Source organism: Malania oleifera, chromosome 1, assembly GCF_029873635.1.
Source record: "Malania oleifera isolate guangnan ecotype guangnan chromosome 1, ASM2987363v1, whole genome shotgun sequence".
NCBI classification, from domain to species: Eukaryota; Viridiplantae; Streptophyta; class Magnoliopsida; order Santalales; family Ximeniaceae; genus Malania; species Malania oleifera.
The window spans coordinates 141,841,484-141,985,662 of record NC_080417.1 but is presented as its reverse complement, the minus strand read 5'-3'; the positions used below and the strand labels follow the sequence as shown (position 1 = coordinate 141,985,662).

The 144,179-nt window shown below is 36.7% G+C and overlaps 2 protein-coding genes, 2 long non-coding RNA genes, 2 other non-coding genes and 1 pseudogene across 6 annotated transcripts in view; 3 read left to right on the top strand and 4 right to left on the bottom strand.

Annotated features, from left to right (window-relative positions):
• Positions 1 to 30,051: 30,051 nt before the first annotated feature.
• Positions 30,052 to 43,217, top strand: LOC131151873 (uncharacterized). Its single transcript, XR_009135790.1, has 2 exons — positions 30,052 to 30,885; positions 42,059 to 43,217. It is a non-coding gene; the product is annotated as an uncharacterized LOC131151873 (long non-coding RNA).
• A 2,620-nt stretch (positions 43,218 to 45,837) lies between these two features.
• On the top strand, positions 45,838 to 52,852 carry LOC131151868 (uncharacterized). The gene is made up of 3 exons (XM_058103323.1): positions 45,838 to 51,893; positions 51,985 to 52,103; positions 52,207 to 52,852. The coding sequence occupies exons 1-3, from the start codon at positions 51,380 to 51,382 to the stop codon at positions 52,708 to 52,710; spliced, it is 1,137 nt and encodes a 378-aa protein (XP_057959306.1). The 5' UTR covers positions 45,838 to 51,379; the 3' UTR covers positions 52,711 to 52,852.
• Positions 46,593 to 46,702, bottom strand: LOC131147427 (small nucleolar RNA R71). Its single transcript, XR_009134807.1, has one exon. It is a non-coding gene; the product is annotated as a small nucleolar RNA R71 (small nucleolar RNA).
• Positions 52,853 to 70,812: 17,960 nt separating the features above from the next.
• Positions 70,813 to 79,086, top strand: LOC131151861 (uncharacterized). Its single transcript, XR_009135780.1, has 3 exons — positions 70,813 to 73,076; positions 78,462 to 78,551; positions 78,939 to 79,086. It is a non-coding gene; the product is annotated as an uncharacterized LOC131151861 (long non-coding RNA).
• On the bottom strand, positions 74,443 to 77,713 carry LOC131151853 (G-type lectin S-receptor-like serine/threonine-protein kinase At4g27290; annotated as a pseudogene).
• A 39,652-nt stretch (positions 79,087 to 118,738) lies between the features above and the next one.
• LOC131147299 (small nucleolar RNA R71) lies at positions 118,739 to 118,845 on the bottom strand. The gene has a single exon (XR_009134689.1). It is a non-coding gene; the product is annotated as a small nucleolar RNA R71 (small nucleolar RNA).
• A 21,019-nt stretch (positions 118,846 to 139,864) lies between these two features.
• Positions 139,865 to 144,179, bottom strand: part of LOC131151843 (G-type lectin S-receptor-like serine/threonine-protein kinase At4g27290) — a 4,402-nt gene continuing 87 nt past the window's right edge. Inside the window, exons 1-7 of the mRNA XM_058103295.1 lie at positions 142,749 to 144,179; positions 142,435 to 142,551; positions 141,575 to 141,690; positions 141,274 to 141,484; positions 140,907 to 141,144; positions 140,680 to 140,830; positions 139,865 to 140,547 (exon numbers count right to left, since the gene is read on the bottom strand). The exon at positions 142,749 to 144,179 is cut by the window's right edge and continues 87 nt beyond it. Coding sequence (XP_057959278.1) covers positions 140,236 to 140,547; positions 140,680 to 140,830; positions 140,907 to 141,144; positions 141,274 to 141,484; positions 141,575 to 141,690; positions 142,435 to 142,551; positions 142,749 to 144,033 — 2,430 coding nt within the window. The 5' untranslated portion in view covers positions 144,034 to 144,179 and the 3' untranslated portion in view covers positions 139,865 to 140,235. The remainder of the gene's footprint in view (positions 140,548 to 140,679; positions 140,831 to 140,906; positions 141,145 to 141,273; positions 141,485 to 141,574; positions 141,691 to 142,434; positions 142,552 to 142,748) is intronic.

Below are 144,179 nucleotides of genomic sequence, written 5' to 3'. Positions count from 1 at the left end.
TCATATGCACCTCCTTCGCAACCGACATACAATCCAATCGTAGCTCCTCAACCGTAGTATCAACCGCAACAGTTTTCTCGGAGCTACGCACCACCAGGATTCCAACCAGCGTTAGTCCCCATTCCAGTAAAGAAAGCTTCAGATGATAGTGTAGCGCAGGTGGCAACCATGCTCCAGCAATTCATGCAAATGCAAGTTACGACCAATGGAAAACTGAAAGATGCCATAAGCAAGATGAGTACACAGCTTAATACCCTGGAAAAAGGAAAATTCCCTGCACAACCTCAGCCTAATCCCCAGGTATATAGACAGCCACAACAGTCAGTGCACAATGTTTCAGGGGATACGTTTGAGTCAGCAAAAGCAGTTATTACTTTGCAAAGTGGAAAGGAAGTTCCCCGTCCTGAAATGGCCATTGACCAACAAACAACCACGCCAACACCTGAGGTGACAAATGAGACAGATAAAGGAAAAGAAAAATCGGATGAGGCCAGCTCAAGTTTAACAAAGTCATGTAATAAAGAGGATGAGCCAGTTAAGGAATACCAACCTGTGGTACCATACCCTCAGCGTTTGACATCTGGACAAAAGAATAAGCATCATATGGAGATTCAAGAGATATTCAAGCAGGTAAAAATCAATATTCCACTCTTAGATGCCATACAACAGATCCCTGCATATGCAAAATTCCTGAAAGACCTTTGCACCGTAAAAAGGAAACTGAACGTGAAAAAAAAAAGGCTTTCTTAACTGAGCAGGTCAGTGCATTGATTCTTAGTCAGACTCCATAGAAACTTAGAGATCCTGGGTCCCCTACGATACCAATCATGATTGGTGAATCTCGTATTGGGAGAGCTCTACTTGACCTAGGGAGTAGTGTGAATCTGCTTTCGTCTTCATTATATGACCAGCTGGGTTTAGGTGAATTGAAGAAAACTACTATGATGCTACAGTTGGCCAACAGATCTGTAAAGGCTCCACGAGGCATTGTTGAGGATGTTTTGGTTCAGGTTGACAAATTTTACTATCTCGTGGATTTCGTTGTTTTGGATATGCAGCAGCCTGTTTCCACCATTTATCAGGCTCCTGTCATTTTGGGGCGACCATTCCTTGCTACTTCAAACGCCCTGATTAACTGTCGGAGCGGAGTCCTGAAGCTCACATTTGGGAACATGACACTGGAAATGAATGTTTTTAATGCTCATAGGATGTCAAGTGGGTGTGATGATGCAGATACTCATGCAGTCGATGTGATAGATGACTTAGACACTTCAGAGCTACTGTCGGTACTCGACGTCGATGCCGCACTTGAAAATGACTCTTTTGCGCAGTTTGAAGGGATTGATGAATTATTACTAGAATCAGAGGAGCAGATCCCAGATAGTGGTCCTCATATGTTTGATGCGAGTTATGCAAGTAGTTGGCGTAAGCCTACATTTGAGGCTATTGACCTACCAGAAATTCTAAAGTCGTCCGCAGAAGAAATTCCAACCCTTGAGTTGAAACCATTGCCTGCCGAGTTGAAATATGCCTTCTTGGGTCCAGTAGACGGCACATTCCCTGTGGTAATTTCTTCACACCTTACTCATGAACAGGAAACTAAATTATTGCAAGTACTTCAAGAACATCGAGGAGCGATTGGATGGACTATCGCTGACATCAAGGGTATCGACCCTTCCATTTGCACTCATAACATCTTCCTCGAAGGAGATGCTATACCAGTTCGAGATGCACAAAGGAGGCTGAATCCAGCCATGAAAGAGGTGGTAAAAAACGAAGTGCTGAAATTATTAGCTGCAGACATCATCTATCCAATCTCCGACAGCAAATGGGTAAGCCTAACACAGGTAGTTCCAAAAAAATCTGGTTTGACTGTCATTGAAAATGCTAATGGAGAATTGATCCCATCTAGGAAAGTAACGGGTTGGAGAATGTGCATTGATTATCGTAAATTGAATTTGGCTAGCCGAAAAGATCATTTCCCGTTACCTTTCCTATATCAGATATTAGAGAAAGTAGCTGGTAATTCTTTTTATTGTTTCTTGGATGGATTTTCTGGTTACTATCAAATTGCCGTAGCACCTGAGGACCAAGAGAAGACTACCTTCACTTGTCCCTTTGGTACCTTTGCTTTCCACAGAATGCCATTCGGTCTATGTAATGCCCCTGCTACTTTCCAACGCTGTATGATGAGTATTTTCTCTGATATGTTAGATGATATGTGCGAAATTTTTATGGATGACTTTTCTGTGTTCGGTAAGTCTTTTGATCATTGTTTGACACATTTAATTGCGATTTTGAAAAGATGTGAGGAAAAGAATTTACTTCTAAACTGGGAAAAATGTCAATTTATGATACGTAGTGGTTTAATACTTGGACATTTGGTTTCTAAGCATGGTATAAAAGTTGACAGGGCCAAGGTAGAGCTGATTTCTCAGTTACCTGTCCCTAAGACAGTCCGGGATATTCGCTCCTTCCTTGGTCATGCCGGGTTCTATAGATGTTTTATTGAGGGTTTCAGTAGTATTGCTAAACCATTATGTACCTTGTTGCAAAATGAAACTAAATTTGTGTGGACTGATGATTGTCAACAGGCCTTTGAAACACTAAAGCGACATTTGACTATTGCACCTATCATGCAACCTCCTCGGTGGGACTTGTCGTTTGAGATCATGACCGACGCTAGTGACTACGCTCTTGGTGCTGTTCTAGGTCAACGAATTGATAACAAGCCGTCGGTTATTTATTATGCCAGTCAAACTTTGAATGATGCTCAGAGAAATTATACTACCACTGAGAAGGAATTGCTAGCTGTTTCGCTCTTATGTCATTGGTGCACCTGTCATTATTTTTATTGACCATTTTGCTTTGAAATATTTATTAGCAAAGAAGGACGCCAAGCTCAGGTTGATCAGGTGGATTCTACTCCTCCAGGAATTCTATATCACCATACGCGATAAAAAGGGCGTGGAAAACGTTGTAGCTGACCACCTTTCTCGGTTACAGCTACCCGAGGTACTGGTGTCCCCTCCCTTGAATGATGACTTTCCTGATGAACATCTCTTTGCTGTGTCACGCACTCCATGGTTCGCCAACATTGTGAATTATCTCGTCACCGACCGAATGCCAAACCATTGGCTCACCCAGGACAAGCGTAAGTTCCTAGCTAAGGTAAGACATTATTATTTTGATAATCCATACCTGTTCAAATATTGTTCCGACCAGCTGGTGCGTAGATGTGTTCCAGATGATAAATTTAGTTCCGTGATGCAATTTTGCCATGGTGGGACATGTGGAGGCCACTTTGCTACTAAGAAAACTGTTTCAAAAATATTACAAAGTGGACTCTACTGGCCCACCATGTTTAAAGATGTTGAAAATTTTTGTAAAGCATGTGAAGCCTGTCAAAAATTAGGAAAAATTACTGCCAAGAATGAAATGCCTATGTCCCCCATATTGACTCTTGAGATTTTTGATTGTTGGGGTATTGATTTTATGGGACCTTTCCCCATTTCTTTCGGGCATTCTTACATTTTGGTCACTGTGGACTATGTTTCTAAATGGGTGGAGGCAATACCTTGTCGAACCAAAGACCACAAGGTTGTCATACGTTTTCTCAAAGAGTTATTTGCACGCTTTGGCATGCCCAAGGCAATCATTAGTGATGGAGGGTCCCATTTCTGTAACAAACTTTTTGAAAAACTCATGCAAAAATATGGTGTAACCCACAAAGTCTCCGCCCCTTACCACCCTCAGACCAATGGTCAAGCTAAATTGGCCAATAGAGAGATTAAAACGATACTTGAGAAAACTGTGCGTCCTAACCGTAAGGACTGGTCAGAAAAACTTGTTGACGCACTTTGGGCCTACCGAATAGCTTTCAAGACAAACTTAGGGATGTCTCCCTACAGGTTAGTATACGATAAGGCATGTCATTTACCTGTTGAAATTCAGCATCGTGCTTTATGGGCTATCAAACAGATTAACCTTTCACTTGATGATGCCACAGGTTTAAGAAAATTGTAGGTATGCGAGCTTGAAGAATCTCAAAGGGACGCGTATGATAATGCTCTTTTGGCTAAGGAGCATATGAAGTTGCTACATGATAGGAACATCAGAGAAAAACAACTTTTCCCTTCTCAACAAGTGCTACTCTCTGATTCCCGACTGCATGTGTTTCCTGGGAAATTGAAATCCCGGTGGGGTGGTCCGTATATTGTTGCAAAAGTTCATTCTCATGGTGCGCTAGAGATTGTAAATCCGAAGAATGGCAACCGTTTCACAGTCAATGGACAGCGCCTAAAGCCTTTCATGACCCCATTCGATGTCGACAAAGAGGTCTTGCTTTTGCAAGACCCTAGGGGAGTCCTCTGACTTTTCACTGCTACTGTTTTATTTTTATTTTTTTTTATCTTTATTTTTTTTCGTTTATTTGTTTTAGTCGTGTTTTTCCCTTTTCTTTCTTGTTACATTAGTCAATAGTACTTTTCTATTAGTTGTTTACCGTGCACAATTTTATTTCCCCTGCGCTTTCACATTGAGGACAATGTTCCACTTTAGTTGAGGGGGATGAGCATTCGCATGTGACACTGTGCACATACACGTACTGGGTTTAAAAGGAAAAAAAATCAAAAAAATCAAAAAAATCAAAAAAATCAAAAAAAAAATCAAAAAGAAAGAGAAAGAGAAAGAAAGGAGGAGCACTGAAGGATTACATTGCATTATGCCATGCTTAACACTTTGTATACCCTTCACATACTTGCGTATAACTTACGAATTACACACTTGAGTCAATCATGCATAGTTTCTCTTTATATGATTTTATGACTCCATGAAGAATCGATTGGTAGTACATTCGTGTTAATTTGACTATATAATTTCCTGTACCTACATGCATCTCACGAGGCTAAATAAACACATTCACGTGATTCATTGCACTTAGGGTTTCCTTGTGAGCACTGAGAGAACACCCGTGGCGACTATGACACCTTTTTGAGATATTCTTGAGCTATTATCGTCCTTTTAAGCGTTAATATCAAATCAGAGTTCATATAACTCAATTCTCTTTTTTTGGATGATTCCTTGTATACTAGTCTCTGTCTTTGATTTACTAGCCTAGAGGTGATACCTAGTGGGGAGATAGAAACCTAGGTCTTGTAGCCTACTCAAGATGTGAAGGCTGAGCCACCCCTAGAGATAGACTTAATTCATGAACTCCTATTCGAACTCAATTCCCATTGATGGTATGAAGATTACAAAAGAAGTGTTAATATTGTCCTTATTGCTCAAGAAAAGACAGAAAATAAAGAATGAGCAGAAAAAAGAACAAGAAATACAAATGCGCATGAGATGAAACGCTAATGCTCGACCCAAATACATATCACAGAAAGTCAAGGACGACACATATTTTCCACATATGAAGATGCTTCAACCGATCAATGCCTCAGATGTATTCACGACAAGTTTGTGAGTAAGTTGATCTAGGGTGGTCTGAGTTGAATATGGCGAGTAGGTGAGAAGATGCTAGGGTGAAGGACCCAACACCTCATAGATAGGCTAGATCCTTTCCAGACTAGTCCACTACATATACTTAGCGTTGTTCCTTTTAATATGTGGGATGTTTGATCGCTACACTCCTCCTCACATATGATGAGTGAACCCATTTTCTTTGAGTGTTCTTGAGGGTATACCAGTTAGGCTGAGTCAAAGCGACCATTGTGTAGGTGTCCATTGGCGTCCTAGGTGTACTGAATCACACACATCACACACACCTCGAGAGTTTACCTATTTATACTCGAACTTATATGATTGCATTAACTCTGAATGTGCCATTGATTAACTTCATGTGAGTATACTACTTTCAAATCACATATAAACGATGAAACTTGCATGAGTGACGTGCTTCAGAGTCGTGTGCATTGAATATGAACAAACTTGTGTGAAATTCAATTATGCTCTTGTATGTGAAGTGGTATAATATTGTCGCATGTGCATTGATTTCATGATCACTGGAGTATGTAGTTGTAGATACCACCCTGAGATTCATTCACGTCATTTGCTAGAGACTAGCAAAACGTTAGTTGGGGGGTGTGATTACGCGTCAAAACTGTGTAATTGGGCATCTTAACCCGGGCTTTACGGTTTATATTTTTAATTAAATGTCCAAAATTTTCCAATATTTTAATAAAGTGCCAAAATCATCATTCTTGAACTTTATTGCACTATTTATGAAGTTTTGGTAATTTTTTGTCGCAGGAAAATTCCCGGGAATCAAAACCGACACCTGTTCGTATTTCATGCATAACTTTTCCGTTCAATCTCCGATCGAAACGATTCAAATTTTTGGAGAAATAGGAAACAATCATCTACAACTTTTGTGTTTTGAGTTTTGTGAGATACAGGCTCTAGAAGAGTCAGATTTGTGACGAACATAGAACAAATAAAATGAGAAAATAAAAAAATATATATTTGAATGGATATTTGATGTGACCCGGCCATGCATGGCTAGGTCGGGTTGGCTAATCTGGGTAGGGTTCAATTTTTGCCCCCTTTATAATCTTCTTCCCCGCACAGCTAAAAAAAACCTCTTTTTTTGCTCTCATTCTCCTTCTCTCTTCTTCTTCTTCTCTTCTCCTGTTCCTTCTTTTTCCCTTAGCTTCTCTTTGTTCCTCTCTCTTGCCCATTCTCCCGTTCTATTCCCCTGCTTTTTTTTTTCTCTCTTCTACTCTCTCGTATTTCCATTTTTTCAGTTCTCTGCCTTTTCCCTTTTCCCGGTTACCATCTTCTCTGCTCCAGCAGCAAGCACAGCTTCCTTTGTTCCAATCTCCACCATAGCCGCATCTACTTCCTTGAAGAACCCGAGAGGACCAACTGAACTTCCAGCCACCTTCAGCCCCTCCATCCTCTGTTTGCTGCAACTTCAGCCAAGTACTCCAGTAGGCTAGGCCAGCAGGTCCCGAACACAGCACACCAGCAGCCATGTGTCTCTGCAGCAGAAAACCACCAACTCGAGACTACCACTGGCCTCCTTGCTGCCTGCAATTCCACACACACCCGACAGCCATCCTCCGCAACCATCGGCCACTCCAGCTCCTTCGCAGCAGCAACCACCTTTGACAGAAGCTACTGCTCAACACTGCAACCACCCTCTGTTTTGCTCTCTCTCTCACTCTCATCTTTTCTGTTTTGCTCTTTCTCTCTCACTCTCATCTTTTCTTTTCTTTTTATATAATTTTTGGTTAGTTGAATAAGTATTATATGTTATCTTTTGAAGATTACTTAAAGTTTTAAATTTGAATATTGTGTTAGTTGGATAACTGTTAAATATTAATTCTTTTTGGGTAATTTGAAATTTTGAATTGCGAATGTTATTTAAAGTGTTTTTATTATGGTAGTATTCATTTATTTTCTTAGATACAAATTAGTGGTATATTTAGCTCGCAGTAGTTAATTTTTGGTTCTTTTTGAAGCTCAGTTTAATTAGGGTCGGGTTGATTAAAGTTTGTATTTTTTTTTAGTTGTGTTTCGTTATCGTTCAAGCTTAGATTTTTTTTTTTTATGTGCTTGCATTTTGATTTAAAGTTGTGATTTGATTAAAAGTTTTTTTTTTTTTTGTAGTGTGCGTGTGTTTGATTAAGTTTTCATTGCGTGTTTTAATTCTGTGTTCAAAGTTGACATTTTTAATTAGTGTGTGTTTGATGTCCCTTAGGTAGATTAGAGTTTCTATTTTTATTGTTTACTTTAATGCCAGGTAGGTCTAGGGTTTTAATTCGTGTGTGTTTGTCTAATTTATCAAAAGAAATCCCAACAATCTTGAATTCCCCGAAATTCGTGTGTGTTTGTATATACATATATACATATATACTCTTTTACTGTTTTCATCATGTTTCCAAAATTACCGTAACGCTATCTTATGTACTATATATATATACTGTAAAACTGTATACTGCATCTGTAGCATCTTGATGCTACCTTTGTATCTCTGTTTGTATATTATGGTAATAGGAAACATGGCATACTAAATTTTGTATAAAGCTATGGTACAAATACCGATCTGAATAATACTGTATACATATATATGTATATATATATATATATGTGTGTGTGTGTGTGTGTGTGTGTGTGTGTGTGTGTGTGTGTGTATCTCTATTTCAAGAAACTATTCTTATAAAACTGTAAATGCATTTACATTCTCTATTTAATCTCTATGAATATATATATATATATATATATATCTACATCTGTATATTCTGTATAATTTCGTATATTGAGAAAAACCATATCAAATGTACGTACCGTCTACTTCCATGCATTCCGTATAGCTATATAAATTGCTACATCTCATGAAAATCACTTAGGCCACACAATCATTTACACTCATATTCTAAAACAAATACTATTTCAAATTCATATTCTGAGAATTCTGTATAGTAAAATGGTGGAGTTATGCATCTATAAAATCTCTAATATCATTACAAAAACTCCTAGCATAGCATATTTCGTTTACCTCAACTTTGAAAAGCCCCTCTAAAAATCTGGCTCTATACCCGTAGGATTCCTAACTCAACATCCTGAAAACACAATGTCCCAGAACAAAATATCAGTATTTCTTAGTCTACATCATTCCCTATAACTGCCAGAAAGTCTAAAACTCAATAAAAAAACCTTACCCTGAATTTGGAATGAAATTCAACTTTGTTTTCTCGACGATCCGCTCCAGCAAACTTGTAGAGAATTCCACCAAGAGCGTCGTGGTAGCTTCGGATCTTCGATTAGGCGAGAAACAGGCCCGGAATAGAAGAGAGAAGGGAGAAGGTTCGTAGAGAGAAAGAGAAGAGAGAGAGAGAGGTGCGGTTAAATGGATAAAAATCCCGGTTTTCCTTCATTTATACTACCAGATTCGTCAACGAGATGCGTCACCTCATCGATGAGTCCTTCATTAAATTCGTCGACGAAACCATGTATTCGTCAATGAAATTCAGGCTGTCCCAGAACCCCTCTTGGAATTTTCTCGTCGACGAGGCCCTGTATTCGTCGACAAAATCCTTAAAGCCTTCGTCGACAAAACCCTGTGTTCGTCGACGAAGTCTATGGCCTCCTTCTGTTTCTATATCTATTTTCTCTCCCTTTTATTATTAAAATGTTATTATTCTTCGGGTCACTACAAGATATGGGTTGAGGAGGGCCGATCTGACCGAGGAGTAGAGTGGTTTATCCTGGTAGGGTAACCAGAATAGATCCAGCCTTCGGGCCGCACAACCTTGTCATGAGGGGTTAAATCATGACATACAACCATCCAGGGAAATATTCTCAGATATTATAGTATTATCAGATTTTTCGAAATAGTAGTATTATTATGAAAAGTAATTTCATACAGTTTGACATGTTAAATTATGTAGTTAAAGGTTTTATAATATGTGATGTTGTATCAGCATTTTCAGTTTTAGTTATTTGTACTACTCTTAACTCGGATTAATTTTTACAGATCTACATCTCAGTAGCCACACATTAGTGATAACATGTTTTGTCTTACTGAACTTTGGCTCATCCCAGTGTTGAATCATTTTTCAGGTGAGCCAATTCGGCAAATGGAGTAGGCTTGCAGATAGAGGAGCTGTTAGTCTGCCCTTTTTGAGGGTGAGTGTTTTGGGGTTCAATTTTGTTAACCCTAGTATTAGTAAGAGCGGTTCTTGAGAGTACAGTATAATATGTAATATTTGTGGATTTTTTAGACACTCTGGTATCATATATATATATATATATACATAAGGTTGTGTTTCATGTTACTTGTTTTCCGCTGTGTAGGAAATTGTTTTAATTTAAAACAGTAGAGAATTTATGTTTATAAGGAGGTTGTTACAATAGATGTTAGGGATAATAGGATCGATATGCTTACAAGTGAATATGAAGCGTTTAAAATGAACCCGGATGAATCCATAACTAATATGTTTACTAGGTTCACTCACATAATCAATTCCCTAAATGCACTAGGAAAAACCTACACTACTTATGAGATGATAAGGAAAATTCTTAGAGGGCTGCCACCTAAATGGGAACCAAAAGCCACTCCCATAACGGAAGGAAGAAATCTGAAAACCACTTCCTTAGATGAGTTTATAGGTTCTTTACTCACATACGAAATGGAAATAAATGAAAAGAGTGGTAAAAGCAAAGCCCAAGACACAATAGTCTTCAAAGCCTCAAAAGAGAACTCAAGTAGTGAAGAAGAAATGGATGAAGATGAAGTAGCCTTTATATCTAAAAAGCTAGCAAAAATTCTAAGAAGAAAAAATAAATTCAAAAGAAAATCCAAATCTAAATCAGATGAAGAAGAAGAAGAAGTAGGCAAGAAATCAAAGAATAAAACTCCTACGTGTTACAATAATGAGTACAAGTAGTTCTAAGAAGAAAAAAAAAAGCAATGAAAGCGACTACTTGAGACATGATGAGTACAAGTAGTTCAAAAAATGAATCAAGTAACCAAGAGGTTGCTTATACGTGCTTTATGGCTTGGGACAATGAGGAAAGCTTCTCATCTAAATCTTTAAATAATTCTTGTAGTGATGAATCCGATGATGAGAGCATGTCATCTTATGAAGAACTTCAAAATGATTTTTTCAAAGTTCATAAGATGCTACTTAAAGTAACTAAACAAAATACTTCATTGAAAAATATGAATGAAGGAATAATGAAAGAGTTAGAATTCCTTAAGGCTGCAGAAAGAGAAAAGGATTCTAGAATCAAGAAAATAGAAAGTAAAAATGAAGTTATGACAAAGGAGTTAGAAGCTAAAAAGCTTGCTGAAAATGAAAAAGAATTAAAAATTAAAGAATTAGAAAGCAAGAATGAAAAGATGATAGAAGACCTTCAATCCCTATCCTCTATAGAATATAAGAAAGATATATATATTTCTGAATTAGAGGATAAGATAAGAAATCTATCTCTAGAATTAGAAAAATCACTAAAGAAGGTTGACAACAAGAAAGAGATAGACTTACATGATCTCAAAAATCAAATTAAAGATAAAGAAAAGATCATTTATAACTTTACAAAAGGAAAAACAAACTTTGACAAAATGGTAGGCTCCCAAAGAATGTCTCTAAACAAAGAAGGCATTGGATTTAATGGAATTGAAAATAAAAAGAAAAGGAATCTTTATATGGGTTATTTCTCAAAAGTCTCCGAAGATAATGCAAGCATATTCCTTAATGCTTACACTAACACCATATGCTATCAATGTAAGAAAAAGGGGCATATAAAGTTTGAATGTCCATTTAAAAGAAAATGTATGAAAACTAAACAAATATGAAGAGTTAAAGAAACATCCTTTATGAAACCAACCGGACCTAAGAAAGTATGGGTACCGAGATGATAGACTAGTTCACAAATGAAAAACTCCATGGATTAAGTCATTCCCTTTAAAAATTGAGAAAGTAACTTAATTCATGATCAACAAACAAACTAGTTAAAATAGAAAAATTTAAAGAAGAGTTTACGATAAGTTTGAGAATGAATGACTGTTGGCCTAACAAGGCTTACAATTCTTATTTTGATGATAACAAATCATGATATGTTTAATATGGTTTATTTCAAGTGAAAGTTTTTTAGGAAGAAGACAAAATTTAAAGGTAGTGACAAAGCTCAAAAGGATGATAAAGTTTATGGATTCAAAAAGATCAAGAAAGAAAGATGATTAGAAGCTCAAAGATGAGAGAAGAACAAAGACTTACTTGAAGATCAAAGAAATAGAGTTTAAGGATGTTTGTATGTAAGAACTTCAAGTAAACTCCAAATATAAAACTGAATTGAAGCTCTCATAAAATAAAATAAAAAACTTAGAAAAATAGAGTTTTAGTAAAAACCCTAAAGTATGATTTTCAAATCAAAGAAAAGAAGGGTTTAAAAATAAAAGTTTTTTTAAAAACCAAAGGGCCAGGCGACTGCCTGAGTACAGTTAGGCGCCTGGGTGGTCATGTCAGGCGACTGCCAAGTCGTGGCAGGCAACTGCCACTCGAACGTTTGTTTAAAAAACTCTAACATGAAGATTTTTTAAATGGATTTTTTGGAACTATTCTTTTGAAAAACTTGGGGATTACTTCAAGGAAACTTGGGGCGCAAGGAATTACTTCAAAACTTCTATTAATAGCCCCAAACTTGAAAGATTTTAAACACCAAGTAATTTTCCAGTAATCAAAGTTCTCAAAAAGCTCTCAAACTCTCTTATGTTCATCAAACTTCAAATACTGACTTGCTGCTGATACAAACTCCGAAGTAAAGCCTTTAAAGTCTGAATCTTTTAATACTTGAAAGATATTTGGTGATCTAAATTCAGTATTGAGCTTCAATCTCTTTATATTTGATTTACTTTGAAGTATTCTTGTGCTGAATATTGTACTAATCTACTTTGCTGTGAGAGTGACTTTTGTACATAAATTTTCTCTATCTTAGTTCTTGTTTATAGACGATTCAAAGTTGTAGAATCGTTGGACCGAACGAGGGAATATCATTTGGAGAGGCGAGCTCTAGCCTAAAGGAATGAGTGATTGTAATCGATATTGTTCCACCCGTCAACGGAACTGAACTAGTGAATCCTTTGGTGGTTTGCCAAAGGGGAAGACGTAGGTTGGGTATAAGTCGAACCTCGTAAAAGCTTTGTGTCTCTCTCTTTTCCTTACTCTTTATTTTTCAGCAATACTTACAACCTGTGTGTATGCTTTAAATTATTAAATTCTGAGTGTATGGTTGTTAACTAGACCAGGAGGATAATTTTTTTTGGCTTGATCAGCATTGATTGCGGAAACTGAAAGGAACTACGTTGGTTGATCATCCTAAACAAATTAATCTGAAAGTTTGTTTAAAAACTAAACATAAAGAAGAAGTGTGAGTTTGGAGGTGCAAAATAATGTGTTTATTGCACTTGAGTTAATTTGCAACATTTTATAATCTGAATCGTTTAGTTCTTTATCTTCTTTAGGTACCTCTTTTCCATTAACTAGTTTAGTGGGGATTAGATTTCCATTTGTTACAACGTTTCATGCCTTCCAGTCCGTTGTTTGAAGATAGATTCTTATTCGTTGCTTCCAGAAGGTGTAATATATTCCACAAAAAATAGGTGGCCTAGTTGAGGATTGACCCTTACCAAAGGGAGCTACTCCTATTTGTGCCATTTAGATCTTTATATAGCTACTTTTTAGGTTTTGCTATAACTAGGCTCTAATACCAATTTAAATTAGGATAGCTTCCCAAGAGGGGGGTGAATTGGGAATTTAAAAACTTTCTTTTTAATTCCTTTTAAGAATACTTAACTTCTTTTATTGTTTAAACAATTCTTTCATTTTAAGAATACTTAACTTCTTTTATTGTTTAAACAATTCTTTTACTTGATTGTTTAATTTGTCAAACACACAATAACTTGGTTTCTTGTATACAATCAACAACACAAGCACTTAAACAACTAAATCACCAAACAACCTTTCAATCAACCACACTATCCAAACTAATCAAACACAATTTGAAAGCAAACAACCAAACCAAAATTAAGATATACAATAGTAAGAAATTAAGATGGTTGTTTGTTTATGTATGCCTTATAAATATGAATCAAGCCCTGTAGTTGAATGATATGCTTGTTAAAATAAATTTTCTTCTTTTATATGATTTATAATCACACATTCACACTCTTCCCAAAATTCAGAATTCAAGTAAACTCTTAGTTAATTTTCCTTGGGTGTTTTAACCAAGTAATGTACTCCCGTATGGTTTCCACAAAGTATGGTTTAACCAATGTACTCCCTTTCGGTTTCCGCAACCCAAATCAAAATTAAACTTTAAGTTTGTTTGATTTCCAAATATACATAGTGTATATGATTTCAAATATAAACCATCCACGCAATATAAATATGCTGAAAATAAATAGTAAAGGAAAGAGAGAGTAAGATACAGGATTTTACGAGGTTTGGCTTCAACACAGTCTACGTCCTCGCCTTTTGCAAAACCACCAAAGGATTCACTAAACCTGTTCCTTTACCGGGTGGAACAATACCTTTACACACTCCTTTAGAAGGCTAGAGCAGCACCTTTCTAAGCGATAATCCCTCGCCTAGCCAACAATCCAGCAAACCTGGAATCGTCACAATCTATAAGAATATAATATAAATTCTGCGTACAAAAAATACTCTCAAAATTTTAAGTAGGTTGTACAAATTGAGATGTAAATTGTACTTGAAAAAACCAAAGCAAAATAGAATATATGAAGCTCTAAAGTTTTTAGAAGTCACTAATGGTTTGTTTAAAAGAGAAATGGAATTGCAACCCAGAACCAAGCTTGGATATTTTCAATCTACCAAAATGTAGAATTCCTCTCTAGCAAAAGATGTGAGCAAAGAAGAACTTCAGGAGAATTTCAGCACAAGATGAATTTCAAATTTTGTCTGATTTCTCTCTTTTCTTGTGTTTTCTCTATCATGTTTTTTCATTACCTAAAGAGGTATTTATAGGCAATTTAAAAGATCAACGTCCACATCAAATTAGGTAAACTTTGAAAAAACTTTAAATTGTTGACTAAATTTTGGAATTCAAAATTTTAAAAGATCAACATTCACATCAAATTAGGTAAACTTTGAAAAAAACATTAAATTGTTGACTAAATTTTGAAATTCAAAATTTTAAAAGATCAGCATTCACATCAAATTAGGTAAACTTTGAAAAAACATTAAATCGTTGACTAAATTTTGAAATTCAAAATTTTAAAAGATCAACATCCACATCAAATTAGGTAAACTTTGAAAAAACATTAAATTGTTGATTAAATTTTGAAAGATCAACATCCACATCAAATTAGGTAAACTTTGAAAAAAATTAAAATTGTTGACTAAATTTTGAAATTCAAAATTTTAAAAGAAGCTTACCGTTGAGATCTGAAATCTGCTCAGCGTGGCAGTTGTCTGTCATAGTTAAAATTTCAACCCAGAATACTGGCAGTCGTCTGCCAGAACATAGGCAATCGTCTGTCATAGTTAAAATTTTAAACTCAGAACACTTTGATTAAACCCTTTAACTTTCCAGTCGTCTTTCCATAGACAGACAGTCATCTATCAGGTGCATGGCTTATCAGAAACTCTCTTTTTATTTTGAAAACTTTACTTCCTTTAAGACCTTTGTTACTTTGATTTCAAAAGCATGTTTTAAGCTCTTTAAAATAAAGTGTTTCTTAGTTTCTTTTATTTTTATAAGAGTTTCACATATCTAAATAACATTTGATTTTGAAGTACTTACAAGAGTTCTTCTAATTATGGTCTTTTTAAATCCTTTAGCCTCATTCAGCCTTTTGAGGTTCACTTTTGACGTTGGATTTGCTTGCCCTTAAACTTCTTCATTTGTCGTTCATTTCCTTCAATATTCTGAGGAGCTTTCACTAGATTAACATTGAGCTTCAACCTATCAACCTTGAGAGTTCTTTTACCTAAAACACATCACTTAACATCATATGTTAAAATATCCTTCATTTTGTTATCATCAAAACAGGATTGAAAAGCCAAGTTAGGTCAACAATTACCATCATTTTGTAGAGGGATTATCAAGATTATCAAGGCCTCTAACACAACTAACTAGAAAGAATGTCAGGTTTGAATGGGACAACAGTTGTGAGCAGAGCTTCTAGGAATTGAAGCAGAGACTCCTCACAGCACCAATATTGATTATTTCATTAGGAGGTGATGGTTATGTGATATATAGTGACGCGTCTTTGAGGGGGCTCAGATTTGTATTGATGCAGCAAGGTAAAGTAGTAGCATATGCCTCTAGACAATTGAAAGAATATGAAAAGAATTATCCCACTCATGATCTAGAATTGGCTGTAGTGGTTCATGCATTGAAGATTTGGAGGCATTATTTGTACGAAAAGAGATGTGAAATATTTTTAGATCATAAAAGTTTAAAGTACTTCTTCATGCAAAAGGAGTTGAATATGCGGCAGAGAAGATGGTTAGAGCTTATCAAGGATTATAATTGTACCATCAGCTACCATCCAAGTAAATCAAATGTGGTGGCTGATGCGTTAAGCCAAAAGTCCATGATAGTAGTATTGTCAGCAGCAGAAATTCAGCGCCCGATCTAGATGGACTTGAAGAGGCTTGGTGTGAAATTAGTAGAAAGTGATCATCAGGTATTTGTTGCCAACTTGGTGGTGCAGCCTACCCTACACGAAAGGATTAAAGTTACCCAAAAAGATGTTGCAAATTAGCAGAGCTGATAGCTAAAGTGTGGGACGGACAGGGAGAGGAGTTCATTATTTCTGATGACGGAGTATGAGGCTCCATACCAGATTGTGCGTGCCTTCAGATGAGGATATCAAAAGGACGATCCTAGAGAAGGCTCACAAATCCTTATATATAGTTCATCTGGGCAGCACTAAAATGTATAGGAATCTGCAAAGTATTTCTGGTGGAGCGGTATGAAGAGAGAGATTGCTGAGTTTGTGCAGCAATGTTTGATGTGCCAGCTAGTAAAGGCTGAGCACCAGAGGCCGGCAGGCCAGCTACAGTCACTTTACATCCCGGAGTGAAAATGAGGTCACATTTCTATGGACTTTGTGACGGGTTTACCGTTGGAATGACTGGGGCATAATGCTATTTGGGTGGTCGTAGATCGACTGACGAAGAATGCTCACTTTATTTCTATTAAAGTCAAATACTCCATAGACAGACTGACAGAAATATATATTCAAGAGATAGTACAATCACATGGTGTGCTAGTGTCTATAGTAACAGATCGGGACCCACGTCACTATTTTGGAGGAGTTTGCAGGAGGCTCTGGGGTCTCAGTTGTCATTCAGCATGGAATTTCATCCTCAGATGGATAGGCAGTCAAAGAGGTTGATTCAAATGTTAGAGGATATGCTACGAGCATGTGTCTGGTAAAGTTTGCATACAATAACTGTTGATTAAGGTGTAATCCCAAGAGGGGGGGGTGAATTGGGTGTTTTAAAAAATTCTTTGAAACCTATTTACCAATCAATCCCTATATCTAAGTTTAACTAGTCACTTATCAAGTTGGTGTGAAATTATTCAACATACACAAGCAAGATGGAAATTGAAATACGATGCAAAAAATAAAAAAGATAAGGGAAGAGAGAATGCAACCACGATTTTATGAGGTTCGGCCTACTTGGCCTACGTCCTCGCCTTGAGCAACCACTCAAGGATTCACTAACCCTGCTCCTTAAAGTGGGACAGAGCTTCCCTTACAATCCGCTGCTTACAAGAGGCACAACTTCCTCCTACTCTACTGCTTACAAGAGATACAACTCTCTCCTTTCACACCGGTTCACACACCAAACCGTGTATACAATAGAATCTAGAAAATACACTCAAAAACAATGCTTCTAACAAAAGCTGGTGAGTACAATTCAAATTCCTAAAACATTGACATATGATATAACTTGAAGCTCGTGAATGAATGAAAATGATAAAATCGTTTTATGTATGATATGCCTCAACACACAAATCCCTTTTTAACCAAAACTTTCAAGTAAAGATAAAACGTTTTGAAATAATCTTGGGTTCTTGGTTCACTTTGCAAAAATGCACACTTATATAATTGAAGTGAACTTGTTGGCAAAAACTTTGTCTTAAATATACACTCAATCAAAATCACAAATTTTTATTTCAAGTACTCAACCACAAAATTGAGTATATTAATTTGTAGAAAAATATCCCTTAATTAAAATTATAATTATAAGTATCAAGGATATTAAATCAAGTTCTAATGTATCTAAAGATAGATCCTTTTAGAAACCACACACTTGAATCAAACCTTTCAATGAGTCACACACCATAAAACAAATAATGATCTTGTTTAAAATAGCTTGGTATATATAAAGATATTTTCAAGATCACTCTTTTAATCAAAACTAGGTTTTTCAATAAGAAGCCCTTTGAGAAAATATATGTATATTTATATGCTCTTGAACCAAAATTTAATCTTCCAAGTTAGATAAACTTTCTCAAGTAATGATCTCTTAGAAAATTAATTTTTGTATGAAAGGCACACTCAAGATCAATACTTTTCAATACTAGTCAAGAACAGCCAATGAGATGATATGTAAAAATCACAAGACTAATAACTTAAAAGATCAAACCTTAATACTAGATTGAAGTACAGTAGAGTAAACAAGTTCCCTTTGAAAATCTGAATTGATTTGCCCAAGCTTGAAGATATGAGATTGATGTATAGGCAAACAAATAGCACTAAGAGTAGATAATCAACAAACTTGCAACAAGGTGTGTTCTTCTCTTTCTTGTGTGTCTCCCTCTTGTTCTAGGGTTTAGATATTCATAATATATAGTATATTACCCTTAGGATTGATCTCAGCCGTTGGATCAATAAGATACCTCGCGTGTCTTTTTAATAAAGAACTGATTTTTAGGCTTTCCCGCGAGTTCAGGCAACCGAACTCGACTTTAGGCTCCTGAAGTGTCAACTTCAAGCGCCTAAGGTTCCAATGTCAGGCGACCGAGGTACCTCTACCAGGTTCTGTCTTTTTCATTTAATTTTTCAGGCTACCGAAGAAATTCTTCAGGCGCCTGAGGATAACTTTAGGCTACCGAAGTCCCCTCTTTGACACATATTCATTTCCAGTTTAAAATTCTACTTTAATTCTTTGCTTGGGTCTTTTATAAAACAAGTTTTCCATGATTTTAAACACGTTTCTAAGCCCATGTAAGTACTCTAATGATGTACATGAAATGCATAAATCCTAAAATCATTCTAAGTTGTATTAAGCCTCAAGATAAATTATATGAAAATGTAGGTACATGAGTTCTAAATACCCATTCCTAAGACATTCTTGAACTTTGCCGCTTGCATCTTGATTCTCATACTCTTTGAGTTCCATGGTACTTTCTAATATGTATTAGCTTTTCTTTATGGCGTCCATGACCTGTTATCTTTCCGTGCATGCTCAGTGTAAGTCCTGTTCACAAACTCAATGCACAGATCAAATATCAAGTGATTTGTCATTATCAAAAATCGGATTGGACTCATAGAGTCAACAATAACAACTATCAGACCAGCATCGATATGACACCTTACAACGCGTTATATGGTAGGAGATGTTGTTCTCCTTTATACTAGGATGAAGTAGGTGAGAGGTGAGTTTTGGGACCATAAATGGTGCAGCAGGCATACGATAAAGTGTGTGTTGACCCCATGGGACATATCCTGGTTTTGATAATGACAAATACTCATGTATTTAATGGATATCTAGTTCATATATAGGTCTATATTAGCAGATATATTGATGGCACGTGAAAACTTAAAATTGGAAGACCTAATACATATTGTACTCTATTTCATGTTGTAATATAATTCATTTATATGCAAAGGGTCTGTAATAGTAAATAGGGATTAGTTTGTAATAAGCTCACACACATCACATGCATGATCTAATACGTAAGCTCAAACCAAATACAACGTAAAGTGACCTTAGAAAGACCTAAGGTTCGGTCGACCGACACCAGATTTTTTTTCGGTGTCTTTTAATTGGACATAAATAACCCTAGGACACACACCATTGCACATATGAATGTTAGGCACTTGAATAGGGTTTTTGTGATTCAAAACAAGACCCAAATGCACACTTGGTGCACTTTCGGTCGACCGACCAAGGCAATTCATTTTGACTCGGTTGATCGAAACTGGTCTGAGTCAACAGTTGACCAAGGTCTCGGTCGACTGAACCAGTGTAGTTCAAAATCCCCGGTCAACCGAAACCCCTGGAGGTCAACAAGTTGACCATCTGGTTGACCGAGCCAATTTTGTATTGTAATTACCTAGTCGACCAAGGGTCCTCGGGAGAAGTCTCAACCGTCTAGTCAATCGAACCATTCAGTTCAAAATGGTCTGGTCGACCGAACCTCGGAGAAATGGAAAATCGCCCTTTGGACAGGCACTTTCGGTTGACCGAGTCTCCAGTTCAAAAGTATCCTGGTCGACCATGGTTAAACATTTTTAAACAGGGTTAATTATGGTCAAAATGATCTTAAACAATATTAATATTACCCTACATGTCCTAACAACTATAATTCTTCCAATGTCTATATATAGCCCATCATTTGCTAAGATTAGCAATAGATTGGCAGATTTGATTAGGGAGAATTCTTTGAAAATCCAAAAACCTATAATACTCATTTTTGAGCCTCCTACACTTATTTTCACTTGATCTTACTACTCAAACTTCTTTGTAAGTGTGTTTAAGTGTGGTTGTTCTATAGGTTTGCTCTCCTTGCTCTACTTGATTGATATTATTTTTATTGAGAGCAAAACCTTAAGGATTCTTAGGGGACTTTGTTAATAAGTCTATCATAAGGAGACTTTATTAGATCTTCTAAGATTGCACCTTCATTGCCACATCTTGAGAAGATTGTATTTGTTTTTGTTTGCAAAATCCTTTTAAAATCAATTTCAAATATCTAGTGTGCTTTATATTGAAAAATATATTTGAAGAGATATTTGTTTATGTGATAGTGATCTTTGTTGCAATATTCATTCACTCATATATTATTTGCTAAATACAAAGATTACACATCCTTTGCAAACCAAGCATATACATTATTTGATATTTACATGCTTGAGACATCCTGCTGATTGAAATATTTGAGACTTGATATCTTTGTGTGAACTTATTGATTGAATATCTTGAGATACAAAGATTGTCTGTTGATACTCTCACGCACTCATCATGCTGATAGAAAATATATTTGAGAGCTGAAACATTAGACCACACTAAGCTTACATCTTAAATCATATTGTGGTGTATATAATTGTGCGTAGTTGGGTACACATCTGCTTTGCTTGAAAGTATAATCACTGTCCCGTTTCATTTATTGAGCAAAACTATTGTATTCTAGGCACGAGCCTGAAGAGGGAGACTAACCCTTTGAAATAGTCTCGGATTGGCTTAGACCAGGTTAGGAAAGCTAGGTGCGTCATCCTATTAAGGCGTGTAGGTTGAGGTCAGCCCCGCTAATTGATCCGGTTAAGGTTGAGGTCAGCCCTGTGCTAATTGACCTGGTTGTAATCGGTCCCGCTCCACCCTTAAGTGAGCTATTAGTGGAATCCTCAAGCTTGCGAGTTAGAGACGGGGACGTAGGCACAGTTGGCGAAACCCCGATAATATATCATGTGTTAGTTTACATTTCCACACTTTATATTTACCGCACGTGTATGTTATTATGTAAATGATGCGCTTGATTTAAATTCTCGTATATTATATTTATCGGCATATTTGGAATTGCATAGAAAGACCCTAGGTTGTAATATTTTTCTAACATCTAGTTCAACTTAGGAGAAAAGTTTAAAAATCTAATTCACCCCTCTCTTGGGAATACACCAATTCTAACAGTTTGGATTATTAGAGAAAGAATCAGTGTAGCGCAGAGTCGGCAAAAAAGTTATGCAGATAATCGCCGTCAAAAATTGGAATTTGAAGTTGGAGACCATGTATTTCTGAAAATAACGCCCTTGAAAGGTACTATGAGGTTTGGAAGGAAGGATAAACTAAGCCCTATGTTTATTGGCCCTTTCGAGGTACTTGAGAGAGTGGGGTCAGTTGCCTACTAGCTAGCCTTACCACCAGTTTTATCTAGAATACATGACGTGTTTCATGTTTCTATGCTGAAGAAATACATCCCATATCCCTCCCACGTGATTAGTTATGCAGGGATAGAACTCAGAGATTCATTGGTTTATGAGGAGATACCAATATAGATTTTAGACAGGAAAGAATAGGAATTGTGTAATAAGAGAATTCCATTAGTAAAAGCCCTGTGGAGGAATCATGCGATGGAAGAAGTTTCATGGGAGCTTGAGGATGAAATGCGACAGAAATACCCAAACTTATTTAGTGGGGATCAACAGTAATTAGGAAAGGATGTAGGTAAGTATGTTATGTTATGTTTCTTTTGTGTAGGTTAGTTAGTATATGTAATAATTTTCTGTTAGTAGGTAGTATTTTGGTTTGGGAGAATTTTTCTTTTATGTATTTGTAATCTCCCAGAATCCTGAATGTAACCACGGTATTCCTCTGCCACAAGTGAGGGTAAGTAATAAAATAAGTAGTCGATTTTCCTCAAAGGATGGTGTTTAATACAGATAGTAAATTTCGAGGACAAAATTTTATAAGGAGGGGAGAATGGAGAGACCCAGAAATTTATAGCCATTAAATAATAAAGAGAGGGAAAATAGGTGGAAGGAAAAGAAATTCAAAAAGGGGACAAAGCAGGGTTCATCGACGAACTCCTTCACTGGTTCGTTGTGCGTCACATGTCTCGTCGATGAAACTGTATCGAGAGTTGTGAAGTTGGGCCTGAAGTTCGTCAATGAAGGTTATGAGCTCGTCGATGAACTCCCTTCCTAGCCTCATCGACGAGGTGACGTGTCTCGTCAATGAATACAGGTGTATAACTATGCCAAACTCAGGATTTCAGCTAGGAATTTTGTATGAAATCCTCTCTCTCTCTCTCTCTAAACCTCGTCTCCTACACTTTCTCTCTTCATTTTCGGCTTCAATTTTCACTTGTTCTATGATCAGAAGTCGCCACGCTACTCTTGGGAAGATTCTCTTCAAGTCTGTCGGAGTGGATTGTTGGTTAGGCTAACTTGGGCACCATCCCAAAATCTGGGTAAGTTGGTTATTTGGAGTTTTATAAAGTATTTGGTTTTTTTGGATTGAGGAAAATGCTTTGGGTAGAATAATACTGAAGTTTTGTTGGGTAAAATGCAATTTCAGGGTGTTGAGCTGGGGAACATATGAGTGTAGGTTTGGAATATTTTGTGGGCTTCTCAATAAGTCAGGTAAGAGGATAAATTAAGTCAGTATTTTTCATGAAATTATTATGAATTAAATAACATTTTTTTTCAGGAAAATATGTATGATATAGAATTATGTTTGGGAATACTGCTGTTGAATAGGGAAATGATTTTAACACATTTTAAATGGAAATATGATTTCAGAATAAATTATGAGTTTATAAGGCTAAGTACATTTGTGTGGCATGAGTATAACATTTCCATGAAAAATATGTTATATTGAAATATTATGATTTCTCCAAGATAAGCATGTTATAGCAGTTTTCAGGAAAATCCTAAAAACAGTACAAGAACTATGGTTTTAAGATTATGTCAAAAAGTGTAAGAATTTATGTTTATTACGTTATGAATTATGCCGGCATGAATGCCGATATTTTTACGTTATTGTAACGTCCCTCAATTTCTTAACATAAAATATCACATAATAAATAAAATGGTCAACCCGAACCCGTGGGTAGCGGGGACACCTGTCAAACACAGCAGAAAACCTAGCAGCAGTAAATATAAAATCTCAAACATCCAATCATAAAATATAATACCAGAGCATTCTATACATCCTCACATACATCCAAATATCTCTAGGGTCAAACACAAAATAACTTTGACGCTATTACAAAATCTTACCCTTCTCACAGGGTAATCTCACTAGCTCAGCGGCGGCCCTGACCCGCCAGTCTCTCAGGAGCTCCTAAAAAATTAATTAAGTTTGGGGGTGTGACACTTCTTAGTAAGGGAAAATAAACTAAATACAGCTGTGTGACAACATGAATATTTAATGCATTTGTACGTATACAGTACATTTTATAATTCTATAAACATAATCATATCGTACTGGGTAAACATATATTTTCACATCTGTTAATAAATCATATCATACATAAAATCATTTGTTATAACTGTAGTACTAAAAACAAACCCAGGATGACTAGCTAGCTGGTGTCATGTATTACCCCCCATGACGGGTTGTGCAACCCGAAGGCGGGACCCGACAATGGCTGGCCGACCACTACCGAATCAAATATATCTGTAAGTATGATGAGCCCGCCACACCCTGGTCCGGACTGCCATGTGGACTTCCACACTCTACTGAAAGCCACATCGACTATCCATCTCCCATCCCCTCATGGGACGATAGCACTAATAAGGCCTCGTGCCAAAATTAACCCATAGCTACGGTACCGAGCTCCTGGTCTAAACTAAACTAACATCCTGGTTGTGAAAACATATAATACATGATCACACGTAACATCATTACGGCCTCGTGCCGAAAACATAGATACGGCCTCGCGCCGAAATCATACATATGGCCTCACGCCAAAATCATAGTAAATATGGCCTCGCGCCAATAATATAAATATGGCCTCGTGCCGATAACATAAATACATGGCCTCGCGCCAATAACATAAATACGGCCTCGTGCCGATAACATAAATATATGGCCTCGCGCCAAAATTGTTTCAGGTATATATATACTGAAAATACATCATTTATTACATAATCGTCAAAACCATCACAACATAACTCATATTTTCATAATACCTGAAATCATGCTTGGTTCGTAAAATCTTTCACATCATAATACATTTCACATAAAATAATATTCATGCCACACATATGTTGTTAAAAGTCATACTTCATATTCTAAAATCGTGAATTCCTTACATCTCATACATACATATACATTTTAATCATCATAGCAGTATTTTCCCAATCGTACATTTCATTCGTAATACACAATATAACATATGCTTTTTTGAAAATAAATTTACTCATAATCAATAATAATTTGTATGGAAAATTACTGCTTTAGTTTATTCCCTTACCTGCCTACTGAGAAATTCGTTAGGATCCAAAATTTCACGCCCTTGGCGCCCGAAATTTAACTCCTGCAATTTACATTTTTCCTCAGATTAATTAATCTATTTCTCCAAAATAATACTCATCTAGCCTTCCTTAGGCTCAATATACCTCAAATTAACATTTAAACTATTATTTAACATCCCCACTTAATTTTTCCAAATTTTGCCTGCGAGTCCCAAAATTACACCCGCGTCGCTCACCTGGAGCCTAAATTCCAGAAATCCTACTTCAATCCCAAATGCTTAATATTTTAGCATTTCTAAATTAATGCTAATTATTTAAAAATAAGCCCCTTAATAATCGCCGCACCCCAAATTTGAGGTTTTTGGCCCGACACCCCCACGAAAATTTCGTCCCACTAGACTTGTTGAGAATCATTTCTAGATTCTCGTGGTGGTGTCCATTCATCAATTGGACTTATATTTTGCAAGAAATTAAAGAAAAAGGGAAAAATGGCTTACCCCAAGGAATACACTTACGTCGCTCCTACCACCGATCCGCTTCGGTAGAAATGACGGCAGCAGCGAATGGAGTCTAGTGGTATCTTCGGATTTTCGATCGGGCAAAAATCCGTCACGAAATTGAGGAGAGAGGGAGAGAGAACGTGAGGAGAGAGAGAGAGAGAGAGATTACAGAGGCTGCAGAGAAGAAATAAAAAGAAGAGAAAAGAAGAAGAAGAAGAAGAAGAAGAAAGAATAATAATAATAATAATAATATATATACATAACTTTGAATCTCCTGAAGCTTCAACAAGCTTCAGGAGGGTAAATATAATAATAATAATAATAATAATAATATATTTAATTAATGTTAAAAATAATATATTTTATTAAAAAAAATAAAAAAAATAAATTTTAATTATTATTATTATTTTTTTCTTATTTTTTTAATATCCAATTAATTAATTAATATTTTTTTAATTAATTTTTTTAATTTTAATTTTAATTATATATATATATATATTTTTTGGAATCATTCTATTAATTTTTTTATATCTCTTTTTGGGGTTTTTACAGTTATGATTTATGCCGACGTAAATGTCGTGATCTTTACGTTATGAATTATGTCGGCGTTGATGCCGTGATTATGTATGATATGTAAGAAATCATGAAATATGTTTATGTCAAATATTATTCTGAATTATGAAACAGTTATGTTTTAATATGGAATGTATTATATGTTATCAGAACCCGGATAGCTTAGTTTAGTTTTATGAAGTACGGTAGCATAGCTATATGTTCACGGTTATGAATATGTTAATGCTACCACACATCTTATGTAGAGTGTGGGAGATGGCAGTCGATGTGGCTTTATGGGAGTGTCGTAACTCCCATGGTAGTCCGGCACAGGTGGAACAGACCCATCGTACTTACAGGCCTATGTTTGACTTAGCATGATTGGCCAGTCATTACTAGGTCCCGCTTTTGGGCCGCACAACCCTGTCATGTGGGGGGGATAAGACATGACAATAGCTAACTAACTATCTATCATGTGTAATAATTCAAGTATGATATGGTTATATAAGATGATTTTCTAAGTAGAGAAATTTAGTATGTTAAGTTATGTTATGATAAATTATGTTTTATTCAGATATAATACAACTGTTTATACCAGTTATGAATTATGTACTATTCATATGTATATCACGAAAAATACTCATGTTGCCACACACTGATATTAATTTTTCTCCCTTACTGAGAGGTGTCTCACCCCAGCATTACAAACATTTCAAGAAATCCAAGTAGGAGGGCGAATAGAGCCTCGCAACAGTAGAAGAGGACTAAGCTACACTGTCTGTAGAGTAAGTGAGTGAGCTAGGGTCAGATGGATTTTTGGGTTATGTCCCTTGGATACTTTTTGGTCTTTTTGGGATGTATGTATATGTATATGACAAATTTAGTAGAATTCTGGTATGATTTCTGGTGTTTTATAACATGTATGTAATTTTATGTTTTCCGTTGCTTAAGTATCATAGTTGTATGATAGATATATCCCTGGTACCCATAAGTCCAGGTTGATCACGACTATGACAGCTTAGTAAGATTATTATGTATGTTATTATGTGGAATATATATATATATATACGGAAAAATAGGCAGGTCATTACATGCTGAGCCACCAGCTATTATGCTTGTTATTTTTGGGTTGTAAAATATTGACAGGTAGTTTTATATGTGTGTTTTGGGGACAAATAGAACTATAGTAATGTAATTGAGGTGTTTTCTTTCGTAGTATGGTTTAATTTTCAGTTATGACAAGACCACTCGATTTTCCCTTGTTAGGGCGGGTGGAGGTATTATAGTATTAGAGAGTTCATTTTAGTACTTTCATTTTAACTAACACTCTGGGCCCCACTCTTGGGTTCGGGGTGCTACATTATTCCCTAGTAACATATGCATAACATATAATGTAACCTTTACAATCCAAATAAATATCCATTAGTAGGAAAATCAATAAAGAGGTATCCTGAATATCTATAAAAAGGAACTCCTAAGGAAGATTAGATGTCTTATCTCATTCTCACTTACTCTTACACTTTTGCAATCACATAATCTTTCCAAATTTCCTAATTTAAGCATCGAAGTTAGGGGTGGCAAAATGGGTCATGACCCATCGGGTCACCCAGACCTGCCCATTTAAAACGGGTTTGGGTTTAGGGAGGCCAACTCGTTTAATAAATGGGTGGGGTCACAGATTGACCTATTTATAAATGGGTCAATCAAATTCGGGCCGGGTGACCCGTTTATTTTACCCTTTATATACTAAGTTGCACAATCGTCTCCACCCACACCAAAAAACCCTAATCGCTTTGGCGCTTCGCTCTCCTCTCAGCCTCTCGGCCCTCACTCTCTTAGACTCTCATCTCAGTTCTCTCCTCTGGGCTCTGGTTGCCTCCCTCGTCTCGACTCCCTCCTGCTGGAGCGTCGGCGCTGCTACCTGTTACCATCCACCCAAAAAATCCTCTCAGGCTCTCACTCTCTCAGTCCTTTCCTCTGGGCCTCTGGTTGACTCCCTCGTCCAGTCGTCTCGACTCCCTTTTGTTGGTGCGCCTATGTTGCTACCTGTTGCCTTTCGCAGCCGATCCATTCCTCGAGCTTGACAGGCGTGAGCCCCCCCAGCTCCATAGAAGACTCTCCTCCACAGGCATAAGTCCCCCCATTGATTATTTATTAATTTTAGCTATTTTGTAGTTATTCTTACACCGATTATTTATTAATTTTAGATGTTTTGTCTGTTAATTTTTGTGTGCTTTATGTATGCTTGATTTACTTGGTGAACCGTTGTGATTTCAATTTTATTTTCAAAAAAGGTTAGATTATTCTTGTTTTGCTTGATCACTTGGTTTCACCCCATTAGTCACCAACCTGTGTCATATTACTTAATCTAAGCCACAAAAGTATAATATGTGGAAACCCCTTCAAAGAAACAATGAGGATTGACATTGGATGGGTGTAAAATCAAATTAACACACACCTCCATTTCTTTGAAGTCGGCACCACCAACTCCAACACTGAGGATTGACAGTGGCAGATCTGATGCCTTCACAATGGCATCTTTTGTTTCTTGAAGATCTATTATTACTCCATCCTAAGATAGTTTAACAAAATTTTGAGGGGCAATGAGACCTCAAGGAATTAGTATTCCACCCATGAATCGACCACAACCTAAATGCATGTTTATTTTCCTTTACCCCCCTTTTTTTTTTATAAATTTTTTGTTTTCATATTCGCAAGTTACTTGGGCATCAATATTCTATTATTATTATTATTATTGGTATTAATTTTTTTTTTCAAGGTTATGAACAAATCTAAGACAATTTGTCTCTCCCAAAATACTATTTTCATTTGTTGGAATTCCTCATTCCTAAAACCGAAAATTGTAATATGGTCTTGCAACAGTACAAATTTTGTTAAATATTCAATTCTGAGCATGAAGTTATTCTCCGATGTTTGCATGTGTTTTCTCTGTTAGGGAGATACTTGCTATTCCTATCACAAGTGTTGCATCAGAATCTACATTTAGCATTGGAGCCTAGGTTCTTAACAAATATTGAAGGTCACTTTTGCCGGAAAATATAGGAGCATTGGTAACAACTCGAAATTAGTTGTTTGGCTATACAAGTATGCATTTTTCTTTTGAATTTTTTAATATTATTTCAAAAATTACGTTTTATTTACTTTCATATCGTTTGTCAATTGTTATTGTTTCTTATTTGTTATCTAATTATTTTATCATTGTAGTGGATCCAAGTGAAGAGAGGGAAGAAGCTAAATAATTAGAAGTCAAATTTGAAAATCTTTTGATTAATGATTTGGGAGAAGTTTCTATAAACAATCATGACTAAATAAGTATTTTTTGTTGTTGTTTGTAAATTGTAATCTTGTGGGTTTTTATGGAACTCATTTAAATTGAATTTTGTATGCAAATATTTAACTGTTGTATTTTTAAGATTATGTTTTGATTGTGGGTATTTAATATTTGTGCATGTGTTATACATATTGTATGAATTTTAAAAAATATGAGTGATGAATGAACTTATTAAATATTTTACATTTAGCTTTGTATGTAAATATTTTGGGACTCATTTAAATTTAGCTTTATATATAAATATTTTATGCATATTTAATATTTTTATAGGTGTGTTTTTTTTAATTATACATTCTTTTAAAAAATTATTAATTAAAAATATTATTTTGTACATTTTATGTTGTTTTATTTAGATATTAATAAATAAAATGCGATATTTTTATTTTTTTTTATAAAAAATATCATTTTATATGAATTTTTTTTAAAAAAATTAAAATAAATAAATTATATTTTTTAAACGGGCGGGTTAAGGTTAACATGTGTGTGACACATTTAACATTGACTCGTTTATGACCCAACCCATTGGCGACCCGTCTAGACCCGACCCGCTTGCCTGTTTCGCCATCCCTAATCGAAGTAATCCCCTAAAGTATGCCTTGTCCTCTAAGTCATTTCTCTTTCATTCTTTGTAGGTAATCGAAATCGTAATTGATCCAAATTCTCTCGAATAAATTTTGACAATAACAAAGAACGTAAAATTTATATTCCCAAACATCCTCTTAACCTTTGTCTAGAATCACCTAAAATAGGACACTCGTCACTAATACTTATAAAACGATTCATTATTTATTTATGAGCAAAATAATAAATAACTCACTTTACCATTTGTAAAAATTCATTTCCACCCCTATACTTTATAATTGATATAATTAAGGGCCTCTACTTACTGAAATTATACAATTAAATTATCATTCAGAATAAGATATAATAGTGTTTGCTAAAGTGTACATAGTTTTGCAATTTCTTAAAAAATGAGCAACTTTTCTAGAACCCCAACCGGCACAATTCGAGGACCCTCACACAGCCGTAAGCAGCAGCCTCACACACACTCTCAGGGAAGCAAAATCCGATTGGCTTCCAAGTGAAGCTTGCAAAACCTAACCCATGAACTTCTCCAACTACGTCCAAAAGATATTGCGATCTCCTACAGGCATTGCTGTTGGCAGAATGCTCTCTCCTTGAAGAAGGAATACATATACAAAAATGCCAAGGAGAACGACGTTGTTTCTAAAGTTGTTGATAAACCAATGAACAACTGGAGTACTCGATTTGGAACTGGGGATTAGTCAATGGATGGCAAATACTCAGAAGAAATGTCCACCAGGGAGTTGTCTTTTCGGCTTTCTGTTATTGATAAAAGGGGTTTGAGCTGCAAGCCTATTGAAAAGCACTTTATCATAAAACCTGATATATTTGTAAAAATTATGCTAGATTGGACAAACAAGGAACGTGAATTATATGATGCCAGCTACCTCAAGGATCTCCCAGAGGTTTGCATGACTGGGTTCACTATGAAGAGAACCAGGTAGGAAGTAATTCGCATTCGGAAACGCTAGATTGGGTGGTATCAGTTCCTTTCTAAGCCAAGAGGGTTATCAGTGTTTCATCATCAGAGGAGGAAATGAGGAAACGAAGGTTCTAGGAGCTTCAAATTTCAACAGGATCTCTTTTTCCTATTCAAGTGAAGAAAGTAGGCGATTTTTTTGGTTTTGGAGAGTAGTATTCTCGCACAAATTTCAAAAGCAAATGGATACCCATTCTTGTTCAAGAACATGGCATTCGAGGAGGAGGTATATGCATGTAATTACTTAATCAGCAATTGTTTTGACTGGCTACTATAGCAGCTCTTCCATTATTGAAGTTCAACCTATCATTAGTATGATGCATTCAATTTTTAAAACTCTCTTGTATTGCAGGTCTGGGGATGATTAGACATAACTTATGCTCCTTTAATGAATTTAGAGTGTTTTCCAAACAATACTTTTTGAAGCCAAAACGCAAAAAAATCCCAAGATTTTGGTTTCATGAAAACAAATGCATAAGATTTAATGTCTTATCATATTTGGTGTTAGTAGTTTTCTTTACACAGCTAAATGATGGATAAAAGGATGATTGCTCTATTTTTTGAATTAATTAGGAATTTAGGAATTAGGATTGACAAAAGAAACTATGTTAAACAAGAATGTATTCAATGTTAAAAAGAGTGGGGATCAAAATAGGTGCTCTCAATAATCACTTAGAGTAGACATTCTTATGGTAAAAATTGGGAATACATATATTACGTTGATTGGTATGTACTTGGAAAACATGAATTGAGCTTGTTTGAACCATTCTAATTGTTAGGGCTAGTGAGAACATGATTTTTGGAAATTTTAAAATTGGTGGCCATTCATGTAAAGTATGATTCTTGTTGATGCAATGAACCTTAAGTGCATATTGTGGTGTCTTCCTTCAAAATATGATGTGTGTTATCATTGTTTATATTCATATATTGAGTGGCCGGCAGGGAATTACACATTATTGGTGTATTGCATAGAACTTGGGAAGAATTGAATGATGTAGTTGTAGTACAACAATTACAATAACTGTCAAGAGAGAAAATATAAAAATCTCAAAACTTATTTCAAATCATCTTTTGACCATGCTGCTTTTAAGTTTGTGTTTGCTAAATACTTTATCGTCATTACAAAAAAAAAATAAAAAAATAAATAAAGCAATCCCTATTTTGAAACAGGGTCTGTGAGTCAATGCATATCTTTTAGATTAAGTCTCATAACAAATAAATAAATGAGCAGTCCATTTCTTATAAACCTCCCATTACTTTGGTTTTGGGACTTTTCTCCTTATTGCCACTTTCTTGTAAAATGCTCACTTGAACTTGGAGCAGTTGAGTTGTCCCATAAAGTGCTTCCAAGTGTTTGCATCACCATGGCTGATTGTGATAGTTGCCTTTGTGGATCTAGCTTCAGTTTGTCAAGCCCCTTGGCTTTGAAGTTGAATCGCCACTGCATTTTTGCTTATTTTTATTTGATGTGGACCTTTCCCTTTATGTAAATCTCCTTTTCTAACCTACGAAATGATGATGTTATGAGAAACTCAAGTTGGATACATGATTTTATTGATAAACATATTGGATTGATGTGAGAATATGAGACTTACTAGTAACTTATCTCGTGTATATGCAGATGCCTCGCTGTTCTTGCAACTGGTCTTGTTGCGGCCATAAGCTCCACATTTGCTGCATTTCATTTTCCTTCCTCATCTCTAAATTGTTGTTGTTGTTGTTGTTTCTGCTGCTTTTCTTCACCTATCTCTCTCCTCCTTACTTTCTTTGGCTTACCTGGCATGGGCTTATACTGTGTTGTTGGCCAATGGTTGATGCTCTCAATTGGTTGCAACACATTGGTGTATGCCTTCATATACATTGTCATCTTATACCAATCAACCTTATAATCCTCTACACACTCTCTTTTATCCCAAATGGCTGAAATTGCATGTGGGTATGGGATACCTATTAGTTTCGACGCCCTACATGTGCAAGTCCTAGTCTCTAATACAACAGTGAAACCTTTTAATCCTTTTCTCACCTCATATCCCTTGTCTCCATTCCAAAGTGGATGCCAAAATCTACTATTATCGTTGTTCTTCCCTATTTTTGCTATGATTCTAGGTCATATTGACAAACTAGTTAAGTTCTTTAATTTCTTCTTTTTAAGCCCCTCCATCAAAGTCCTTTGTATCTCTTCCAACATTGTAATAATTGGCAAAGTCCTAGTCTCAATAATGAAACCATTAAAAATTTTGCACTAATTATTAGTGATTGCATCACATCAATAATCAGTAGAGAAGAACGCCTTTCACCAAAATTTAGGATGTGTTTTAAGAACATCTGTGGCTCCTTCATTAGATAACTTCCTTAGTTCACTAATTGCTTTCTCAAAATTATTTTGATTAGTTGCTTTGGCAATGGCAAAGAATTGATCTTGGTACACATTGCCTCTCCATTTTTTCTTAAAGTTAGCATAGATATGTCTTGCACAACACCTATGCTCAGCACATGGGAAAAGCTTTGTTATGCTAGGTGTCACGGACCCCCAAAATGGGACTCAAGTAAGGGCTGTGTGGCACTCGTTGAGAGCTCTCCCTCGACAAGTCAGCCAACTCTCACACGTTCAAGCTTGCAAGCACGAGCACCAGGTGAGTCTCAATACTCAAGGAAAACAAGGAACAATAGGATTTCACATGAGCAATATATTCTTATACACCGAATAAGAGTATAACAATCAGAGACATCATAATCCAAGGCAACAGAACCCCACAATGAAAAGAACTACTTGTATTATTCATCTACAAGAGAATCACCATACAAGCGATAACACAGATATTCATATATTCATTCTAAATCCCTGAAGAATACAATTATAGCAGTATCTCACTTCCCCATTTTCCCCATTACATTGTCACAACCTAACATCCTCCCCCACTCAATTTATCGACGTCCTCGTCGATGTGTTGTAGACGTCTTCTCACTCTTCTGATGTCGATGTAGATGTCGTTGACTACGAATTTCTGAAATCTTCAATCTTCTGTATGGCATGCTGAAGGTTGTCTGCTGTTTCCCAACTATTCTCTTCTTCCCCCAGTCCTAACCACTGAACCAGAAATTGTTGTTGTTGACGACCTTCTAGATTGACGACTCTGTCTGCAATGATCTCTTGGACTTCTTTGGTGACAGGATGCCTTCTGGAAATTGTTGATCTCCTTAATTTTTGTTGGTGCGGATCTGCTTCATCTGTGTGGAATGGCTTTAAATTGCTTACATGAAACATGGGATAGACTGGACGTCTGTGGCTTTTCATCCACTCGGGTTGCTCAAGCCGATAAGATGCATGTCCTACCTTTTCGATTACTTTGATTGGACCTTCGTAACGACGTAACAGCCTTTTATCCTTGCCACGAAGAAAGCGAAATGTCTCCGGCAACATTTTTACAAGAACCAGATCTCCAGCTTCAAATTGTTGTGGTCGTCTCCCTTTGTTAGCCCATTTCTTCATGCGCTTGGATGCTTTTTCTAACTAAGCTTGGGTGACTTCGATGTTTTGTAACCAATTTTTCGTGAATTGGTAGGCTTTTGGGCAATTTCCTTTGTATGGACCATCCAGAGTGTGTGGAAGAGTCGGTTGTTGACCTGTCACAATCTCAAAAGGGCTTTTATTAGTTGCAGAAGATTTCATAAGTTAAAACAGAATTGTGCCGTGTCCAGTAAAGTAACCCAATTCTTCTGATTGGAGTGAACAAAATGTCGCAAGTATTCTTCCAGCATCCCATTAAAACGTTCAGTTTGACCATCTGTCTGTGGGTGATAGCTCATGGAAAGATTAAGGTTTGAACCCATCAAGCGAAAGAGTTCACCCCAAAAATCCCCCGTGAATCTAACATCCCTATCACTAATTAAGCTTTCTGGAACACCCCAATACTTCAACACATGCTTGAAGAATAACTGAGCTGTCTTCTCTGCTGAACACGGCTTCGAGACCGGTACGAAAGTTGCATACTTTGAAAACCGGTTAATCACCACCAAAATTGTGTCAAACTCCTCTACTTTTGGCAACGAGGAAATGAAATCCAAAGAGACACTCTCCCATGGCCTAGCAGGAACTAGCAATGGCTCCAATAAACCTGAGGTCTTCTTTCTTTCTACCTTGTCTTGTTGACAGATCAAGCACGTTTTAGTATAACTCATCACATCATCTTGCATATTCGGCCAATAGTACCCCTGTGTAATCAAAGCATGAGTTCTTCGCCATCCCGGATGACCAGCCCACAACGTATCATGACACTCTTTCAGTAAGGTTTTCCTCAAGTTTCCAGCTTTAGGCACATAGACTCTTCTGCCTTTAGTCATTATCAGTCCATCTTCTACCCAGAATTGTCGTGTCTTCCCTTCGTCTATTAGTTTGCTTAGTGACTGCGCCTGCTGGTCTGTACTTAAATGTTCCTTGAGAAGATTCTTCAAAGGTAGCGCCACCCTACTAGTTGATAGATGACTGATGATTTTCAATGTTGCCAATTCAGTTTTTCTACTTAAAGCATTAGCCACTTCATTCGTCTTCCCCACTTTATATTCAAAAGCAAAATCAAATTCAGCTAACTTCTCCTGCCAACGGGCTTGTTTTGATGTTAGTTCAGGTTGTGACAAAAAATGAGTAACTGCTACATTATCAGTTTTTACCACAAATTTGGACCTCAAGAGATAGTGCCTCCACACCCGAAGACAGTGCACCACTGCGAGAAGCTCCTTTTCTTGTGCTGTATGGTTCCGTTCGGCACCCGACAATTTTCTACTTTCAAAAGCAACTGGATGCCCTTCCTGCAAGAGAACTTCCCCTAATGCAAAGTCTGAGGCATCTACTTGCACTTCAAACGGTTTTGTCACATCAGGAAAGATTAGCACAGGATCTCCTACAATCTTTTCTTTTAATTCAACAAATGTTGATTGGCACTCTTCTGACCACCCCCATGGTACCCCCTTCCTCAGTAAATTTGTTAACAATACAACTCTTCTAGAGTACCCCTTTATAAACTTTCGGTAGTAGTTGGCTAGACCCAAGAAAGATCGCAGTTCTCTAACGGATGTAGGTGCTCGCCACTCCTTGATAGTTTTTACTTTAGCTGAATCCATCCGAATCTGGCCCTCTTCAATGATATGCCCCAAGAATTTAATACGCTTTTGAGCGAAAGCACACTTCTCCCCTTTCACATATAACTGATTTTCTTTGAGTTTTTGAAAAACCTTTCGAAGATGATCTTTATGTTCTTCTAAGGATGCGCTGAAAACCAGTATGTCATCAAGGTAAACAACAACAAACTGATCAAGGTAGTCCCGAAAAACCTGATTCATTAGAGAACAAAATGTAGCGGGTGCATTTGTTAACCCAAAAGGCATGACAAGGAATTCAAATACTCCATACCGTGTGACACAAGTGGTCTTCAGTTCATCTCCCTCAACAATGCGCACTTGATGATATCCCGACCTCAAGTCCAGTTTCGTGTAATATCTAGCTGTACTTAACTGGTCAAAAATATCAGCAATCAGTGGAATAGGATACTTGTTGCGCACGGTCACCTTATTAAGAGCCCGATAATCTATACACAAGCGCAAACTACCATCTTGTTTCTTCTGAAATAATACTGGGGTCCCAAAAGGTGCTTTTGAAGGCCGGATGAACCCTACTGCAATAAGATCATTCAGTTGCCTTCTAAGTTCAGCTAACTCAGGCGGCGCCATTCGATAAGGGGCACGTGCTGGCGGCTTTACTCTTGGCAAAAGTTCAATTTCGTGGTCAATCTGTCGTTGAGGTGGTAAAACCCTCGGTAGCTGTTCCGGGATCACCTCCTTGAACTCTTCTAAAATTTCCTTAATCTCAAGTGGATATTTCCCTACTTCTGCATCTTCTGAGACTATTGGTAGAACCACGAAAGAAGATTCTCCCCTTTTTACTCCTTTTTTGAATTGGAGGGCTGAAAGCAACTTCCTCTCATCGAAATTGTTGTAGGCTGCGGGGACCGCACAAGGTGCACTTCCCATTATCACAAGACAATCCGCAGCTGGGATCGGCATTGAGCGTGTCACTTTAAGAAAATTCATCCCCAATACCACATCAAAGTCGTCAAGGGGTGCCACAGTGAAATCAACTGTTCCAGACCATGATCCCATTTGGCATGCCACTTTAGGTACCACCCCCACCGTGGTTAATGCTGGAGAATTCACTGCTTTTATCTTGCCCACATCTTTATCTACTTGCAATTCTAACTGTTGAGCTTCAGAATCAGCAATGAAATTATGGGTGGCCCCTGTATCAATCATGGCCCTGATTTTCTTTCCATTCAAAAGTAGATCCACATACATTAGTCCCTTCTCCTGAGACTTATTGTTAATTACTTGACGCTCTAATGCCCCCAAAAATCTCAAGGCTCCCACCATATTCGGGTGTTCTTCTGGAATTGCTGTCGAGTTTTCGGTTTCCCCTCGAAGGGCCTTCATAGCATTCAAAGCCTTACGATCGGGGCACTCCGCCACTCGATGTGGTCCCATGCAAAGAAAACAAGAGATCGGTCGACGCTCTCCACCCCCCGTTCGTCCGCCCCTCCACTCCCTATTCATGGGTGCTCTTTTATCTTTCCAAGAACTATTTGTCTCCTTATCCCTTCCCCCATTTGTGGGCTTATACACTTTGTTGGGACGGGAATCATTATTGGCGGATGTAGGGAAATTTCGCTTTCCAGAATTATCTGAAAAATCATCCAACCGTTGAGCAGCAGCGAGGGCAGAAGAGAGATCACCAGCACCTTGCTGACGTATTTCATTTCTTGGCCATGTCTTCAAACCCCGAAGAAAATGAATCAGTTTATCCGATTCAGTCATGTCTACAATGTCCAACATCAAGGCTTGGTATTCCCTTACATAACTCCTTAATGAGCCCGTCTGTTGCAATTCCATTACTTTGCACTTTGCTATATACTCTACATTTTCTGGATAGAATTGGGCCTTCAACGCCTGTTTCAACCACTCCCATGTGTTAATGACACATCTATTGTGCTGAATATCATTCCATTTAGTTCTCCACCATAATTTTGCATCCCCAACCAGGTATACCGTTGCCATATTGACCCTGTCCACTTCTAAATCCACCCGGGAGCACGTGAAGTAGTGTTCCATATCAAAGAAGAAATTGTCTAGCTCCTTTGCATCTCGTGTACCCCCAAAACTTTTAGGTTCCGGTACCTTCCATCGAGAACTCTCATTTGGATGTGCAACTGGCCATCGGGCTAACTGTGCCACTGCATTCACTTTCGCAGTGATCTCTTGTAAATCCCTCTGGACTTGGACCACCGCACTTTGGACATTGCCCATCTCCTTCAAATCTTCCTTCAAAGCAGTAATGGACACTTTAACATCTTCTGTAAGGAAATCAAGATTATCCGTTAGCTCCCGTAAGGAGGCCTCAAGCTCTATTGGCTCTCCCCGTTGGGACGAAAGAGATGGCAATATGCCCTCAATATGTTGTAGCCTGCTCTCAAAGGCTTCCAACTGCTCGATACTCTTCTAGAAGGCCTCAAGCTCTCTTGGCCGTTACTCCAGGGATTTCACACTTGGAATGAATTTTTCAAGTTCCTCAAGTCTCTCTATGACTTTTGATACCCCATAGAGATTTTCTCTAGGGTTTTCTTCGGCGTCCTCAAGCTCTGTTGACATGCCTTTCTCTTTTATCAACGTTGCCACCAACCCTTGGAGGTCACCGCACGTTGTCTCCAGGGTTGCAAGTTTTGTCTCAAGCGCCTCAATGCGCTTCACTCTTCTTGACTTATTTCTCATAATCCCACGCATGGTGTTCGCACACACTGTGCTCTGATACCAACTGTCACGGACCCCCAAAATGGGACTCAAGTAAGGGCCGTGTGGCACTCGTCGAGAGCTCTCCCTCGACAAGTCAGCCAACTCTCACACGTTCAAGCCTGCAAGCACGAGCACCAGGTGAGTCTCAATACTCAAAGAAAACAAGGAACAATAGGATTTCACATGAGCAATATATTCTTATACACCGAATAAGAGTATAATAATCAGAGACATCATAATCCAAGGCAACAGAACACCACAACGAAAAGAACTACTTGTATTATTCATCTACAAGAGAATCACCATACAAGCGATAACACAGATATTCATATATTCATTCTAAATCCCTGAAGAATACAATTATAGCAGTACCTCACTCCCCCATTTTCCCCATTACATTGTCACACCCTAACACTAGGCACCAAACCCTGCAACCAACAACATTATAGAAAAAATATTAAATGCCTTCATAATCAAATATAATGCAAATGAAAGCTACCCTAGTTACCTTCTATTGATCTGTTTGAATTGCCCATCTTGTTCCATCCCTAATGCTTAGATCTTCTTTTAATAGGCTTAGAAACTAGGACCAAGACTCTCTACTCTTGCATTCAACTATTGCCCACGCAAAAGGATACATGTTGTTATTTCCGTCTCGACCAACTACCACAAGTAACTCCTCTTTGTTCGACCTCTTCAAAAAGCATCCATCAACACCAAACCATCTCCTACATCCTTCTAAAAGGCTGATTCTTAATGCCTCAAAACATATATACATCCTTTTGAACATTGGCTTGTCCCCTTACCTATCAATGCATATTTTTATTGTTGAACCGGGATTTGACTGCCTTAATGCTTTTGCATATCCAAATTAGACCATATTGCTTAGCCCAATACCATAGATAATCTCCATAGCCTTAGCCTTTGGCCTTTCACATTTGCTTTTAGTAAGCTTGACTTTGAGTTTTTCTTGAGCGATAGCATGGAAATCCTTGGTCTTCATATCTGGAATAGTTCTAAACCTTGATAGATAATGTTGGGCAAGGCATTTACTGGACACTTTTCTGTTTGAGTGGCTTTTGGCACAAGTGTGCAAATGTTCCAAGGACTTTATCTGAAATGTCCTTTCACACTGCATCCATGATGCTCACACCCTCCAACCACAATTGTCAACACATCTAGCTCCCATTTTCTGAGCATTATTTTTGTATATTTTAAAGTTCTCTTAAGAAATAGCATAATTATTAAGTGCTATCAGAAACTCTACTTTATTAGTGAAGCATTGGCCCACCTCAAACTTTATGTCTTCACCTTTTATTTTAGTAAATAGGAAAATTTTCCTTTTTTGTGGTGGATCATCACTTCCAAAATCTTCATCAAAATCACTATGCACACTCTTAGGGTCAGAGGATCGACTTGCCAAGGTCACTATAATAACCTTGTGATTCATCCCATCTTCTATCTACTACCTTGTTTTTCTCCACATTCTTTTGTTTTACATCACCAACTTGCAAATCCTTGACATCGATAGAGGAATGAGTTGGGTCTTTCGCATATAGTTTTATCTTCTCTATCACTAGCCTTCCTTCCTCATCATCTGAAACCAATTCAATATCCCAAAAACTATCCCTTTCACTTTCTTCACTTCAAAAACCCACTTTTCTTTTAAATATTGATTGTATTCATATCCATTCTGTCCTTCATTATCTTGGTTCACATTCTTATCAAGTAAAATGTCATCATCAACAATAATGGCATTATTTACTTCATGCTCTACATACAACTCTATAGTATGATATGTAGCCAACAAATCAAGCATTTTTAAAATGCTATTGTCATTTGTATACTAATTGTAGGCTATTATCTAAACTCATTTCTTGGGGTAGATAGTATGTTTTAACTATATTTTTATATCCCAATACCTGACCATCTCTATTATTTCAAATGCACTAAGCTTATCAGGATACTCATCACACACCTTTACTATTCCTCCGACATACTCCAATTTTTTGTTATTTTCTTCAAAACAACCACCATGATGAATAATAAATTTACTACTGCATCCATCCTACATAAAATAAAATGTCCAACAAGTTAGTGAATATATAGAATGCAACTTGATACATATATAGAATGCAACTTGATACCAAACAAAAGAAATTAAAATATAGCATAAAAAGCATACAACTAGGCTTTGGGGCACTAGTGTTAATACTTGCAGATTGTCGTGATGATGAGCGGGGATATATGTTTCATTGGCTTTAGAATATTCTTTTGTCCATCTTCACATTTACTACTTTGAGTGTATAATAAAGTATTATACCAGTGAGAGAAAAGAGAAATATAAGCAAATAAAAAAGATAAAAAGAAAGACAAGGTAATCAGATTGTTGTCTGCTTAAGAACTAGGGACGAAAGCAAAAAACATAAATTTAGAGAACAATTAGAGCACTTCTAGAGAAGCTTCATCAATGTTGATTTGGAAATAATGTTCTTGAGGAAAAATATAAGCTCTTCTGGTCTGATGCTATCTATTCTTAGAGAACTAAGAATGATTTGCTCTTTGAAGGAAAATATTTTGATTATATGGTCTTAGCTGGATAAATTACATCTTTAGTAAGTTTGAAATAGCTCTTATTTGCTAAAAGTTTGAACTTTCTGTTGGAGTTATTCTTTTGTTGTGTTAAAGATTGGATTGGAGGTTGGGTTCTGCTTTGCTATGGTATGTTATATTCAACAAGTGGTCTTTACAATGTTTATTATTTTTTCATTTCGATTGCTTTGTTTAAAAGTTGTTGGATTGATTGCTCTTCAACTATTGCTATTCTTACTGAATCTTAAATGTTTGCTCTGGTAATTGATTTTCTGTTGATTGTTAGAGTTGTTTTGCTGTGTTTGGTGTTGTTTGCTGTTTTGTTGATGGACTGGTTTGGTGGATGGCTTATATTTTGTTGAAGGTTTGGTTTAAGGTTGTTTTCAACCGATGAGGGTTTGAAGGTCTTCTTTGCCTCCTCAATTTATTGAAGTTGAACTAGTTGCAGCAGCTTTGTGGGTTAACTGTTTTGTTTGCTGTAGTGAAGTCGAAGTCTTGTTTTAAGGCTCAGTCTCTTCTTTTGATCAGCTTTCTATTTTGTTGTATAGCTGACTGTCTTTCCCAGCTTGATTAATATATGCTAATTCTTACTGAAGAAAAAGTAGTGGTTTGATGTAAATATGTTTGGGCTTCAAGCATTATATGCATATACATAATTACTTTATATATATTTGTAGGAAGAAGGCTTCTCAAGAATGCATAAACTCCATTCTTGGTGTTGTTCAGAAGAATCAATGATTAGAATAACCTAAAAGTTGATTTTGACTTGGGAAGAATCAAGGACCACCATCATAGTAATATGAACCAAAGGCTACTTGAAGCACCCACCCATACAGATTTTAAAAACTTAGTTCTGTGCTTTCAGCTGTCTAAAACTTAGTAGAGACCTTTGTTCTGTTGTTTTCTGTACCTAAATTTTGGTTTAAAGCTTAGGACTACGCTGTTTATGCCTTTTCATTTCTTCTATGCACCAGGATCCTAGCCTTGCTGCATTGAAGGAAGAGAATGATCTACTGCAACTACAGCCTCAGCCACTTTCATTCACACCTAGTATTTGCTGGGACAACATGAATGTGAAGCATCATCAGACACCATGGGGAAATCGGAGATGACTACACACAGTTTTATGTGTGATAGAAAGACTGCTCAACCTGATGAAGATGCTCTCATGTTTCTTAATGAAGGCACGTTTATGTCTGTCATGGGGTGTGAAAGATGATGTTGCACTTAAATATTGCACTAACAAGCTGAGTCATGCTCCAATTTGTGAGTTCTTCCATGATAGCGGATTGGTGCTTTTATGTAGATGGAATTGTATGTTGGGTTGGGTTTCCCTCCTAAGTGAGGATGACCCAAACTTACCCAAAACGGGACCATGTGTGGAGAGGCCCATTTGGGAGAACAGGGTTAAACCTTATCCTTTGCTGCTGCAAAGAGTGGTGAATGAGCAAACAGAAAATAAGAAAAAAAGAAGAAGGGAGAACCGCAGCCGCACAGAGAGAGAGCGCTGTCCAGTTTTGATCAGTTGCTCCGATCAACGAGCATTCGTGGTCCGATTGAGCTGAAAATTTACAGGGATGTTCATGACACGTGAATCTTCATTGTGAACGGTGGAGATTGGATTCTGAGCATTCGGTATCGGTTTTCAGCCCGTGAACAGTAGCCTCGGTTTTCCCCGCCACCACATAGAGAGAAAACTGTCCAGTTTTGATCAACTGCTCCGATCAATGAGCATTCGTGGTTTGATTGAGCTGAAAATTTATAGGGATGTTCATGACACATGATTCTTCATTGTGAATGGTGGAGATTGGATTCTGAGCATTTGTTATTGTTGTTTTCACCCCATGAACAGTAGCCTCTGTTTTGGTGAGATCTTTCTTTAATTCTTGTAGAAGTTAATTTATGCTAAGGAATTCTATTTCTTAAAGATAGTTTCTGATTGTATGCCTCTAGTTGAGACTAGAAAAGACTCATATATTCCCGTAATTGTTGATAGTGGAATTGTTTGAGTGGACTACGGCCCTGTGGTTTTTCCTTCTCACATTGAGAAAATTTTCCACGTAAAAATCGTGTGTCTTGTGCTTGTGGTGTTTGGATATATATTTTCCGCATATATATTGCTCTATTTTATAATTTCCTGTAGATTTACACAAAGAGGGAGTTTGAGTATTGTTCTTTCTTCCAATAAAGTGGTATCAGAGCCAGGTTCGATCGAGCGCTTTTAAGTGGTTATTATTACGTTAAATATCTTGTGTTGAATTATGGAGGCTAATCTAAGTAGAATGGTGTCTTTGAATGGCTCAAATTATCATATATGTAATGGAAGACTTACTTTATGTGAAACAATTCCATTTACCTGTGTTTGCTTCTGAGAAGCCAGAAAATAAATCTGATGAAGAATGGACTTTGTTGCATAGACAAGTTTGTGGATATTATAGGCAGTGCGTAGATGATAATGTTTTGAATCATATTGATAGTGAGACACATGCGTGCACACTTTTGCAAAAACTTGAGGCGTTGTATGCTCACAAGACCAGAAATAATAAAATATTTTTTGATCAGCTGGCTGGGATGGGTATCAAGTTTGATGATGAGGTTCAGGGTTTGTGTTTACTTGGTACATTATCGGACTCTTGGGAGACATTTAGAATGTCATTATTTAACTCAGCTCCAAATGGTGTAATCAATATGGATTTGGCTAAAAGTAGTGTATTGAATCAAGAGATGAGAAGAAAATCACAGGGATCCTCTTCATAGTCAGAAGTTTTGGTTACAGAAAGAAAGGGGAGAAGTAAGAGCAGAGGTTCGAAGAATAGAGATAAAAGCAGAAACAAGTCCAACATGTTTGTTAATGTTGAGTGTCATCATTGTGGCATGAAAAGGCACATAAGAAAATATTGTAGACTGATTACGCGCAAAAACTGCGTAATTGAGCATCTTAATTTGGGTTTTACGGCTTATATTTTTAATTAAATGTCAAATTACGTCCAATATTTTAATAAAGTGCCGTATTTATCATTTTTGAGTTTTATTGCATAATTTATGAATTTTTGGTAATTTTTTTATCGCAGAAAAATTTTCGGTAACCAAAACCGGTATCTGTTCGTAAATCGCGCATAACTTTTCTGTCCAAGCTCCGATCGAGACAATTCAAATTTCTGGAGAAAGAGGAAAGGATTATCCACAACTTTCGTGTTTTGAGTTTCGAGCGAAACGGGCTCCAGGAGGTTCAAAACAGGCTATGTTCGCAATGAATAAAAATGAAATAAAAAAATAAATAAATAAACAAATGGTGTTTGATGTGACCCGGCCATGCATGGCCGGGTCATGTTGACAAATCCGGGTCGTAGGGCTCCAGACCTCCCCCTTTTTGTTCCCCTGTCCTCTTCCCCTTGCGCAGGCAGCCCCGGGGCTCCCCTCACCCTCTCTCTCTCTTCTTTCCCTTCCCCTTTCTCTTCCTGTTCCCTTGCTTGTTTTTTTTTTTCTTTTCTCTGTCTCTCTCTTCCCTTAGCTCTCTCCCTCTCTTTCTCCTTCTTTCCTCTGTCCCCTGTTCCCAATATCCTTTGAAAATCTCTCCTTTGCTTGCTGCAACTTCGGTGAGTTCCCTCCGTAGCCCACCTCGGCCTCTTCTCCTCTGCTCAACCGACAGCAGCCAGAACACGACCAGCCTCCCTTCTTCCAGCTGTAGGCCAATCCAGCAGTTCCATCCCTGCAGCAACCGCGGACCACCACAAGCCACCCTCAGCCCTCTGCAACAGCCTGCTGCCACCAGACCACCAGCAGTCCGCGGACATCCCTGCAGCAGCCCCTCTGCTGGCCCTTCTCTCTCTCTCTCTCTCTCTCTCTCTCTCTCTCTCTCTCTCTCTTTATCTTGTTTATTATTTTTTTAATGGTTGTTTTAATAAATTGTTTGACTAGATTTAATGCTGGATTGAATATTTTCCTTTTCTTTGTTATTGGAGAGGTTTATTAGATTAATCAATGTCTTGTTTTTTTTTTATATTTATGTTGTTATTTTGAATGCTTTCAAGGTTTAATTAATTAGTTGTTTTAATTTGTTGTCTTTTGTTTAATTGATGCAATGAGCCACTATGGAATTAATTTGACTAGAAAATTGTGGATTGCGAGCATGAGTGGCTAAGTCCGATAACTGGGGTTGTGCGTCGATGTTGTTTGCTTTCCATGGTTTATTAGTTCTCATAAGAAATTATTGATAAACTTTATTTGGTTGAAACCGAAAATTTAAGGCATCATTGATAAATTGCTGGTTCTTATTTTTTGTTTTGTTGTTGACGTTAGGCACATCAAAACCTTAATTTATTTAGGATTTTTATCAACTAATTTACATAACATTCGGTTGATGCTTAATGAGAGTTTATATTTTCTTCTGTTTGGATGTGGTAAATTTACTCGAGCTTTAGTAATAAAATTTCATCTTATTAATGCCTTGATTGGATTAACAAGAAGAAGAGTAAGGCCTAGGGAATTAGTAAACGGTGGAAGCAAACAGACATTGAACTCGTAACCCGAGTGTTTGGTAAAATTGTTTAAATTAATCTGTTTAGTTTTGGTTACATTATTAATTTTACATTTTTGAAAAATTGATAAAATTTCAGTCTCCTTTTAATAGTTTACTCAAGCTCCTCCCATTTTGTTTACTATTTTCAAAATCATAAAAGACCAAAAAGACTTTCAACCCGCATTTTGCAGCAACAGGATTTCACTAACCTTTCATATATACTTTGATACTTAGTGGTCCCTGTGGAATACGATCCTGGACTCATGCTTGATACAGCTTGACACTTCTGCACTTGGAAGCACAACTCGGAACGAGTCAAGTTTTTGGTGCCGTTGCTGGGGATCAATTGGTGTCATCAAAGTGTTTCTCAGATTTCAGAGAGGGTACTTAGAGAGCTGTGAAAGTCTTCACAGCTTGGGTGATATCTACTTCCTTTCCTTTGACCTGTTTGCTTTTATTGTGTTTATACTGAATTTGTATGATTGGTTGGGCTAGAGATAACACATTTAGACTAGTTAGGACAAACTCATCCACCTCGTCATTGAGTGAATCTGTTTCACTTGAATCACTTGAATCACTATCTTTCACGCATTGCATCATGGCTGAGAATGAACTTCATGATATGGAGAACCCTAATAGAACGCTCAGAGAATATTTGCAACCTGTTAGGACCAGCACCCCATCCTGCATTGTTCTACCTTTGAATGCAAATGCTTTTAATTTTAAACCTGAGATGATTCCATTGTTACCTCATTTTCATGACATTGAATTTGAAAACCCATATTTGCATATTAAAGAGTTTGAGGAAGTGTGTTCCACTTTCATTGATAAAACATGTACTGAGGAGGTAATAAGACTGAAATTATTTCCATTTTCTTTAAAAAACAAGGCAAAAACCTGGTTGAATTTCTTAAGACCAAGATCCATTGGGACTTGGCAAGAAATGCAAACTAAGTTTTTAAAGAAATTTTTTCCCAAGTAAAGAACTAATACTTTGAAAAGACAAATCGTGAATTTTTACCAAAAGGATGTGGAAACATTTAATCAATGTTGGGAACGTTTTAAAGACCTCTTAAATGCATGTCCTCACCATGGGTATGAGAATTGGAGGGTCATCAGTTTTTTCTATGAGGGTATGCAACTAAAGATGAGGCAATTTGTAGAAACAATATACAATGGTGAGTTTTTCAAGAAAGGGTCTGAAGAAGCTTTTGACTATTTTGATTATTTGGCTGAAAACGCCAAATCTTGGGATGTCTCTGATGTGTATGATAGATTTGAAAAGCAAAAATGCATCAGTGGGGGTGGTAAGTATCAATTGAAAGAAGTTGATGATTTGAATGCTATACTTGCATTGATGTCCAAAAGGTTAGATTCCATTGAGCTTGAGAAAGTAAAAGAAATGCATGTTTTCCCTTCATCTTCTGAAAAATGTAGCATATGTGAGGATCCAAGGCATGTGACTGATGCATGCCCAACAATTCTTGCTTTTAAGGAAGTTCTGCTTGATCAATCTAACCTAGTGTATATGGTTTCTAAGATTTCTTCTAGACCTTATTCTGATACTTACAATGTAGGTTGGAGAAGTCAACTAAATTTCAGCTGGAAAAATGACCAAGTGGGGCCATCTCCACAGGGACAAAGTCAATACATTCCTTATGCAGCAGTTGGCCAGGGCTCGGGACCCTCTTACTTTGCAAATCAACCTCCCCCAATGCAGAGAAGGGAAATGGAAGATCCCATACAGCAGCTAACTATTAGCTTGCAACAGTTCATGGCAAGCCAAAATGTGATCAACTCTCAAACTTCTCAAGCCATCAATGAGATAAGCAACGATTTGACTAGGCTGAACACATTATTGAATGCTTTGGAGATAGATGAATCCTAATTTCAAGCTCAGCCAAATACTCAAGTGCAGATTACAATCGTGGAACCGTCATCCTCTATTGAAGCAAATGTCAATGATTGCCATGCCGAAACAAATCTCAGCAGTGGTAAGGTGATTGGTGCACCAGATGAAGAAGTTGAGCAAAATGGTGAGAGTTTAACCTTCAAGGAACCAGGTGCAAATTTTAATGTTGATGCTTCTGAAGAACCAAAGGTAACTTTTCCGAAAACTTTTTCTCAAAGACCGGTTCTTAAAGAAGTATATTTCCTAGAAACTATACTAGATAAGGATCCTTTTTTGTTAAAACAAGAAAGACAATTTGAAAATGTGTTGTCTGATATTGTGGAGAGCATTTATTTATTCAGAGATCACTTCTGTGCAGATAACAAAACTGACCCATTGTGGTGGCTCAAATTTGGAGACCCGCCAGTTCAATTTATAAATCTGCACCCATTAGACGAAATTCCTCCCGAGCCTCCTCTCGACACACTGTGATGTTTTTCTTTCCTTTGTTTTTATTTTGTTTTATTCTGTCTTATTTTTTAGTTTATTGATAGATACATTTTCCTTTAGTTCAGTTTTCCTTTTCCCTTATTTCTCCACCCAGGTACGTCCTGCTTTTCCCATGCACAGTTTTTCTATTTCCCCTATACTTTCACTTTGAGGACAATGTTCCATTTTAGTTAGGGGGGTGAGCATTAGAATGTGACATTGTGCACGTATACGTACTGGGTTTTATATTAAAAAAAAAATTAAAAAAAATAAAAAAAAAAAAGAAAAAAAAAAATCATCAAAAATCAAAAAGAAGGAAAGAAAGAAAGGAAGAGTAGTGAATTACATTGAATTATGTCATGCTTAACACTGACTCGTACCCTTCACATACCTGCATATAACCTAAAAATTACACACTTGAGGCATTTATGCGTAGTTTCTCTTTTTATGACTTCGTAACTCCATGAAGAATTGATTGGTAGTACACTCGTGTTAATCTGGTTATATAATTTCTTGTATTTACATGGTATCTCACGAGGCTGAATGAACACATTCACGTGATTCACTGCACTTAGGGTTTCCTGTGAGCACTAAGAGAACACCCGTGGCGACTATGACACCTTGTTAGATATCCTTGAGCTATTTATCGTCCTTCTGAGTGTTAACATCAAATCAGAGTTTATAAAACTCAATTCTCTTCTTTCTAGATGATTCTTTGTATACTAGTCTCTATTTTTGATTTGCTAACCTAGAGGTAACATCTAGTGGGGAGATAGAAACCTAGGTCTTGTAGCCTACCATAGTAGTTAAAAGCGCTCCTAGGCGCAAGGCGCAGTGAGGCGATGAGTCTGCCGCCTCATACCAGGTGGGGCGAGGCGACCTGCAAGAGGCGACCCCAGGCGAGACGAGGCGCAGTGAAGCGCGAGGCGCAGTGAGGCGCACCTTGTGTATTTTTAAGCCATTTAAAGGAGACAAATAGCCCAAGCCAGACTCGTATCCCTCATTCGACTCAAACGAACAGAGCCCTAGCCCCTTTCGACCCTTCGAAGCCCTTCGTGAGTTCGTTTGCGAGCCTTTGAACCAGCCGGAAGCCTTCGCGACTTCGTCTTCAAGCTTCGACCAGGATCGTGAGTTCATCTTCGACATTTTGAAGAAGCACGACCTGCACAACTTTGTTTCGAACCAGCCGGAACCCTCGCGAGTTCGTCTGCCTGCCTTAGAAGCAGTCGTGAGTTCGTCTGACTGCCTTCGAGCACGACGTGAGTTCGTCACGTCGCCTTCAACATTTCGAACTAGCTGGAGATCGTCTTTAAGCCTTCGAACCTTTGTAAGTCTTCTTCTTCTTCTTCTTCTTCTTCTGCTGTTGCTGCTGCTTGCGTCCCGCTGCCTGCTGCTTCTCTTCTCTTCTTCTTCTTCTTCTTCTTTTGCTGCTACTCTTGCTGCCTGCTGCTTCTCTTCTTCTTCTTCTTCTTCTTCTTCTTGCTGCATGCTTGCTGCGTGCTGCTGATTGCTGACTGCTGCTTGCTCTTTTTCTTCTTCTTCTTCTTCTTCTTCTTTATATGTAAGCTTACTGTTTTTTAATTTATAATATTTAGTTTAATTAATGTAAGCTTATAAATTATAACTAATAACATAATATTTATTTTTTTCACAGAAATTTAGCTACTGTTTTTTAATTTATAATATTAAGTTTAATTAATGTAAGCTTACAAATTATAACTAATACATAATATTTATTTTTTTTACAGAAATTTAGCTACTGTTTTTTAATTTATAATATTAAATTTAATTAATGTAAGCTTACAAATTATAACTAATACATAATATTTATTTTTTTTACAGAAATTTAGCTACTGTTTTTTAATTTATAATATTTAGTTTAATTAATGTAAGTTTATAAATTATAACTAATACATAATATTTATTCTTTTTATTGAAATTTAGGTACTCTTTTTTAATTTGTTTGGAAATGCATTATGTAAGTCTTAAATTTTAAATATATGATGCATTATTTTTTCAGTTAGGATACGGGATACTAAGTCTAAAATCTTAAATGGATTCTAGTTCTGGATGTGAGGCCTCGTCAAAGAAAGATCTCGCATGGAAGTATGCACATTTGGAGGATAAAAAAAATAGAAATAATTTGACTTGCAATTTTTGTGCTAAAGTCACAAGGGGAGGAATATTGCGAGCAAAACAACACATTGTCAGAGGATTTCGAAATGTGAAAGAATGCTCTAAGTGCCCTGCTCATGTACGTGAGGAGATTAAAGAGTATATGTTGAAGAAAGATATGGAAAAGGAGGAAAATAAGTTATTGCCCGTCTTTAATGATATAGATCATTACGGTGAAGATGAAGAAGATGAAGTTCAAGAAATTGACATTCGTGGCAGGAGAGTGTTTACTAGTGATGGAAGTAAAAGATCATACCAATCCAACTTAAAGAAACCAAAACAGAAGGAGCTTATAGACTTGTTTTTTACTCCCGATCCAAAGAAAGCGATTCAAGTTAGGAAAGAAGGGAAGATGAAGCAAACATCAATAAATGAAGTGTGCAAAAGAGAACTTAGAAAAAAGGCAATGGGAGATTTTGCTAGGTGGATGTATGATGTTGGGATACCATTTAATGCTGTACGTTTGAGCAGTTTTGCAGTGACACTTGAATCGATTGGACAATATGGTCCTGGAATAAAGCCACTTAGCTATCATGAAGTGAGAGTTCCTTACCTAAAGGAGGAAGTCAGTCGAATGAAAGAGTTGTTGAAGGTCCATAAGGAGGAATGGACAAAATATGGCTGCTCAATTATGTCTGATGGTTGGAGAGATTCAGTTGCTAATAAGGACATAATCAACTTTTTAGTGAACTCTCCAAGGGGATCAGTATTCATCAAGTCTATTGATGCTTCTAATATTGTCAAGAATGCAGATAGAATGTATAGATTACTTGATGAGATGGTCGAAGAAATTGGAGAATCAAATGTGATTCAAGTGGTAACTGACAATGCGTCAAACTATGTTGCAACAGGTAAGAACTTATTTTTAGAACTACTTTCTATAGTGTATATATTGTTTATTTTAATATTTTAATGGCTTCATTCATTGATTTTTCAACAGGGAGATTGTTGGAAGCAAAGAGGCCACATTTATATTGGACACCGTGTGCTGCTCATTGCATTGATTTAATTTTGGAGGATATTGGGAAGATGCCTTCAATTCATGCAACTTTGAAAAGGGCAATTTTTTTGAATGGCTATATCTATAATCGTGTTGGCGTTGTCAACTTGATGAGATAGTTCACTGGAGGAAAGGAGTTGCTAAGACCTGTAGTTACAAGATTTGCAACTGCCTTCATCACCCTTCGTTCAATCCATCTTCAAAAGAATAACTTGAGGAAGATGTTTACTTCTGAAGATTGGAATATTACTAAATGGGCAAAGGAGGCGGCTGGCAAAAAAGCAGCTACTATTGTTTTGATGCCTACTTTTTGGAGTATCATCGTCTATGCTCTTAAGTTAACAGGTCCACTTGTTCGTGTACTCCGTTTGGTTGATGGGGAAAAGAAGCCTGCAATGGGATATATTTATGAAGCAATGGATAGGGCTAAGGAAGCCATAGCTAAGGCTTTTGGTGAGAGAGAGGATAAATTCAAGGAGGCATTTGAAATTATTGATACGAGGTGGGGATGCCAACTCCATCAACCGTTGCATGCAGTTGCACACTACTTGAATCCAGAATTTTTCTATTCAAACCCCAACATTTTGCAAGATGAAGAAATTATGACGGGTTTGTACAAATGTATTGGAAGGTTACTACCAACTATTGAAACGCAAGATAAAGTTTCAAATGAGTTGGAAAAATACAATGCCGCTATTAGTTTGGCAGTGAGACAAAGGAAGACAAAAGCACCAGGTAAAGTGGCATTTGTACTACCTCTTCATTTTTGAAAATTATTTTTGCCATTTACCTAGTAGGTATTCATTTAAAATTTATTTTATAACAGCGCAACGGTGGATGGCATATGGATCAACACCTCCAAACTTGCAAAAGTTTGCTGTAAAAATTCTTAGCCTCACATGTAGTGCTATCGGCTGCGAAAGAAATTGGAGCATATTCCAACATGTAAGTCATTAGTATATCATGGATTAATTATTAAAGAACAAGAACTACCAATCTACTGCTTTTTAGAATCATTATTAACCATATTACTTTAAACTTTTTGCAGCTTCATAGCAAAAGGAGAAATAGGCTATCCCAGCAACGCTTGAATGATTTGGTATTTTTGAAATATAATCGAACTCTGAGGCATCGATACGAAAAACGTGACACCATTGATCCCATCCTCCTGAAGGACATTCATGATAGTAATGAGTGGTTGATTGGTAGGATGGATGGTGATTCTAATGAGGATGATGAACTTGTGTTTGAAGATGATAATTTGACTTGGGATTCTGTTGCTAGAGCCGCTGGACTAAATAACCCCCCGCATCACACTAGATCAAGAATAAGTACAAATATGCCATCATCGTCTAAAGGAAGAGGAAGGGCTTCATCTAGTAGTGCAACCACTGCTAGGGGTCGGACCACAATGTTGGAACTTGTAGATGAGGATGAAATCCAAGTGGATAGTGCAGAGGAGACGGAAGAGGAAAAAGATGTTGGAGAAAACAGTTCTAATGATGAAGAGGAAGATGATGATATCTTCACCGACCTAGTTGATGATGAGTGATGAGTGATGATTGAGGAGGATTTTTAGATTTTATATTTTGAAATCTTTTATTGTACTCTTTTCTTTTGATGTTGAACTATGTTGAATTGTTGATGCTTTTGGGCTTCGTCTTGGCAATTTTATTAAATTTTCAATTTTTTTATTGAATGTTTTGACATTTTAAATTCTAATATCACTAGATATTCATATGTTCATATATAAATTACCCCAAATAGATATTTTACACCATTTTAATAATTGTGCGCCTCACCTTCGTGAGGCGCCCGCCTTCGCCTCGCGCCTCGGCTTCAAAGACCCTTTGCGCCTCGGCTCGCCTCGCGCCTCTAACTACTATGTAGCCTACTCAAGATGTGAAAGTTAAGCCACCCCTAAAAATAGACTTAGTTCATGGACCACTATTCAAACTCAATTCCCGTTGATGGTATGAAGATAACAAATGAAAAGTAATAATTGTCTTAATTGATCAAGAAAAGACAAAAAATGAAGAATGAGCAGAAGAGAGAATAATAAATAAAAATGCACGTTAAATGAAATGCTAATGCTTGCTCTACAGAATTATCACAAAAAGTCAACGGCACGGCACATGTTCTCCACGTACGAAGATTCTTCAACCGGTTAATGCCTCAGATGTATTCGCGACAAGTTTGTGAATAAGTTGATCTATGGTGGTCTTGGTTTGATATGGCGAGTAGGTGAGAAGATGTTAGGATGAAGGATCCAACACCTCATAGATAGGCTAGATCCCTTTCAGACTAATCCACTCCATATACTTAGCGTTTGTTCCTTTCAGTATGTGGGATGTTTGATTGTGATACTCCTCACATACGACGAGTGAACCCATTCCTTTTGAGTGTTCTTGAGGGTATACCAGTTAGGCGAAGTCATGTAGGTGTCCACTGGTATCCTAGGTGTACTGATTCACACACATCACATACACCTCGAGAGTTCACATGTTTATACTCGAACTTATATGACCGTATTAACTTTGAATTGTGCCGCAGTTAACTTCATGTGAGTATACTATTCTTAAATGACATATAAACGATGAAACTTGCATGAGTGACGTGCGTCGGAGTTGTGTGTATTGAATATGAACGAGTTAGTGTGAAATTCAATTATGTTTTTGTATGTGAAACAGTATGGTTGTTGATTACGCGTCAAAACTGCGTAATTGGGCGTTTAACCCGGGCTTTACGGTTTATATTTTTAATTAAATGTCCAAATTTGTTCAATATTTTAACAAAGTGCCAAAATTATTATTCTTGAACTTTATTGCACTATTTATGAAGTTTTGGTAATTTTTTGTCGCAGGAAAAATTCCCGGGAATTAAAACCGACACCTGTTTGTATTTCGTGCATAACTTTTCCGTCCGAGCTCCGATCGAGACGATTCAAATTTCTAGAGAAAGAGGAAAGGATCATCTACAACTTTCGTGTTTTGAGTTTTGTGAGATACAGGCTCCAGAAGAACAGAATTTGCAATGAACAGAGAATTAAAAAAATGAAAAAATCAAGTTGCCGGGTCACCTCGTTGCAAACGGGTCCGGCTGGGTAATCCGGATCCTAGGGCACCAAATTTCCCCTTTTTATTCTCTCCTTTTTTCCTTTCTCTGGTATTGGGCGCTGCTCCCAGCCGGCTCTCCTCTCCTTTCTTCTTCTTCTTCTTCTTCTTTAGTTTGCTTTGTTTTTTTTTTTTCATCTTGCTCTCTTCTCTTCCCTTTACTTTCTCTCCCTCAAACTCTTCTCTCTTCCCTTGCTCTTCCTCTCCCTCTTGTTCTCAGTTTAGCTACCAGACCTTCACGGCACAGCAGCTTGCAGCAACTTCTCCAGCCTTCAAACAGCATCCAAAGCCTCTGCAATTCCAACTCCAGCAGTCCTCTTCTCTCGGCATCATCCAGCCACGACAGCCCCTGCTGTCCACTCTGTTCCAGCACAGCAGAGAGGTCCCTCCTTGCAGCAACATAGCAGCAACTTGCTGCTAGCAGACGCCACAACAGCAGAGCTGCTCCACAACACCACTCCGGCACTGACAGCAGCCAAGAATCCCCTCCAAGATCAGCCAGCTTTCCGGCTCTTTCTCTCTCTTTTTCTCTATTTTTTTTCTCTTTCTTTTATTGTTGATTGCAGCAAAATAACTCCTTTCTTCTTATTTAGTTAGTTAGTAGAGTTTTGAAAACCTTATTTTGAATGGTTGTTAAGTAATTTTTAATTTGTTTGAGTGAAGTTTAATTTTGATTTTTGTTTTATGTTTATGTTCTCTTAATTAATGTTGTCATTAGGTTGAAAGAATTTGATTTAGTTTCTTTTATTTGTTTTTTGGTCCTTCAATTTAAATTCCGTTTTATTTCTAACTAAATAATTAAATGAAAAGAGAAAATATAAAATGAAAAAAAAGAGTGTTTTTGTTTTGAAGTTGTTTTTTTTTTTAAATTCAGTCTTTTTACCGAAGCATGGTTTAGTTAGGGTTGGGTTGAGCAAAAACTCATGTTTTCATTATATTTCGTCATTGTTTGCGTGCTTTAAATTCTCGTTGAATCCGTGTTTGTGTTTAAATTGTGATTCTTGATTTAATTCCGTAATTTTGTTCGATTTCTATTGGGTGTTTTTAATTCCATGTTCTAAGTTACCATCTTTAATTAGTGCGTGTGTCGATGTTTTCTTAGGTAGATTAGAGTTTCCATTCTAGTGTATTTTAATTCCTTATTTGTAGTTTCCAGTTTTAATTAGTGCGTGTCCCAATGTTTCTTTAAGTAAACTAGGGTTTCTATTCTTGTTTTCTTTTATTTAGTAGATGTTAGTTTAGAGTTTTAAATTACGTGTCATTTAATTCATCAAAAGTGAAATTGAACAATCTTGAAAAACCCTGAATCTGAACTGAGTTTAGTACAATTTTATTTTCGATTGGAAGAACGTAACATTTGAGATTAAACGCATTCCCTGAGGAGACGATCAAGCCCTTGGGCTTAATATTACACGACAGAACTCCTATACTTGGGATAGCTTTCGAGCTGCTCATTTTTCGAGTGAGTCAAGTTTTTGGCGCCGTTGCCGGGGAATGTCGTTCTTAGTCTCAATTTTGCGTTTTTCCCATCATTTTTATTACTTTTAAGAAAGAAAAAAAAAAATCAGAAAACAAAAAAAAGAAAAAAATTGAGTTTTGAAAAATGGCTGCACCTGCACCGCGCACGATAATGAATTTTTTGCAGCTTGAATATGCCACTGCATCCTCTTCCACTATTTTGCCTTATGATGAGCTTAATTTTATGATGCAGCGCGGGAGAACGTCGTTGCTACCCGAGTTCTACGGGACAGAATTTGAGTGCTCATATCAGCACTTAGCAGAGTTTGAATTAACTTGCAATATGTTTTTCTCTCATGCTAAAACTGATGAATCTATCCGACTGAATTTATTTCTTGCTACTTTGTAGGATAGGGTACTAATCTGGTTTAATTCCTTAAGATCTCACTCTATCACTAATTAGACTGATATGGAGCGTGAATTTCTGCATGCGTTTTGTTCCTTACAGAAAACTCAATTTTTGCAGGAACAAATTCTTAATTTTGTGCAGCAAAATGACGAGACATTTAGGGCTTGCTGGGAGCGATTCAAGGATCTACTAAGCACTTGTCCACATCACGGGTTCGACTCATGGAGGTTAGTTGATTATTTTTATACTGCTCTTACCCCTGATTGCAAGTGTTTTGTCCAGACTATGTCTAATGGAGAGCCCGTCAGCGAGGATCCAGATCAAGTATTATTATTCTTTGATTACTTAGCTGACAATGTCCCACAGTGCAACACACGATACACTCAGGCACCCATAACTGCACATCCTATTAGCACAATTAGTGGTGGTGATGCATATGAACCACCAAACTGCCCAGATATTCCTCCGCCTCAATACCAGCCACCACAGATCCCTCAGAGCTGTACGCCGTCGGAATTTCTGGAGGATAGCATAACTCAGATTGCGAACATGCTCCAGCAGTTCATGCAAACTCAAGTCGATCATAATAATGAATTGCGGGACACCATTAATGCGATAAGCACGCAGTTAAACATCTTAGAAAATGAAGAATTGCCCGTGGAACCTCAGCCTAGTCCTCAAGAGTACCAGCAGCCACACCAAAAAATACATGATGTTTCTCTTGAGGTAGCAAAGGCCACCACTACTTTGAGAAGCGAGAAAGAATTTCCCCAACCTGAGATGCTCATCATTGAACAACCAGTTGTCCCAGCACTAGAAGTCATGGCTGAACCAGAAGAGGTAAAAGAAAAATCAGAGGAAACGGGGCCACAAGCGGAGCAGTTAGTTGATAAGGAGATTGATACTCATATGGAGTACCAACCTGTGGTACCTCATACTCCGAGCTCAGAAATCGTGAAATTGTCACTCCCGCCTGAATTAGATATTAAGGAGCCTAATGTGGAGGCAGACTCTTGCAGTGGTATGATGATATGTACACCCGTTAAAGAGGGTGACCAGTTTGGTGAGCATATAGTTTTCAAAGAACCAGGTAAAACCTTTAATGTTAATGCTTCTGAAGAACTGTAGGTAATTATTCCGATCACTTTCTCTCAACTGTTAGTTCATAAAGAAGCAAATTTCCTGAAAATAATGTTGAATAAAGACCCATTCTTGTCAACACAAGAGGGTCGACCTGCATACAAATTGTTTGGTATTTTAACACGCATTAATTTATCTGAGATTGATTTTCGTGCAGGTATGAAGATTGATCCACTGTGGCGGCTCAAATTTGGAGACCCGCCGATGCAATTTATAGACTTGTAGCCACCAAACGAAATTCCTCCTGAGCCTCCGCCAGACAATTGTGATGTTTTTATTTCCCTTATTTTCCTTTTATTTTATTTTATTTTATTTTTAGTTAGTTTTCAGGACCATTTTCTCATAGTTCGATTTTTGTTATTTCGCCACTCAGGTACGCTTTACTTTTTCCGTGCACAGTCCTTTCTATTTCCCTTATGCTTTCACATTGAGGACAATGTTCCACTTAAGTTGGGGGGGATGAGCATTCGCATGTGACACTGTGCACGTACACGTACCGGGTTTTATATTTTCAAAAAAAAAAAAATCAAAAATACAAAAAAAAAAAAATCAAAAAGAAAGAGAGAGAAAGAAAGAGGAGCACTGAAGGATTGCATTGCATTATGCCATGCTTAACACTGACTCATACATTTCGCATACTTGCGTATAACTTAAGAATGACACACTTGAGTCAGTCATGCATAGTTTTCTCTCTATATGATCTTATGGCTCTATGAAGAATTGATTGGTAGTACATTCGTATTAATTTGACTATATAATTTCCTGTATTTACACGGCATCTCACGAGACTGAATAAACACATTCACGTGATTCATTGCACTTAGGGTTCCTTGTGACCACTGAGAGAACACCACCTTTGTGAGATATTCTTGAGCTATTTATCGTCATTTTGAGCGTTAATATCAAATTAGAGTTCATAGAACTCACTTCTCTTTTTCTGGATGATTCCTTGTACACTAGTCTTTATTTTTGATTTGTTAGCTTAGAGGTGACACCTAGTGGGGAGATAGAAACCTAGGTCTTGTAGCCTACTCAAAATGTGAAGGCTGAGCCACCCTTAGAGATAAACTTAATTCATGGACCCCTATTCGAGCTCAATTCCCATTGATGGTATGAAGATTACAAAAGAAGTGTTATAATGTCCTTATTGATAAAAAAAAGACAGAAAATGAAGAATGAGCAGAAAAAAAGAATAAGCAACACATATGCGCATGAAATGAAATGTCAATGCCGGCCCAAATACATATCACAAAAAGTCAAGGACGACACATATTTTCCACGTATGAAGATTCTTCAACCGGTTAATGCCTCAGATGTATTCACGACAAGTTTGTGAATGAGTTGATCTAGGGTGGTCTCAGTTGGATATGGCGAGTAGGTGAGAAGATGTTAGGGTGAAGGACCCGACACCTCATAGATAGGCTAGATCCTTTCTTGACTAGTCCACTCCATATACTTAGCGTTGTTCCTTTTGATATGGGGGATGTTTGATCGCGACACTCCTCCTCACATATGATGAGTGAACCCATTTTCTTTGAGTTTTCTTGAGGGTATACCAGTTAGGCCGAGTCAAAGCGACCGTTTTGTAGGTCTCCACTAGCGTCCTAGGTGTACTGAGTCACACACATCACACACACCTCGAGAGTTTATCTGTTTATACTCGAACTTATATGCTTGCATTAACTCTAAATGTGCCACTGATTAACTTTATGTGAGTACACTACTCTCAAATCACATATAAACGATGAAACTTGCATGAGTGACGTGCTTTGGAGTCGTGTGCATTGAATATGAACGAGCTTGTGTGAAATTCAGTTATGTTCTTGTATGTGAAGTGGTATAATTATGTCTCATGTGCATTGATTTCATGATCACCCGAGTATATAGTTCTAGACACCACCCTAAGATTCATTCACGTCATTTGCTAGAGACTAGCAAAACGTTAGTTGGGGGGTGTGATTACGCGTCAAAACTGCGTAATTGGAGTGTTTAACCCGGGCTTTACGGTTTATATTTTTAATTAAATGTCCAAATTTGTTCAATATTTTAACAAAGTGTCAAAATTATTATTCTTGAACTTTATTGCACTATTTATGAAGTTTTGGTAATTTTTTGTCGCAGGAAAAATTCCTGGGAATCAAAACCGACACCTGTTCGTATTTCGTGCATAACTTTTAGTAGATGTTAGTTTAGAGTTTTAAATTATGTGTCATTTAATTCATCAAAAGTGAAATTGAACAATCTTGAAAAACCCTGAATCTGAACTGAGTTTAGTACAATTTTATTTTCGATTGGAAGAACGTAAGATTTGAGATTAAACGCATTCCCTGAGGAGACGATCTAGCCCTTGGGCTTAATATTACACGACAGAACTCCTATACTTGGGATAGCTTTCGAGCTGCTCATTTTTCGAGTGAGTCAGTTGTGTCACGTGTGCATTAATTTCATGTTCACTAGAGTTCGTAGTTGTGGGCACTACCCTGAAATTCATTCACGTCATTTGTTAGAGACTAGTAAAACGTTAGTTGGGGGGTGTGATTACGCTCCAGAACTTTGTAATTGAGCATTTTAATTCGGGCTTTACGACTTATATTTTTAATTAAATGTCCAATTATGTCCAATATTTTAATAAAGTGCCGTATTTATCATTTTTTAGTTTTATTGCATAATTTATGAATTTTTGGTAATTTTTTTATCGCATAAAAATTCTCAGGAACCAAAATTGGTTCCTGTTCGTAAATTGCGCACAACTTTTCCGTCTGAGCTCCAATCAAGACGATTCATATTTTTGGAGAAAGAGGAAAGGATTATCCATAACTTCCGTGTTTTGAGTTTCAAGCAAAATGGGCTCCAGGAGGGTCAAAACAGGCCATGTTCGCAGTGAATAAAAATGAAAAAAAAATAAATAAATAAAAAAAATGGTGTTTGATGTGATCTGGCCATGCATGGCCGGGTCAAGTTGACGGATCCGGGTCATAGGGCTTTAGACCTCCCCCTTTTTATTCCCCTGTTCTCTTCCCCCTGCGCAGGAAGCCCCAGGGCTCCCCTCACCCTCTCTCTCTCTCTTCTTTCCCTTCCCCTTTCTCTTCCTGTTCCCTTGCTTGTTTTTTTTTTCTTTGTCTCTCCCTTCCCTCAGCTCTCTCCCTCTCTTTCTCCTTCTTTCCTCTGTCCCCTGTTCTCAGTATCCTCTGAAAATCTCTCCTTTGCTTAAACTCTAGCGAGTTCCCTCTGCAGCCCACCTCGGCCTCTTCTCCTCTACTCAACCGACGGCAGCCAGAACACGACCAGCTCAGCCTCCCTTCTTCCAGTCGTAGGCCAATCCAGCAGCTCCATCCTTGCAGCAACCGCAGACCATCACGAGCCACCCTCAGCCCTCCGCAGCAGCCTGCCGCCACCAGACCACTAGCAGTCCGCAGACATCCCTGCAGCAGCCCCTCTGCTGGCCCTTCTCTCTCTCTCTCTCTCTTTCTCTCTCTCTCTTTTATCTTGTTTATTATTTTTTTAATGGTTGTTTTAATAAATTGTTTGACTAGATTTAATGTTGGATTGAATATTTTCCTTTTCTTTGTTATTGGAGAGGTTTATTAGATTAATCAATGTCTTGTGTTTTTTTGTATTTATGTTATTATTTTGAATGCTTTCAAGGTTTAATTAATTAGTTTTTTTAATTTGTTGTCTTTTGTTTTATTGATGCAATGAGCCACCGTGGAATTAATTTGACTCGAAAAGTGTGGATTGCGAGCATGAGTGGCTAAGTCTGATAACTCGGGTTGTGGGTTGATGTCGTTTGCTTTCCATGGTTTATTAGTTTTCCTAAGAAATTATTGATAAACTTTTATTTGGTTGAAACCGAAAATTTAAGGCATCGTTGATAAATCGCTGGCTCTTATTTCTTGTTTTGTTGTTGACGTTAAGCACATCAAAATCTTGATTTAATTTAGGATTTTCATCAACTAATTTACATGACATTCGGTTGATGCTTAATGAGAGTTTATATTTTCTTCCGTTTGGATGTGACAAATTTACTCAAGCTTTAGTAATAAAATTTCATCTTTTAAATGCCTTGATTGGATTAACAAGAAGATGAGTAAGATCTAGGGAATTAGTAAACGGTGGAAGCAAACGGACATTGAACCCGTAACCCGAGTGTTTGGTAAAATTGTTTAAATTAATCTGTTTAGTTTTGGTTACGTTATTAGATTTACATTTTTGAAAAATTGATAAAATTTCAGTCTCCTTTTAATAGTTTACTCAAGCTCCTCCTATTTTGTTTACTGTTTTCAAAATCATGAAAGACCAAAAAGACTTTCAACCCTTATTTTGCAGTAACAGGATTTCACTAACCTTTCATAAATGCTTTGATACTTAGTGGTCCCTGTGGAATACGATCCTGGACTCATCCTTGATACAACTTGATACTTCTGCACTTGGAAGCATAACTCAGAACTAGTCATAAACCGTTGAAGAAAGAGAATAAAGAGAAAGGGAAGGATACGAGGAATGGTGATGGCAAGAATGATGATTGAGTTGCCATCACTACTTGCGGAGACTTCTTTGCTATTTATGATGACGATGTCATTAATTTTGCATGCCATACGACCAACTGGGTGATTGATAGTGGTGCCTCAACTCATGTTACATCTCGAAGTGATTTCTTCATGTCCTATACAACCGATGACTTTGAGATAGTGAAGATGGGCAATGGTGGCTTGGCCAAAATCGTTGGTATTGGAGATGTGTGCTTGGAGATGAGTAATGACATGAAGTTAGTTCTTAGAGATGTGAAGCATATTCCTGACATCCGTTTGAACTTGATTTCTGTAGGTAAACTTGATGATGATGGGTATTGCATCACCTTTTGCAATGGTTAATGGAAGCTCACTAAAGGTGCTATGGTTGTTGCCCGAGCACATAAATTTTTTACCTTGTACATGTTATAGGAAAAACTCTCTAAAGATATTATTAATGCAATGGATGATGAGGTTTCAGTAAAGTAGTGGCATAAGAGACTTGCCCACATGAGTGAGAAAGGCTTGGCAATATTGGCCAAGAAGAATCTTCTATCTAGGATGAAGAGTGCACCTTTGAAAAAGTATACACATTGTTTGGCAGGGAAGCAAAACAGAGTCTCCTTCACGAGTTCCCCTTCCACAAGAAAGTCAGGTATACTTGATCTTGTATATTCAGATGTCTGTGGCCCTATGAAGACTAAAACACTTGTTAGCTACCTTTACTTTGTGACCTTTATAGATGATCATTCAAGGAAGTTATGGGTATATATCTTGAAAAGAAAAGATCAGGTATTGGATGTATTTAAGCAGTTTCAGGCTTCAACTGAGAGACAAACTGGAAGAAGTTGAGGTGCATCAGAGTAGATAATGGGGGAGAGTATTTGAGTCATTTTGATGAATATTGCAAGCAACATGGTATTCGGCATCAAAGGTGTTGACTTTGGTGTGATCCCAAAAAGGGGGGGGGGGTGAATTGGGTTTTAAAAACTTTTCGACTAATTTAAACGTTTCGCCGATTCACCACGTATCATATTCCATTCAACATATACACGTGTATGTAAAATGATTTTAACACTGAAGGCAGACATACACGTGTGCAGTATCTTATTTAAATCAAATGTGTGTATGCAAATAATTATGACATTAAATAAACATTCATACTCATGCTGAAATTAAAGTGCAGGAATTTAAATAAGATAGAGAGGGCGACACTGGATTTGTTATCGAGATTCGGCTAAACCAGCCTACATCCCTGCCTTGGGCATACTCCTCAAGGATTCCACTAAACCTGCTTACTTACGGGTGGAGTAGAAAGTATTTACATCCTCTCCTTACGGGGTGAGGAAAACGCCAACTCAATTACTAGGCTGAGCCGAACTAGTCTCACTCACGAGGCTGAAACTCCCTAATTCAATTTTCAGGCTTAGCCAAACCGGTCTCACTTAGGAGATTGAGACTCTCCAGTTTAATTTACGGGATGAACCCAACCATATAATAAAACATATTTTTGTACATGAAGATGCTTCTGAAAAAATACAAGCAGAAATGTACACAATAAAACTCAAACAAATGCACTCTTAATTATATGAAATGTGCTCAGTAGAGTAAGAGTATTTTTCTAAATATGATATTTTCAATCTTTGAAAAGTAGTGTATATGATATGCACAACAAAGATTTGGACCCTAATAAAATATTCTCCTAAAAATATTTTTCAACAAATGATTAGAGAACTCAGGGTTTTGATTTTTCAAATGATTCTTGTAAGATAAACGTTTTCTATGAAAGCATAAATGCAAGAAGTAAATGCCTAAATAAAATGTTCTCTTTCAAAAGTATTTTCAAAAAATAGAGAGTGAAAGAGAGTAGGAGAGATTAACACATTTTGCCCCAAAGAAAAAGATTTTGCATTAAAAATGGTTTGGGGGAACTTTGATTAAAAAATAATTTGAGAGTATTTGGGATTAAAGTTGCTAATCAAAGAAAATGAGAGGGTATTTATAGACTTTATAAAAATTATGACCGTTGGGGACTCTATGGGTATTATTAAAAATATTTTAAACGAGTTTAATAAATTAACTCAGTTTAACCCCTAATTACCGAGGTAAAAATAAAAACAACCCGAGAGTTTTGGGTGCCCGAGCTAAGGTTTGGTCTCCCGAACAGACTCAACCAAAAAAGTGCTTTTTCGAAGTTTGGGTGTCCGAGTTAGGGTTCGGTTGGCTAAACAAAAGCGATTCCCATTCTGTCCGCGATTTGGGTGCCTGGTCTAAAGTTCGGTCTACTGAACTCATAAGTTCGGTCTCCTGAGGCTATTTTAAACGTGAGGTTCGGGCTGTCGAGTTGGTGGGAAAGGTACAAGACATAGGTTTGGTTGTTCGTGGAAGATATGTTCATTTTTGGTTGGGTTTGCCGAACACAGGTCAACACTTTGACCCGTCCACGATTCGATCACCCGAGACAGTTTGAACTGCTAGGTTCGGTCGCTCGAATGCCTTCTGATTTTTATCTAAGGTCATTTTCTTTGTACTAATCTTTCCTTGATAATATGAGAACTATGTTAGAGTTTTGTGCACTTAAGTGTATGAACCTAAGGTTCATTTAAGGCCAAAAACTTGGCGTCGGTCGATCGAAGTCTGTGTATGGTCATTTGACTTCCCTACGGTCAATCTATGGTCCTGTCTGAGCATTCAATTCATATCATGCAGATGCATGCATTATTACAGATCAAAGTACTAAAAACTTAAATACATTACAAATAAAACAAAAATGTCTTTTTCTTTCTTCTTTGCTCTTTAACTCTATGGAATACGCCAAATATGAGTTTTAAGACTTGCCTTGGCTTCTATGTTCTTTTGATCTTATGTGTGACCTGAATTATACCTGTTTAGCACTAAAACACACACATAAGAGACACTTGTGTTTGTCAGCATCAAAATGAAGATCGGACTCAAAAAGCCAACAAAAGGACACCTTCGAAGACTCTTAGTTGAATGGTTTAGCTTAAAGGATGAACAAAACATTGGTTGAAAGAGTAAGGTGCTTGCTTTCACAATCAAAATTGCCAAACTCCTTTTGGGGGGAGGCTTTGAGTACATCAGTACATGTTCTTAATCTTACATCATGTGTTCCTTTTAAGTTTGATGTACCAGACGGGGTTTGGACTGGCGAAGATGTTTCTTATGATCATTTGCGTGTCTTTGGATGTAAGGCATTTGTGCATATTCCCAAAGATGAAAGGTCTAAGCTGGATGTGAAGACTCGATAGTGTATCTTCCTACGCTATGGCCTAGATGAGTTTAGCTACAGGTTGTATGATCCTATTGAGAAGAAACTTGTGAAAAGTCGAGATGTTGTGTTTATGGAAGATCAAATCATACATGATATTGAGAAGACAGAAAAAGTAGTGCTTCAATATAGTGATGGTTTGATTGACTTGAATCCTGCTCGTTTGACATAGTTGCCAGAACAGGTTGAACATGATGTTCACAATGACCAGTAGGGTCCAAGTGATACTGATGTTCCCTTACAAGATGAGACTCATGATCAGTTGCCGGTACCGAAGATACCACCGGATGTTCCACTCAGGAGGTCTACCAGAGACCGACATCCTTCCACTCGGTATTTTGTAGATGAGTTTGTGTTACTAATTGATGGGGGAGAGCCCAAGTGTTATGCAGAAGCTATGGAAGATGAACGCAAATCAAAGTGGGTTAATGCTATGCAGGATAAGATGCAGTCATTGTAGCACGACAATTTCACTTTTGAGATAGTGAAGTTTCCTAAGGGCAAAAGAGCTTTGATGAACAAGTGGATTTATAGGGTGAAGTAACAAGAACACACTTCACAACCACGGTACAAAGCTAGACTGGTTGTCAAGGGATTCAGATAGAGAAAATGTATTGACTTTGATGTGATTTTTCCCCCTATTGTGAATATGTCATCCATTCGTGTGGTTCTTGGTTTAGCCCCTAGCCTAGACTTAGAGATTGAACATACGGATGTGAAAACTTCCTTTCTTCATGGTGATTTGGAGGAGGAGATATATATGGAACAACTAGAGGGTTTCAGGGTGAAAGGAAAAAAGGACTATGTGTGTCGGCTTAAGAAAAGTCTTTATGGTTTGAAGCAAGCATTCAGACAGTGGTATAAGAAGTTTGAGTCTGTCATGGAGGAGTGTCATGGTCCGACTATTTTCACACCGTTGTGAAGGGCTGTGCGGCGCTAGCTAAAGCACTCTTGCTTAACTAGTCAGCCTATCGTTCACCAACATTCATCCACGAAGTACTTTCATTAACATTCATTCAGATAGCAGCGGAAACAATAATCAATTCATGAAAGCCGTGGCAAACAAGCAGTAAACATTGAAGCAAACGTAATTCATTAACTAATCCTCCGTTGACATGTTGTAGTTAGCGAGGGAGGCAAGTAGGCTAAGCACGTTGACAATTGCTAGTGAGTTTTACAATGATTAATGAACACTCACCCTCCCCTAAAGAGGTTTTTATGTAGTTATCATCCTGGCACTAGGAAACATCAAAGTGACCGAGAAGTCATACTGCCTTATTTGGCTTACAAAGACTCTACTAGCGGAAAATAACCCTACACTAGTATTTACATGATGGAAACCCATCCTAAGCACACGAGATAAGCGGTCACAGGCAAGCATAATGCCCTGAACAAGTTTAGCTCGTGACATTCTCCCCCACTTATGCGGTCGACGTCCTCGTAGACTTTTGGCGATAGGTACACTTCAACTTTGTCCATGAATGGCTTCAAATTTTCCGTAGAAATCCAGCTGATTTCTTTATCATTAAGGCACTTCCACTTCACTAGGAACTTCTGCCGCTTCTTCCTTGAGGATATGAACTTTCTATCTGCAAGGATCTCTTCAACTTCATGTCTATCAAGTTGCACTATCTTTAATTTTGCGCTATTTGACTGAATTCTGCTCAGGTCGTTGGTGTTGGCGTTGAATGGCTTGAGGCAGTTGACATGAAACTGCGGTCTTCTCTCCTGATCTGCCCACTTCTTCATTTGCTGCTTTCTCTTGATAGGCTTGGGCAAAGTCTGCATTTTGTCTCCCTTTACTGGTGAAGATGTACGCCCTAGGACTCTTTCGTCTGTACGGCTAGCCCATTGTGTGAAATAATAGCTGCAGCTAGCCTATAACAAGCTCAAAAGGGCTCTTGTTAGTTGTTGAGCACCTTTGGGCGTTGCCACAGAACGGAGCCACATCAAGCAGTTGCAAGCCATTCTTCTGGTTGTCGTTGACACAATGAGACAAGTACTCATCTAGCAGCTCTCTGAATCTCTTCATCTGTCCGTCTGTCTGTTGATGATAACTCAAAGAGATTTCAAGGTGTGATTTGAATATCCTGAAAAACTCTATTAAAAAGTTGTCAGTGAACATTAAATCTTGGTCACAAATAATAACTTGGGGAACACCCCAATGTTTCACAACAGTCACAAGGAACAATTGTGTCGTCTCCTCTGCTGAACAGTACTTTGGTGCGGCCATGAAAGTACCATACTTCTTCTGCTCTCCCTTGTCTTGTTGGCAAGTGATACAAGTTTTGGTATAATCAACTACATCATCCCGCGTGTGTGGCCAACAATACCTTCCCATTAGTCTTGTCATTGGAGTCATTCTCTGCGAATACCCCTCAACAAACTTCCTGCAGTATCTAGTAAGGCCAAGAAAGGAACGCAACTCCTTCACTGTCGTGGGGATCTTTCGTTCTTGAATCATCCTTACCTTCTCCATACCCCTCAGGATACGACCTTGTTCAACCACTTGACCAAGGAATTTGTTGCTCCGCCGAGCAAAAGAGAAATTCTCCTTCTTCACATCCAGACTGTTTCCCCTCAGCTTGTTGAACACCTTCCGTAGATGCTCTTCATATTTCCTTTGAAACAACACCAATGCTCCCAACGGCATTTTGGAAGGGCGAACACATCCGGCTTCCAATTCATTAAGCTGTTTCCCCAACTTTACTATCTCTCGAGGCGCAATCCGACATGGCCCTTTAGCAGGTGGTTTCACTCTTGATAACAACTTGATCTCATCCTCCACAGTCCGTCGTGAAGGCAAATTGTGAGGCAGCTTATCCGGAAACACCTCCTTATACTCATCCAACACCACTTGGATGGTCGTAGGCTCCAGCTCTTGGCCTACTTCTTTGTCTACCACCACCGTGGCTAGACGTGTCTGCTCACCCTTACCCAATCCTTCATTGAGTTGTATGGCTGAAAGGGACTTCCCGTTGTCTCCTTTCGTTGCAACGACTTGTACCATGCACGAGTGATCTCCCATCAGACACAGGGAACCAGCCGAAGGCATCAACACTGCCCTCGTCCCCATTAGGAACTCGATTCCTAGAATGACTGGATAGTCATCCAATGGCACCGCTGTGAAATTCGCATGACCTTCCCACTGTCCAAGCTTTATAGTCACTTGCTTGGCTACTCCCAAAGTAGGCTGAGCTATAGAGTTAACTGCTTTCATGCGTCCTGTATCCTTCTCTAAGGATAAGTTGAGTCTCCATGCTTCCGACTGTGAAACAAAATTATGAGTAGCCCCCATATCCACCATAGCGCGAGTACTCTTTCCATTTATCCTCAAGTCCACAAACATTAACCCTTTTGCTCATGTAACTTTTGGTGTTTTTGTCTGCTTTTCCAATGTGTTCACCAATCACACTGAACCCACCCTCGGCGCATCATCCTCTTCCCCATCGTCTTCCACTGCCTGCTCTGCAATGGAAGCCTGTAAAGCATTAAGTGATGCTTTGTGAGGGCACTCAAAAGCTCTATGAGGACCTCGACACAAGAAACACTCAATTTTACTCTTCCCCTTTCCATTGGGTGTGTTGAACCCTTGAGACGACGAAGCTTCATGTGAGGTTGATGATTTAGAGTCGGCTCCCCCACTCTTGGGTTTGCCATTCTTGAAAGACTTTCCACTGTTTCCCTCTCCGCCAAACCATTTGGACAAAGCAGTATCATCACCAGCGTAGTCAGTCAAGCGTTCTGCAGCCGCTTGTGCAGTTGACAAGTCTTGAACCTTTTGCCTATGAAGTTCAATTCTTGCCCATGGTTTCATCCCCTCAAGAAAATAGAACAACTTGTCCTTCTCTGACATATCCTGAATATCCAACATTAAAGCAGAAAATTATTTCACATATTCGCTAATTGACCCCTTATGCTTGAGATCTCTCAGTTTTCTCTTTGCATTATACTCAACGTTTTCAGGAAAGAATTGAGCCTTGAGCTCTCTCTTCAAGTCTGCCCAACTATCAATTACACAGCTTCCATTTTCAATTTCTTTATACTTGGTACGCCACCACAGTTTGGCATCACCAATCAAGTACATGGTCTCAGTATCCACCTTTTCCTGTTCTGAGGCCATCCTCACAACGCGAAAGTACTGCTCCACATCAAACAAGAAGTTCTCTAACTCCTTGGCATCTTAGGCACCCCCATATGTCCTGGGTTCTGGCACCTTGGTTTTGCTAACTCTCGGAGTGTTGGAGTTCCCCATAGCAAGAATTATCACATTCATCTTTGCATCCAGATCTGCCATCTGGGCCTGCAAAGCTTCCACAGTGTGGCGAAAGTCCTTTGACAAGTCGCCTAGCAAACCTGTTTGATGTTTTTGTGATCCCATCACCTCATCAACAAGTTCTCTCATCTGGGCTACCTCCGCGGCCATAGTGTTGGTTGTTGCCTCATCTTGTGTTTCCAGCATGCTGATCCTCTCAGCAGTGTTTGGTGCCATGGTCACTTACCAAAGCTTCCCAAATCCAACAACGAAGGCAATCGAATTCACGTAGCAACTCAACCTTGGGCTCTCACCAAGTGTCACCGACTTGGCTCTGATACCAAATGTCACGGTCCGACTATTTTCACACCGTTGTGAAGGGCCGTGCAGCGCTAGCTAAAGCACTCTTGCTTAATTAGCAAGCCTATCGTTTACCAACATTCATCCACAAAGCACATTCATTAACATTATTCAGATAGCAGCAGAAACAATAATCAATTCATGAAAGTCATGGCAAACAAGCAGTAAACATTGAAGCAAACGTAATTCATTAACAAATTCTCCGTTGACATGTTGTACTTAGCGAGGGAGGCAAGTAGGCTAAGCACGTTGACAATTGCTAGTGAGTTTTACAATGATTGATGAACACTCACCCTCCCCTAAAGAGATTTTTATGTAATTATTATCCTGGCACTAGGAAACATCAAAGTGACCGAGGAGTCATACTACTTTATTTGGCTTACAAAGACTCTACTAGCGAAAAATAACTCTACACTAGTATTTACATGATGGAAACCCATCCTAAGCACACGAGATAAGCGGTCACAGGCAAGCATAATCCCTTGAACAAGCTTGGCTCGTGACAAGGAGCAAGGCTATAGGAAGACTACTTTTGACCATTGTGTTTTTGTGTAGAAATTTTATGATGGTGATTTTATTATTCTATTGCTTTATGTTGATGATATGTTAATTGTTGACATGAATTCTTCCAAAATTGACAGGTTGAAGAAGCATTTAAGTCAGTTATTTGCAATGAAGGACTTGGGGCCAGTAAAGCAGATTCTCGGGGTCGCATTCATAGATGCAGAAAAGACAAGAAGTTGTTTATATCACAAGAGCAATACATTGAGAAAGTGCTTAAGAGGTTCAATATGAACAAGGCTAAAGTGGTTAGCTCTCCTCTTGCTACACATTTTTAGTTGAGCACAAAGAAAAGCCCTTCAACAGATGAAGAGAGGGAAGATATGGAAAGAATTTCATATGTCTCAGCAGAAGGAAGCTTGATGTATGCAATGGTTTGTACGAGGCCAAACATAGCCCACGCAGTTGGTGTTGTTAGCCGGTTTCTCTCAGATCCAAGAAGAGAACATTAGAATGTGGTAAAGTGGATAATGAGATATCTGTGAGGCACTTCCAAGTTGAGTCTCAACTTTGGGAGTGGCAAACCAATGTTAGTTGGCTATACAGATTCTGATATGGCTGGAGATGTGGATACCCGTCAGTCTACTTGGGGTTATTTGATCATTTTCTCAGCAGGGGCTGTTTCTTGGCAGTCGAGGTTACAAAAATGTATTGCACTTTCTACAACTGAAGCAGAGTTGCCTGCAGCAACGGAAGCTTGTAAAGAGTTGCTATGGATGAAAATTTTTTTACAGGAGCTTGGTTTCACACAACAACAATATGAGTTGTTTTGTGATAATTAGAGTACTATTCACCTTGCTAAGAATTCTTCATTTCATTCGAGATCGAAACACATTGATGTAAGGTACCATTGGATAAGAGATACTCTTAATGACTAGTTGATAACTCTTGAGAAAATTCACACCGATGATAATGGCTCCAGTATGTTAACGAAGGCTTTAGCAAGGGAGAAGCTTGAAATTTGTCGCTCAATTGTTGGGATGGCGAATCCCCCTACCTAGTCGGGAAGGGGGAGATTTGTTGGGTTGGGTTTCCCTCCTAAGTGAGGATGGCCCAAACTTACTCAAAATGGGCCCATGTGTGGAGAGACCATTTGGGAGAATAGGGTTAAACCCTATCCTTTGCTGCTGCAATGAGTGGTGAATGTACAATCAGAAAATAAGAAAGAAAAAGAAGGGAGAGCCACAGCCGCCACAGAGAGAGAGAGAGAGCGCTGTCCAGTTTTGATCAATTGCTCCAATCAACGAGCATTCCTGGTCCAATTGAGCTGAAAATTTACAGGGATGTTCATGACACGTGAATCTTCATTGTGAACAGTGGAGATTGGATTCCGAGCATTCAGTGTCGGTTTTTAGTTCGTGAACAGTAGCCTCGGTTTTTCCCACCGCCACATAGAGAGAAAACTATCCAATTTTGATCAACAACTCCGATCAATTAGCATTCGTGGTTCAATTGAGCTGAAAATTTATAAGAATGTTCATGACACGTGAATATTCATTGTGAATGATGGAGATTGGATTCTGAGCATTCGGTGCTCGTGAACAATTTTGGGCCTTCTTTACCTTAAAAGTTAGCTCAAGGAGTGATACTTTCCCTCAATTAGCATTCGTGGTTCAATTGAGCTGAAAATTTATAAGAATGTTCATGACACGTGAATATTCATTGTGAATGATGGAGATTGGATTCTGAGCATTCGGTGTCAGTTTTCAGCTTGTGAACAGTTTTGGGCCTTCTTTACCTTAAAAGTTAGCTCAAGGAGTGATACTTTCCCTCACACTTAATAACTCACCACCAGCCCATTCCACGACCGATGTGGGATAACCCAACAATCTTCCCCTCACACATCGAAGTCTCTCCCGGCAAAGCAACCATCGGGGTCTCCCCTGACACACTAGGGAGAATGTTGGTGAACCAAAGTCTGATACCAGTGTTAGGTGGTTTAGGGCCTTCCCAACCCTAAAAGCTAGTTTATGGGGTGAGACTTTCCCTCACACTTAATAATTGACCACCAATCCCTTCCACAACCGATGTGGGATAATCTCAACATTGTAAATAGTTCAACATAGGAGAAAAATGTTTGCTTATGATAGTGTTTTGACAAAAGTAAGAAGAAAATTACAAGAAGCGCAACAAAAAAAAAAAAAAAAATTCTTTTTTGTATTATTGAAGTTTGGCTTCCATTTGTTAGAGAACACAAAAAATTGACTTGGATGAACTAAAGGCAGATCTTGCAGCACTCAACTATATAGAAAACTGACATGGAATATATGACAAATTGGAATAGTAGAACAACAAACCCAGCCTAATGTCCCAATTGCTGCAAGGCTAAAGTAGCATTTATTCTAAAGTAGGAATAAACCGGTTTTTTTTTTTTTTTAAATAAAGTTGAAACAACATTTCATCTTGTAGCCCTAATTAATCAATGATAGGAACAGATTTTTTTTTTTAAATAAAGACAACATAATGACATGTCATGTAATTGTACACTGTGGCAACTGTCATTAACACCGTTTGGTCTACTATGAATGATAAATGCAGTCATGTTAAATTATTAAGTAGAGGTCCTTAATTACATCAATTAAAAGTATAAGTATCAAAATGATTTTTCATGAGTAATACAGGACTCATTTGTTATTTCGCTCATTTATTTATCTATTGTTTGCTCAAAATGCTCAAATTCCTCTGTGAACATCAAGCCTTGTTGATCGATCAACAATCCTTTTTAAAAAAAAAAATTATTTCTTCCCAGTCTTGATGAACACTTGATATATGTCCTTGTGCAGCAACCTCTACCTCTGATTCAGCATATGCAGGTTAACACTCAGGTAAATTCCGTCTAAATTCTTCTACATTTGCCAGATTCATTTCTGTTTATTTTTTATTTAGTCTAACACTGAAAATGCTTGCTTCAAATAATCCAACACTTTCACTAAAAACCTCAATTTTTGGAGAATTAAAATATTCCAATTTCACCCGCAATGAACTCTAAGTTTATGTTTGAATTGATCAAACTGGTTTAGAAGTGGAATCAATTCGCTTGCTAATATTGAACTTCTGTTCTGATTCTTTATTGATGATTGAATAATAGTGAGTTCTCAATTAGCATATGTAATGCATGTTGAAGGAATCAGATTGGCTCGGGGGAGTATCTTAGGCATCATGACCTTCTCTTGAATCAAATGAGTTTAACAACATTATAATTATTGTTGTCGTCGTTGTTAAACATTTGGTGATTGCAATTTGTGTTAAATATCAATATACTGCAGGATGAATGAGAAAATGGTGCGTTGATTTTGAATTGTGTATATTGAGTGGAGCATCTTTATATATATATATATATATATATATATATTCAAGAGATGGAAAAAAAAAAAAAAAAAGTGAAAAAAGAAAAAGAACATTCTTTTTCCGGAAAAAGGAAATGGAAAAAAAGTGGGTGGTGTGTGTATACACGTTTGGATTCATTCCAAGCTCTCTGGCACTGTTCAGTTAGGTTCTTTCTTCACGTTGTATTTGAGCATGCAGAAATGTCCAATTCAACTTTAGTTTATCTTATCAGTAAGTTTTTATGGTTTAGTCTTGAGCCATCCATGGGTGGAGAAGAGTTAGAAAATATATAATGATTGAAAGGAAGAGATAAAGTGAACTCTAGTTCTCTCAAAACCCCAAAAGTCACAAAACAACCCAGTAGGTTCTCTTACCAAGTGTTTAGAGCACTCTTAAATAAACAGCCTCAAAATGACTGCCTTCCATAATAGCGTTGTAAGATGACAATAAAGTGTAAAAGTCTGAATCTGACCCAGAGGAGACAACCAAACTGCAACTAGGACCCACTTCGAAGCTCTCCAATCAGCCATTCCCTTTCAACTTGTGGACCATTGTTTGTGATGCTATTTGAAGGGGTCAGCTTGGTGAAATAATGTTCATGCAAAGGAAAGAGAAGTTCTTGAAAGGTTAGTAACTTCAATTCATAACATACAAAACTGACTATCAAGCCCAAAAAAAAAAAAAAAAACTGATAGCAATTCTGACTCATCCATGCTTTTTTTGAGTACTGAGGATTTTAAAAGGCAGTACTCAGCATTTCAGTTAAGAGTAAATGATGAAGATGGGGTTTGAACAACAGCTTGTGGGTACATTGATGAACAACTTTTTTGTGCTCATGGGCAATGAAGCTGTCTTAGTGTCCCTCTATCGAGCCTCCAAAATTGTAACAGAGATCTCATTGGATGTACATGTTTTGCTCTTGCAGGATGAAGAATTTGCTTCAAGTAGTTTCCTATCTATAAAGAAACCTGGTTGTTTGGGCTGAGGCATAGCACCATCACTGCCCAACATTAGAACCACATATGACATGTCAGGTCTATCCTCAGGAGAGTTCTGAACACATAATAAGCCAATATGAATGCATCGTAAAACTTCAGATGGACAGCATGAATCTCCATTGGATTCATTGATTAATTCAAAAGGTGTCCCTCCTTTCCACAAGCTCCATACCTGGTCAAAACCTTTTTATTATTTACTTGTACCACATATGAAAAAAATCAAAGGTAATTCTAGATGCTTACATGTCCAGCAAGGTTATGGCTGTGGTTTGGATGCTGAAATCCTCTATTTTTCTCCCCACGTACAATTTCCAACAACAAAATGCCAAAGCTATATACATCAGATTTTGTTGAGAATATCCCATCAATAGCATATTCTGGAGCCATATAACCACTGCAAATCATTTAGAACTATTAAAAGTAAAAGAATAAAATTTTTTTTGAGAGATTAATTTAGGATGTAGATTATAGAGCATGTTTGAAGATACTTACTAAGTCCCGACTACTTTATTGGTGTTTCCTTCTGTCTCATCTCCACTGAAAGTTCTTGCCATGCCAAAGTCTGAAATTTTTGGATTCATTCCTTTATCAAGCAAAATATTACTTGCTTTAAGATCTCTATGTATGATCCTCAATCTAGAATCTTGATGAAGGTAGAGAAGCCCTCTAGCAATTCCACAGATTATAGCGAAGCGCCTGGGCCAGCATAGTAGTTTACCTCTTGTTTGATCTGCGAAGTTACAGCTTAACTTTGTTGATTTCCTACCATAATCCTCAAACAACTAATCAGAAGGGTTTTATGTCCAATGAGGAAAAAAAAAAAAAAAAAACAGAGAGACATTGTTTCTACGGGGATCATACCAAAAATAAAGGAATCTAAGCTTTTGTTGGGCAAATACTCATAAATCAACATCTTTTCCTCCCTTTGAATGCAACAACCAAGAAGCTTAACAAGATTTCGGTGCTGAAGTTTGGCGATCAGTATCACTTCATTTTTGAACTCTCTTAGTCCCTGTCCAGAACTCTGTGAAAGCCTCTTCACTGCAATTTCTTGTCCATCTGCTAAAGTACCCTGGAAATTAATTTATCTTTACATAAAAAGGTTGCAAGTTGCGACATTCTCAGAATAAAAGAATGAGTGTTTCTATTTAATGGGTGCTTTGCTACATGGTGCAAATTAACCTTGTAGACAGGCCCAAAACCACCTTCTCCAAGCTTGTTGTCAACTGAGAAGTCATTTGTAGCATTCGCTATTGTAGCCAAGTCAAACAATGGTAGCTCCAGGTCTTCCTTCCCAGCTTCACTGTTTTGCTCCATCTCTCTACTGTTTTCTTTTCTCTCTGAAATAAAGGATGATAGACTTCCATTAGTTATAAGAATCAACAGTAGAAACAACTATTGACACGTGGATTGGGTTCTTATTGTTTGAAGCATTAGTTAAAGCTTGGATGGCTCTTTTGTGTATTAAAAGCTATACATATTAACCACTGTTTAGATAGAGAATCAAATATTCAGTTCACCTCTGAATATTTCTCTGCTTCTGTAAATGTAATAGCTCAATATAAGCACTGCACAAACTATAGTGATGGCTGCCGCTAAAACCCATGGCATCTCCACTGCATGCCTGCTGCTTCCCCCTTCCAAGTCTAATTTAAAGCAGCAAAAACATAGAATGTTTAGAAGTAATAATGAAACATATGAAGAATGTGTGGCAAGACAAATAGATGCATGTTCTTTAGAAAAGGTTGCTGGTTTTTTTTTTTTTTTTTTAAAAAATAAAAAAAGAGAAAACATTTCCATTTCAATATGCTTACCAATGGCTTGCCAAATTAGAGAAAAATAAGCAATTAAGTCATACCTAATTCAGAATCTGGCATTCGAATATAGAGATCCTGTCCATCAGCCGGTAACTGTCTCATATCAATCAGATCGCCAAACCAGATGACACAGCCACTGCCTCCGCCCCTAATATCCGAGTTGGTGTAGGCTGTGCAAGAACAATTTTTCAAGCACTCGATCCGGCATTCCTCAAGAGTCATATTTTCATTCACCCAAGTATATGTGGTATCTGGCAGTTTCAGACCTGTAAATTTGTTAAATCCGTCAGTATTGCTGCAGCCTAGTGGATTATTGCGTATGCATCCTTCTGACCAGTCCATAATATTCCATTTTTCTGGTGATTTAGGCTTGAACTTGTTCAAACATTGGCAAATAGGTGAGTTACTGATTACACATGTTCCATATGCGCCACATAGGCCATAAGCGTCACAGTTGTCCTTCGGCACCGATGCATAAAGCTTCCAGGCTTGTTCTACTTCAATCCATACATAGCGCTCTAGTGAGTAGCTTGTTTCATTCAAAACCATCCTTGAGATTATGGATTTATTTTTGAGTTCGTACAGGAAGTACACTTCCTCCTGACTAGATGTAAAGTTGAACTCAAAAACTGGATTTGGTTTTAACTCAGGAGCACCACTGTATCGAAGGCCATTCCATGGCCCACCCCGGAAATACTTGAAGGTGCGTTGCCAGACAGCTGAATCAGGATAGCTATAAAGATCAGTTACGTAAGTAAGCTCTCCTGGAGAAGGATCATTTAAATTTTTCCAAGACGATAGATGTCGATTAAGACCAGATTTTGAGTCCCATCCAAGCTTCATTCCAGGTAGCAACGTATCCGATGGATAATTGAAGCTTTGCCACAAATAACTTTCTGAATAACCATCTTTCCCATCTCTCATGACAAGATTTCCAGAATCCAAGAGCTGTGCTACTGGATTCTTGGCTTCTTTTGACGAGTTTGATGACCAAAAAATGCTTTCATCTTTCTGACTGATGAGCACAAGGCTTCCTGTGTCATTGATCTTCAACACACCAGAAGAATAATTGATTGGTTTGTCTCGATTAGCAACCCAAACAACTGTTTGAACTGGGATATTCTTGTACCATATACCCAGGTAACGATTCTGAGAATTACCTGGACTGAAGAAACCGAGTTCAAAACTCCCTTCTTTAGAAACCAAGGTCTTGCCATCGCTCAAAGATTCAGATGTAGTGATGGTGTCTGCTGCATTGGAGATCTGGGCAAGGACATTGAGTAATTCTATACTTGCAAACAGAAAATGAAGGAAAGCCATTGATAGCTAGCTCTTTCTTGGGCCTCTTTGCCAGCCGAGCTCCCACATAGAGCCAGTTTGTCCAACTTTGTTGAAGCAGAAGCACACAACCTTGAATCCACCTAGGACAAGACTGGTTCGTAAGATGATGACAACTTTTATGAATTTGAGAGTCTAGTTGAGATTTCCTTTTTCAATAGAATCGTAAGTTAGAAAAATACAGATAATTTTTCCCCCCATAAAAAGTGATTAAGGCAAGAACAGGTTCCATCCTGCTACTATTTAATTATAAGTAGACACATGCTTACCTATTCCTTGTAGGACGAAAGCAATTGAATAATAAATGATACAAAGCATGGGAAGAATGTGTGCTAGCACAATGGAAAGGAATAATACAACACAGAGTCAACATGGATCATACAAAAAGAATCCCCTGCACAATAGTGACAAGTTGAGAAATGCAGGAACATGGAGCAAAATTATTTCTTATTACTTCCCTGCAGGCCAAGTTTGGAACAGGTTGGAGAATTCCATGGAAATTATTTCTTGAGCAAATCCATTATGATTGATGTGTGGTCATTCCACAGACCTCCATCATTGCTCTTAATCTTTCTTGCCAAGTTTCTAGGTTGCATATTTATAGGTAAAGAGACTAGAAAACATTTTCAATTCACTATTTGGTTATTCCGACTTATGGGTAGATTGCAGAATTAAGATTTAGTAGAATGAAAAAAAGAATTTTAAACTTCTCTTCCTGTATTTGTTGCAGGGACTACATTGAAGATTTAAATTGCTGGTTTTTGATTTTTTTTTTCCCAGTCAGAAAAACTGGAAAATGGTGTTGAACGTTGCTCTTCTGGTATGATTCTTCCACTTTCTTCCTTTATATAACACATATATATATAATTGTTGATTGTTTGCTTGGAAAATTGAAGTTTATGTACTTTTAGTAACAAGCTGGAATATTTACAAGTATTAATCTTGTTTTTAACATTTGAAGTAAAACTCACTCAAGAGTTGAGAATGCAAACATAAAAATATTATTGAAAGGACTAAAATATTATAATTCCTGTACCAAGGCATGAGAATGCCTAATTTGATGTTTTAATTGACTTTGTCTCAAGAGGCTGGGAAAATAAACATTGAATCATTTCCATTGAATTGCTGTTTTAGTTTCTTTTGATGATAGAATAATGAGCTCTCAGCAAGCAGCAACGATTATATAATGCCTGTTGACTGAATGCAGGTGGGTCCGGTGTGTAACCAGTGAACTGTCTGTCGAAGCTACTGAGTTTTACAACATTGTCTTATAATTTTTACTGACTTATTATATTTTTGAACGGTTCATTGTTTGCACTTCTGGTTTTAATCTACTGGTGGTTGACTGATTGCAACATGTTATATGTTTAGATTTATGTTGAATTTATGCATATAACTGGAGTGTTGCATGCATGTCTTCCTTCCCATTACTTTGGGCATGCGAAAGCAGTCGCCCAGCAAAGAGGTGTTACATGCCTATTCTTCCCACAGGTTCATTTGAAATAATTAGAAATTTTCAATATTCTTATAGACACAAAAATAAAGAAAAGTAAGTTGAACTATAAAATAAAAATACAAAAATATTACCATGCAAAACAATAGTTTTAAGTGTTTTTGTTGAAGGTTTTCATATAATATGAGGAGTGTATAATTTTAAGAGAGATTTATATTAAATATATAGTTAATATTGATGGTGATAATAAATTGAATTTTGAGGATGACAAAGAGAGGTTTATGAATCCGACTAAACAAAATCTCTACATATAATCATAATAAAAAGCCATCTTTCTAAAATGATCATGTGTCACAAAGAACATATTAACAAATGATGATTAAATGATTCTACTTTTATTACATGGTTGATATGCAAACTAGGTGATGAGTGGATGCATAAAGTTTATCTATAGCTATTATATGTCTCTTACAAATTAAGCTATTTTTAAGGCAGTGTTTGGGAATATAAATTTTAGATTTTTTTATTTAGATTTGGTTGGATTTGAACAAATTTTAATATAATTTGGTCACTATATCTTATCCAAATTTAATACAATTTCAAATTTTAAAGCCTCCCTGAACATAGTGTAAATGTATTTTATTTCTCATTATTTTGGTATATTTTCTTTATATATGTGTGTACATGTGTATCGTTGTTTTTGTTTTTTTGGGTCGTCGAAGTGGAAAGGAGAAAGAGGAGCAACTCTCCTAAATATGAGTGATTATAAAAGTGACAAGTACCCACATTCAAGCCTAAAATGTTGGCATTCAAACATGTCAGCCGAGAATTCTTTTACGCTACTTGATTAATATGCATATAAAAGAAAATAGAAGTAATTAATAATTGATTATAAAATAGTTTCAAATAGCATTTTGAACAATAATATTGCTCCACATGGTATTGTCAAATAAGGCGCTCTAATGGAAATCTATTTAAAACGCCCAATTGAATTAAAGTAACCCAAATATATTCTTTTAGAATGGCCAATGCTATCCAAGTTACGCAAACACATTCACCTAAACAATTAAACGAGATTTACTCTCTTTTATCCCCCGCTCAAGCTCCCTTATAACCCACGTAGACCCATCATTGAAAGAAAAAAGCCTCTGCCCACGCACACGGTGTGAAGTGCAATGTTCTTCTACCCACCATTCTTATGAGAGCCCATCTTTAGCAATGGCACTCTTAAATAGTGTAATATTTAGGACTTGGAATGGACCTTTATCTCTTGATTTTGTTGTATTCTATTTTAATTTTAATCTCATTTCTTTTCTATTCATTTGATTTTACAAATCAAGTGTAACATTGGTACAAGTCATATTTCCATTCAAGCAAGATGCCTTTATACCATAATCTCAACTCACACCCTCATATTTACCTCTCCACTCTTATTATCAAGCACAAGTAAATGGTCATTGAAGATGCACAGTGTCAGGGTCTTAAGAGTCGTGCGACCTCAATACATGGTTTTGGGATATGCTTTTGACTTGGAGGGAAGGTCATTTAATTTGGACATGATTATGCGGTTGTTAGGAGATGGTTTTGGTATGTGATTACGACACTATGATTGAGGCAAATAATGATGATGGTGTTGTTCTTGAATTTAAGATCATTAGATCTCTATTTATTGAAATTATAAATCATACCCTATTTTGGTTATGACAAATACTTTGGTATTTAGTGTCTATCAAGTTTGTGTGCAGGTTCATATTGAAAATATCATATGATTGCATGAGGTGACTTGAAGAATAAAGACTCAAAATATTCATTTGTTGTAATTTATATTAAGTTCAATTTGGGGTTGTAATAGTAAAGTAGGAATGATTTGTAATAAATGACGTACATCATGCATGTAGGAATCGATAAACTCAAAAACCTTAGAAAGACCCTAGGTTCTTGCACTTACACTTAAGTTAGTCTTCATTATCACATATACTATTAAGGAAAACTATTGAATTGAAACAATACTTAAGGTATAAAAATTATAGGGCTTCGGGCGACCGAACTTTTGACTTTTTGAGTCCAATTCCTATTTTGATGCTGACAAAGCATAAGTATTTCATATGTGCATTTAGTGTTTTGTAACAGGTTCATGATTCAGCACAAACATGGGGTAAATGATATGGAAGCTTGGAGGAACATGAAGATCATATTATTCGTCGTATTCCATGAAGACTGAAGAGTAAAAGACGAAGATGTTCATTTTAATTTGTATATGCATTTAATTTTTATATCTTTGTCTGTAATAATGCATGCATCTGCATGATTTCTTGTATGCTCAGACAGACCTTAGATTGACCATAGGGTGCCACAAAACCTTAAGGATACGCCAGATTTTTAGGGTTATTTCTCAAAGGCCTTACACTAACCTTATGTAAAGACCTGAAAAATTAAAATGATTAAAATAATTAGAAAAAAAATAAATAAAATAATAAATGAACAGATAAAAGGAATAGTATGAAAAAAAATAAAAATAAAAATATATATATGAAATAAAATGAAATTAGACTAATTATTAATTTGTTAATTATTAATTAGTTAATTAATTGAACATTATTTGATTGAATTAGTAAATTAATTAAACGTTGTTTAAATAAATTAATTAAGTAAATTATATGATGGGTATATATATAAAATAATATAAAGATAAAATTAAGTGAATTAGATTTCAATTTGAAATACAATTCAATGTTTAATTCTTCTCTCTAGTGCCTGATTCACGCCCCCCCTTTCTGCAAATTGCTCCTGCGTGCAGCGCGCTCCACCTTCATCTCCGTCTCTCTCCTTCTCTCAATTTCTCGACGAATTTGCGGCGGATCGGGAAACAGAAGGTGTCGTTGGATTTCTGGTTCTGCTGTCGACATTTTTACTGAACCAGATTTTTTATGGGAACGACTTAGGCACTATTCTGGGAAAAGATAATTTTAATCCATTTTCTTAATTTTTTTTTGTAAATATGCGGTTAAATCAACGATCGGACACCACCACAGGGTCCTATTCATCGTCGTCGTCATTTTGGTGTAGGTAATTTTTCAATTGGGGTTTTTTAGACCCCACTCCAAAACGGGAGTGAGATTTGGGAAATTTGGCAAATTAGTTAAATTTGCGGATATAACTGTTAATTTGAAAATTATGACCCTAAAAAATATTTAAATAGTATTTTATTTAGGAATAATTTGAATTTAGGGTTTTTGATTCAGGGTCTGGGTGAGCACCGTAGGTATTTTTTGGAGTCCTTGTTGGGGTAGTTCAAAAAAATCAGGTAAGGGGAAATTATACATTAAATTAGATTTTATGAAATTAAAGGTAATAATTTATGTTATATTATATGTATGTTTTGGTATAAATTATTAAAATGTCAACCATGTAAAACTATGACTTCTGAGCCTATGACCACTTATTTAGTTATGTATTTGTGGAAATAAACTGAACAAAGTGGAAGGAATTTTTTGGATAATTATGTAAGAAATGGAAATTGTATTTTTAGTAATTAAATGTTAAATGTGGGTTGACCTATTTTACAGGAATATGTATGAATTTTAATGTTAAATTGTGTGGCATGAGACTTTGTGCAAATATATGTTAAATGTGTAAGATTCAGGTTAAGTAAGTAAATCAATGAGAATAAAATATGATATGGACAATGTTGCCTGTGTATGTTAAATGCAACCATGTAAAGGTACGACAGCTGAAAGCCGGGTTAGCAAATTTTAGCGCATTTCTATGTAGACTAACTGTAACAGATTCTAACGTATTTCTATGTGGACTAACTGTAGTAGATTTTAGTGTATTTTTATGTGGACTAACAAATGACGGATAAAGAGCGGCTGTAGTACAAAGGAATGAAATGAAAATGTTATGAAATGAAATGATAAGGAAGGACAATGCAATGAAATGAAATGTGAAACATGAACGATATGAATGGGAAAGAGTCACTTAAAGTGAAACGAAATGTAAAGTTAAGTTATGAATAGGAATGAATGTGCATGAATGTATAATGACAGAAAAGAACGATGTATTATGATATTAGAAGTATATATGTACGTAAAACATGTTACGAATGGGTAAGGCGAACTCTTTGCCTGAGGGTTTGCTGAGAAAGGCGAGTGCACTAGTAGTTTCAGATGTCACAGTAGCCATATAACGTACTAGGGTAAAGGGAATCTACTTGTATGGGCGGATAGATTTTCCTATCCTTAGGGTCTTTGTCAATAAACTTTTGTATGAACTGTGTGAGTACGAGATCAATTTATCACTTGAGGGTTTACTGAGTAACGTGAGTGCCCTAGTATGTTTTAGTTGCGACCTTTAGGTTGCCTAAATATCAGAGTAGAGGGGTGCTACTTGTATGGGCGGGTAATCACCCATATCCTTGGGTAATTTCGTGGGTAAACCTTTGCATGTGATTGTTAGGTTCAGAAAATGACTTTCAGTATTATGTTAATGACTTACAAATATTATAAAATGATATGTATAATCTCATAATGGCCACACACTGAGTTTAATATATTGTTTCTTCCCTTACTGAGACGTGTCTTTCCCGAATATGAATTTATTTTTTTTTAGGGTTTCCTCAAGATCGAGCTTTGAGAGCTCAAGTTTTTTATACCATTATTGGGAAATAGAAAAAGAAAAGGGTATATTTCTATGTTAATTTTGGGGAATGTAAATATTTATGTTTTATGTCTTTATGTTTTAAGGCTAATGAGTAAAGAATGATTGTAAAAATACTGAATTATTTTGGGAGTTATGTAGATTTATGAAAATGCAGGTGATGGATGATTTATTATAGATTATAGTTTGAATTAGTAAACTCTGGTATTAGGTTATATGGAGATTATATTTATGTTTTTTCACTGCGTATATATTGGTTTATGGATTACCAAGGATTTTATCAGGTATAACGCGTCAGACTCGAGTTTAAGGGTTCGGAGCGTTACATCTTAGGTCCCTGAATATTGCATAAAAATGTCCCATATAGTCTTTAAAATAAACATCATATAATTAGGGACAACATTATAAAGAGAAAATGACCAAAAATACCCAAATTGGCATGTTCGGTCGACCGAACTCAGTTACATTGAGATCCCCGGTCGATTGAACTCCCATTGGGTCAACAGGTTGACCTCTCAGTCGACCGACCAGAAGTATATAGGTTAGCCCTGGTCGACTGAATATCCATGGGTCAACAAGTTGACTGCTCGGTCGACCGACCAGAATTATATGGGAAACACCCTAATCGATTGAATCCCTACGTGGAAAATGCCAACTGCTCGGTAGCGTGGATTTGGAAAATCGCCCTTAAACCCTGCAAGTCCGGTCGACCATCTTTCTAGTTCAACTTTCTTCTAGTCGACCTAACCCAACCACTTGGTCAACCAAACCTTAAGTTCGGTCGACCGATGCTCTCGGGTTGGCGAGAATTACCGAGGTTAAAATACAGTTAAAATTTATTAACCTTAGTTAAACTTTTTCAAAAATAACTGATATGTCCCTAACGGTTAGATTTTCTAAAAATTCTATAAATATCCCTTCCATAACTCAGATTAGTAACTTTGATTAACTATAAATTTCTCTCTAATTCTTTGTTAATTAAAGTTCCCTTAAACCATTTTTATTATAAAAATTTCTTCTTTGGGGTAAAATTTTTCAAACTAAACTCTCAAACTCTCTTTCCATCTACTCATTTCAAAATCATTTTGTGAGAGAGTATATTTGTTTTGGGAAATTATTTTTATATTCACATGCTATACTCTCACATACTATTTAGTTTTGAAAATCATTTTTTAGAATATAGCTTGGGTTTCTCCCGACTATTTTCATGATAAATATTTTTCAAGAGAAATTATTTATTACACAAACATTTTCTTGGACTTAAAATCCTAAATTTTTCAAACACTTTTATTTGCAAAAATCTTTGTTGGAGAACATATTTCTCATTTATATATATATATATATATATATATATATATTCATATATATTATTTATGCAAAAATTCTTGAAAGAGCAAAACCCTACGCTCTCTTATATTATTATTGAAATATCTTTTTGGAGAAAACTTTTTTTTAGGGTTTAAATGTAATTAAACACGCTTACTCTACCAAGTATAAATCATATCATATCAGAGTGCATATATTTTGAGTTTTATTGTGTACATTTATGCTTGTATTTTAGAAGTATTATTATATGTACAAAAATGTTTTTATTGAAACGGTTGAGTTCAGCCCAGAATTGAACTAGGAGTTTTAGCTTCATAAGTGAGACTAGTTCGGCTCAACCTAATAATTGAGCTGAAATTTTCCTCGCCCTACAAAGAGAGGATGTAAACGGCTTCTACTTCGCCCGGTTAAGTGAGCAGGTTTAGTGGAATTTTTGGAGTGTATGCCTAAGGTGGGGATGTAGACAGTATTGACCGAACCTCGTTCACAAATCTATGTATCATTCTCTCTCTATCTTATTTAAATTCCTGCACTTAAATTTCAGCATGTGTATGAATGTTTGTTTAATGTCATAATTATTTGCATACACGCATTTGGCTTAAATAAGATATACTGCATACGTGTATGTTTACTTTCACTGTCAAAATTATTTTACATACACGCGTGTACATTGAATGAGACCTGATATGTGGTGAATCAGCGTAAATGTTTAATTTAGTCAAAAAGTTTTAAAAACCCAATTCACCTCCTCTTGGGATCACACCAATTCCAACACGAACCTTGGTGTTCAAAACACTTTGGTCGAACCATACCGTTGAATAGTCAGCATGTTGACCTGACTTCGAGCGATCGAACCAAAAAGACTTTAACCGAACATTTACCCATACTTTTTTCAACTACTCGGGTGCCCGAATATTAGGGTTCAAATCACCATCGAGCATACGAACATGCAAGTTTGGCAAACCAAACTTGAGACCAGGCGACCGAACCTCGGACAGATTGAAAAATTGCCTTGGTCAGCAGACTGAACCCTTGATCAGGCACCTGTACATGGAAAAATTCTTTTTCTGATGTGTTTGTTCGGGTGACTGAACCTATGGCTCGATCGATCGAAACTCTCGGGTTGACCAAAATTTTACCGCTGTTAATTGGGATTAAATATGATTAATTTTCTTAAACTATTTTAAAAAAAATTTAATTGTTCTTTATGTATCCCCAACAGTTATAATTTTGTCCCTGCCTATACATATAGGTTCATTTGCTCAGATTAGTAATTAATTAGCACTTTGATTTGCAAAAATATTCTCTGTATTTTTTAGAGATTTTTTTTTTCAAATACAAAGTCTAGACCCTCACATACTATTTTTCCTTTGCTAAATCAATCCTTGTGAGAGTTATTTGAGTGGTTACACATTATTCTCTTTTGCTAGGAAACTCTCATTATGTTGTATATTTGATTTTTGGATAGAGAGTTGAGCATAAGGTTTTTTCCCCGATTTTATTTAATAAATCAGTGTGTGGGAAAAATCTTGTAGCTAGTGAGTCTTTGCATCTTTATTGCAAAACTCATTGAACTTGTATTTTTGAGTGTGCAAAAATCTTTTCACAAGCTCATTTTTTGAATATCTCTTCTGCTTAAATATTGAGAAAATATTTTTTTAAGATATTTAAAATACTCTTGGTAGAAATCTTTGAAACCCTAAACTATGATTGAGATTTTCATCTATACATAGTTTCAAATATTAGCTTGTTAATATACTCTTGTGCTTGATTGGATATAGTCATTACTATTGAGTGTTGATTGCACACATTTAGCATTGTGCTTATTGTTCTTACATTATTGGTGTGCATTGATTAATATTGGTGCAAATCTGTTTGATTGAGAAGCAAATATTTTGTACACATCTTGTATTGAAAATTAGTTGTATTCTAAGCATGGCTCGAGGGGGCGTTAATCCAATCCGGAAGGATTGGTTGTAAAAGGTTGAGGTCACCCCTGTATTAATTTGACCTAGTTATATTCCTGTGCTACTCCACTTGTGAAGTGAGCCTTAGTGTAATCCTTGTGCTTGTGAGCCAATGCCGGGATGTAAGAATTTTGACAAACCTCGATAACATATCTGGTGTTATCTCTCTTTACCTGCCTTAACTTGCATTCATAATTAGCTTACTTGTGTAATTTAATTTCAGCATATATATATTGATTTATTTTATATTTGCACTAGATTGACCCTAGGGTTGTGTAATACTGCTGCTGGTTAATTGACCTAGGAAAAAAATTTTAAAATACCAATTCACCCCTCCTCTTGAGATTAGAGTAAAATTAACAATTGGTATTAGATCCTAGTAGCTTAGGCTTAAATGTTTTTTTGCAAAAGATTTAGATGACTCATAATACTATAACCTCTTTCCCTGAGGGACCCTCTTCCACATGTCCTCCTGTTTTCAGCAGTGTCAATTACACCTTCTGAAAACAAAATATGTGTATTTACCTTAAGAATATTGACTAGAAGGTGTGGAAAGTTGTCTTTAAGGGGAACTATGTTCCTATGAAAACTAAAGGTGAAACTAGAGTTCCTAAGACTGAAGAAAAATATACTGATGATGATATGAAAGCTCTTAGTATAAATGCTAGTGCCATGAATAATCTCTATTGTGGTCTTGATGTTAATGAATTTAATAGAATTATGACATGTTCTTTTACTAAAGAAATATGGGATAAGTTAGAGGTCACCTATGAGGGTATTAGAGATGTGAAGGATAGTAGAATTGATATGTTGACCAGTGAGTATGAAGCATTTAGGATGAACACTAGTGAGTCCATATGGAACATGTACACTAGATTCACACATATCATTAATTCACTAAATGTATTAGGTAAGACCTATCCTACGTATGAAATGATTAGGAAAGTTTTTAAAGGTTTGCCTCCTATTTAGGAAGCAAAGGCTACGACCATATCTGAGGGTAGAGACCTTAAGGTTATGTCACTAGATGAACAGATAGGTTCATTTATCACCTATGAGTTAGCTATTAATGAGAGACTGAATGAGCATAATAGGATGAGAAAAGTGACTGCATTGAAAACATCTACTAATACTTCTAGTGAGTGCAGTGAACTTGAATCTGGAGATGACATGACTATGCTTACTAGGAAGTTCAGCAGGTTCTTCAGGAAGAACAGTAGGTCATGCAGAAAGTTTAGAGATTTAGTATCTAAGAAGGGAGAACCTAGGAAAAGAAAATAAAAATTGAATGCTCCCACATGCTACAATTGCAACAAGGCCGGGCATATCAAACCTGATTGCCCGTTGCTGAAAAAAGAGTCTAGGAAAAAGAAGAAGTCATGAAAGCAGGTACCTCGTGGGATAGACAAAATAGCAGTAATTCAAATTCAGATTGTTGCAACTCTGAGATTGCTAACTTGTATCTGATGGCACTGGATGATGAGGTATTGTCTTCTTGTTCCTTATCTTCATATTATTCTGATGATGATTGTGATTCTGATAGCATACTTACTTTTAAAGAATTGCAATATGAATATATTCGTGTATCTAAATTGTTAAACAAAATGACCAAGGAGAATGATGTTCTAAAAAAGAAATGTGAAAATTGGTCAAAACTGTTTGGAATTGCAAAGAATTCTTATGCTTTGATTCTTAAAGAAAAAGATTTGAAAATTGCCAAGCTTGAGAGAAAATTGGAGGATAGCTCCAAAATTGTTTATAAATTTATTGAGGGCCAATGCAATTTTGAAAAAATTCTTGAGGTCCAAAGAAAATCTCTTAGCAAAGAAGGTCTCAAATTTAATGGTATTGAAGACGTGAGACAACTCGATCTTCATTTGGGTCATTTTACTCAAGAATCAAAATCCCAAATTCCACCTACAGATCCTCAGTGTCGAATGAAATGTTTTAAATGCAAACAAATTAGACAATTGTGTGATAAAGGGTATAAAGTATCTTTTAAAAATGATAAATGCATTGTTGAGAGTAAATCTAACAGAAAAGTAATTTTTACTACTGAATGACATGAAAATGTGTACACCACTAGTTTTGATAATTTAGCTTCTCAACAAGTTAACATGTTTTTCTGCAATAAATGAAGTTAGTTGATTATGACATAAACGTTTAGGATATGCAAGCGTGGATTTGTTATCAAAACTTGTGAAAAAAGATTTGGTTAAAGGCTTACCTAAAATACCATTCGTGAAAAATAAGATTTGTGATGCATATCAAATGGGTAAGCAAATAAGTCAAGTTTTAAGAAAAATAAATTCATATCTACCACTAAACCACTTGAAATGCTACACTTAGATTTATTTGGTTCTAACCAAGTTCGAAGTGTAGGTGAAAATTTGTATGCCTTTGTTATTGTGGATGATTATTCTAGGTTCACATGGATGCTGTTTCTCTCTCATAAAGATGAAATTCATTAGGAACCATCCTTCAGATCAAGTTACAGAAGAACCTTCACGTGGTGTAGCCACCCGATCTTTCTTAAGAAACCTAGTTAGCCATTTTGCATTCTTATCTCAGTACGGGCCCAAAAATATTAAAGAAGCCATAACCGATGAATCTTGGGTAATGTCTATGCAGGAAGAACTTAACCAATTCAAAAGAAGCAGAGTTTGGACCCTAGTTCCTAAGCCTAATGATCATACTATTATTGGAACTAAATGGGCATATAGAAATAAAAAAGGATGAAAATGGGATAGTAACTAGAAATAAAGTTAGACTATTGCCTAGGGATATAATCAAGAAGAATGGATAGATTTTGAGGAAACTTATGCTCCTGTAGCTAGAATGGAAGTTATTCGTATCTTGCTTGCTTATGTTGCTTTTAAGAACTTTAAATTGTACCAAATGGATGTTAAAAGCACCTTCTTAAATGACTATAAAAATGAAGAAGTATATATAAAACAACCTCCCAGTTTTGAAAATCATAAATATCCTGATCATGTATACCGGTTGTCCAAAGCCTTATATGGATTGAAACAAGCTCCTAAAGTTTCGTATGAGAGGCTTAATGGTTTTCTATTAGAAAATGGGTTTCCCCGGGGCAAAATTGACACTACACTTTTCATCAAATCTAAAAATGATGATATGCTCATTGTTTAAATATATGTTGATGATATTATTTTTGGAGCAACTAATGATGATTTGTGTAACGAGTTTTCCAAATGCATGTAAAGTGAATTTAAAATGAGCGTGATGGGTGGACTAAGTTTCTTCTTAGGACTTCAAATCAAACTAGCTAAATATGAGACTTTTATATGCCAATCTAAATATGTTAGGGACTTGCTCAAGAAATTTAATATGGAAGATCGTAAATTTCTTGGTACTCCTATGAGTTTTTCCACAAAACTTGATAAAGATGAGCAAGGTATCCCTGTTGATGTGAAATTATATCGTGGTACGATTGGTAGTCTTCTTGTTGACCTTATTGGTCACGCCCGGTTTTAATTATGACAAATACTCATTGTATCTAATGAGCGTTTGAGGTTTTGTGCAGGAACTAAGGGTGAAAAGATCAAGATGTGCACAAAGTAAGAAAAGCTTGAAGACCAAATTCTATTCATTGTAATATATTTATATTGGTCTGTAATAATAAGTAGGTATTTGGTTTGTAATAAGCTCACATACATCACATGTATGGTTTATTCTGTAAGTTCAAACCAGATACAAATAAGAAAATGACCATAGAAAGACCTTAGGTTGTACCCTTCGGTCGACCTTTGGTCGACCGACACCGGACTTTTTTGGTGTCTTCAAATTGGACCTCAAGTGCCCCTAGAACACTCACACTTTAACATATATTTGTTAGGCACTTGAATATGGCTTGTTTGCTTCAAAACGAGACCGAAATGCACACTTGGTGCACTTTCGGTCGACCGGCAAAATCAATTGATTTCTGGCCTGGTCGACCGAACCATACCTGGGTCAACCATTGACCTAGGTCCCAGTCGACCGAGACCCTATAGTTTATTTGACCCCGGTCGACCGAACCACCTGGAAGTCAACATTTTGACCTCTCGGTCGATCGACCAACTTTGTACTCCAACTACTTGGTCGACCGAAGGGTCCTCGGGAGAATTCCTAGCGGTCTGGTCGACCGAAACATATAGTTCAAAAAGGCCCGGTCGATCGAACCTTGGAAATTTGGAAAATCGCCTTGCCTCGGTTGACCGACCACTCAGTTCAAAATACCCCTAGTCGACCGAGCCATTTCTGGCCGACCAGACCTCTCGGGTTGCCCTGATTTTTTACCACAGTTAATATTTTTTAAATAGGGTTAAAATGCTTTAAACGTCATTAAACTTTTCTAATAATACCTAATAGGTCCCCAACGGTCATATTTCCTTCAATGGCTATATATATGTGATCATTTGCAAAGATTAAAAGGGGATTAGAAGATTGGATTAGGGTGAAATTCTCTGAAAAATAAATACCCCATACTACTCATTTTCTTACAAAAACCACTCAAACTTGCCTTCTATCATCGGCTACATATTTTGTAAGTTGATTGAGTGTTTTGCTTAAATAGGTTTGCTCTCCTTATACTACTTGTTTGATATGATTTTCTTGAGAGTCAAACCTAAGGATTCTTAGGGGGTTTTTTCTAATAAGCCTTTCCTAAGAAAACTTTGTTAGATCTTCTAAGCTTGCACTTTTATTGCAAGATCTTAAGAAGATTGTATTTGTCTTTGGGTTGCAAAATCATTTTCAAAACATACTCGAATATCTTGTGTGATTTATATTGATATATTTGTGAAAAGATATTTGTGTTTTTGATTGTGATCTTTGTTGCAATATTCACTCACTCATATATTATTTGCTAAATACAAAGATTACGCATCTTTTGCAAATCGAGCTCATATTTCATTTGATACTCAGATGCTTGAAATATCCTGCTGATTGAAATACTTGAGTCTAAACATTTTTGTGTGAACTTATTTATTGAACATTTTTGGTGATACAAAGATTGTTTGTTTGACACTCTCACGTACGCATTACACTGATAGAAAATACTTTGAGAGTTGAACCATCTAGATCACATTGAGCTTACTTATTATTTCATATTGTGGTGTATGTTATCGCGCGCATTTGGGTACATATCTACTTTTACTTGAAAGCACAATCACTGTACCATTTGATTGTATTTCAAATACTGTTGTATTTCCAGGCACGGGCCTGAAGAGGGAGACTAGCCCTGGAATAGTCCCGGATTGGCTTAGACCCGGTTAGGAAAGCTAGGTGCGTCGTCTTGTTAAGGCGTGTAGGTTAAGGTCAGCCCTGCTAATTGACCTGGTTAAGGTTGAGGTTAGCCCTGTGTTAATTTGACTTGATTGTAAACGGTGTCGCTCCACCCTTAAGTGAGCCTTTAGTGGAATCCTCAAACTTGCGAGTTTGAGGCGGGGACGTTGGCACAGTTGGCCGAACCCCGATAACATATTGTGTGTTCATTTATATTCCCGCACTTTATATTTACTGCACATGTATGTTATGGGTGAATGATGCGTATGACTTAAATTCCACATTATATTTATCTACGCATTTGGAAATTGAATAGATTGACCCTAAGTTGTGTATATACTGTTATAGGATAGATTAACCTAGGAGAAAAAGTTTTAAATTTCAATTCACCCCCACTCTTGGGAATACACCAATTCTAACACTTCTATACCATACAGCTAGTCGATCTAATATCATGTTTAGTGTGTGCATGTGTGCTAGGTACCTAGTTGGAACTATTGAGTTAGGCTTATAGTACCCTAAGCATACGACATTTGAGATTGTTAGTTATACTAATGCTGACTTTGTCGGTAGTAAAGTAGATAGAAAAAGTACTAGCGACACTTGTCATTATTCAGGACAATCTCTAATTTTTTAGTTCTCCAAGAAACAGAACTCAGTTGTCTTATCCACAGCCGAAGCTGATTAAATTGCGACCAGAAGTTGTTGTGCGCAAATACTTTATATGAAACAACAATTTATGGATTTTGGGTTGCTCTATGATACGGTTCCAATTAAATGTCATAATACTAGTGCAATCAACATTTCAAAGAATCCTATCTCACATTCACGAACTAATGCAATCAACATTTCAAAGAATCCTATCTCACATTCACGAACCAAACATATTGAGATTAGACATAATTTCATTTGTGATCATGTGTAGAAAGGGGATGTGACACTTGAGTTTGTGTGCTCAAATGAGCAGTGGATTGATATTTTCACCAAACCCCTTTAGGAAGATAGGTTCATATAGATTAGACGTGAACTAGGTCTAATGCATAGTAGAGAGGCCATATAAAAAATTGATAGAGAGCACAAACTTAGGGGGAGCTTCTTAACATAGAAAATATATGGCTTTGAAAAGTTTAAATGTGTCATTGCTTTATACCTTGTGAATGTGTTTGTGTTTTGCAATGCATGATTATCATATCTCTTGCATGTTGATAACTATACTTATGTTTTCTGTTTTGAACATACTGGACTATTTGAGTTAGTTATTGGGGATAATTGTAAATTTGAACTCAATCAAGTCATTTATATGTAGATATTTTGGGGAAATGCTTTATTTTCAAATGACATGCTGCTAAAATTTCTAAAAATCTTCCTAACCATATTTTGTATTTAAATGATTCATACTTAATGTCTTGCCTATATGCTTTAAATTTATGGCCCTTTTTACTATTGCCGAAAGGGGGAGAAGAGGCAAAATTGGGTATTTAGGATAAATATTTTGAACTTTTAAATCTTTACAGTTCCCTTATGTATAGTTTCAGGGAAAGCCTTTCTTGACTGTACCCACTTTTGCATAAGGTATTTGTCATCATAAAAAATGGGGAGATTGTTGACCTTATAGGTCATACCCTGTTTTGATTATTACAAATACTCTAGTATTTAATGTCTATCAAGTTTGTGTGCTGGTTCATATTGGCAAGATCATATGGTTCATATTTAATGTCTATCAAGTTTGTTGTAATTTATATTAAGTTTAATTCGGGTCTATAATAGTAAAATAAGAATGGTCTGTAATAATTGATGTGCATCATGCATGTAGGAACTGATAAGCTCAAAGATCTTAGAAAGACCCTAGGTCCTTGCACTTATACTTAAGTTAGTCCTCATTATCACATATATTATCAAGGAAAACTATTGAATTGAAATAGGACTTAAGGTATAAAAATTATAGGGCTTCGGGTGATTGAACCTTGGTGTTCAAAACACCTCGGTCGACCGAACCGTTGAATAGTCAGCGTGTTGACTTGACTTTGGGTGACCGAACCAAAAAGACTTACCGTCTTTGGTCAACCGAAAATTTACCCAGACTTTTTCCAACTATTCGGACGCTAGAATATTAGCATTCAAATCACCCTCGGGCGATCGAACATGCAAGTTTGGTAAACCAAACATGAGACCAGGCGATCAAACGTTGGACAGATTGGAAAATCGCCTTAGTTAGCAGACCAAACCCTTAATCAAGCACCTGAACATGGAAAAGTTTTTTTGGTGTGTCTATTCAGGTGATCGGACTTATGGCTTGGTCGACCGAAAGTCTTAGGTTAACCAAAATTTTACCGTAGTTAATTGGGGTTAAACAAGGTTAATTTTCATAAACTATTTAAAAACAAATTTAATTATTTCCTATATATCCCCAATGGTAATAATTTTGGCTTTGCCTATATATATGAGTTCATTTGCTTAGATTAGAAATTAATTAGCACTTTGATTAGAAAAAAAATATTCTTTGTATTTTTTAGAAAGCTTTTTCAAAATACAAAGTCTATACCCTTAGATACTATTATTCCTTGGCTAAATCAATTTTGGTGAGAGTTATTTGAGTGGTTACACATTATTCTCATTTGTTAGGAAACTCTCATTGTATTGTATATTTGTTTTTTGGATTGAGAGTTGAGCATAAAGTTTTTCCCTTGATTTTATTTAATAAATGAGTGTGTGGCAAAAATCTTGTAGTTAGTGAGTCTTTGCATCTTTATTGTAAAACTCATTGAACTTGTATTTTTGAGTGTGCAAAAATCTTTTCACGAGCTTATTTTTTGAATATCTCTTGTGCTGGAATATTGAGAAAATATTTTTTTTGAGATATTTAGAATACTCTTGGTAAAGATCTTTGAAACCCTAAACTATGATTGAGATTTACATTTATACATAGTTTCAAAGATTAGCTTGTTGATATACTCTTGTGCTTCATTGGATATAATCATTACTACTGAGTGTTGATTACACACATATAACATTGAGCTTATTATTCTTACATTATTGGTGTGCATTGATTAATACTGGTGCAAATCTGCTTGATTAAGAAACAAATATTTTGTACACATCTTGTATTGAAAATTGGTTGCATTCCAAGCGTGGCCTGAGGGAGCGTTGATCCAACCCAGAATGATTGATTGTAAAAGGTTGAGGTCAACCTTGTGTTAATTTGACCTGATTGTATATCGGTGCCGCTCCACTCGTGAAGTGAGCCTTAGTGTAATCATTGTGCTTATGAGCCAAGGTGGGGACGTAGGCATTTTTTCGAACCTCGATAACATATCTGGTGTTATCTCTCTTTAGTTGCTTTATCTTGCATGTGTAATTAGCTTACTTGTGTAATTTAATTTCAACATATATACTGACTTATTTTATATCTTCACTAGATTGACCCTAGGGTTATGTAATACTGCTGGTGGTTAATTGACCTAGGAAAAAAATTTTAAAATATCAATTCACCCCTCCTCTTGGGATTACAGTAAAGCTAACACTATTGATTATTTATATGTGAATGAGAATACTTTGGAGACTTGACTTTTGGGAAATCATTGGGTGAGCAGCCTGCCTCTTGCCAATATCGTACTGGGTACTAAATGAGTACTCTAAGGAGTGCTTCAGGTTGACCTCTTGACATCCTCAATGGGTGTCTAGGATTTTGTGTGGGATTGGAGCATTATGAAGGATCTAGTTGGGAATAAGATCATGTGGTACTCTCAATTTGGAGGTTTAATGTCTGTCTCTTCTTGGATGTTGAAGTCATTCTAGATCTGGTTGGATTATTGAGGGATGTTAATCTTTTGTGCATCTGCTTGACCCATGTATAGTGTTACTTTCCCTAGTCCTAAATAGTGGGTAGTAAGTGACAATTGTTGGCCTTACAAGGTTTAAAATCTTGTTATTTTATTTTGATGCTAACAAACAAGTGAAATTTAATGTATTTGTGTGAGTAATGAAATTTCAGGGTTCATATATGTGAAAGTAAGGTCAAAATGCTCACAAGGATAAAATGAAGCTTAAATGAGCCAAGACATGAATTACTTGTTGAAGAACATGAGGACATGAATAAGTTGTTGAAAGCCAAGGCATATTAAAGTCAAAAGATCCAAATAAAGGTGAAGTAAGAAAGCTTAAAGAATATGGAAGCTTGAAGAAAAGATGGATTCAATCCAAGGACAAAGCATGAAGACTCAAGAACTTAGAATGTTAATATTTTAGAAGTCTCATGTAAGTGCTTTAATGTTTAAAATATCATTTGAAATATTTTGAAACTCTTAGGTTAACTTCTTAGACCTAGATACTTTTTAAAATACCTGAATAATATTTTTATAAGGTTAAAAATTATTTTAAAAAGATTAGAATCATTTTTGGAATAAAGAGCACCAAAAAGAGTTTTTTCCCAAATGCTGTCAGTTTTTATACAGCTGCATTGAGGTAAATTTTTCTCTATCAAAAACTTATTATTTTAAATAGTGATAAACATGAAAGTTATAGGATTTTCTCTTAGCTTTCTTTTGACACCAAGAACACCTAATTTGGAGTTATACAGAAAAAGTTATGGCCAAAACACGGAAATGGGGTCATTGCTATCAGACATTTAAAAACTATTCAACGGGAAAATTTTTAAAATTCTAATGCTTTAAATTATAGCTTTTTGAATCTTAAATATTCTAATAAATAGGGACATTCTTTAAGGAAACTTTTGCAAGTTTGAAAGCCTATAAATACATGGTTTTTCAAAACAAATAAAATGGAAGAGAATTGAAAAATCTGTTTTGAGAAGCCGAAAGTACTCTTGTTCTTCCTAAGTTCTCTTGCTCACTCATTGAAAAATTCTTTTGCTGAGAATTCTGAAGTGCTGATCCTTCTTCCTTTGAATTCCTACTGTTAATCCTATTCTAAGAAGGATATTGGTGAATTCTACACTTGAGCTTCATTCTATTTCCCATTGATATATTACATTGAAGTATATAGTGCTAAAATTGTACTAACTTGCTCTTTGAGAGAGTATACTTGTACGTAGATTTTATCTTGTGTTTTTTGTAGTTCGTTGACGTTCCAAGGTGTTTGGATCGTTGGCTAAGTAAGGGGATATTACTTAGAGAGGCGGACTCTAGCCTATGTAAGGAGTAACCGAACGAGGGAATATCGTTTGGAGAAGGCAGACTCTAGCCTTAACCAAGGAATGTTGTAATCGGTTTTGTTCCACCCGTCAACGGAACAGGTATAGTGAATCCTTTGGTGGTTTGCCAAAGGCGTGGACGTAGGCTGGGTATAAGCCAAACCTCGTAAAAATCTCCGTCTCACTCTCTCTTTCCCTATTCTGTATTTTCAGTTCATATACAACTGTGTAGATGATTTAAATATCTAAATTATACATACTACGCATATTTGGAAATCAAGTAAACTTAAAATCCAATTTTGATTTGGGTTGCGGAAACCGAAAGGGAGTACGTTGGTTACACCATATCTTGCGAAAACCATACGGGAGTACGTTATTTGGTTAACACCCCAAAGATAAATTTACCAAGAGTTTATTTAAATTCTAAATATTTGGAAAGAGTGATTTGATTTATTTATACAGGGCTTTACTTCAGTAAGCATAAATTATAATTCATAATCACAAGGCTTATTTAAACAAACAAACTATCTCAAGATCTTATATTACCAAAGTACTGAATACTTTATATCCTGGTTTGGTTGTTTGTTGTTTAATTTGTACTTGGCAAATAAATTGATTGTTTGGTTTGAAGATTGTGTTTAATTGATTGGATAAAAGAACTAAGTTCTTGATTAATTAAGGAATTAAAAAAACAAGTCAAGAATTGGTTAAAAGAAATAAAAGAAGTTTAAGGTATTTTAATAGGAATTAAAAGAAATTTTTAGAATCCAATTCACCCCCCCTCTTGAGAAGCTATTCCTAATTTCAACAATTATGCTAACGTGAGGACGAGAGTTACCCTTAATGCTGGTGGAATGTGAGTTTATGGTTATGTAATGTGGTGTGTGATTTAATTTGGTAAATTGGTGTCATATGGCAATGATTATACGATAATGCATGCAAAGTCTATTTTTATACTCTCTTCCATTTATGGGAATTTGAAATCACTTATGAAAAAGTACTTTTAAAAAAAAAATATTTTTATTTATAAATTTTTTAAATAAGTACATATTTGAAAAAGAGTGTTTCAATGAGTAATCTATACTATTCTTAAAAAAAGTACTTATTTTCTTGAAAATTCAAATAGGTACTTATTTGATTTACTACTTATTGGTACATGTATTGAATTTGACATTTTTTTTTATTTGTAATAAATACTTTTTTTTAAACATTTCAAATAGTTTAGTCTTTTAAGTTTATTTTTCTGTATACAAATGAGTGTGACTTCTTCGCAAGCATATTAATTTTTTAGTAGATAGAGATAAAACCAGTGGACCAAAAAGGAGAAATAGACTTAAATGGTAGAAGATTATGAAATTTGTGAGGGTCACCTTTTTAATTAATGCTCTATTTAACAATTTGATGTATGTTGAAAAGTTGATCTTAACTTTAACTTTAGGAGTATGAATTTTAGATTTTGAATTTTAATTTGTGTTATTTTGAGCAAAAATATATTGATTCTATATTTGGAGAAAATTTGAATTTGGATAAAATGTAAAACAAAAATTATATTGAAATTTATACAATTCCAACCAAATTTAAATTCAAGACTTGAAATCTATGTTTCCAAAAGCATCATGAGTATTTTTTTTAAAATTTTTTTATAAATTCATACAAATCTAAATTCAAATCTTAAAATTTAAATTCAAACTTCAATATAATATTTGATCAAAGACAATGAAACATTTCTCTCTTCCCAAATATAAATTATAAATGAGCCCAATAAAATTTTATGACAAATGAAATGATTAAATATGAATGCACATGAATTTATTGTCATGTCTATTGAAAAGTTTGCTTTGGTTTGTGTTTTTCTTTTCTTTTTTTTTTTCCCAAAAAATTGGAATAATAAAAAAATACAATAGACACAAAAAAATAATTGTCTATATTAAAAATAGGGTGGAAGCAAGTTGTTAAAAACAATGAAATCGATGTCTTAGGGCTTATTTTATATCGTTGTTGTTTTCTATTTTTTTTTTCTATTTCTCCATAGTAAAGAAACAAATTATAAAGACGTGTTTGTTTATGTTATTAGTTTTCTATTTTTGTTGTCAATTGTCAGGTATTTCAAACAACTGAAAACTAGATTTTATGGTTTTCAATTGTTTTGACAACTTGTTGCCATAACTTTTAACATTTAGAAATATTTTTTTGGATTAAATTATTTATTTTATACCCTTTTAAATTAAAATCAAAATTATAAATATAATTAAAAGAAATATATATTTCAAAAAATAATAATCAATGCAATTACAAAATACTTTTACTATTTTTCAATTGTCATGTCCAATAAAAAATTTATTGTAAAGTAAAATTTAAAAATAGAATAATTAAATAAAATTATTATAATAAATTTTATTTTCATTACAATAATTTTTAATGTATATTATTTGTAATTTTATTATTTTATTCATATTTTTATAATATTGTTTGATTCAAAGATGCAAATGAACATTTTTTAATTAAAATTTTAATTTGTACTAATTTTATAAATGTTAATTATAATCAAATAAATAATTAATTTTAATTTCTTTTTCTGACTTTTTATTTTCGTTTCTAATTTTTGTTTCTCTAAATTTTGACAGTAATATCAAACAAACAACCGCTTAATAAGTTGACTTAGCCCCCTTAATAGGCGCATGTTGTGGCTATTTTTTATTGTATTTTGTTTCGTGTTGTTTTGGTCTTTCTCTGTGTTTGTTCTCCCCTTGCCAAAGTGGCCAGGGAGCATCGCCATTGACAAATAGGTAAATGGCTGCATGACCCACAAGCATCCTTTTTGTACCCATAAATAGTAGCAGACCATGTTCTTGCTTTCAATTATTAAGTGTTGAGATTGGCAATAGCTGTACAATATGAAGTTATTAAAAGCTATCTTATATTGACTAATGGAATATGAAGTTATTAAAAGCTATCTTATATTGACTAATAAAATCAATCTTTTAAAATTCAAACGCACACTAAAAATATTGTGTACAAGAATATTCAAAATTATAGTATTACTATCTTAAGCATAAAATATCGAATTTTAATTTGAAGGGTCAATTTTGATCTAGAATTTTGTTTGGGAAAAGAAAAAGAAAGAAAAATATGAAAGATTCACTTTCTGTTGAATTTTCTCTTTATATAAAATACTATTAAAAATAAAAAATTGTTTTAATATGATTTAAAAATAAGGAAGATCAAATGTTAATGATGTGTAATATCAAATTTTTTGTTCATTGATTTAGAATGTCTTTTATTTTCTTTCTCATTTTTTTTAATAACCAAACATAAAAAAAAATAGATTTCTTGGCATTTATCTTTCATTTTTCTAAAATTGTTTGAGTTTCAAATTGGACCTAAAACTCTAAATGCTAGAACAATGAAAACATAAATTGGATTCGTAAGAAGCAACAAGTGTATCCCTGTGGAAAAATAATCAGTTTTAATTGAGATCAATTGCATAGAGAGTAAGAGAGTTGGAGAAGAAAAGAGAGAAATTCTTTGAATTCTTGATTCATTCAATACAATCTATAGAACTGACCTCTATGCTTTATATATAAGAACTAAAATAAAATAACTTCCAAACTAACTTGCTAACTTCCTACATACATATATCAATACTCCCCCCTCAATATGGAGTGTATATATTTATCACTCTCCCATCTTGGAAAGGAAAAATGTAAACTGTGAGGAGGCCAAGGCCTTTGTAAAGAATTCTACTAATTGATGCTTTGAATTCACATGAAGAGTATATAGTATTCCAGCTTGAATTTTCTCCTTAACCAAATGACAATCAATCTCAATGTGTTTCATTCTCTCATGAAACACTGGGTTGGCTGCTATATGTAAAGCAGCTTTGTTATCACAGAAAAGCAAAGCTGGTGAGGTGTGATGGATGCCGAAGTCTTTAAGCAAAGCAATCAACCGAGTTAATTCACTTGCTGTAGAACCAGGAGCTCTGTATTCAGCTTTAGCTTATGATCTTGATACAATGTTTTGTTTTTTAAATTTCTAGGAAATAAGAAAATCACCCAAGAAAACACAAAACCCCATAATTGATTTTCTTATTTCAAGATATGTTGCCTAATCTGAATTTGTGAAAGCCTTCAATTTTAAGGATGAAGATGCAAGTAAAAATATGCCCTACCCTCGAGTCCCTTTTAAGTACCTCAACACCTGATAAGCAGCATCCAAATGAAGTTGTGATGGCTTATCCATAAACTGAGCTAGAATATGAACATAATATTCCAAGTCTGGCCTGGTAATAGTAAGGTAAATCAACTCCCTATTAACCTTTGATAGATAGTGTTAGGAATCTAGGAACAATAATCACACACAAGCAAAAATAAACACACAAAATAAGAACACCAGATTTAACGTGGTTCGGTCTAATCTGACCTACATCCACGGAGCACACCCAATTTACTATAATTTGGGAGAAAATACAAGAGGAGGAGACACCACTCAACTCAACTCTTTTCTCACACCTTTCTCTCTCTCACCTTCAGCAGAATACTATCACACTCACTCACATCACATTCACGCTCACACTTCTCATTATATAGTTGAATGGGATGGATAGTAAAGGAAGGTATTTTAATAGGAATCAGTGGGATGGATTAGATGGATTAGCACACCGACATTCTCATTCCAGCACATAAAAGCTGGCTCCTTCGCAGCTCATCCTCATCAAGGGTTATCAAGTCTCATCATCAATACTATGTTTCCATTTTAGCTTAACAATCTCCCACTTGGAGACAGAGATACTATCTCAACCAATATATAGGTACAAGATGTGCTCAAATCTGTCTTCAAGCAAGAAGACCAACTGAAGTTGTGCACAACTTAAGTTTCTCTGTAGTCACCAGCTTTGTCAATATATCTGCTGATTCTTGCTACCTTGAATTTTTTCAAGTGTCAACACCTCGTTCTCTAATAGAGATATGACGAAGTGATAACATAGTCCCATGTGTTTGGTTCTGGAATGAAATGTAGAGTTCTTTGCCGAATGTATCGCAGTCTGATTGTTGCTATGCAAAAAATTTCCATTTTGCTTTATTCCGAGCTCTATCAACAAACCTTGAAACCAAATCATCTCTTTACTGGTTTCTGTCATCGTTACGTACTCAGCTTCTATACCTGTGACATCAAACTAACAACATTTGTGCCAATAATGAACACATATCCGGTGGTACTTCTGCGGTGATCAATTTCACTAGCAAAATCTGCATCAACATACCCTTGAATTTTCAAGTATCCTTTACCAAAACATAGACACTTATCAATAGTGCCACATAGATATCTCCAGATCCACCTCACTGCTTCCTAGTGAGTCTTCCCTAGATTTGACATGAACCTGCTGATAGCTCCCACTGCTTGGCTAATGTCTAGTTTGTTGACTCTATGAGTCTAATCCTATTTTGATAATGACAAATCACTTGGTATTTGATCTATGCATTGAGATTGTGAACATGAACAATACTTAGCATGCACGGAAGGTTAGAAAGTCATGGAAGCCATGAGGATTAAAGGATATACAACTTGACACAATCCATGGAACTAAAAGAGTAGAAGAATGAAGATGCAAGCGTCAAGTTCAAGATCGTCATGGGAATGAGTATTTAGAACTGAATGTATTTACATATTTCATATGATTTAATTCGAAACTTAAAATATACCCTAAACTGACCTTAGGACTCATGCATCATATGAAAATATTTTAGGGGTTATTCATTGTCTTAAAGACTCTATTTAAAACCCCGAAAAATGTTTTATGAAGAAGCAAAGCAAGAAAGCAAAAGTGGTTTTTGAAAAAAAAAAAAAAAAACTGAAGTTGGACTGCCCAGACGACTAAGGATTGCCCTCAGAAGTCTGAAGATGCAACTTCAGACGACTGAAGTTTTAATTCAGACGTCTAAAGATTTTTCTTAAAAGACTAAAGAATTAGTTCAGTCATCTGAAGAATTAATTGCTGAAACACAGAAGAGGTAGAACACCTTGAGACATCTGAACCTTAAGTTCAGTCGTCTGAAGCAGGGACTGCAGAAGTTTGAACCTCAAGTTTAGTTGTCTGACACTGTGTCCAATTTAATTTTTCAATGCTTTAAGGAATATCAGACGTCTGAACCCTAATCTTCAGTCGTCTGAACCTATGGGAAGTTTAAAAATTTAATCTTTAGCAAGAGAATACATAGGTTTTACACTTGATCAAATTGATCCAACAGTCAGGACTTATCCTAAGGTCAAGATTACCTATATAATCAACTTATAAACCCCAGTGCCTCAACTTTTGGATAATATTGAACATATTGCAATACGATTGCCTGCATTCCAACTATATTCATCATGTTTAGGTAGATCATCTCAGCTTTTCGAAGAGATTTCATTTACACATCTTGCAAGCAAGCTCTGGTGATTGAGATTTGGTAAACAAGGGATTGGTTTATGTTTTCAATATATAGATATCTTGAAGATTTTTCATTATACATCTATTACTCTTATTGAAAAAGGAAAAATCTTGTGTTGTTACATATAAATTTATTTGTGAAAAGGATTTTCTAAACATTGAATATTTGATAATCTTCAAGTTCTTATTTTCATTCAAATACTCAATATTTTGTTATTGCGAAATCTACTTGATTGAAAAGTCTAAAGGTTCTCAATATATATTTGTGAGAAATTTTGTTGTGACAAATAGTGTTTAAATTTTTGCAATATTCAAAGTCTTTTATTTATTCAAAAATTCAATTTCACAAATTATTTTATAGCAAGAACTTAGATCTTCATAATATTCAAGACAAATTTTTTAATAAGATCACATTCACTTATATAATTATTTTGGGAGATTTAATCAAAGGGAAATTTTGTAAAGCATATCATTCATATAACGATTATATCGTTACATACATATTGAGCTTCAGTTTTTATCATATGGAAATGTGTTAGGTTTTCCATTGTACTCACTAACTTTGTTAGAAGCGATATTGACTTTTTTGTAGATTTCAAATTCTATATTGTAATCACGGTTCGGGTTGTGAACCGGGTGAGGAGGAAGTTGTGCCTCTTGTAAGCAGCATGTGTAAGAAAAGCTCCGTCCCGGTTAAAGGAGGAGGGATTTAGTGGAATCCTTGAGTGGGTTGCTCAAGGCGAGGACATAGGCCACGTAACATCTTCAAAATTTTCACCACTTTTTTTTATAATAAATTATTCCAACACCTGCATGTGAGGGGCATCCCTATGCAGCGGAAAAACATAAATCACATAACCACACATACATGTATATACAATACCAGAATTCAATATTTTCAACCATAACTTTATAATACATCTCTCTCCCCAATGCTTACTTACACAAAAATACAAACCCTACACAAAACTTACCCTCTAAACCAGGGTAATTAATATACTCTCTATCCGCGAGCTTGGTCTGCTCGCCCAGCTGTCTCACCTGAAAAATGAGAGTGTAATGGGATGAGACAACGCTCAGTAAGTAGAAATATGCTATTACAAGTGTGTGGCGACCGAGTCATAAAATTATAATAATAATATTTAAAATTGCATGATTTGGCAAATCTTTAAAACACATGTATAAAAGCTTAAAACATCTGTATCATCTAAGCTTTCTATTATTTATACTACTATAACATACTATATACAATGAAAACTATAAATCGGTATACATATATATATATATATATATATGTAACTTTGTTCTTTCTCTGAGACTCTGTATGTCATGATTTGACCCCTCATGACAGGGTTAGGCGGCTCATAGGCGGGACTTAACCTGGTCGGCCCTCCAGGTAAGTCATCATACTCTACACTACTTTAGCCCGGCCAAACTACATCCACTCCTAAGCGCGGGACTGACTGCTACCTCGTCTAACCGACCCATTCTACCCATTGTACTGGGGAGCTGCATCCTCTCTGAGCACGGTTAGACGGTATCCACATACTATCTGAGATATGTGGTTGCACTCTATCTGTATATAACAACGGTACCGTGCTCTATAAACTGTATCTGTCTGTAATAACTCCACAGGGATCTGATACTATATAAGTACATATATATATACCTTTGCTGTTTTTATTATGTTCCCAAAATAACCATACGCTATAATTCTGTACTGTAAAATCTGAGTAACTGTAGCATCTCGATGCTATAACTGTATAATCTGTCTTTATAAATTGTGTGTTATGGTATTTAGGAAAACATAACATTCTGTGAAATTATGATATACTGAACTGAATAAAATCTATATAAATCTACATCAGATAAATATCTACTCAGGCCACACAACATTAAAACATTCATTCTATAGAAACTGCATATTAATAAATGGTATATATGTATCCATGAAAACTCTGTTAATATTCTTAAAGTCCTAGCATAACATATTTCCCTTACCTTAACTCTGAAAAGCCCTTATAAAATTCTGGCTCTATACCCGTAGGATTCTCAGCTCAACATCCTGAAAACACAATTCCCCAGAACAAAATATCAATATTTTCTTACCTACAACATTTCTTATAATTGATGGAAAGGCAAATACTGAATAAAATGCTTTATCCTGAGATTGAAACGAAATCCAACCCAACTTTTCCAACGATTAGCTCCGGCAAACTTGTAAAGAACTTTGCCAGGAGCATCGTGGTAGCCTCAAATCTTCGATCCGGTGAGAAATAGGCCTGGAAACGAAGAGAGAAGTGAGAGAGGGACGTAGAGAGAGAGAGAGAGAGAGAGAGAGAGAGAGAGAGAGAGAGAGAGAGAGAGAGAGAGAAGCGTTAAAAATGGATAAAATATGAGTTTTAGCTATTTATAGGGCTGGATTGGTCGATGAGATATGTCACCTCGTCAATGAGTCCTTCAATAATTTCATCGACGGAATCCACTCCTTGTCGACGAAATTCAGTCTGCTCAAAAACTTCTCTCTGTATTTTCTCATCGACGAGATATGGCTTCGTTGAAGAAGTTCCTTATGCACTCCTCGATGAATCCCCTGTATTCGTCAACGAGGACCTGTGGAAAAATCTTTTAGGTTATTTTTCCAAAAAGCAATGTCATCGACGAAACCTACTGCCTCCTTCCGTTTCTGTTTCCATTTCCTTTCTCTTAATATTTAAATATCATTATTTTTTCGGGTCGTTACATTCTCCCTTTCTTATAAAATTTCGTCCTCGAAATTTACTATCTGTATCACCATCTATACCCTCCATCATTCCGTAAAGGAAAATGATCTACTTATTTTATTACCTGCCCTCACTTGTGGCAGAGGAATACCATGGTTACATTTACATCCTGGGAGATTACTTATCTAAACTAAAAATTATCTACTAACTATAATCAATACATGTACCTGCAAGAAAAAATCTTATCTAACTATTATACTTTACCTGAGTACCTCTATACCTCTTGGAACAACTATAGGTATTTCTGTTTGATATGCTCCTTGAGCTCCCAAGATGCTTCTTCCATAGCATGATTCTTTCAAAAAACTTTAACTAACTGTATTTCTTTAGTACGTAAGGTCTGTATCTTTCTATCTAAAATCTGTACTGGTACTTTTTCATAAGCTAATGAATCTTTAAGCTCTATCTCTGCATAGTTAATGATGTGGGATGGCTCTGGAACGTATTTTCGTAACATGGCAACATGAAACACGTCATGAATATGAGCCAAAGCTGGCGGTAAAGCTAGCCTATAGGCAACTAATCCTATTCTCTCAAATATCTCAAAAGGACCAATATACCTAAGACTCAACTTACCCTTCTTTCCAAATCTCGTAACTCCTTTCAGAGGAGCTATCTTCAAAAATACTCTATCTCCCATATCAAACTCTAACTTCCGACGGCGAGTGTCTGCATAGCTTTTCTGCCTACTCTGTGCTGTACTGATTCTTTCTCTAATTAATCGGACTTTGTCAGACGCCTGTTGTATTATCTCGGGACCCAAAACTCGCCTTTCACCTACTTCGTCCCAAAAGATAGGAGAACGACATCTTCTACCATACAATGCCTCGTATGGAGCCATGCCGATACTAGCCTGGTAGCTATTATTATAAGCAAATTCAACTAACGGCATAAACTGAATCCAATTGCCTCCAAAATCAAGCACGCAAGCATGAAGCATATCCTCTAGTGTCTGAATCGTCCTCTCAGTATGACCATCTGTCTGATGATGAAAAACAGTGCTAAAAGCTAATTGTGTACCCATAGCCTCCTGAAAAATTTTTCAGAATCGTGAAGTAAACCGAGGATCTTGGTCCGAGACTATGGATATTGGTACTCCATGAACACGAACTTTCTCCTGAACATATATCTCTTCCAATTTGTCCATGGAATAACTGATTTTAATAGGGATGAAATGAGAAGTCTTCGTCAAACGATCAACAACCACCAAAATCGCGTTTAGTCCCTGTCGCACTGGTGGTAACCCCGTAACGAAATCCATCGAAATGTTGTCCCATTTCCATTCTGGAATGAACAGTGGCTGCAACTGTCCTGTCGGTCTCTAGTGCTCAGCTTTAACCTACTAACACGTCAAGCATTGCTGAACAAATTGGGCTATCTCCATCTTCATTCCACTCCACCAGAAATACTCTCGCAAATCCCTGTACACTTTAGTACTGCCGGGATGGACTGTGTATAGGGATCTGTGAGTCTCCTCCAGTATAGTTCTCCTGATCTCAGTATCTGTAGGAACACATAGCCTAGTACGGAAATTGCAGAGCTCCATCATCTAATATGCTGAACTCCTTACCCTGACCATCACATACTCTAGTCATCACCGCTGCCAACTCTGCATCATCACCTTGAGTTGCTTTAATCCTCTTGTAAAATGTAGGCTGAACCACTAGATTGACAATAACTTCCTGAGGACTCTCCTCCACCAATTCTATACTGAGCCTCTCCAAATCCACCAGAATCGAGTGTTGAATCTCTATAGCTGCCAGCATGGATCCCCCTGATTTCATGCTCAGAGTATCTGCCAGTACATTTGCTTTTCTTGGGTGGTAACTAATTGTGCAATCATAGTCTTTAATAAGCTCTAGCCATCTTCTTTTCCTCATATTCAACTCTTTCTGAGTAAAGAAATATTTCAAACTCTTATGATCCGTGAAAATCTCGCACTTACCACCATATAAATAATGCCTCCAAATCTTGAGAGCATACACCACTGTAGCAAGCTCTAAGTCATGGATAGGATAGTTCTTCTCATATTCTTTAAGCTGCCTAGACGCATATGCAATAACTCTGCCATGCTGCATTAACACGCACCCAAGCCCTTTCAAAGAGGCATTACTATATATATTACGAACCCATCCTCCCCTGCAGGAATAGCCAGTACTAGAGCTGAAACTAACCGCTGCTTTAGCTCTTGAAAACTCTGCTCACAGTCATCAGTCCATTCAAATTTTACATTTTTCCTCATAAGTCGTGCTAATGGACTTGATAGCCTGGAGAAACCATCCACAAAACGTCGGTAATAACCTGCTAACCCCAGAAAACTCCTGACTTCCTGAACATTTTCTAGCCTTTCCCAATTCATCAACTGATACTCCTGCTTCTGAGATCACATGACTGAGAAAAGTAACCTGCCTTAACCTGAATTCACATTTCTTGAATTTTGCAATAATTTCCTTTCCCTTAATACATGTAATACCAGCCTCAAATGATGCTCGTGCTCCTTAAAACTCCTCGAGTAGACCAGTATATCATCATTGAACACAACCACAAACTGGTCCAAATATTGGTGGAACACCCGATTCATCAAATTCATAAAAATCATTGGTGCATTAGTCAACCCAAATGGCATCACTAAGAACTCGTAATGCCCATATCTAGTACTGAAAGCGGTCTTTGAAATGTCCTCTGCTTTGACTTTCACCTGATGGTAGCCTGACCGCAGATCAATCTTAGAGTATACCTGGGTCCCTTGAAGCTGATCAAATAAATCATCGATCCTAGGGAGAGGATATTTATTCTTGACTGTCAATTTATTTATCTCCCTATAATCGATGCACAACCTTATGGTTCCATCTTTCTTTTTCACGAACAGAACTGGCGCTCCCTAGGGCGACACACTGGGCCTGATAAAACCCTTATCCAGTAATTCCTATAGCTGATCTTTCAATTCTTTCAACTCGACTGGAGTCATACGATACGGTGCTTTAGATACTGGTGTGGATCCCGGTAACAAGTCTATAGTGAACTCAATTTCATGATCAGGCAGTAACCCGGGTAATTCTTCTGGAAATACATCTGGAAACTCTCTCACTACTGGTATGTCAGCTTGTCTCAATACTTCTTTCGAAAATTCTTTTATGTATGCGACATACCCTTGGCAACCACCTTGTAACAATCTCCTCACCTGAATAACTAACACTAGCTGTGGTGAGGCACGTACACGTGAACCCGCAAATCTAAATTCTGACTCGCCCAGGGGTCTAAAAATTACTTCTTTCAAATGACAATCAATACTTGCATGATAAGTTGCTAACCAATCCATGCGCAGTATCATATCGAACCCCTACATATCTAGGACCACAAGATCAGCCAACAACACTCTCTCATGAATACTTACCGGAAAATTTCGAAGTACCCTCCTGCATCTAACCACAAATCTCATCGGTGTACCCATAGGTAGTTCTACATCAAGTAGCTGAGTTTCTACCCCAATTATTCTGACATACCCCGCCGATATAAAGGAATGGGTGGCACCTATATAAAAAAAAACAAAAATTGTATATGGTAAAGCAGTAAGGGTACCTGTGACCACGTCTCCAGCCGTTTCAGCATCTCCCGGTGTCAACGCATAGACCCTCGCCGGCGCAGTGTTTCTCTACTGACCTCTGCGGGGTGCCTGGTATCCTCCCCGAAATAGCCTAGGAGCCGGTACATAACCTGGTGTCATCTAACAAGATCAAGCCATATGACTGGGTTTTCCGTAGCGGTAGCAAACATTCTCCCCAAATCGACATTCACCTCGGTGTCTCCGTCCACATTTGGTACAAATGGCGGGAGGCTGACTACCCTGAGATCCACCCTGCTCAACCATCTGTCTCTGACCTCTACCAGATCTACCTCCCCTCCAAGGGCCTCATCTGGGACCCGCCTGAAAGTTCGAGGGTGCGGTCCTCTTCTACTGACTTTGTGCCTCAATCTCTTTCAGTAGACTCTCCTGTGCTATAATGGCCCTGTCAACCAACTCTATAAAATCCTGGCTCCTCAGTACTGCCACCTGCCTGTAGATATCTCGCCTCAAACTTCTCTCAAACATTTTGGCCTTCTTTACTTCATCGGGGATGATATATGGGCAGAAATGTGAGAGCTAGATAAATCTTGCCGCGTACTGCTGGATTATCATCGACCCATGGGATAGGTTCAGAAACTCCTGAATTCGGGCCACTCTAACCGAAGTAGGATAATACCTATCAAAGAATATATCCCTGAATCAGACCCAAGTCATTGGTACTGGAGTCATCCTCTACTCCTCCAACATTCTAGTGGCCGTCCACAATCTCTCAGCCTCCCCTGCTAGTCTGTATGTAGCGTACATAACTCTCTGCTCATCGGTGCAATGAAGTACTATCAGGATCTTCTCTACCTCCTGCACCCAATTCTCAACAACTACAGGGTCAGTCGCTCCAGAAAAAGCTGGCGGGTTCATCTTCATGAATTTCTCTATGGTGCATCCCTGAACTGGAGATGGATCTCCCTACTCTCTAGAGCTCTGCGCTATCTTAGCCATAACTTGCTGAGCCACACTACGTAGCACAGCATCTAAATCCCCGCTTGCTGCGCCAGATGGACGAGCACCATCATCCCCACTAGCATGAGCGCTATTGCCTCCTAGGTCCATCCTGCAAATACATAGAACATCATTTCAAAATTCTATCTTCCTACAGACCCAACTTATTCGACTAAACTCCAAATCCTTTATTAACTATCCCTCCTGATTCTAGCCCAAAAATCCACTCCTGCAACCCAAACACATGACTCGTCGACAGTTTACTATGGTTTTCCTGAAATTGTCACCCTAGAAAAATACAGAAACTATCACGAAATCCCGTATTCAGATCACAGAACAAAACCTCAAATCTTCTTCCCATATTCTGGTATTACTTTCTACTACACTATAGAGTCTACAGAACCTAGCAACCTAGGCTCTGATAACAAAAATGTAACATCCTCAAAATTTTCACCATTTTTTTTTATAATAAATTATTCCAACACCTGCATGTAATGGGCATCCCTATGCAGCGAAAAAACATAAATCACATAACCACACATACATGTATATACAATACCATAATTCAGTATTTTCAACCATAGATTTATAATACATCTCTTTCCCCAATGCTCACTTACACAAAAATACAAACCCTATGCAAACTTACCCTCTAAACCAGGGTAAATGATATACTCTCCATCCGCGAGCCTGATCTGCTCGCCTAGCTGTCTCACCTGAAAAATGATAATGTAATGGGGTGAGACAACGTTCAGTAAGTGGAAATATGCTATTACTAGTGTGTGGTGACCGAGTCATAAAATTATAATAATAATATTTAAAACTGCATGATTTGGCAAAATTTTAAAACACATGTATAAAAGCTTAAAACATCTGTATCATTTGAGCTTTCTATTATTCATACTGCTATAACATACTATATACAATGAAAACTATAAATCTGTATACATATATATATATATATATATATATATGAAACTGTGTTCTTTCCCCGGGACTCTGTATGTCATGATTTGACCCCTCATGACAGGGTTGTGCAGCCCATAGGCGGGACTTAACCTGGTCGGCCCTCCAGGTAAGTCATCATACTCTACACTACCTCAGCCCGGACAAACTGCATGCACTCCTAAGCGCGGGACTGGTTGCTACCTCATCTAACTGGCCCCCTCTACCCAGTATATTGGGGAGCTGCATCCTCTCTGAACACGGTTAGACGGTACCCACACACTATTTGAGATATGTGGTTGCACTCTATCTGTATATAGCAACGGTACCGTGCTCTGTAAACTATATCTGTTTGTAATAACTCCACAGGGATCTGATACTATATAAGTACATCTTTATATATATACCTTTGCTGTTTTCATTATGTTCCCAAAATAACCATACGCTATAATTATGTACTATAAAATATGAGTAACTGTAGTATCTCGATGCTATAACTGTATAATTTGTCTTTATAAACTGTGTGCTATGGTATTCAGGAAAACATAACATTCCGTGAAACTATGATATACTGAACTGAATAAAATCTATATAAATCTACATCAAATAAATATCTACTCAGGCCACACAACATTAAAACATTCATTTTATAGAAACTGCATATTAATAAATGGTATATATGTATCTATGAAAACTCTATTAATATTCCTAAAGTCCTAACATAACATATTTTTCTCACCTTAACTCTGAAAAGCCCCTATAAATTTTGGCTCTATACCCGCAAGGTTCCCAACTCAACATCCTGAAAGCACAATTTCCCAGAACAAAATATCAATATTTTCTTACCTACAACATTTCTTATAACTGATGGAAAGGCAAATATTGAATAAAATGCCTTACCCTGAGATTGGGACGAAATCTAACCCAACTTTTCCAACAATCAGCTCCGGCAGACTTATAAAGAACTTTGTTAGGAGTATCATGGTAGCCTCAGATCTTCGATCTAGCGAGAAATAGGCTTCGAAATGAAGAGAGAAGTGAGAGAGGAACGTAGAGAGAGAGAGAGAGAGAGAGAGAGAGCGGCGTTAAAAATGAATAAAAATTCGAGTTTTAGCTATTTATAGGGCTGGATTCGTCAACGAGACACGTCACCTCGTCGATGAGTCCTTCAATAATTTTGTTGACGAAATCCACTCCCCGTCGATGAAATTCAGTCTGCTCAAAAACCTCTCTCGGTATTTTCTTGTTGATGAGACATGGCTTCGTTAATGAAGTTCCTTATGCACTCGTCGACGAATCCCCTATATTCGTCGACGAGAACCTGTGGAAAAATATTTCGAGTTATTTTTCCAAAATGCAATGTCGTCGACGAAACCTCCTGCCTCCATTCGTTTCTATTTCCATTTTCCTTTCTCTTAATATTTAAATATCATTATTTTTCGGGTCGTTACAGGCTAGGTTGGCTGAACCTCATAAAAATTATGTTTGCCTTCTCTCTTCTTTTACTCCTTTTAATTTCCGCAACACATTTCATCTCTTATCTTGCATGTGTGTATGTTAAATAACCTCACACGCACTTGATAATTAATTGGGTAAAATAGAATTTATTGAGATCATAATTTGAATTAAATTCAAACCCCTGCAATTAATTTGTTAAATATAGAAATAGGGATTAAGTGGTAAAATAAACTTAATGATTTTTAAAATACCCAATTCACCCCCTCCCTTTAGGATTACACCTAAATTAACATTTGGTATCAGAGAGGGTTTACATTGACTTAACCGTTATTTTTGTAAAAAGATCACATGACACACATCAGTGTAACTCCGTTCGGGGAGGGACACTCATCCACTAGATCACTAATTTTCTGAGGTGTAAATTACACCTATTGGAGACGTATGATGAGTATATATCTTTTAAATGTTGATTGGAAAGTGTGGAAAATTGTTTTCAAGGGAAACCATGTCCATATGAAAGTAGTTGATAAGGTAAATGTACCCAAAACTGAAGATGAGTATACTGAAGAAGATTGGAAATCTGTGCAAATAAATGTTACTGTATTGAATTTGTTATTCTGTACACTAGATGTAAATGAATTTAATATGGTGATGGCCTGTAACACTACTAAAGAGATTTGGGAAAAATTGGAAGTCACATATGAAGGTACTAAGGAAGTAAAAGATAGTAGGATTGACGTGCTTACTAGTTTATTGTTAAATTTATTTAGTTAAGCCTTATTTATTGTAACGCCCCGGACCCGCCACGTGGGCCCTGGAGTGTTATGACCAATCATACGTTTCTAATACCATTTTCGCAGCAGAATTAATTAAATAACTTCAAACAAAATACCAGAGTGCTATATATATTTACATATGCAAACCCATAGAAAGATACATCCATATTCTATATTACATAATTAGGACAAAATATTAAATACCGTCTATGCACGTATCCGTTCTTTTTATTTACTCACAAAATTACCCCACCCTGGAGCTTTCTAAGATCAATCACCTGGAGGGCCTGAAAATATTAAATATTTTCCGGGGTGAGACACTTCTTGGTAAGGAAGAAATAAGTTACAACAGTGTGTGGCTAAAGCATTTAATATATAATTACAAAATATACATACAATTGTATTTCACTATCAATAGCAGCTGAGAAAATACATTTTTAATCACATCATTTTCGACTTCTCTATCACCTAATCACATATTCACATACATAATCATTTTTACTGATACTTGAGAATAGGGAAGTCTACCCACCCATACAAGTAGATTCCATCCGCTCTAGTGCTAATACTAGGGCACTCACCTTTCTCAGTAAGCCCCGGGTTATGTATCCAGGTAAAGTATCCGAGAGTAGAGAAGGTCACTCGCCCATACAAGTGGCTTCCCTCTACTCTGGTACCCACAAATAATTACCAGAGCACTCACCTTCCTCAGCAAGCTCTAGGGCAGAGTATTCTACTTTACCATAAATACTTAAGTAATTAAAGTTACACGCAATCAATGCCAATAATTTCACAGAGTTCCACACATATACACATACCACAATCAATCCACACAGGATATACACATTCTTCATTCTCGCCCATACAAGATCCATATCCACACAGAATGTAACGTCCACACAGGACTCTCATACATACAACATACAAATCCACAGAAGACTAATCCACACAGGACTATCATACCTACAACATACATGTCCACACAGGACTATCAACCACAGAGGTTACACGATCCACATAGAACTAATCATCACACAAATTGCAACACAAACAACCATATTCATGGTAAATAGATAAAACAAACTCCTCATACCACTGCCAATGTTTTACCCCCCCTCCCCAATATAAATGCCAATATAACAATCTTCTCATACCACTGCCAACGTTATATGACGGTTATATCAAGTACGATATAACGACCTCCTCATACCACTGCCAACGCTATATCACAATTTACATGGACCACAACAAAAATCAATAACAAAACCAACCACTCAAGAACATCCACACATCTACCATAGTATACACAATCAGATAGTATCCGTAACCAACCAGTATTTTCAACCAAGAAGAATTCGCAGCCCAAACAATATTCACAATCACATAAAAATTATAATTCCGTAGTATTTGCAACCATTTAATTATCAAAGTTGTTTTCATGCCACACGATTTTTCGCCAATATAATATATAATCAAAAGAAATATTTTAAATGCCTGCACCATTTAGAATAATTTACTTAAATATATAGAATTTTTTACCTAAAAATTAACCAGTTTAAAATTAATTAAAAATTGTTATAAAGTATTTCCTCTTACCTGCTCCTCGAATTTCTACCTAAACCGAACGGAAAACCAAGACCTTGTAATCCAAAATTCCAAACTCACTCAAATATCAGAAAAATACTCATTTAATACTTCCTAGGCTACAAATAATTATATTTATTAAGAAAACTCCAAAATAACTGATTACGCGCTTAAATTGCGTAATTATGTGCTTTAATTCATGCATTGGGAATCCTATTTTGTATTTAAATGCCTAATTACTCTCAATATTTTAACATTATGTTTTATTTATAATATTTGAGTTTTATTAAGTAACTTATGAAATTTTGGTATTTTTTATTGTAGAGCAACTATCGGAAGCCAAAAACTAATGACACTTTTTAATCTGTGCGTAACTCTCTCATCCAACCTCCGATTCAGATGATTCAGGATGCCATAGAAAGTTAAGAAAATGTTCTACAATTTTCATGTTTTGAATTTTGCGAAATAATGGATGTATAAAGATCGAAATTAGATGTGAAGTTAGCATACGCCGTTTTATGGATTATTTCGACAATTTTTCGTAATCTTGGCGTAACTTTCTCATCCGAGCTCTAATCGAGACGATTCAAAATTCTGGGAAAATATGAAAAAGAGCTCTACATCTTTTGTGTTTTAATATTTGAGAGTTACGAGCTGTACGAGGGTTGAAAGTGGGCTTGAAAGAGGAGGGCAGTTCGTGTATCTTTGAAAAAAAGAAAAAAGAAAATAAAAAAATAAAAAAATGAGATGTGACCCGGCCATGCAGCGGTGCAGCCGGGTCATCTCAGAAGGGTGAGGCACTGGGTACAAAGAAAGGAAAGACAAAAGAAAGGAAAGAAAAGTAAAGAAAGGAAAAATAAAAGGAAAGGAATGAAAAAGTCAAAGAGGGTTTCCTTGGGAGAGAGCGGTGCGCAAGAAGAGAAGAGTAGGGGGGCAACGTGTGCTGGGCTGGAGAGAAAGGCCGCACCATAGGAGAAAAAAAGAATTTATTTATTTTTTTTGGTGAGACACACAAAGGAGGCCAAACCACAAAAAGTTTCTTGGAAAAATTATTTTTTTGGAAGCTTTCTTGTGGTTTTCTTTTGGAGGTGTTGTGAAGATACACATACAGCCAGCAAAGGAGAGTTGGAAGCACGCAAAAATAATATCTTTTCAGAATCGGAAGGTGGCGAACAACGGCAGTGTTCGGGGTGTTCGTGAAGCGCGACGGCGGTGCGGCGAGTGTTGATCTTTCCCGTACGCTCCAAATAGAAGAAAATATGGTGAAATATGTTATGTTGGATTTAATTTTCAGAATGAACTAAATTTTTGTATTCTAGGAAAACGATGTAGCCAGTTTCGAACTATGCTTGCTCTTTGATGCTAATCTGAAGTAGTTTTCATTAATGTTTGTTTGAGTTATTCTGTGCCTAATGCTTTTAATTAACTGGCCATTAATTAAATGATTTTAGTCTTATGATTTTCTACCGAAAGGGGGGAGTATAGGATAGATCTTGGATAATTCAGCGTAGGTAAATATAGAGATCGAAAGACTTGTATGAACCTACGTAGTATTAAAAATCGAGGGTCTTACTGCGTTTTTGCGTTATTAATTTGCATACTCTTATATTAAATAATAAACAAGAATAGGTTCTAATTGACTATCGAAAGAGGCTTTTGGAAAAATTGGCGATTTGTTAACAAACAGAGAAAACGAAGTTGAATTAACTAAATGAGTAAAGCATAGTGAGAAACTAGGTGAAATCGGTTTCCTAGAAGTTTTCACCATCATCAATTTGACACGTGGTATCCAGTTTTAAATTCTCTTGAATAATTTATTTAAAGTAGCTTTGTTTAAATTTTGCAGTCTAAAATTATTAATTTTTCTAAATAAAATCAAGGTTAGTAAAATTTCGGTACTTGGTAAAATTAAGACATCAATCCCTGAGGACGATACTCTACACATCATTATATTATAAAACTACGATATTGTGCACTTGCAATTTGCACTGGTCAAGTTTTTGGCGTTGTTGCCGGGGATTGAGTTTTTCTTATTTTTGCCAATATCAATACAAAGTAATCTTGGTTTTAATTTAGATTTTTATTTATTTCTTTTCTTTTTATTTTATTATTTTTTTTCTATATTTCTGGTGTGTTTTTTTTGTTGGATGCGCAGTACTAGAACACATGACAATATTCCTTTTGATCCGGAGATTGAAAGAATGCATAGAGCACTAAGGAAAAAGAGGGTAGTAGCCACGGAGAACGGACAAGATAACGTGCAGCCACGTGCCCTGAAGGATTATGTGCGACTAGTTGTGAATGACAACTATTCGGGTATCAGACGCCAACCCATTAATGCCAATAATTTTGAGCTCAAACTCGCATTAATCAGCATGGTGCAGCAGACCCAATTTAGTGGATTGCCATTTGATGATCCCAATATCCATTTGGCGATGTTTTTGGAGATTTGTGATACTGTGAAAATCAATGGTGTTATTGAAGACACCATTAGACTGAGATTATTCCCTTTCTCTTTGAGGGACAAAGCAAGAGGTTGGCTACAGTCGCTACAACCTGGGAGTATCACTAGTTGGCAGGACATGGCTGAAAAATTTTTGGCTAAATTCTTTCCACCTACAAAAACAGCTCAACTCAGGAGTGAGATTGGTCATTTCAAGCAACATGATTTTGAATCACTTTATGAAGCATGGGAAAGGTATAAAGATTTGATTCGACATTGCCCATAACATGGATTTCCGGATTGGTTGCAAATTCATATGTTCTATGATGGGTTAAATGGGCAAATTCGGACTTTAGTTGATGCTGCATTTGGAGGAACTTTAATGTCAAAGACACCTGAGGGTGCTACTGCTCTTTTGGAAGAAATGGCCTCAAATAACTATCAATGGCCAACTGAAAGAACTATGGCTAAGAAAGTTGCTAGAATTCATGATTTGGAGCCGTTTGCTGCACTTTCAGCTCAAGTCGCTTCTCTATCCCATCAGATTTTGACAACCCACAGGATACCACAAGGTGCAGAATATGTGGTAGCTACAAGTAGGACAGATCCGAGCATTGGAGCGAGTTAAGAACAGGTTCAATACATCAACAATCGGAACTACAATTATCGTGGTGATCCTTTGCCACAATATTACCATCCAGGGCTTCGAAATCATGAGAATTTGTCTTATGGATATACAAGGAATGTGCTGCAACCTCCTGCAGGATTTGAGAGTCATCAAGGTGAGAAGAAGATCACTTGAGGATGCAATGATATCTTTTATTGAGGAGACAAAAGCAAGGTTTAAAAAGACTGATTCACAGTTGGACAACATTGAGACTCATTGTAATAATATGGGAGCCACTATAAAGAACCTTGAAATACAAATTGGGCAACTGGCCACGACTATAAATACCCAACAGAGAGGAACTTTTCCTAGCAACACAGAAGTGAATCCTAAGGAACAATGCAATGTCATCACACTTAGGAGTGGAAGAGAAATTGAGAAATCACCAGCAAAGGAAACCATGTCCACACCTACACCTAAAAAGAATGGCCGAAGCAATAATAAAGGGGAAGAAGAGGAGATTGTGGATGATACACCAAGAGAGATGGACACGCTTTCAGCAATTTCATTTCCTGACAATCCTCCTATTCTCTCTACTCCACTTCCTTATCCTTAACGCTTTCAAAAGCAAAAATTAGATAAGCAATTTTCTAAATTTTTGGATATTTTTAAGAAAATTCACATAAATATTCCTTTTGCAGATGCCTTGGAACAAATGCCAAACTATGTCAAATTCCTGAAGGAGATCATTTCAAAGAAAAGAAGGTTGGAGGAGTTCAAAACAGTGAAGCTTACCGAGGAGTGTAGTGCTATTCTTCAAAAGAAATTGCCTCAAAAATTAATAGATCCAGGGAGTTTTACTTTACCTTGCACTATTGGAAATTTATTTTTTGATAAAGTTTTATGTGATCTGTGCTAGTATTAATCTTATGCCACTTTCTGTTTGCAGGAAATTGGGACTTGGAGAGATGAAACAAACAACCATTTCGTTGCAACTAGTAGACCGATTCATCAAGTATCCATGTGAAATCATAGAAGACGTATTGGTAAAGGTGGATAAATTTATTTTTCCTGCTGATTTTGTGGTGTTAGATATGGAGAAAGACAAAGAAGTCCCATTAATTCTTGGCCAACCATTCTTGGCCACTAGAAGGGCGTTAATTGATGTTCAAAATGGCGAGTTAACATTGAGAGTGGACAAGGAAGAGGTTATGTTCAACATCTACCAAGACATGAGATTCCCAGAAGATCCAAGCACTTGCTTTCGGGTAGATGTCATTCAGCAAGGTGTAGAAAAAGTCTTTCAAAAAGATGTACAAGCTAATAACCTAGAATGATCCTTGCAGCAGATTACAACACAACAGCGTGTGGGGAGGCTAGAACCTATGGTATCAAAGACGGATTCTGTAATCTCTAAAGAAAAGATGCAGCAACTTATATCTCCAGAGTTGAAACAATTCCCTGAGCATCTTCGCTATGCATTCTCGGGTGATGCGTATGAAAATGCAAAAATCTACAAAGAGCAGACGAAGAAGTGGCATGAAAAATATATTCTTAGGCGTGAGTTTGCTCCAGGACAACAGGTTCTACTCTTCAGCTCACGATTAAAACTCTTCCCAAGGAATATATTTAGAGTTAATGATCAAATATTGAAGCACTATTATGGAGAACAAATGGAGAGGAACTGTGCATTTATTCCTTTTGGAGATCCTGGTTGATGAAGATTGAAACGTCTAGCTGGAGACGTTAAAACAAGCACTTATGGGAGGCAACCCAAAGAGTTTTTCTTTTGTTTATTTCTTTTATCTTTATTACTTTATTAATTTATCCATGCACTTTTGAATAAATTAGATTTTCAATGCAGGTTTATTTGGCATGAGTACAGAGCTGAAAATTAAACTCCTCAATGGATTCACCAATAAGTCAGGGAAGTTTCTTTCTTTTCTTCAATCCTTCTCATTTTTGAATAACATTGAAAAAAAATGGTGAATATGGATGATTAGGCCATGTGTGACACTACTTATGCGCTTCATATACTTGCATATAACCTAGGAGTACACACTTGGATCATTTATGTGTAGTTTCTATTTATATGGCTCAACTAGGACTTATTGAAAGTTGATTGGTAGTGCAATTGTGTTAATCTGATCATATAAACTATTGTGTATACATGGTATCTCTTGAGGCTAAAAAATACACGTTCACGTGACTTGTAACACTTAGGGTTCCTTGTGAACACTGAGAGAGCGCCCGTGGAGACTTTGACACCTTCTGAGGTACTGTTGAGCCATTTATCGCTCTTTTGAGTTTTAACGTCAACTCAGAGTTCATGAAACTCAACTTTTCCTATTTTTTCTGGACACTCTTTGTACACTAGTCTTCGTTTTTGAATTGCTAGCCTAGAGGTGACATCTAGTGGGGAGATAAAAACTTAGGTCTTGTAGCCTATTCAAGATGTGAAGGCCGAACCACCCTTAGAAATAAACTTATTTCATGGACTCTTGTTCGAGCTTAATGCACATGGGTGGTATGAAAACAATAAAAGAAGTGTTATGATTGTCCTAATTGACCATGAAAAGAAAGAAATCGAAAAATCAGCAGAAGAAAGAAAAAGAGAAATAGAAATACCCTAGAAGAGGTGACAGATTAATACCTGCTCCACACAACTACAACAAAAGTCAGGGACACGACACATGTTCTTCACATATGAAGACTCTTCACCCGCCTAATGCCTCAGATGTATTCACGCCTAATTTGTGAATAAGTTGATCTAGGGTGGTCTCGGTTGGACATGACGAGTAGGTGAGAAGATGTTAGGGTGAAGGACCTGACACCTCCTAAATAGGCTTGATCCTTTTCATACTAGTCCACTCCATACATTTAGCGTTTGTTCCTTGAAGTATGTGGGATGTTTGATCATGACACTCCTCCTTACATATGACGAGTGAACCCATCCTTTTTGAGTGTTCTTGAGGGTATACCAGTTAGGCCGAGTCAAAGCGACAGTTCTTTAGGTGTCCATGGATATCTTGGGTGTAACGAGTCACACACATTACACGTGCTTCAAGATTTCACCTATTTATACTTGAATTTATATGGCTACATTAACTCTAAATTGTGCTCGCTGGTTAATTTTACGTGAGTTTACTGTTCTTAATGGTTATATAATGATGAGATTTGCATGAATGACTTACTTCGGAGTTGCGTGAATTGGGTATGAATGAGTTTGTGTGTAATTTGGTAATATTCCTGTATGTGAAAGGGTATGGTTGTGTTGCCTGTGTATTCATTCATTGAAATTGGTATGACACCACCCTGATTTGCATTCACGTTATATGCTAGGGACTAGCAAAACTTTAGTTGGGGGGTGTGATTACGCGCTTAAATTGCGTAATTAGGTGCTTTAATTCATGTATTGGGAATCCTATTTTGTATTTAAATGCCTAATTACTCTCAATATTTTAATATTGTGTTCTATTTATAATATTTGAGTTTTATTAAGTAATTTATGAAATTTTGGTATTTTTTATTGTAGGGCAACTATCGGAAGCCAAAAACCAACGACACTTTTTAATCTATACGTAACTCTCTTATCCAACCTACGATTTAGATGATTCAGGATGCCATAGAAAGATAAGAAAATGTTCTACAATTTTCGTGTTTTGAATTTTACGAAATAATGGATGCATAAAGATCAAAATTAGACGTGAAGTTAGCATACGCCGTTTTATGGATTATTTCAACAATTCTTCGTAATTTTGGTGTAACTTTCTCATCCGAGCTCCGATCGAGACGATTCAAAATTTTGAGAAAATATGAAAAAGAGCTCTACATCTTTTGTGTTTTAATCTTTGAGAGTTACAAGCTATACGAGGGTCGAAAGTGATCTTGAAAGAGGAGGGCAATTCGTGTACCTTTGAAAAAAAGAAAAAAGAAAAAAGAAAATAAAAAAATAAAAAAATAAAAAAATAAAATATAAAAAAATGAGATGTGACCCGGCCATGCAGCAGGGTCATCTTAGAAGGGTGAGGCACTGGGTTCAATGAAAGGAAAGACAAAAGAAAGGAAAGAAAAGCAAAGAAAGGAAAGACAAAAGGAAAGGAATAAAAAAGTCAAAGAGGAGGGTTTCCTTGGGAGAGAGCGGTGTGCAAGAAGAGAAGAGGGGGGCAACGTGTGCTGGGCTGGAGAGCAAGGCCGCACCCTAGGAGAAAAAAAGAATTTATTTATTTTTTTGGTGAGACACACAAGGGAGGCCAAACCACAGAAAGTTTCTTGGAAAAATTATTTTTTTGGAAGCTTTCTTGTGGTTTTCTTTTGGGGGTGCTGCAAAGATACACACACAGCCAGCAAAGGAGAGTGGGAAGCATGCAAAAATAATATCTTTTCAGAATTGGAAGGCAGCGAACAACAGCGGTGTTCAGGTTGTTCGTGACGCGCGACGGCGGTGCAGCGAGTGTTGATCTTTCTCGTACGCTCCAAATAGAAGAAAATACGGTGAAATCTGTTATGTTGGATTTAATTTTCGGAATGAACTAAATTTTTGTATTCTAGGAAAACGATGTAGCCAGTTTCGAACTATGCTTGCTCTTTGATGCTAATCTGAAGTAGTTTTCATTAATGTTTGTTTGAGTTATTCTGTTCCTAATGCTTTTAATTAATTGGCCATTAATTAAATGATTTTAGTCTTGTGATTTGCTACCGAAAGGGGGGATTATAGGATAGATCTTGGATAATTTAGCATAGGTAAATATAGAGATCGAAAGACTTGTATGAACCTACGTAGCATTAAAAATCAAGGGTCTTACTGCGTTCTTGCGTTTTTAATTTGCATCTCTTACATCCACATCTCAACCTTGATCGGGTAGGTACCACCCCCAAAAGATGAGGGTTTCGGACGGGTGAATTGATCAATTGTGCAACCTTGGTGCACTGGTGGGTAGCTTGATCCCCCAAAATCTTGTCTCATCTCTTCCCTAACCTAACAAGCTATTCCTCGCAACAGTCAGGAGGTGTCAATCTCATCCCTTCTGGAAGCTCCTAACTTGCCTCCTCCTCCTTCATCCACGCTTTTGCCTCTAGGATCCATCCCTGAATGTATATATAACAGAAGCTAGTTTAGAATCTTATATCTTAATATATCTGACAAAATCATTGTAACGACCCAGCCCTTCATATGGACTCCAGTGTCACTCACTTATACCAAATACCTGTACCTGTTCAAGATACGTAAACAACCCGCCCTAAACAGGGACATACAGGTATAAATCATACATAACTTTGATGTAAATGTTGCGGAAAAACATAAACATCCATTGAGATTTCTATCAGTCTTATACCAAAGTTTACTAATACATCCACAATTACATAAAATCAAAAATTCTTGTTATTACAACCCTCCAAAAAGGACTTTCATCTAGGTTTATTAAAGGATTCAAATGCTTACGTAAGCTAACCAAGAATAATCTCCCCAGTCTCTTTGGCTACTAGGACCGACGCACTGATGGACCTGAAAACAAAGGTTGTATAATAGGGTGAGACACCTCTCAGTAAGGAAGAAAGAGTTACAATAGTGTGTGACTGCATATATGCACATTTTCATAAGAACTCATACATTTGAAACATTTGTTTATAATACTGTATCATATAACATTTATCTACACATCAATATTTAAATTATGCATATGATTATTAGAACACCTCCAGCTTGGTATGACAATTTTCCTATTTACCCCATGGCATGGGTTGTGTACTGATTGCCTCTGACAGTGTCCTATTCGTGCAGAAAAATTTGAGAATCTTTTATGATCCGATCGCCCCTGGTTTATTTCTACCAGTAGTTTACTAACTCCTCGTAGGTCGACCATCTAATATACTCATACTGATTTTACACATGTATGGTTGCAGTGCTAGTATCGGTACCTAGCCCTAGGAGTTTATTTCAACCCCCAAACTGGAGTATTTTTCAACCCCTTTTACTGAAGTTTCTTTCAACCTCTTTTGGTCACAAGCTGTGGTTCTAGTATCATATATACAATTTATAGCAAAACAGTAACCTGTGCAATTCCAATATTTTTCACAAATTCAGATAATCACATCGAGTTCAAACCGGAGCCTTTCCACTCAGTTTACCCCTCTTTGTTTACTAATTTAGCTTGGTGTATCCCCGGCCTCCATTTTTCACATTCTCAGTATAACAAATTGGAACTTCATTCCCATATCTATATCAATAGAATAGAAAATTCATACATTTCCATTTCAACATATATCACACAAGTTAAATTCCAAAACCCGCTAAATGATAGAAATTCCATAAACATCATTGAAATAAATAAGTAAAGGACTCGAGCATCTCCTACCATAGTATAAATACAAATAAATGATTTTCGTAAAGTTTGGAGATCATACGTCGAAATCCCCGTTTTTACCAAAAATCGTAAAATCGTAAAACCAGCATTTCTACTTGGTAGAATTTAGCAAATAAGCAGTTAAATCATACATAATAACATAAACTAGCTTTTTAGCGGTTTGGTTTTTCCAAAAATGCTGTTGTAATCAAATTCCCCTTACCTTAAGCTCGAAACGAAACTACGTTTGGAAACGATCCAAATCGACAACCCGGATTTTCGAAAACCTAAAACCACAGAACATAACCTTACTATATTTTCTACTACTATCCAAATATCCAATCAAAACTAAGATCAGATCCTTACTTCGATTTTTGGAAAAAATTCGAAAATCTCCAAAACGATGATCTGATCCGCTAAAATTGTAGAGTTTTCTTTTCTGATCCACGCAGTACCCTCCATTTTTGGAAACGGACAACGAACGACAAAGAATCTTAGAGAGAGAGATATTTGCAAGTTAGAGAGAGAGAGATAGAGCTTTTGGGAGAAACTTAGCTCTTAAGCAACTCTAATTAGATATTTATAGGGCCTTTGACCAAGTCCAATTTGTCGACGAGGCAGCGTATTCATCGACGAATCCACCACACAGCTCGTCGACGAGGCCATCCCTTCGTCGCCGAGTTCAAGTTCCAAATATTTCTCTGATCCGCTCGGTATTTGCTCATCGACGGGGCTCTGAATTTCGTCAACAAGACTCTGAAGGACTTCGTCGAAGAATGTGACCCTTCGTCGACGAATCCAGTTTATACAGGTTTGGGTCTCTACAATCATAAATCAAAAAACCAATTTAATATCCAAATCCTCAATTAAACATTCAATATTCAATTATTGACAATCATTTAACTTCCAAATTCAAATTCCAAGTTTCAATCTCTCCACTTGGAAACATCACCGTCAATGGATTTACCGTGGTCTTCTGAAATCGTTGACTGATTCAGAAAATCACATAAGTCCATCAAAGGATTTCCGCCTCCAAGCTACGAAACAAACTCAAACTCCTGTCAGTTCCCTAATCTACCCATTCCTACCCTTATCCAACTCAAACCTATACTTTGGTATTAATCTTCCTATAGTTTGCAAGACCGTTAGGCTCTAATACCAATTGTAACACCACGAACCTGCCATGTGGGGCCCAGAGTGTGAGACCGATCATACGTCTCTGATACCATTTACGCAGCAGAATTAATTAAATAACCTCAAACAAAATACCAGAGTGTTATATATATTTACATATGCAAACCCATAAAAAGATACACCCATATTCCATATAACATAATCAGGACAAAATATTAAATACCATCTATACACGTAATCCGTTCTTTTTATTTACTCACAAAACTACCACGCTCTGGAGCTTTCTAAGCTCAATCACTTGGAGGACCTGAAAAGATTAAATATTCATCGAGGTGAGACACCTCTCAATAAGGAAGAAATAAGTTACAACAGTATGTGGCTGAAGTGTTTAATATATAATTACAAAATATACATACAATTGTATTTCGCTATCAATAGCAGCTGAGAAAATACATTCTCAATGTAACGACCTACTATTTAACTGGGTTATATATATATATATATACTGTAAAATTTACAATGCTCTGATACCAAATTGAATTAAACCCAATCATCAACCTAAGCAGTGAGAAGTAGAAATCAAATAAACATAACCATATATAATTATATACAATACCAAAGTGCTAAAATGTTTCCCAAAATATACATGTACGACTGTTCCCCAAAATCCCCTCAACTCGCTAGGCAATACAGAAATACCCAAAACAAATACTCACTCTCTACTGATAGGGCAGTACTAGAGCCCCTCTACCTGCGAGCGTGGTTTGCTCGCTTATCTGGGTCACCTGAAAAATGTTAAGGTAATGGAATGAGCCAACGCTCAGTAAGATGAAATATGCTATTGCTAGTGTGTGACAAATGAGTTACAATATTATGAAAATCTATTTTTATATAATTATGTATAATTGGATCTGTAAATACAATACAAGTAATAGAAACCACCACTGTCTCCATGTTGCTTAACATATCAGTATTTTAGGTTACTATTCAAAATATTTCTATTATATTCTCCATCTCTATAAATCTGTGTATACATAATAATAACTGAGGACTTCCCTATGGATAACTGTGTGTCATGATTTAACCCCTCAAGACAGGGTTGTGCGGCCTGTAGGCAGGATCTACCTCGACTGGCCGATCAGGGTAAACCACTATACTCCTTTAGTCTAATAGGCCACTCCTCAACCCATATTTGATGAGGAGCCTGTCCACGTCTGGGCACAATCGACCTACTACCACGTATTATCTGAATAGGTGATTGCACTCTGAACTGAATATTTGTAGCTACGGTACCATGCTTTATAAACTGTAATGGTCCAACAGGGTCTGATACTATATAATACATCTGTAATGACCCGAATAATAAAAATGGTATTTAAATAGAGAGGAAGGGAAATGGAAACAGAAATAGAAGGAGGCAGCAAACTTATGAAATGTTTGGCACGAGGCCATATTTATAAAATAATAGAAAATTCTATCAATCCATTTATATTAAAAGTTATATTATCATGCAGTATATGTTATCACAACCCGAATGTTAATTTAGTTTAGTTTCAAAAGCATGGTATCGTAGCTTATAGATCAGATATCTATGATCGGATTGGTGCTAACCACCCCACGAGGGGGTGGGAGATGGATAGTTGATGTGGCTTTCAGTGTAGAGTATGGACGTCCACCTAGCAGTATGGACTAGGGTGTGGCGGGCCTATCGTACTTATAGACATTTTTTGACTCAGCAGTGGTCGGCCAGCCATTGTCGGGTCCCGCCTTCGAGCTGCACAACCTGTCATGGGGGGTAATACATGACATCAGCTAGCTATTCATCCTGGGTATATTTTTAGTATTATTAGCTATAATAGACATTTCATGAATAGTATGAATTATTAGAAAACATATGTTTTTAGATATATGAAATGTACTGAGTATGTATAACTGCAATAAATATTCATGTTGCCATACAACTGTATTTAGTTTATTTTCCCTTACTGAGAAGTGTCTCACCCCTGAACATTAAATGATTTTCAGGAAACCCAGAAGGATCGGCGGGTCGTGGCCGCCGTTGAGTTTTGTGAGTTACCCCACTAGGAGGGTAGGTGTTGTGCTAGGATCAATGGTTTTTGTTGTAGGATCTTAGGAAATACTTTTTGGAGTTTTTGGGTATTTTTTTGGAGATTGTATATAAAAACAGAATGTGATGGATTATAATTAACTGTGATATTTTATATTTTATGGTTTTGAGAATGTGATTTATATTTACTGCTGCTTAGGTTTTCGCAGTAAATGACAGGTGTCCCCGTTACCCACGGGTTCGGGTTGACTGTTTTGTTTATTTTAATTATAGTATATGAGTTTATAAGCAGGTCATTACAACATCTCTATATACAACTAACTGTTTTACCATGATTCTGTAATAACTGTATTAACCATGACACTGAAATAAACTGTAACTGTGTCAACTGTATTTCTGAACTGAACTGTAATCTGTAAGTCATGGTACTGAAAACTGTATAATCATGGTACTGAAAACTGTATAATCATGGTATTCTGTTATTATTATAAAACATATCTACTGGCTGTATATTCTGTAAAACATACCCTGAAAATATTGTAAAACATGCTTCTGTACTATATTTATATTCTTAAGACACACAGTAATTTAATACATAATATTCGTAATTAATAAACTGTATAAAGTTCTGCTCTGAATAATAACCTGGTAAAAATATACATTTCATACTGGAAATCATTTTAGAACTACCTAGCATAGCATATTTCCCTTACCTAGTTTTTGTTAAAATCCCCCTATTGAGACGGGTCCTACACCCGCAGGGTTCTCCACTCAACACCCTGAAAACCATATATCTCAGAACAAAACGTCACTATTTCTACGTCTACGTCATTTCCTACAACTGCGAGAAAGTCAAATTCCAAATAAAAGACCTTACCCTAGATTTGGGATGAATTCCAACTTCGTCCCACCAACGATCCGCTCCGGCAGACTTGCAGAGAACTTCGCTAGGAGCGTCATGGTGGCCTCAGATCGTTGATCTAGCGACTGCCGGAGCCAAAATCGAAGAAAGAAGAGGAAGGAACCGTAGGGGAAAGGAGAGAGAGAGAGAGAGAGAGAGAGACTAAGGCCGAATTTCTGTGATTAAAATCAATTTAGGGCTATTTAAACTGCAGAATTCGTCAACGAGCCACGTCACCTCGTCGACGAGTCTTGTAGAAAGTTCGTCGACGAATTTGCACCCTCGTCGATGAATTTTAGACTTCCAAAAATCCTTTTTTGGCATCTTCTCGTCGACGAAACTTGCCCTCATTGACGAGACCCTCTTGTACCCTTGTCGACGAATCCCCTGTGTTCGTCAACAAGGCCATGAGAAAATCCCCTTGGTTATTATATTCAAAATGAAAGGTCATCGACGAATGTGGAGCGTTCGTCGACGAATTCGACTGCCTGCTTCTATTACTATTTCCATTTCTTTCCCTTTTATTATTTAAATACTATTATTCTTCGGGTCACTACACTCAATCACATCATTGTCGACTTCTCTGTCACCCAATCACATATGCATACACATAATCATTTTGATTGATAATTCCCGAGAATAAGGAAGTCTACCCACCCATATAAGTTGATTCCCTCTGCTCTAGTGCTAATACTAGGGCACTCACCTTTCTTAGTAAGCCCTCGGGGTTATGTATCCAGGTAAAGTCTTCAAAAATAGGGAAGGTTACCCGCCCATATAAGTGGCTTCCCTCTGCTCTGGTACCCATAGATAATTACCAGAGTACTCACCTTCCTTAGCAAGCTCTCGGGCGGAGTATTTTACTTTACTATAAATACTTAAGTAATTAAAGTTACACGCAATCAATGCCAATCGTTTCACAGAGTTCCACACATATACGCATACCACAATCAATCCACACAAGATATACACATTCTTCATTCTCACCCACACAGGGTCCATATCCACACAGAATGCAATGTCCATATAGGACTTTCATACATACAACATACATGTCCACACATGACTATTATACAACATACATGTCCACATAGGACTATCAACCATACAGGTTACACGGTCCACACATGACTAATCATCACACAAATTACAACACAAACCACCCTGTTCATGGTAAATAGGTAAAACAAACTAATCATACCATTGCCAATGTTTTACCCCCCAATATAAACGTCTATATAACGACCTCCTCATACCACTACCAACGTTATATGATGGTTATATCAGGTATGTTATAACGACCTCCTCATACCACTTCCAACGCTATATCGCAATTTACATGAATCACAGCACAAATCAATAACAAAACCAACCACTCAAGCACATCCACACACAGTATACACTATCAGACAGTATCCATAACCAAACAGTATTTTCAACCAAACAAAATTCACAGCCCAAATAGTATTCACAATCACACAAAATTATAATTCCGCAGTACTCGCAACCATTTAATTATCAAAGTTGTCTTCATGCCACATGATTTTTCCCCAATATAATATATAATCAAAAACAATATTTTAAATGCCTGCACCATTCAGAATAATTTACCTAAATATATAGAATTTTATACCCAAAAATTAATCAGTTGAAAATTAATAAAAAATTTGTTATAAAGTATTTCCCCTTACCTGCTCCTCGAATTTATGCCTAAATCGAACGGAAAACCAAGACCCTATAATCCAAAATTCCCAACTCACTCAAATCTCAGAAAAATACTCATTTAATAATTCTTAGGCTTCAAATAGTTATATTTATTAATAAAATAATTATATTTATTAAGAAAACTCCAAAATAACTCACTTACCCTTATTTTGGGATGGTGCCCCAAAACCCCAAATCAACGATCAGCTCTTGCAGCTTTGGAAAGAACGATCCTATGAACCTCATGGTGGTTCCGGATCATCAAAATAGGTCAAATCCAACCCGAAATTGAAGAGAGAAGGTAGAGGGGCCATTTTTCTAGAGAGAGAGAGAGACTCCATGCAGAATTTTCTCACTGAAAATGAAAGAAAATACTATTTATAGGTAGAGATTCGTTGACAAGACATGTGGATTCGTCGACAATCCCATGAAGAACACTCATCGATGAGACCGTGAGTTCGTCGACGAGTTTTAGAATACCTAAAACCCTTTTGGTAACTCCTCGTCGACGATACATTGCCCTCGTCGACGGGCCAAAGAAGAATGCTCGTCGACGAGACCAGTTGGTTCGTCGAAGAGTTCTCGCTGACACCCTTTTCAAATATTCCTTTTTCTTCCTTCCTCTCTTTCCTTTCCTTTTCTTTTATTATTTTTATTAATTAAATATTCCAGGTCCTTCCATTTATTGTATATATTTTTTTTTGTTTTGTTGGGATATTGCGGGATCTATTTATTGCATTTAAATTGCATTGAGTCAAGTATTTATTCTTATGTTATTGTTGAATTTAATTTTGGTTTATCTTTGTTTAATGAGCGAGTGTTTGGTTATTTTTATGCGTGTTAAATATTTAATTAAAGTTTGTGTTGTTTTAAATTCTCTCAAAAAATTTTAAAAGTCCCAGGAAACCGAATCTGATCTGTGCTAAGTAAAGTGACTTATACACTTTACATACTTGCATATAACCTCATAGTTACACACTTAAACTGTATAGTGTAGTTTTTTTTTTTTTTTTTTTTTATGGCCAATCTAGGAATTGTAACTCTATGTAGGTTGACTAGTAGTTCAATCGTGTTAATTTGGCTATATAAACTCTTGTATTTACATGGTATCTCATGAGACTGAAAATACACGTTCACGTGACTTGTAGCACATAGGGTTCCTTGTGAGCATTGAGAAAGCGCATGTGGCGACTTTGACACCTTGTGAGGTATTGTTGAGTTATTTATTGTTCTTTTGAGTTTTTGACGTCACCTCAAAGTTCATAAAACTCAATTTTCCCTTTTTTCTAGATACTCTTTGTACACTAGTCTCGATTTTTGACTTGCTAGCCTAGAAGTGACATATAGTGGGGAGATAGAAACCTAGATCTTGTAGCCTACTCAAGATGTGAAGGCTGAGCCACCCCTAAAAATAGACGTAGTTTATGGACTACTGTTTGAACTTAATTCACATGGGTGGTGTGAAGACAACAAAAGAAGTGTAATGATTATCCTAATTGACAATGAAACAAAAGAAATTGAAGGATGAGCAGAAAAAAGAAAGAAAAAGAAATAGAAATGCACCAGAATGGGGTGAAAGATTAATACCTGCTCCACACAATTATAATAAAAAGTCAGGGACACGACACATGCTCTCCACATATGAAGACTCTTCAACCGCTTAATGCCTCAGAAATATTCATGCCTGATTTGTGAATAAGTGGATCTAGGGTGGTCTTGATTGGATATGGTGAGTAGGTGAGAAGATATTAGGGTGAAGGACCCGACACCTACAAATAGGCTGGATCCTTTTCAGACTAGTCCACTCCGTACATTTAACGTTGTTCCTTGCAATATGTGGGATGTTTGATCATGACACTCCTCCTCACATATGATGAGTGAACCCATCCTTTTTGAGTGTTTTTGAGGGTATACCAGTTAGGCCGAGTCAAAACGACCATTCTATAGGTGTCCATGGATATGCTGGGTGTAACGAGTCATACACATTACACATGCCTTAAGATTTCGCCTATTTATACTCGAATTTATACGGTTACATTAACTCTTAATTGTATTTCTAGTTGAATTTTTGTGAGTATGTTGTTCTTAATGGCTATATAATAATGAAACTAGCATGAATTGAATGACTTGCTTCGAAGTTGCATGAATTCTGTGTGAACGAGCTTGTGTGTAATCTGGTGATATTCTTGTATGTGAAATGGTATATTTAGGTCACATGTGCATTCATTTAATATTCATTAGAATTAGCGTTTGTAGGTACCGCTTTGGATTTCATTCACGTTATTTGCTAAGGACTAGCAAATTACTAGCTGGGGGGGGGGGGGGGGAGGTGTGATTATGCATCAAAGTTGCGTAATTTGGCATTTAATTCATGCATTAAATATTATAATTTTAATTCAATACCAAATTATGTTCAATATTTTAACAGTGAGCTCAATTGATAATATTTGGGGTTTTTTCAATAATTTATGGATTTTTGGTATCTTATTATTGTTGGATGTTTTTCGGACATTAAAGTTGAAATTAAAATGTACGCGGGTCATGCGTGAGAGAAACCGGGCCATCCATGCAAAGTGAACCGTGCACGTGAGGGTTGTAGATTTTCATTGAAAGATCCACATATGTGGGGTTCAAGGAGGATAAAGAATAAAATGATGCAAATGGAGGCGTTGAGCGCAAAATGAAGCTCATTGGGCAATTATGAACAGTTTCGACACTGTTTCGTAATTTGTGCATACCTTTCTCATCCGACCTTCAATTAAGATAATTCAAGATGCTATAGAAAGCTATGAAAACACTCTACAACTTTTATGATTTGAGTTTTGAGAGATACGGGCTACATTAAGGTCGAAAGCGGACGTGAAATTACCATACACTGTTTTTTATGGACTATTTCAAAATTATTTTGTAATCTGGGCATAATTCTCTCATCCAAGCTCCGATGGAGGTGATTCTTGATGATGTGGAAAGCCAAGAAAATTATATACAACTTTCATGTTGAGAGTTTTGAGATATAAGGGCTATAATGAGGTCAAAATTAGGCTTGAAAGTGCAAGGCAAGCCATATGCTTTTGAATTAAAACGAAAAGCCCATGTGTGAGGCCCATGATATGACCACGTGGGAGGCCATGCAAGGAGGCGTTGGAGCCATGCACTGGGCCTCTCCTTCTCCATGGCAATTTTGAAAAGTCAAGGTTTTGGAAGACATTGAATGTAAAGCAAATTTGAAAAGTCAACAAAGAGGAACTTTTTAGTTTATTATTACTTTAGGATTGAGAGAGGGGTTTCTTTTTTCTTTTAGGGAGCTGGAGGAGGCGCTGCATAGCAACTCTTTGGAGGCTTCTCCAATCCTCATGGCCTTGCAATTTCTTTCTTCTCTCTCTCTCCCTTCTACTCTCTCTCTTACTCTCTTTATCTTTAGTTGTTTTTAATAAAAAAAATTTTATAGTTAGAATTTCAATTTTGGTTGGGTTAGTTTTTGATATTCACTTTAATTTTTTTTATTTATTTACAAGTCTCTGTTTGAATTGAAATCTCTTTGGGTTATCTTTATTTTTAATTATCAAGTTCAGTTTTTTTTTTTTTAAAAGATATTGGTGGAGCTAAATCTTATTTGAGTTTGTTTATTGTTAAATTTATTTAGTTGAGCCTTATTAATTGTCTAGTTTATTTTGTTTTTGTTTAGTTGGAATATTGCAGGATCTATTTATTGCATTTAAATTACGTTGAGTCGGGTATTTATTCTTATGTTATTGTTTAGTATAATTTTGGTTTATCTTTGTTTAACAAGTGAGTGTTTGGTTATTTCTATGCGTGTTAAATCTTTAATTGGAGTTTGCGTTGTTTTAAATTTTCTCACAAAATTTCAAAAATCCTAGGAAACCGAATCTGAACTATGTTAAGTAAACTAACTTATACCTTTTATGTACTTGCATATAACCTAAGAGTTACACACTTAAGTTGTATAGTGGGTTTTTTATGTATAGTTTCTCTTTATATGGCTATTCTAGGAATTGTAACTCTATGTAGGTTGTGACTAGTAGTTCATTCGTGTTAATTTGGTTATATAAACTCTTATATTTATATGGTATCTCATGAGTCTAAAAATACACGTTCACGTGACTTGTAGCACTTAGCGTTCCTTATAAGCACTAAGAGAGCGCCTATGACAACTTTGACACCTTGTAAGGTACTATTGAGCCATTTATCGTTCTTTTAAGTTTTTGACGTCAGCTCAGAGTTCATGAAAGTCAACTTTCCCTTTTTTTTGGGATACTCTTTGTAAACTAGTCTCTGTTTTTGACTTGCTAGCCTAAAGGTGACGTCTAGTGGGGAGATAGAAACCTAAGTCTTGTAACCTACTCAAGATGTGAAGGCTAACCCACCCCTAGAAATAAACTTAGTTCACGGACTACTGTTCGAGCTTAATTCACATGGGTGGTGTGAAGACAACAAATGAAGTGTAATGATTGTCCTAATTGACCATGAAAATAAAGAAATTGAAGAATGAGCAGAAAAAAAAAGAAAAAAAAAGAAATAGAAATACACCATAATGGGGTGAAAGATTAATACATGCTCCATACAACTACAATAAAAAGTTAGGGACATGACACATGCTCTCCACATATGAAGACTCTTCAACTGCTTAATACCTCAGAAATATTCATGCATAGTTTGTGAATAAATTGATTTAGGGTGGTCTTGGTTGGATATGACGAGTAGGTGAGAAGATGTTAGGGTAAAGGACTCAACACCTCACAAATAAGATGGATCCTTTTCAGACTAGTCTACTCCGTACATTTAGCGTTGTTCCTTACAATATGTGGGATGTTTGATCAAGACACTCCTCCTCACATATGACGAGTGAACTCATCCTTTTTGAGTTTTTTTAGGGTGTACCAATTAGGTAGAGTCAAAATAACCATTCTGTAGGTGTCCATGGATATTCTGGGTGTAACGAGTCATACACATCACACATGTCTCAAGATTTCTCCTATTTATACTCAAATTTATACGATTACATTAACTCTGAATTGCATTACTGGTTGACTTTATGTGAGTATACTGTTCTTAATGGCTACATTCATTTAATATTCATTGGAATTAGTGTTTGTGGGTACCGCTTTGGATTTCATTCATGTTATTTTTTAAAGACTAGAAAAACACTAGTGGGGGGGGGGGTGTGATTACACGTCAAAGTTGTGTAATTTGGCATTTAAATTCATGCATTAAAAATTATAATTTTAATTAAATGCCAAATTAAGTTCAATATTTTAATAGTGAGCTCAATTTATAATATTTGGATTTTTTATTTCGATAATTTATGGATTTTTGGTATCTTATTATTGTAGGATATTTTTCGGACATTAAAGTTGAAATTAAAATGTACTCGGGTCATGCGTGAGAGAAACCGGGCCATGCATGCAAAGTAAACTATGCACATGAGGGCCATATATTTTCATTGAAAGAGCCGCGTATGTGGGGTTCATGGAGGATAAAGAATAAAATTATGCAAATAAAGGCGTTGAGCGCAAAACAAAGCTAATTGGGTGATTGTGGACAATTTCGACATTGTTCTGTAATTTGGGCATAACGCTCTCATCCGACCTCCGCTTCAGATGAGTTAAGACGCTATAGAAAGTTAAGAAAACGCTCTACAACTTTCATGTTTTGTGTTTTGAGAGATACAGGCCGCATCAAGGTCGAAAACGGACGTCAAGTTACCATATGTTGTTTTTTATGGACTATCTCGACATTATTTTGTAATCTGGACATAACTTTCTCATCTAAGCTCTGATTAAGGTGATTCATGATGATATAGAAGGCCAAGAAAATTCTCTACAACTTTCATGTATAGAGTTTTGAGAGATACGGGCCGTAATGAGGTCAAAATCGGGCTTGAAAGTGTGGGACATGCCATGTGCTTTTGAACTAAAAGGAAAAGCCCATGTGTGAGGCCCATATGATGTGACCATGTGTGAGGCCATGCAAAGAGACGCTGGAGTCGTGCGCTGGGCCTCTCCTTCTTCCATGGCAATTTTCAAAAGTCAAGGTTTTGGAAGGGATTGAATGTAAAGCAATTTTGAAAAGCCAACAAAGGGGGGATTTTTAGTTTATTATATCTTTAGGATTGAGAGTAGGGTTTCTCTTTTCTTTTGGGGGGCTGGAGGAGGCGCCGCACAGCGGCTCTTTGGAGGCTTCTCCAATCCTCACGGCCTTGCAATTTCTCCCTTCTACTCTCTCTTCTCTCATCTCCCTCTCCCTTCTACTCTCTCTTATTCTCTTTATCTTTAGTTGCTTTTACTAAACAAAATTTTATTGTTAGAATTTCAATTTTGGTTGGGTTATTTTTTTGATATTCAATTCAGTTTTTATTTATTTATTTTTTACAAGTCTCAGTTGGAATTGAAATCTCTTTGGGTTATCTTTATTTTTAATTATCAAGTTCAGTTTTTTTTTTTTTAAAAAAAGATATTGTTGAAGCTAAATCTTATTTGAATTTGTTTATTGTTAAATTTATTTAGTTGAGCCTTATTTATTGTCTAGTTTATTTTGTCTTTGTTTCATTGGGATATTGTAGGATCTATTTATTGCATTTAAATTACTTTGAGTCGGGTATTTATTCTTACGTTATTATTGAGTTTAATTTTGGTTTATCTTTGTTTAATGAGTGAGTGTTTGGTTATTTTTATGCGTGTTAAATCTTTAATTAGAGTTTGCGTTGTTTTAAATTCTCTCACAAAATTTCAAAAATTCCAGGAAACCGAATCCGAACTATGTTCAGTGAACCTTTCTTTTCTTATCTTCTTTCGGAATTACACAAAGTTTGGAGTTAAACTGCATTCCCTGAGGAGACGATATGATCCTTGGGTTAATTATTACACGACTGAACTCCTATACTTGGAATAACCTTTGTGCTGGTCATTTTTAGAGTGAGTCACCGTTAGTTGACACTGTTACTGACACCGTTAACTGACTGCTGGCATGGCTGGTGACATGGCAGGTGGGACCAACTGCTGACATGGCAAGCGAGGTCCAGTTGCTGATGTGGAAAATGACTGGGTCTCGACTTCTAATGTGGCATGCTGACGTGGCGTCTAACTGTATGCCATGTGTTTGCTGATGAGGCATTGTCGCGACTTCTGATGCTGCTATTGATGCTGCGTTGACGTCACTTCTACAACATATGCAATCGTGGGCTTGCCGACGTGTGGGGGCGTGTGAGAGTGCGTCTGGTGGCGCGTGGAGGCACGTGAAGACGCTACACACTCCTGAAGCATGTGTGGGCATGTGCGGGCTCGTGGGATCTCCATTCAAGCTCCGGTTTGCACTGTTGGCTTTGTCTCGTCGAAAGGAACATGATGGTGTGCTCAAAACTTAATTATGAGATACTGGACAATGACTCCGATTTTGCTTTGATCTGGCAATTTTGCTCCGATCTGTTTCTGATACCAATTGTTAGGGATCTAAGAACAATAATCGCACACAAGAAAAAATAAGCACACAAAATAAGAACACCAGATTTAATGTGGTTCGATCTACTCTGACCTACGTCCACGGAGTACACCCAATTTACTATAACTTGGGAGAAAATGCAAGCGGAGGAGACACCACTCAACTCAACTCTTTTTTCACACCTTTCTCTCTCTCACCTTTCAGCACAATATTCTCACACTCTCTCACATCACATTCACGCACATACTTCTCATTATATAGTTGAATAGGATGGATAGTAAAGGAAGGTATTTTAATTGGATTCAATGGGATGGATTAGCACACCGACATTCTCATTCCAGCACATCAAAGTTGGCTCCTTCACAACTCATCCTCTGCAAGACTCATCAAGTCTCATCATCAATACTCCATTTCCATTTTAACTTAACAGATAGTGAGATCTTCTAATAAACTAGAATCTATATTTGTAAGGCGCAAGTTAGGATCCATAGGTAGTTTAGTTGGTTTATAGCCAATGAAACCTAAATCTATTAACACTTCAAGAGCATAGTGTCTTTGGCAAAAAGAAATGCCTTTAGATGTTCGAGCCACTTCCAATCCGAGGAAGTATTTTAATTCTTCAAGATCTTTAATCTTAAACTCATCATGAAGAACATTTTTGATGTCTTGCACAACTTGAATATCAATGCCAGCTATTATCACATCATCCACATAAACAAGCAAAACAAGAAATGAACTTGTCGTGACTTTAGTAAACAAAAAGTAGTCACACTTAAATTGTGAAAAACCTTGCTGGAGTCCTTATAAGGACTTAGTTATCATATTAAAAATATAATTTGCTTATTGTCAAATTATTGGAAAATCTACCATATTAAACATGGAAGAGGAAAGAAGGAAGACGAGGAAAAAGGGAAGAGAAACAAAGAGGAGGATGTGTTTCCACTGTCAAAACTAGTGACATTTGAAATTTCTGTATGGGATCCTTTGAATCAAATGAATGTGGACATGGTTGGCCAGCATGTGTTTCCACTGTAAGAAAATGCTGATTAATGTATAATAATTAGAACAACTCACATAAAATTAGGTGTGCAGTACCTTAGTTAAACCCAAGAAACTAATTTTTAAGTGTTATCATTTATACCATATCCATTGGTGGCAGTGATATATTGGTAGCTAAATCATGGTTACGTGGTTCTTTTGGTAGATCCGTCGTCATTCAAATGGCTTTTTGGCACGTTTGGCTTTTTCTACAAATCACAAATTCTTTGGCTCAGAATTCAAATAGGGGCCCTACTGCTTTCCTAAAAACAGAAAGGATGCCTTTCAGGACAAAAAATAAAAATAAATAGAGGAAAGAAAGCTGCTACTGTACAACCCAGAGATGCAGTGGAATAACCTATAGATGCATTGATGAGCATCTTCCCAGTGATGGGAGTGTTATATGCAGGTAAGGTTGCTGCTGTATGATCCTCTATCGACCCTCCAATGTTGTAATGGAAATTTCATTTGTTGAAAATGATCTGTTCTTGCTGGATGAAGCATCTCCTTCACCAATTGGGCTCCTGCCTATGAAGAAACCGGGTTCTTTTGGCTGAGGCATTGAGCTCTCACTAGCCAGCATTAGACCCACAGTTGACATGTTTGGCCTGTCCTCAGGATGCTGCTGCACGCACAAAAGGCCAACATGGATACATCGTAACACTTCAGATAGAAGGCATGAGTTGTCCCCATATAGTTCATTGGTCAATTCTATAGGTCTGCCTTCTCTCCACAATCTCCATGCCTAGTGTGTCAAAAACCATTTTGTTATTCCTTGGCATACATGATGTAAAAATATGGAAATATAGCGAAACCATATTGTCATTCTTTGCCATACATTATGAAGAAAGATGGAAATAGAGTTCTCAATGCTTACATGCCCAATGAGGTTGTGGCTATGGCTTGGGTGATAAAACCCTCTATTTTTCTTTCCAGTTACTACTTCCAGCAGCAAAACGCCAAAGCTGAACACATCCGATTTTATTGAGAATAGTCCGTCAACAGCATATTCTGGTGCCATGTAACCACTGCAAGATGTTGTTGAAAACATGTCACATAATGATGAGTCGATGCCAATAATAGAGTATTATTAAGAGCACTTACTAAGTTCCAACTACTTTCTTTGTGTTTCCCACTGTATGATCACTTCCAAAAGATCTGGCCAAGCCAAAATCTGAGATCTTTGGGTTCATCTCATTATCAAGTAAAATGTTACTTGCTTTTAGATCTCTATGGATAATCCTCAATCGGGAATCTTGATGAAGATACAGAAGCCCCCGAGCAATTCCACAAATAATATTGAAACGCTTATACCAATCTAATAGTTTCCCTCTTGTTTCATCTGCCAAATTTATTCAACTCAATTAAATGTCCTCCTTTAATTCTTAAACCAAGATACGAAGCTATTATATCACTACAAAATGGTAGCACAGATAAAAAATCAATTAATTAGGTTTTGAAAGAACCAAACCAAAAATAAAGAAGTCCAAGCTTTTATTAGACATGTATTCATAAATCAACATCCTTTCTGCTCTGACAATGCAAAAACCAAGGAGCTTTACAAGGTTTCGGTGCTGAAGCTTTGAAATTAGTATAACTTCATTTTTGAACTCATTCAATCCCTGTCCAGAGTCTACAGAAAGCCGCTTAACAGCAATTTCTTGGCCATCCTGCAGCGTGCCCTGCATATCACAGTTCATAAGAATGCCATGTTTAATTATAAGATGAACGCTACTTGTTACTTCATGGTCATCTAGCAGTCGCATATTTACCTTGTACACAGGTCCAAAACCACCTTCTCCAAGCTTGTTCTTATCTGAGAAGTTATCAGTGGCATCAATTATTGTGGCCATGCTGAATGATGGTAGATCCAGGCCTTCCTCTTGCTCTTCATTATCATGAAATATTCAAAAGAGGATTCACATTATTTATTTGTCAGACATAAAGTGAGGATTTGGAATTGCAAAATTTTGATTTGATTTATTGATCTGAAATTTTAATTTGTAAAACATCGACTTGTTTGGAGGTATGGATTTTGGGCCTTACATTTGGATTTGGATGGATTTGGATAAAATTCAGTGCAATTTTTTATTTCATTTTATCCAAGTCCGCACACACCCAAATTCAGGTCTCTCCCTAACATAAGGTGAATTTTTTCCTGAAGTTTAAAACCAGTATACTGATTGGGCTGACCCATCATTATACTAGCCAGTGCCACAGAGGAATATAAGACTGAAATTCCTAGATAATTCCTAATCCCTTAATCTATCATTTTTGCATTTTGTACCCAAAACAATTGCAGAACAGTCAATTCCTAAGAACTAAACTATTCATTCTCTGGCTGCCAGATGGACTAACCTTAAGTTTTCTGCAGTTTTGTCCAGTGCATGCAATGTGCAATATTGTCAAGCATGTTGAATTTGTTTTTGATTTCTTCAGTTCAAACAGGACTTTTAATTTTACAAACATTATGTAGAATGTCTCATTTTAACATTCTACTAAAAATTTTATTGCAGTAATCATCATCACCCTTCCTATCTTGGAGAACTAAAGTATCAATGGTTCTTCAGCCAATGTTTTCTAAATATTTAAGAAGTTCCTGGATGGAGGTGAGCTCCCTGGACAAATTTACCTTTCATGTTTGTTCTGCATTTGCAAATAAAATAGCTGGCTATAAGCAGGACAGAAATGAGTACAACGGCAGCTACAATTACAACCGCAATATGACGCTGAGGTCCATTTTCACCACCTTCATGGACAAAATCAGAAAAGCAGACACTTGAGTGCAGCAAGAAGAAATGAAAACAAACTATAGAAAAAGATTGATTTCACATCATGTTAACTGGAAACAAGATAAACAATATATTCATGTAAGAGACAAGTGGAGTTGGATGATTCAACTTCTGTAGCCATGCCTATGAGAATCAGAATACAGGAAACACATACCAATATCTGAAGCAGCCATTCGAATGTAGAGCACCTGTCCCCCATCCGAAAGCTGCCGAATATCAATAAGATCACCAAACCACATGGCACAGCCGCTGCCTCCTCCCCTAATGTCCGAGTTTGCATAAGCCATACAAGAACAACTGACCAAGCATTTGGCCTTGCATTCCTTAAGGTTCATACTGGTGTTCACCCAAGTATGTGTAGTATCCGGCAATTTCAACCCTTCAAATTTGGCAAACCCATCTTCATTCCCGCAGTTCAATGGCGTATTCCGCACGCACCCACTCGACCAGTCCATCAAATTCCATTGCTCCTCTGAATTAGGTCTGAACCCTTTCAAGCACATACAAACTGGGGACTCATTAATGATGCAAATTCCATAGGCACCACACAAGCCATATCTGTCGCAGTAATCTCTTGGTACCGATCCATAAAGCTTCCAAGTTTTTATAGCTTCAATCCATACAAAGCGCTGGCGACGGGGGAAATCAGTTTGGTTCAGCACAACCCTTGAGATCACAGACTTGTTCTTGAGCTCGTACGTATAGAACACTTCCTCTCTGTTGGACACAAACTTGTAGCTGAAAACTGGATTCAGCCTTAGCTCCGGGGCACCACTGTAACGGAGGCCATTCCACGGCCCACCCCGGAAATACTTTGTAGAACCCTTCAGCATAACACTCTCAGGATACCCATCAAGTTCTATCTCGAAACAAAGGTCCCCCGGCGACGGATCATCCGCAGTCTTCCAGGCCACGAGGCGCCGGTTGAGACCAGTCTTCAAGTCCCACCCGAGCTTCATCCCCGGGAGCAATGTGTCCGATGGATAGTCGAAGCTTTGCCACAAATAGCTTTCTGGGTCACTGTCTTTCTCATCTTTCAAGACAAAATTTCCTGAATCCAAGAGCTTGGCAATTGGATTCCGGGCTTCCTTGGACGACCTGGACGACCAAACAACACCCCCATCAGACTGATTGAGAAGAACAAGGCCGCCGGTGCCATTAATCTTCAACGCGCCGGAGGAGCCGTTGATTGGCCTCTCACGGTTTGCAACCCACACAACAGTTTTAACTGGGATGTTCTTGTACCATATCCCCAAGTAACGGTTCCCAGAGTCGCCTGGACTGAAGAATCCCAGTTCGAAACTTCCTTCACTGGACACCAAGGTCTTGCCATCGGTCAGTGATTCGTATTTACTAATTGTGTCAGCTGCAGCGGAGATCTGGGAGAGGAAGAGTAGAACATTAGTACTCAAAAACATAAAACAGAGGAATAAGTTCATTGACTATACTTGTTTATCTCTCCCTCTCCGTGCCCAGTGAACATTGTTGTCCCCCCGCCAAGGTTTTATCGTTCTACCAAAAACAATGATGTGAACTGCCAAATGCCAACCTTTACGAGAAGTACATTTGGGGTTGAAAATTCCGT

Coding starts and splice junctions, on each gene's coding strand:
- LOC131151868 (XM_058103323.1), top strand. CDS start 51,380: ATGTTTACTTCTGAAGATTGGAATATTACTAAATGGGCAAAGGAGGCG. Junction 51,894..51,984: donor AAGGAAGACAAAAGCACCAG/GTAAAGTGGCAT, acceptor ATTTTATAACAG/CGCAACGGTGGATGGCATAT. Junction 52,104..52,206: donor ATTGGAGCATATTCCAACAT/GTAAGTCATTAG, acceptor AACTTTTTGCAG/CTTCATAGCAAAAGGAGAAA.